The sequence below is a fragment of the Natator depressus genome, chromosome 4 (assembly GCF_965152275.1).
Source record: "Natator depressus isolate rNatDep1 chromosome 4, rNatDep2.hap1, whole genome shotgun sequence".
Taxonomy (NCBI): Eukaryota; Metazoa; Chordata; order Testudines; family Cheloniidae; genus Natator; species Natator depressus.
Genome location: NC_134237.1, coordinates 140,362,109 through 140,480,349, shown reverse-complemented (window position 1 = coordinate 140,480,349; position 118,241 = coordinate 140,362,109). Strand labels below are relative to the sequence as shown.

Below are 118,241 nucleotides of genomic sequence, written 5' to 3'. Positions count from 1 at the left end.
CAGGCGGGGGTCTGAGGCGCTGTGCAATGGGGGAGGCGGGGGTCTCGGTCCCTGTGCCCAGGGCAGGCGGGGGTCTCGGTCCCTGTGCCCAGGGCAGGCGGGGGTCTGGGGCGCTGTGCAATGGGGCAGGCGGGAGTCTGGGGCGCTGTGCCCAGGGCAGGCAGGGGTCTGAGGCGCTGTGCAATGGGGCAGGCGGGGGTCTCGGTCCCTGTGCCCAGGGCAGGTGGGGGTCTGGGGTGCTGTGCCCAGGGCAGTCGGGGGTCTGGGGTGCTGTGCAATGGGGCAGGCAGGGGTCTCGGTCCCTGTGCCCAGGGCAGGCGGGGGTCTCGGTCCCTGTGCCCAGGGCAGGCGGGGGTCTGGGGCACTGTGCCCAGGGCAGGTGGGGGTCTTGGTCCCTGTGCCCAGGGCAGGCGGGGGTCTGGGGCGCTGTGCAATGGGGCAGGCGGGAGTCTGGGGCGCTGTGCAATGGGGCAGGCGGGGGTCTCGGTCCCTGTGCCCAGGGCAGGCGGGGGTCTGGGGCACTGTGCCCAGGGCAGGCGGGGGTCTGGGGTGCTGTGCAATGGGGCAGGCAGGGGTCTGGGGCGCTGTGCCCAGGGCAGGCGGGGGTCTGGGGCGCTGTGCCCAGGCACTGGTGCTGCACAAGGAGTCAGGGCATGTTTCTGATTGCCCAGGCTGCTCCATGCACAGGGCAGAGCAGAGGCTGGCCAGGGCCAAGTGTCTGGGGCAGAGGGTGGGGATGTCCCTTGGTGTTAGCACTTGGCCCAGTGCCCTCTGTACGGGCACTAGGCTCCTGCAAGTGGAGTCACTCACAGACCTCCCACCACTTCCAAACTAGCAGGGTCTGGCTACAGTCTAGTCCCTATTTCCCCTTCTGGGGCCTTAGAGCAGGCACCCAAACTTAGACCTCTGACCCCCTTCCCTGAGATGTGGGGCCCAGCAGGCCTTGACCCTGCACTCAGTGTCTCAGACTGCCTTGTGTCACTTACAGAGGCTCTCCCCGAGTTCCCTCCAACTCGGGATGTAACAAGGCTGCCTGTGGGAGCCAGCTGAGGTCACTCAATCAGGATGAACTGCAAACAGAACGGGGCAGACAAACCCCAAAGGCTGGTGGATATTTCAATATTTAGATTTACCAAGCCAGCCCAAAACAGCCTCTGTATCACCTCCCTGGGTAGTCAGACATCCAAACAACGCAGTTCCCTTAAAGTGCCCGGCCTCAGGCCTCCATCCAGACACACATCAAATATATGATGATAAATTCTGAAAATCTTACTTCATCATATCAAAGAAAAGGTTCTCCCAATCCCAAAGGATCAGCCACACACCCAGGTCAAATGATAACTTAGATCTTACCCAAAATACATGCTTATAGCCAATTCTTATTAACTAAACTAAAATAATCATTTTTATTAAAAAAAGAAAAGAGAGAGAGGGTTGGTTGAAAGATGAATATACAGACAGACTTGAGTTCAATTTCTTGAGGTCCAGTTACATAGCAGAGGTGGTGAATTTGTAGTTGCCAAAATTTCTTTTCGAAATAGTCCCTAGGTTATAGTGCAATGTCCATCTTCAGGTGACTCATGTCAGTGACTGGGGATCTCAATTCTTATGGCTCAGGGTTTCCCCTTCTTGAAACCCAGAGCAGATCTGAGATGAAGAAGGATCATGTCCCAGGGTTTTTATACATTTCCTGCAGCCTTTTTGGCTTGAGAGAATAAGTGTAATCGTCTGCCTCCCATCCTAACCGTTCTGGCAATTAGCACAGGGTAATTTATCCCTTAAACAGTTCAGCTACAGGTTATCACAACCTTCAGAGAGACATATAGACAATGATACTATTTCACTCAAGTGTCTTCCTAAATGTTAATATTCCTTTTTTGATCTTTGAGTCAAAGCCATAGTAACAGACAAGACTTGTTTGCTGATGTCACAAGACCTGAGCCAACATCTACCCTTCTATCTCTAACCATGCAGGCTGCATTTCACAGCTCTATTCATTTCCACCTCTTCCTAACCAGTCTTTAAAGTTCGGCCCTGGGTCAGGTCAGTCTGTGAGTTAATTAACTCTTTCTGGCCCTGTGTCACCTTTCAATGAGAGATTATATTACATTCCTAACGTCACAGGGGGCACCTAGTTTGACCCCGGTGCGGCCAAAGGGCAGGAAAGCAAGGCACACAGCCTCAGCAGAGGGATTTCTTAACCCAGCCACTTTACCCAGAAAGCCCGGGAGTATTACGGGCTCTTTGAAAACAACAGAAGGCCTGAGACATCCATCCCTCCTTCAGAGTCACGCCAGGCAGAGTCCCTTCTGCCCTCTGGCTCATGCAAGCCCTTCTTACAAGCGGCCACAGCCAGCCAGCAGAAACCCGCTCTTAAACAGGGCCACCACCTCTGTGCCGTGTGCTCCCACGCTGAACTTCCATCTCCCTTCTGGGCCCTTGTATGGAAAGACTGTTGTTCCATGGGGGTGGGCCAGTAGTTGAGAGTCATACAGAGTGGATGCCTCCCACCCCCATGCATTCTTCATGGGGGCTCTTACTGCTGGTCCCTCTGAGGTGTTAAATACCTTTCCCAGGCAGGGCAGCCACCTAGACTGCAACACAACAGGCTGGGCAGGTCTGAAGTAGTGCGGCCACAGTGCCAATATTTCAGCGAGGCACAGAACGCTTCACAAGTTGATACAGGCATATCCCACGCTGCCCCAGCTCCTGTCTTGGGATGTTCATGGCGTAGTTAGGACTGGCCCCAGGAAAGCACTGTCTCCTGAACAGATGAGCTTTACCCTTATTGTGGATTTCAGAGCAGGAGCCGTGTTAGTCTGTATCCGCAAAGAGAACAGGACGACTTCTGGTACCTTAGAGACTAACCAATTTATTTGAGCATGAGCTTTCGTGAGCTACAGATGCATCCGATGAAGTGAGCTGTAGCTCACAAAAGCTCATGCTCAGATAAATTGGTTAGTCTCTAAGGTGCCACAAGTCCTCCTTTTCCTTATTGTAGAGAGGCCATTGTGCCAGCGGAGTAGAGTTCTCCTCCTCCCAGAGACGTAAGGGATCTCTTACCTTGAACTTGATTTGCAGTCCATGGGAAGCCCGGCTGGGCACAGTGCTGGGGAGATGCTTTGCAGTGTTCGGTAGCAGCTGGAGTTTCCTAAAGCTGGTGGCTTCACACCCAGCGCTGCTGCGACGGGAGGTGACGCAGGCTTGTCTAACCAGGCCCAGGTCACTGGCCACCAGGATGGGACGGCGTCTCCTAGCCAGCCAGAGGGGGTAGAAACCTTTACTTGTGAGTGCTGTTTTGTGAGAGTTCGGTGTCAACGAGGAATCTAGGAGCCTCCTAAACTACAGACTGAACCAACCACTTGTGGGCATGAACTTTCCACTAACGGGGACTACGCTGTGGCTGCAAACTGGTCAGAGTGCTTCCCTCTGCCCGCCAGCATCACCTCCGTCTTGCTGGGTTTCAGCTTCCGCCAGCCGTTCCTCGGCCTTGAGCCCATGTCATCCACGCCTGGCGCTAGTGTTGTGGTCGTGCATGATGATGGATAAATAACAGAGCTGTGTCTCACCTGCATATTGCTGTAACCAGCTCACTTCCCATCCCCCTGCGCCCCGTCGCCCGTGGGATACTGCTGTAGGGCTCAGGCCCAGGGTAAGGCACTCGAATGCTTTGAGTCCTTCCTGAGGAGAGATGGGAATCTGCACCTCCGTTGATAGGCCCCTCATCTGGGGGGTCCCACGGGGATCAATTCTCTTGGATATTAGGAAAAACTTTTTCACTAGGAGGGTGGTGAAGCCCTAGAATGGGTTACTTAGGGAGGTGGTGGAATCTCCTTCCTTAGAGGTTTTTAAGGTCAGGCTTGACAAAGCCCTGGCTGGGATGATGTAGTTGGGGATCGGTCCTGTTTTGAGCAGGGGGTTGGACTAGGTGACCTCCTGAGGTCCCTTCCAACCCTGATATTCTGATTCTATTATTCTTCCCGCTCCTATTAACATCTACCTGCGGCCAGGTGAACGGGTCAGATGACACAGAGTCAGTGCCAGTAATACACAGATGACACAGCACTATTTATCCGTCCCCACACACGACCACAACACTTGCCCCGCTGGACCCACTGCCTGGGTGAGATCAGCTCCTGGCCAAGGAACCGCTGGGGGAAGCCGAAACCAGGTTCTCTTTGCCTATAATACAGCCTCAGTCGTGGGCGGCAGGTATCACAGGCCAGGGGAAGCTGAGTCTCCCCAAACAGCCCACCCACGCTCTGCCCCCAGGTACCCTCCTGCTGCCTGCTGGCAGTCTTCCCCTGTGGCCAGGCTGGGGGCTTGTGGCCCGGGCAGGTGGGTCCAGCGCTCTGGGCTGGAGGTGCTCAGGCAGCCTGGGGCTGGGGAACTGGCAGCTGCGGGGCAGGGTGGGGGCCCTAGCCTCCTGGAGTTCACGTGCCCGCCATGGTCTCAGCATAGGCTTGGAGGGATTTTGCGACGTCTTTGTGGTGAAATCAGAGTCACAGGTCTCGTTGCCGGGGAGCTGGGAGAGCTCCAGCCATGCCTTAGTGAGGGGATGGTCAGCGCAGGGCAGTGGCTGGGCTGTGATGTCCTCGACACTGACAGCTGAACCGCAGAGCAAGGCCCAGGCGTGACCGGCTGGTGGGTGGGAGCAGAGGTGACCTGCGAGCGTCCAAGGGAAAGGAATGGGGAGACAGGGGCTTCTGCATCTGTGACCTCGTCCCCATGAATGGTGAAATGTCCTGGGACAGGTCTAGGTGATCGTCTCTGAGCAGGTCTCGGCGAGCGCTTGTGGGAAGCCTTTGCTCTGTGGTGGTCTGTTAACGAGCTTAAAATCTGTTCACATTGGCTCTGGTTTCTGTGCTTCGAGGACTTTTGTTTACCTGAGGTGCCTCTGTGGGATCTGACAACGTTTGCCACCTGCTGCCTTGTCCAGTTGGGGTCTGTGATGGGCCAAGCAGCCTGAAGGGGCGAGGTGTCACCCAGCCAGGGCTTGGAGCCAGGTCCCTGGAGCCCACCTGGGGAGCACCACCCCTGAAGGACTGCCAGGCTGCACCCCCCCACCACACACACAGCCAGCTTGGGCCCAGCCCCAGGGCTGCAGCAGCCAGAAAGTGCGGGGGAATCAGCTCTGTATTTAGAAAAGTTTCTGTCCTTCCTCTTTGCAAGGGGCCTTGAAACCAACATAAACTGCTGGGCAGGCCACACAATTGGGGAAGGAGGCCGTAGGACAGGGAGAAGCCCATGAGGAACTTCAGAGCCAGCCAGGGGAAGGGGCAGCACCCTGGCAGCTGGGATCCAGGGCTGACAGATGCAAAGTAAGGCACATTGGGGGGTTTAATCTGACCTCCTCATGCACCTTCTGAGGGCTCAGTTCTCAGGGCAGGACCCGCTGGCAGCGGCCGACGGGCTGTTGGGGTGCAGAGAGACTGAGGGGGGAGGATAACAGGCAAACCGGTCTCGTGGCAGTCGATGAACCGATGGGCCGCCCTGCCCTGGGTCCAGTTCTGGTCCGGCCAGCTTGGGGAAAGGACAGAGCAGGGTGCCACTGAAATCAAGATCTCTGCAGGAAGCAGAAAAGGAATGGCCGTGTCACGAGCCCCTCCCCTGCTATCCCCGAGAGGGGATGAGGTTGGTTAGGAAGGACAGGCAGATGGCAGCCGGGGAGAGGCTGAGCTCAAGGCAGACTGGGGAGGAGGCTGAGCTCAAGGTTAGCTCACGAGCGTTAAGGATCCACCTTGTTAACCTGCATCTGCGCCAGGGACCAGGTGAGGGCTGGGGTCAGCTCAGCCCCAGCCATCCCTGACCACTTGGAGACCCTAACTGCAGGACAGGAAGATGCTTCTCCTTTGAACAGGTTGGTCCATAACAGTCCAGTGGGGGCAGAGGGACCCCCTCGATCTTCCTGCAAAGAGCTGGCCTGGCACCCCAGAGACAGGAGCCTTGGCAAGGGGGCCAGGTGATCTGCTGCTGTGTGGCTATTCCTAGAGGTGAAGGCCCCAAACCCTCTGATCCTCCCACAGCTCTGCAGGCAGAAGGGGAGCCTGCTACGCTGGAGGGTAAAACTGTTTGTTCTGAATGCTGGACACACCTGTGTTATTGTAGGGTCCCCATTAGCACCAGGGCTGCCAGCCCTAAACCCGAAAGCTACACCCCAAAAGTTAAACGGACTTTCCACACCGAGTGCTCTGCCCAGGGTCACTGGGCGCCGGCGAGTGGGCACAGGCGCTGCCAGCCCAGGACGAGGGGAAGAGTGAGGAATTGCAGCTCCAGGACGAGACTTCATGTGCACAAGAGCGCGACTGTCCTGGGACAAGCTCAGAGCACGAGGTGGGAATCCCAGCCTGGGCCACAGGCCAGAACCCTGCTTCGTGCTTGTCACCAGACACTGGGGCACAGCAGCGGGAGACACGAGAAGAGTGAATGACGCTGGGCGAGCGACCCTGGCTACATCTCGGCTCTGGGATCAGGCCCCACAGCCTCTGCCTTGCCCTACAAGACTTACTGCCCTGGCTGCTCCCCCAGAGGCTTGATGACGAAATCAGGGTGCTCTGGAAACATCCCCTGGGACCTGGTGCGAGGGGCTCTGGAAGTGGGGTGGCCGAGGTCACAGGCTGGGCAGCCTTTCCCCCTCTGCATGGGGCAGAGACTGGTCTGCTTTCACCAACAGAGCCCAAAAGCCCAGCCCCCCCCCCCCCCCCAGCCCAGCCCCGAGATCAAAGAGAGGCTCCCACCGGCCCACGTCAGGGAAGCGAGAGATGTTCCTTCTGTACTGTGGGGTTTAATGAACATTACAGATAACGAACCCCCGGCCCCAAGGAGAGCATGAAGGGGCCCTGCAGGAGGGCAACGAGCAACACCCAGTCTGCCCTGCAGCATCCCACCAGACACGCTCCCACCTTCCCATGCACAAACATGGTGGTCTGAGCTCCTGAGAGCTGGAGCGAGGAGACAGCGAGCCAGGCCCAGGCAGCCATGCCCCGACGGTCTTGGGGCAGCCCAAAGCCCACTCCCTGGAGAAACATCCCGTCCCGTCCCGCACAAGCTCTGCCAACTGCTTTGACCCCACTTGACTGCCTCCCTGCATCAATAGTTACTGCGTGGGTGGCCCCCCTGCTGCCACTCACACATCTCCAAGGGCCTCCCCGGCCCCACAACACCTGCCCTGGGTGGGAGGGGCTCTCTGAGCACATCCAGAGACTTTCTCCCCAGCCAATGGGGCTGGCTGATTTACCTCTCCTGTACTGGGGCAGAGCAGAGCAAACAGCCCCTCGGTGTATGGGCCCAGTCAGTCCTTCCACTGACAGCTGGAAGAAACCACCCACAGCCCTCCCTCCCCCAAGCACAGCAGAGCTCAGCACTGCAGGCAGGCAGACACCAAAGGGTGGGATACGCCTCCTCGTGGCAGGGCCTGGTGACACCACGCAGCCGAGCCCAGTCCCAGCTCGTGCCGTTTCACATCCCTCCTAGTCACCAGGGCGGGTGGGAGAGACACGGGGAGGCCAGGCTGCATGGAGCCACCTAAGCTGCACTGGGGTCCCCAGGCTGGCCTGGGGCAGACAGGCCCAACCCTGCGGCGACTCTGGGCTCAGACATGACTCGGCTTTCAGGGAATGAGCTAGTCCTAGTAGGGGTCCCGGATGCCAGAGTCCTCAGCTCATAGTCATAAGGGTAGCAGCTGCAGCCTGAGCTCACGGAGAGCGAATATCCCCCCTGGGCCTCCCTAGAGGGACACAGGGATCTTCAGCCATGCCCTCGAAGAGGTTGAGCCCGGCAGCAAGGGTCAGCGCCTGGAGCCCTAGCCGACTGCCTCCTGCAGCTGCAGGTTCTTCTGGTAGCAGGCAAAGCTGCAGAGGGGCACGCCGGTGCGTGAGCAGGAGTAACGCTTGCGGTTGGGGCAGCCGCCGACCCCGCAGGTGGTGGGTGCGGGCCCGGGCGGCAGCGTGCAGGGCAGCAGGGGCAGCGTGACCCCAGGCGGGAAGGACACGGTGATCCGGTCTGCAGTGTTGCAGTAGCGGATCATGGGGCACGGGGCCGGCTTGGCCTTGCGCTCCCGCAGCGTCTTCACCTTGGCCTTGTTGGTCTTGGTGAGGCGCTCAATGGTCTGGTTCTTGTTCTCCTCCGCCTTCTTGGCCGCCTGCAGGCGCCGCTTGCGGGCTCGCTCCTCCCGCTTCACCAGCATCTCCTCTGTCATCTCCTTCGCCTTGTAGCCCATGGGCAGCTCCAGGAGCGGCTGGCTCTGCTGCTTGTGCAGGAGAGCTTTCTGCGGGGGGCACAGAGCAAGAGGGACGGTCAGGCCGAGGGGGCTTTCCCTGCTGGGGGAGGGGCTCCAATCCAGCCCCGGCTGGGGGGAGATTGGCTGGCTTTGGGGAGTGTGCGTGTGTCAGGGCCTCCCTGTGCAAGGAAGGCAGGGAGCCCGGCAGGACATGGGGCTCTAAAGCCCCACGCATGGGAGAGCTTTGGGCACAGGGGATTCTGTGCTACCCCGGCTGTTCTCTGTACCAAGCAGGCTGCTGCAGCCACAACCCCTGCACATGTCTCAGCCACCGCCCTGGACACATGGGCCACCTGCAGCCTTCCTAGGCCACATGGGAGGGAGGGACTGACCCCTACAGGAGCAGCTCCCAGTCTGCACAGCTCAGGCTCCCAGCCCCCCTCACCTGTCTGGCCGTGAGCAGCGACTCATCCACCTCCTTCTTCAGCTCGCCATTGTCGTCCAGCTCGCCCTTCTCCAGCGCATCCAGCCAGCGCTCCTCCTCCTCGTCCTCGCGGGCAGGGAAGCAGCTCTCTGAGTCCAGGTCCGGCAGGGGCGATGGGTCCAGGTTACTGTCTTCATCTGCTCAGCCCCAGGAGGGAGACACAGTGTTACCACCTGTCCTGGGCCCCCTGTAACTCCCAGTGGCTGGCCTGCTCCCAAGAGACTGTTCTCTCCAGGGGCGGATGCTCAACAAACCCCTACTAGGACCTGGCTTTACACTTCCTCTGGCCCCTGGGCATTGGATCCGTCTCTGGCTCCCACCAGGGGAAACCCCAGAGCATGGCAAAGCTCAGCCCTGGCTTCCCGGGGAGCACCCACAGCCTCACCAGCCAAGCCGGAACAGAGTCAAGGGAGCAGCCTCTGGCCTTCCAGAGCAGCCCAACACGGGGGAGAAGCTGGGGTCCCCCAAAGCTGTTTACAGCTATTTTGTTACTGCCTATGGGAGGGAAACAAGAGCACTCAGAGCTTGGTCGGGCGAATGTGGGATCACCTGATACCTCCCTGCCTCAGGGGCCTCACCCCACCCCAGGGCTCCCCCCAGCCATGCGGCTGCCCCAGGAGCCCCTCCCCACCCTTATCAGGGGCTGGGCTTCCTTGCCTGCTGTTTGGGAATGCTGCAGAGCTGCACAGCGAGGATCTCCCCTTTAGCACTCACCCAGCCAGGCCCGATACTGCTCAATGGGGACCCCCTCCATGGGCTCGTCCTCGTCATCCACGACCATCAGGGGGGAAGGCGAGCGCGGCACCTCGGGGATCACTGTGAAGGTCGGTACACTGGAGAGACAGCCCAGACCCTGCCCGTTAGGTTGGAGCAGAGCTTGCTTGCCCACGAAGAGACCCACACTAGGATCTGTGGGCTTGCGTCTACCCGCACAACACCAGCATTGGCCCCGTAATGGCTCCAGGGCAGAGGGCCCATTGGTCTGTTCTGGGGAGGTGGGAGGCAGGGCGGGGACACAGGGCGAGGGGGGCCTGCTGATCCGATAGGGCCTGGAGGGAGAGACCTGGCTGGTCTGACCCGGGCATGAATCCTGGCCCTGGTCTGGTCACTACAGCGAGTCCTATTTTGAAATATAAGCCTTGGCCCCAAAAATGTCACACATCCCGCCCAGCGCCCCCGTCACCCAGAGCGGACGCTGGGGCTCCCCTTACCTCTTGGTGCCCAGAATCTGCCCCCCCAGCTTGATTTTGAGCTTGAGCTGGGGCTTGGGGAGCAAGGGGCTGGACTCCAGGGTCTCGGCGGAGAAGCTGGTGCCCCCGGTCTCGTGGTGATGCCTCTTCTTGTGCTTCTTCTTGTGCTTCTTGTGCTTCTTCTTGTGGGAGCCGGGCCCGCCGGGCTCGTCCTGGTCTGGGGACACGCGCAGTCACCTCACCGGCCCTGGGCGTTCCCGGGGGGCTGGGCCACAGGCCGAAGGGATGAGCTGCCCTGACTCCCCAGGGGAGGGGGTGAGACCCACCAGGCCCCTCCCGGCTCCTCTGCCCCCTGTCCCGCTCCAGCTCCTGCTTGGCTGGCTGGGGGCCCCATGGCTGGGGCAGGGAGCAAGCGCAGGCCCTATATAACCCCCAGATCCCGCTGAGCCCCCCACCGCCTGCCGGTCCCCAGACCCCGCCCACTTCCCCCCCAGCCCACCGGGCCCCGGTCCCTGCCCCCCCCCGGCCGCTCCCCCCACACCCCCCCGGGCCCCAGTCCCCGCCCACTTCCCCCCTCAGCCCACCGGGCCCCGGTCCCTGCCCCCCCGGCCGCTCCCCCCACACCCCCCCGGGCCCCAGTCCCCGCCCACTTCCCCCCCCAGCCCCCCGGGCCCCGGGCCCCGCCCCCCCGGCCGCTCCCCCCACACCCCCCCCGGGCCCCAGTTCCCCCCCACTTCCCCCCCCCCAGCCCACCGTCCCCGCTCCCTCCCCCCACTCACCGGTCCTCGCCCCCCCGGCCGCTCCCCCCCCCGGGCCCCCCTCCAGACGCTCCCCCCTCGCCCACCGGGCCCCGTCCCCGCCCGCGCCCCCCCGGCGGCCCGAGACGTTACTGCTGGGAGAGGGGGGCCCCGGGCCCCAGGTGCCAGCAGCGGCCGGGCGGGGGGGGGAACCGCGCTCGCTCCTCACCCGCCTCGGCCCCCTCCATCCTGCCGCCCCCTCGCCGCCACGCCTTGCTCATCGGGCCAGGCTCAGCTACGGGCTGGCAGCCCCGGGAGGGCTATTCCCGACGGACCCGGCTCCGCTTCCGCCCCGCGCAGCGCTCCGTCGCGGACCGTTCCCCCGTGGCCAGCGGCCATCTTTGTTCGGGGCGCAGTCCGCCGCTAAAGGGCTCCCCCTAGAAACACGCCCCTGGGCACTTTGTGACCGGGCCAGAGTAAAGGTCCGGGAGGAGCTGCCCCAGTGGGGTGTGTGGCCTGCGCACTAGTGAGCAGCACCGGGGTCCTACAGCCCCCAAACCCAGCCATGCTCCGTCCCACTGGCAGCCAGTACAGAATTCCCCCTCCCACGCTGTCCCAGCCAGCAGGAGCCTCCCCCCATCCCTGGCTTAGGGAGTGTGACCCATTCCTGCCCCCGGGGACTGGCAGAGCCTGCTTCCAACACAGCCCGCTGCTGGCGCTGCTCCAGGGCACGTGGGTTTGGTGCTAGGGGGTTGGGGAGCTGCCTCCTGCACATGGGGAGCTACTGAGCTGGTGAAAGGGAGAAGAAGAGACTAGATTGTCAGCTGTTCTATGCTGGTACAGTGCCTGGCGCGAGGGAGTCCTGCTCCGTGATGGGGCCCACACATCACCGCAGCGCAAATAAGTAACGATAAAAGGGCACTGGACTGGGACAAGGGATCAGGTGGGATTCCCACCCTGGGACTTAGGAGTTCAATTCCTGGCTCTGTCCGAGACTCCCTGTGTGACCTTGGCTAAGTCACTTAGACTCACTGTGCCCCAGTTCCCGCCTGTGCAATGAGGGTAGCCCTGGCCTGCCTCCATATCATGAGGCTCATATCATGCTGATAGGGCCCGGGGAAGTGCTTAGATAGAGAGAAGGGCAGCAGAAGGCACAAGTCTCCCCACCCTGCAGGCAGAGGCCCTCGGAATAGGGTGAGCAGATTTGCAAAGAGGACTGTAGTGGGGGAGAAGGGCATGGAGGGCAGCCAGTGCAGTGCTCGCTTTCACTGGGTGTGCACTGGGGGGGCCAGCGGCTTCTCTAGCATTGGAAGGAGTGGGGGCAACGCAACTGGGGGTCCATGCACAGAAGCATCTGATTTCACTGCCTTAAGCAGCTAGTGACATGAGGGGAAGGATGGTCCAGGGCTTTGGGCATTAGCCTGTGAGGTCTGGGGTCAAGTTCCTGCTCTGCCCCAAACTCCCTGTGACTTTGGTACGTCGCTTGGTCTCCCTGGGCCTTGGTTCCCACCTGTAAATGGGGGGAAGAGCGTGAGGATGAATTTGCTAAGAAGATTGCAGGGTGGCCAGCTGCCCAGTAATGGAAATGAGGGGCATTCATTCACCCTGCCCGTGAACCAACGGTCTCCCTTGGCCACATGCTGTCCCCACGTCTGCTTGTTGCGCTGTTGTCGGAATGGAGCTGTGCAAAGGGACCCAGCATTTCTAGTAGGTGTTGACATTCGACATTGGTGAGGCCTCATCTGGAGTACTGTGTCCAGTTTTGGGCCCCACACTACAAGAAGGATGTGGATAAATTGGAGAGAGTCCAGCGAAGGGCAACAAAAATGATTAGGGGTCTGGAACACATGACTTATGAGGAGAGGCTGAGGGAACTGGGATTGTTTAGTCTGCGGAAGAGAAGAATGAGGGGGGATTTGATAGCTGCTTTCAACTACCTGAGAGGTGGTTCCAAAGAGGATGGTTCTAGACTATTCTCAGTGGTAGAAGATGACAGGACAAGGAGTAATGGTCTCAAGTTGCAGTTTGGGAGATTTCGGTTGGATATTAGGAAAAACTTTTTCACTAGGAGGGTGGTGAAACACTGGAATGCGTTACCTAGGGAGGTGATAGAATCTCCTTCCTTAGAAGTTTTTAAGGTCAGGCTTGACAAAGCCCTGGCTGGGATGATTTAATTGGGGATTGGTCCTGCTTTGAGCAGGGGGTTGGACTAGATGACCTCCTGAGGTCCCTTCCAACCCTGATATTCTATGATTCTATGATTCTATGACACTTCGGCCTTCCTGGGGCAGTGCGTCTGCACTGGGCATAGGCCCTCCCGTGCAAGGGTCAGTCTCCTGCCCCCTTACTGCTGACTTGCTTGTGATCGTTGGTCCTTCCCCCAGGTCTTGTGTTGCCTGATTACATCCTTCCCAGAGGGTCCAAAGTCTCCCCGTGCACACTCCTAGCTCCCTCCCTTGCCTCCCATTCAACACAGGCAAAGTCCCTTCCACCCTCCTGCTCTGACACACTGGATAAAGGGCCAGCACTCCCTTGGTGTGTCCCATGTGTGCCGCTGCCAGGCCAGATGCCAGATCTTGCCCAGGCTGTGGCCATTAGCTAAGGACTGGCAGTATCATAGCTGGAGCCCAGTGCTTGCTGGGCACAGGCCCACCGGCTGTACAGCACTAGGCATGTTCCCAATATTGCAGAAATCCCCACGCATACAATTTTGTTAATTTACAGGGGCGGCTGCTCCAAGGATTTTCCATCAAGGCACTGAGATTAGAACCATTAGCCTCCAGGCCAGCCTCACACAACAACCTGCCCCCTCCTCACCCCCCAGGAATTCACAGCCCTTAACTCTGATGGTGAAGATCCCCCAGATTAGGCACAATTAGTTAAGGGTGCAGGTGATTAACCACTCCAACAAACTCCCAAGGGAGGTGGGGGATTCTCTATCTTTTGATGGCTTCAGAGCCAGACTGAATACCTGTCGCAGATCCTCCTGCACCCCCAGCCTGGCCACCTATTAGGACTGCTGTGAGAGGAATCCAGGTCTCTCTGCTCTGGATACCCTGGGGTGTGTTATGCTTCTGGGGCCTGGAGTCCCGCCACAATCTCAGGGTCCTTAGGCACATTCTCCAGGTGCAGACCCTCTGGGTGTTGAAACCTGCTGTCGAGCACTTCTGGGTGCAGCACGGACTCTTCAGACTCCCCGGTACTTAAACACACCCTTGCCCCAAACTCCACCCAAAGGTGTGACGGTTCTGGTCAGTTTCACTCTCGGGGCAAGCGGTAGTTGTGAAGCAGTCAACACACACTCACACTTTGCACAGTCTAACACATTTATTCTCTTTTATACTTAATCATGGAAAGCACAGGAGAGCACAGATCATACAAAGCAATAAACACTAAATGCATGCCCCTGCCTCAGTTTCCTCACCACTCCAGGGCATTCTCTGGGCTAGGGCATGAGTCCCTTGGGTTGTCCAGAATTACTGGGGCCATCTGGGCTCAGGAAAACCTGCATGCCTCTGCTGCCCCAGGAAGCTGCTCTCCGCTGGGTGATCTCTCCCTCCTGGACTGAAGAAAAGATGCCCCCTGGCGTGTTCCTGACTGTGTGTTTCTTGATTTAACCTCCCCTTGGTCACCTGGTCTCTTTTGCATCCGATGAAGTGAGCTGTAGCTCACGAAAGCTTATGCTCAAATAAATTGGTTAGTCTCTAAGGTGCCACGAGTCCTCCTGTTCTTTTGCGGATACAGACTAACACGGCTGCTGCTCTGGAACCTGGTCTCTTTTGTTCTACTCCTGGTAAGTTTCCACGGCTCCTCCCTTCCCCCTCCCCCCCGAGGAACCCGCTGAACTAGGCTTTCTAAGGATGCTGATGATTTTTGGAATAACCTTTGTGAGGTCGAAGTGCCGCGTCCGCATTGTTTCCCTTTGTGCCTGTCGGGGGGGGACAGGCGTAAGGCCCTGCCCGCGGGCCTGGAGCCACACACCTTACTGCTGACACAGCAGATTTCCGTCACACAGCTCCGAGTGTGTACCTGGTACGTCCTTAGCCCCAGGTCCTCACCAGGCCCACCTGGAAGATGCTTTCACGCAGCCCGAGCTCCTGGGCTCACTGCAAGGGCAGGCCTGTGCGACACAGGAGGCCAGGCGAGATGAGCGAACGGTCCCCGAAACGCTCCGGTGGGCGTCAGCCTGTGAGTGGCTGTGCCAGGCTGAGTCACAGCGATTCATGAACTGGTGGAGCTCACAGGGCGAGCTGGCGTGTCTTTTCAGTCAAACCAGGCCATGACTCAAGAGACAACAGAGACAGACAGACGGACAGATGGGGCAGCACGAGGAACCAGCGAGGCAAGGCAGGCCAAGCACTGCTCTCAGCTAAGGCTTGTCAAGTTTTGTACAAGCACCAGGGCAAAGGCGAGTTGAATGGGGGGACTCAGAGGGCAGAGCGCCCCTCCCCCACCCTCACCCCCCCGTAGCACCCCCACCCCCCAGCACTGTGCCTAAACTGCCTGGGAGGGGAGAGCGCCCCCTACTGGACCCCTCCCCCACACTGCCGGAAGCACCTTGGATTGTCCCTGGAGTTGCCCATCCAGGCACTGACCCAGCCTAGCTGGTGAGATCTGAGACACTCACAGCCCAAGGCAACCTGGCAGCTTATACAGCCCCGGAGCCAGCTGCTGTCGGTGTAATGGTGCAGCCTTCGCCTGCCCTCCCCCTGTTTGTAAGCAGGGCGTTGTGAAATGCAGGGGGGAGCGGAGTGGTGGGCAGGGCTAGCACAGTGCCGGGGGTGGGGGCGGGGGGTGGTTTCTGCTCCTCCCAGCCCAGGATGCTGGATTTTCCCCTCCATGGCTGGTATCACAGGGGGCCTATTCAGGGAGAGCTTTTTCCCCCCGGGGGTTTCACAGCTTTGTGGAGCTGCCATGTGGCCCCATCACTTAGCCAGCAGGAGGAGCCGTGGGCAGGAGGCAAAGAAAGGGAATAGCCCTGAGGCTGGAATTTTTAAAGATGCCCTACTTCACCATGTTCCTTCCTGTCCCTGGCAGAGCTAAGCTCATGCTTGGGAGCCCTGGCATGGCTGATCCTGACAATTGCTGCCCAGGAGCATCTAGTCCTCTTGGAACCCCGTTAAGCAATTTGTTTCAGAGAGAGCCTGTGGCAGTGAGTTCCACAGGTTAATGATATATCGCTGTGAGCTGGCAGGGTCAGCAACACAGCCCTGCTGCAACCAACCATCACCCAGGGAGCTGTCTTCCCCAGGGGCCCCCCAGGCTTCTGGAAGGCTCAACCCTCCCCACCCCTCCCCCACTGCCATTACTGTTTCTGTTGCAGTGGGTGCATGGGCCAGAGCCAGGGTCAGGCCCCGTTGTACAGGGGGCTGCACAGACCCAGAGGCACAGTCCCTGTCCCAGAGAGCTCCCAGGTGAACTAGAGTAAAGGCCAGAAATGGGTGGAGCGAAGGATGGCCGGGCCGGGGGCTCTCCGTGCAGCTCGGGAGAGCCACCCAGGCTGGTGTGCGCTGCTCCAGGCCCCTCAGCCCCGGAGAGAGAGGAAGTGCAGGGAGCTCAGAGAAGCGCCACAGAGCCGCGGAGGTTGGGTCAGTGCCCGAGGACAGATTAAAGGAGCTAAATCTGTCTGGCTTGGCACAGAGGGGACATGCGAACAGTGAGCAAACATGTGAAGTGTGTGGGTGGAAATAGGAACTATGGTGTGTGCAGACATAGTGCATGTCACGTGTGCAAACATGGTGTGTGTACAAAGCTCTTTGTGTGTGTGTACCAGGGTGTTACACGTGGGTATGTCCAGGCATGTGGCTGCGTACACACACACGGGGTGTTTGTGTGCTGGTGCCAGGCCTTCTAGTCTGGCAGTGCAGGGAGGAGGAGTGGGACAGGGGGCCCCTATCGAGCCACTCCAGCCATTTCGGGAGGGGGGACAGGGGCACAGGGCTGTGCAACCTTGGGCAGAGCCAACCCAGGAATCAGCCTATTGGGGCCACAATGTCTGGGCCAATTCCATACCCGAGTGTGCAGGGGGGGCAGTCACCAACAGACACACACTGGTGTACACACATGCATGGGTGTAGCAGGCATCCATCTACGCACACAGGCATGCAGGTACACACGGGCCCACATCCTGGCGTGCACCCCCGGTGCACTCACATGGGCACACACACAGGTACATGCCCAGGTACCCCTGGCACACCCACACACGTACATCCCCCTCACAATGACACACTCACCCCCCGTGCACTCACATGGGAACACACATAGGTACCCTGGCACACCCACACACGTATGTCCCCCTCATGATGACACACTCACCCCCCGTGCACTCACATGGGCACACACAGGTACATGCCCAGGTACCCCTGGCACACCCACACACATACGTCCCCCTCACAATGACACACTCACCCCCCGTGCACTCACATGGGCACACACAGGTACATGCCCAGGTACCCCTGGCACACCCACACACATACGTCCCCCTCACAATGACACACTCACCCCCCCCGTGCACTCACATGGGCACACACACAGGTACCCTGGCACACCCACACATGTACGTCCCCCTCACAATGACACACTCACCCCCCCTTCCCCCCCGTGCTCCTTCCCACACGCTCCCATGTGCTGTCTCACTGTCCCATTGTCCCCTCCACAGGCCTGGCAGTGCCACCGGCTCCTGCCAGCTCTCTGCAGGGGCTCCCGGTGCCTGATGCCGCCTAGCTCCGCAAGGCCCTTCCCCAGCGTGGCAGCCAGCCTCGGCCCGCCCCAGGGGATTCAAGTCCAGAGATCCCCACCCTAGGGAACCAGCACCCCTGGGCCAGCCCACACCAGCTGGCTTCATGATTCTCTCTGTGCCCGCCTGGGGAGGCCCTGGATGGTTCTTTAGCAAAGCAGGCTGCTCCTTGATATCCACGTGGTGCGGGGCTGCAGCGCTGCCCGCCCCCGCCAGGTGCCGCCCGGTTCGGTTCGGTTCGGGGCTGCAGCGCTGCCCGCCCCCGCCAGGTGCCGCCCGGGGGCGGAGGGGAGGAGTTTGACTCGAAGTTTTGAGCCGAGAGTGAACTTTCCCTTGGGAATCGGGAGTGGACCTGGGGCTGAGCGCGCAGGTCCGGGCCGGGGCAGTGAGCTCGGAACCGAACCAGTGGGGACCGGGCCGGGGTAGCACGATCGGAACCGGGACCGCAGGCTCCCCGTCCGCCCACCCGCTCTGGGTTGCAACCCAGACCGCGGCGGCTCCGATCCCCCAGAGATTTGGACCGGGCCGGTCCCGGCTGCGCCAGGATGTTCTGCCGGAACCACCGGAGCCGAGTGACCGTGGCCCGGGGCTCAGCCCTGGAGATGGAGATCCGCAGGGGCCGCTTCAGGCTCAGCCTCCTCGGGGACACCCCCCAGGTAGGAATCGCCCCCGCCCGCCACGCACCGCCGCAAGCCCCCGCCAGCCCCGAACCCGCGCTGCCTCCAACACCCGGGGGGCGCCGGGGTCCCCCGCTTCTCCCTGCGCCTCGCCCGTCTCCGCCGCCTCCTCCCCCGGTCTCCGCTCTCACCTGCGTCGGCGCCACGCTCCGGCCCGGAGGCTGCCCCTGCCGGCCTGGGCAGCTCTGGGGCCGGGAAGTTTGAGGGACCCTCCCTGGGCTTTTGGGGCTCCCCAAACAGACGTTGTTGTGGCCCCACAGCCCCCTAGTGCAGCGCTGAGCATTGGGGTCAGCACTGCCAGGGGAGAGCGCCCCCTAGAGAGCCCCCAGTCCCTGCCCCACAGCCCCCCTAGTGCAGCGCTGAGCATTGGGGTCAGCACTGCCAGGGGAGAGCGCCCCCTAGAGAGCCCCCAGTCCCTGCCCCACAGCCCCCCTAGTGCAGCGCTGAGCATTGGGGTCAGCACTGCCAGGGGAGAGTGCCCCCTAGAGAGCCCCAGTCCCTGCTCCACAGCCCCCTAGTGCAGCGCTGAGCATTGGGGTCAGCACTGCCAGGGGAGAGCGCCCCCTAGAGAGCCCCAGTCCCTGCTCCACAGCCCCCTAGTGCAGCGCTGAGCATTGGGGTCAGCACTGCCAGGGGAGAGCGCCCCCTAGAGAGCCCCCAGTCCCTGCCCCACAGCCCCCTAGTGCAGCGCTGAGCATTGGGGTCAGCACTGCCAGGGGAGAGTGCCCCCTACGGAGCTCCCTATGCCTGCCTCACAGTCTGGGTTGCTGGGGTCAGCTGGGTCTGCAGAGCACCGCTTAAAGTGGGGGGATAGATTCCCCCCCACCTGACCCTCCTCTTTCCATCCGGCCCAGGAGCCCCTCGTCCACCCTCTCCAGTCTGAGTGAGTGGCCTCGTACCCTGCCGCGCGTGGAGAGACTGAGGTGCTCCCCCTGCTGACCCCCCACCCTGCAGCGCCTCGCTGGAGCATTGGGGTCAGCGCTGACGGGGAGGGGAGAGCAGAGCGCCCCCTCCAGAGCCCCCACCCCGCGCCCCCTCCAGGGCCCCACCCACCCGCTGGCCAAGCCAGACCCTGCTGAGACCATGCCCCGGTGGCCGCTGGCCATGGGACCGGAAAACTGGGTTTCTTGCTGACTTCGAGGCCATTTAACTTGCTCTAACTGGGCAACAAGCCAGCCGGGGATTGGCAGGGGGCTGGCCCCCCGGCGAGGGGTGTCACTGGCTTGCCGTGTGGGGTCCCCGCTGGGGGTCGGCTGTGCTGCCGTGGTGGCAGTGCCCCCTGTTGGCAGCTGGGGGGAGGTGGCTGCCCCCCAGGCACAGCACTCTGCCTCCTGCGGGGCGGGGTGCTGCCGGTGCCCCTTCTGAGACGGTGAGAGGTGAAGCCGAGCGGCCGTTTGAGGGGTGCTAGGAGGGAGAACGTAAGAGCGGCCAGACTGGGTCAGACCAAAGGTCCATCCAGCCCAGTGTCCTGTCTGCTGCCAGTGGCCAGGGCCAGGTGCCCCAGAGGGAGTGAACCTAACAGGTCATGACCTAGTGATCTCTCCTGCCATGCATCTCCACCCTCTGACAAACAGAGGCCAGGGACACCCTTCCTTACCCATCCTGGCTCATAGCCATTAATGAACTTAGCCTCCATGAATTTATCCAGTTCTCTTTTAAACCCTGTTATAGTCCTATAACAAGGAGAGGGCGGGACTGGGAGTCAGGACTCCTGGGTTCTCCTCCTGGCCCTTCCGTTGCCTGGCTGTGTGACCCTGGGCAAGCCACTTCTCTCTGCTGGAGGCAGGCTGAGCTGGGCCAGGCCTCCCATCTCTCTCTGGGACGTGTGGGATTTCAAACCCAACCCCTCTCTGCCAGGCCTGGTCAGTGACTCTGGGGGCAGGGTTCTTAGGGGGCCCCTGGGGGTGGGCTCTGGCTGGTGGGATTCCTGGCTTGTCGGTGTCACACAGGGGCACTCAGCTGCTGCAGACTCAGGGAGCGCAGAGCAAGCTGCAAGCGTCACGGTGCTGGGCCCAGCATCCCCAGCTGCAGGGGCGAGATCTAGGACTGAAACCTGGGCCCCAGTGGGGGGCCCAGGTCTGGCTCTGCACCCCCCCCCCAGCTCCCCGCATGGCAGCACAGGGTACCGCCCCTCTGGATCCCCAGGCCTGGCTCTGCACCCAGGTCCCTGCATGGCAGCACAGGGCACCACCCCCTGGGGCATGGGGCTTGCTGAGCGAATCAGACTGGTGGAAACCAATCCCATGGGCGCATGCCCCACCCAGCACAGCTCCTGGGGAAGCCATGCCTGGACTGGTTGTGACTGGAGGGCCCATGGGTGGCTCAGAGCTGAGTCCTGCCTGCGAGTCATGCTGGGTCATGCTGGGAAATCCGCCCCCAGCTGGCAGGCTCTGGGGAAGGAAAGGGCTGCAGGGAGACTATGGCAATGCCCCAGCCTGGGTTCCTGCCCTGCATCCCTGGTGAGTCTTTCCAGTGCTGCTTGTGGCCCCACAGATGAGGAGTCCGTGCCCACCCTGTGCCCGGCTGCAGAGCATCCTCGTTCCCTCTGAGTGTCAGCCAGCCCCGTGGGGCCAGGGGGGTGCAGGGTCATCGGCAGAGCCCTCTGCTCCCTCCCACTTCCCATCCCTATTAGCAAAAGTATGTGCCCCAGGAAGTGACCGTGGGTCCCCGACCACAGGCCTCCGCAGGCTCCTCTAGCTCCCAGCTGGGCCGTGGGCACCTAGCATCTGACTGCTGCTGCTCCCCACATGCCGGGGGGCTGCTGCTGGGGCTGCCTGCCTCTGCAGCCTCACCTTGAGGCGGGTCCATGGGTGGCCAAGCCGGGCTGGGTGTTGAGCTCTGTGGGGGGAGGCTGAGGCTGCTTACAGGGCACACTCCTCAGCCCAGGGGTCTCCCCAGCCCTGTGTGTGCTCTGGGATGGGAGCAGCCGTCTGCCGGCCCGCGGGGCACCGAGGCCTGGTCCACCCTTAGGATGCTGCAGCGCCTCAGTGTGGCCCTGCCTGCCCCGTGGGGAAGGAGGGGATCTCCTGCGGGTGCAGTTAATACACCTCCCAGGAGGCGGCAGCCGGCTCCACGGCCGAGTTCTTCCATCACCCAGGACTGGCCACCTGGGGACTCGGGTTGGCTGAATTACACCTCTTGGGGATTTCCCCACCCCTCAGTGATGGAATTAAACCGACCTAATTTCCTAGTGTAGATCAGGCCTGAGTCACCTGCTCATCCCCTGCTCCCCTCCCGGGGTCGGGGGGTGGGGCGGAAGCAGAGAGACACCTGGGTCACAAAGGACTTGCTGCTCCCCCAGGGAATGGTGCTGGGTTCCAAGTTCTCCCCTTCACACTGGAGGGTCCCCAGGCAGTCTAGCACCATGCCCAGCCCTGTGCATGGAAAGGGTTAACTCCAGCTCCTTCTCCAGCCTGCTCCTCTCCCAGGGGAGCTGTACCTGGCAGCAGGTGGAACAAAGGCCCTGTTCTCTCCTGGAGCTGGGAATTCCCGCTGTGCTGCCTAGGGCAAGGCTGGGACTGACACTTCTGAAGGCTAATGCCCCCCCCGCCCCCCAGCGAGCCGCAGCCTCTCTCTCACCTGACCCCAGCAATCCCACGCTGACGGCACTACCCTGGCCTTGTTCCCTGCCAGCCAACCCTGGCCTGTCCCCAGCACCAGGGGCCCGCCTTGGCCCTGCACCCACCACCTAAAAACACTCATATTAGTTCCACAAACCAGAAAACAGCCCAGCCCAACACTCCTGCTCAGCCCACCCCATTGAGAGACTCGTTAAATGTTCACGGTCAGTCGGATGAATTGTGTTTTGGGGATAACACTAAATCAGGTCCCCCTCATAAGAACCTAAGAACGGCCAGACTGGGTCAGACCAAAGGTCCATCTAGCCCAGAGTCCTGTCTTTCGACAGTGGCCAGGGCCAGGTGCCCCAGAGGGAATGAACAGAACAGGGAATCATCAAGTGATCCATCCCCTGTCGCCCATTCCCAGCTTCTGGCGGACAGAGGCTATGGACGCCATTCCTGCCCATCCTGGCTAATAGCTATTGATGGACCTATCCTCCATGAACTTATCTAGTTCTTTTTTGACCCCTGTTATACCCTTGGCCTTTACAACATCCTCTGGCAAGGAGTTCCACAGGTTGACTGTGGGTTGTGTGAAAAAATACTTCCTTTTGTGTGTTTTAAAGATTCTGCCTATTAATTTCATTTGGTGACCCCTAGTTCTTGTGTTATGAGAAGTAGTAAACAACACTTCCTTATTTACTTTCTCCACCCCAGTCATGATTTTATAGACCTCAATCATATCTCCCCTTAGCCGTCGCTTTTCCAAGCTGAAAAGTCCAAGTCTTATTAATCTCTCCTCTAATCGTTCCATACCCCTAATAATTTTTGTTGCCCTTTTCTGAACCTTTTCCAATTCCAATATATCTTTTTTGAGATGGGGCGACCACATCTGCACACAATATTCAAGACATGTGGGCACCATAGATTTATACAGAGGCAACATTATATTTTCTGTCTTATTATCTATCCCTTTCCTAATGATTCCCAACATTCTGTTCACTTTTTGACAGCCGCTGCACATTGAGTGGATGTTTTCAGAGAACTCCCCACAATGACTCTAAGATCTTTCTTGAGTGGTAACAGCTAATTTGGACCCCATCATTTTATGTTTATAGTGGGCTTATGTTTTCCAATGTGCATTACTTTGCATGTATCAACATTGAATTTCATCTGCCATTTTGTTGCCAAGTCACCCAGTTTTGAGAGATCCTTTTGTAGCTCTTCACAGTCTGCCTGGGACTTAACTATCTTGAGTAGTTTTGTATCATCTGCATATTTTGCCACCTCACTGTTTACCCCTTTTTCCAGATCGTTTATGAATATGTTGAATAGGACTGGTCCCAGTGCAAGACCCCTAGGGGACACCATTATTTACCTCTCTCCATTCTGAAAACTGACCATTTATTCCTACCCATTGTTTCCTATCTTTTAACCTGTTACCAATCCATAAGAGGACTATCCCTCTTATTCCATGACTGCTTACTTTGCTTAAGAGCCTTTTGTGAGGGACCTTGTCAAAGGCTTTCTGAAAATCTAAGTACACTGTATCCACTGGATCCCCCTTGTCCACATGCTTGTTGACCCCCGCAAAGAATTCTAGTAGATTGGTGAGGCATGATTTCCCTTTACAAAAAACCATGTTGACTCTTCCCCAACAAATTATATTCATCTGTGTCTGACAGTTTTGTTTTTTACTATAGTTTCAACCAGGTTGCCAGGTACTGAAGTCAGGCGTACTGGCCTGTAATTGCTGGAATCACCTTTTTAAAAATTGGTGTCACATTAGCTCTCCTCCAGTCATTTGGTACAGAAACTGATTTCAATGATAGGTTACAGATGGCAGTTAGTAGCCCTGCAATTTCTCATTTGAGTTCCTTCAGAACTCTTGGGTGATACCATCTGGTCCTGGTGACTTATTATTATTTAGTTTATCAATTTGTTCCAGACCCTCCTCTAATGACACCTCAATCTGGGACAGTTCCTCAGATTTGTCACCTAAAAAGAATGGCTCAGGTTTGGGAATCTCCCTCACATCCTCAGCCATGAAGACCGAGGCAAAGAATTCATTTAGGTTCTCCACAATGGCTTTATTGTCTTTGAGTGCTCCTTTAGCATCTCAATCATCCAGTGGCCCCACGGGTTGTTTAGCAGGCTTCCTGCTTCTGATGTACTTAAAATTTTTTTTGCTATTACTTTCTGAGTCTTTGGCTAGCTGTTCTTCAAATTCTTTTTTGGCCTTCCTAATTATATTTTTACATTTCATTTGCCAGAGTTTATGCTCCTTTCTATTTTCCTCACTAGGATTTAACTTCCACTTTTTAAAGGATGCCTTTTTACTTCTCATTGCTTCTTTTACTTTGTTGTTTAGCCACGGTGGCACTTTTTTGGTTCTCTTACTGTGTTTTTTAATTTGCGATATACATTTAAGTTGAGCCTGTATTATACTGTCTTTAAAAAGTTTCCATGCAGCTTGGAGGGATTTCACTTTTGGTGCTGTACCTTTTAATTTCTAAAAACAATGAGGAGTCCTTGTGGCACTGTAGAATCATAGAATCCTAGAATCTCAGGGTTGGAAGGGACCTCAGGAGGTCATCTAGTCCAACCCCCTGCTCAAAGCAGGACCAATCCCCAATTAAATCATCCCAGCCAGGGCTTTGTCAAGCCTGACTTAACTTCTAAGGAAGGAGATTCTACCACCGCCCTAGGTAACGCATTCCAGTGTTTCACCACCCTCCTAGTGAAAAAGTTTTTCCTAATATCCAACCTAAACCTCCCCCACTGCAACTTGAGACCATTACTCCTTGTCCTGTCTTCTTCTACCACTGAGAACAGTCTAGAACCATCCTCTTTGGAACCACCTCTCAGGTAGTTGAAAGCAGCTATCAAATCCCCCCTCATTCTTCTCTTCCGCAGACTAAACAATCCCAGTTCCCTCAGCCTCTCCTCATAAGTCATGTGTTCCAGACCCCTAATCATTTTTGTTGCCCTTCGCTGGACTCTCTCCAATTTCTCCACATCCTTCTTGTAGTGTGGGGCCCAAAACTGGACACAGTACTCCAGATGAGGCCTCACCAATGTCGAATAGAGGGGAACGATCACGTCCCTCGATCTGCTGGCAATGCCCCTACTTATACATCCCAAAATGCCATTGGCCTTCTTGGCAACAAGGGCACACTGCTGACTCATATCCAGCTTCTCGTCCACTGTAACCCCTAGGTCCTTTTCCGCAGGACTCTCAGCCAGCCAGTAAAACAGAGGTTTATTAGACGACAGGAACATGGTCTAACACAGAGCTTGCAGGTGCAGAGAACCGGACCCCTCAGTTGGGTCCATTTTGGGGGGCAGGGAGCCAGACAACCAAGTCTGCCCTTCACTCCATGTCTCCAGCCAGCCCCAAACTGAAACTCCCTCCAGCCCCCCCTCCTCTGGGCTTTGTCCCTTTCCCGGGCCAGGAGGTCACCGGATTCCTTTGTTCTCCAACCCTTTAGCTCTCACCTTGCAGGGGGGAAGGGCCCAGGCCATCAGTTGCCAGGAAACAGGGTGTCGGCCATTCTCTGTGTCCAGACCCCTGCACACACCTGCCCTCTAGGGCTCTTCAATGATCATACATTGTAAGAACGCTTGATAGAGATCTTGTAGGTGTTTGTCTCTGTCTGAGGGGTTGGAGCAAATGCGGTTGTATCGCAGAGCTTGGCTGTAGACGATGGATCTGTGGTGTGGTCAGGGTGAAAGCTGGAGGCATGTAGGTAGGAATAGCGGTCAGTAGGTTTCCAGTATAGGGTGGTGGTTATGTGACCATCGCTTATTAGTACTGTAGTGTCCAGGAAGTGGACCTCTTATGTGGACTGGTCCAGGCTGAGGTTGATGGTGGGGTGGAAATTGTTGAAATCCTGGTGGAATTCTTCAAGGGCCTCCTTCTCATGGGTGGTTGGCCACAGTGGATTTTAAGGCAGCCTGACAGTGGCATGGAGGGGGGCTACGTGCCCTGTTGTGTCCCCAGAGCCGTGTGCGGTGCCAATGGGCTGGGGATGCCTGATGCCACCTGCTCAGTGCTGTGGGGGCTCCTGGCAGGCTGCTCAGGGCCGGGCGTGCTCGGTCTAGGGCGCCAGGAACCTGGTCTGGCTGGGGCTCTCGTTCACAGACCCGCCTGGAGCAGCATCTGCCTCCTTGGTGCCTAGAGGGGGAGGATGGGGGCCTGTGGGCTGGCACGAAGCCCAGGCAAGGTGGAGTGGCCTGGCAAGACTGTTCCTGCCCGTCAGGAGCTCTCACATCCCTGCTGGTCCCTGGGAAGCACCATCCCCTCCCCCTGCCCAGTGGCTCTGGGCCGTGCCACGGGGGTGCCGTTGGAGTGCTTGGAACCTGCAGCTGCCCCCAGCGGGTGGCACCAGACGCAGCTGGGAGCCTGTTGCACGGCGTCTCTGACAACTGCGCTGGCTCTGGGGGCAATTTGGGCAGGGGGAGGGGCTTTGGTCCAACAAGACCTGTCCCACTTGGAGCCTGGCTAGAGCTGGCCGCACCTGAGCCCTGAGTGTTTGGGGGTGGGGCTGGGTGCCAAACATTCAGCCCTGTGTGAGCGCTGAACATGCCTGGCGGGGAGGTGCCGTGTGTGGGCACCAAGTGTTTTAGGAGGAGAGAGGGCAGGCTGGGCGCTGAGCGTCATCTCGGGATGTGTGGGGGGGGGTTGACTGGGCGTTGAGCATTTTCTGGGGCATAGGGGCACTGTCTGGGTGCCAAGCGTTATTCGGGTGGCGTTGGGAGCTATCTGGGCGCCGAGTGCCCTCTTGGGGAAGGGGGACCATCTGGGCTCCGGGCATCACCTTGGGGCACGGGCGCCTTCTGGGTGTTGAGCATCCTCTTGGGGCGTGGGGACTGTCTGGGTGCTAAGCACTGTCGGGGGGTTGGGGCTGTCTGGACACCGTGTCGTATTGGGGAGGGTGGGGGGGTTGTGCCTGGGCACTGACGGGGGGGCTGTTTCCCATCTGGATCCATCAGTCCTGCATGGGGAAGCGACAGCGTGCGGGCTGGGCCTTGGGTTCAGGTGGTAGGATGGGCCCTATCTCCCTGTCTCGCCGGTCCTGGGTTCAGTGGCTTCCCTGCCTGGCCCCTCTGTGCTACCCCAGGACTGGGCTGGGTACGCAGCCCCCTGGCGAAGGCTGGGCATGGAGGCTGCTGGAGGGGGTGTGCCAGGGCCAGGCATGGGCCAGACAGCACCAGGGAAGCTGGAAAATTTTTAACAGTGGGGGGGCTGAAACCCAGCCCCCCCGCCCCCGAGCTGAGGCTGAGAGCAAAGCCCTGGGTGCTGCAGCACCCCCTGCACCCCCAGTTTCCGCGGCTATGGGCACCGTGGGCTGCTGCTCCGTCGTGTGTGCTGGGCACAGATCCAGCAGTGGCCCTGCCCCCGCTCCCAGCCCGGGGCCCCGCAGGCCAGGGCGTCTCCCTGCCGGGCGCAGGCGGCTCCCCCGGGCTCCCCCCTCCGCTCTGCCACGAAGTGGCCGCGTGGCTCTGGGCGAGCCCCTGCTAGGGCCGCCCTGCACCAGAAGGGGGAGCCCCGGGCCGGGCCGGGAGCCCCCTGCAGGGCCCGGGCGGCTCAGGCCCCTCCACGTGCCGGGGGAACCGGGCGCCCGGCCGCGCCCTGCCCATCCCCGTGGGCTCCGGCCGCCCCCTCGCCAGGTGGGGCCCTCCCGCGAGCCAGGCTGAGCGCGGACCCCCGGGGCTCCCCCCAGCGAGGCCGGGCCAGAGGCCCGGGTGAGGGGCAGCCAATGGCTGGAGCCGGCGGGCTCTGGCCCGGCCCCGCAGCCCGGCGCGGAGGGGCCGCCCCTGTAACCCGAGCCGGGCGGGGGCTGGGCGGGGAGGGAGCCGGGCTGGGGCCGCCCGGCCGGGGCGCGGGCAGCGGGGAACCGGCGCCTGGAGGAGGCGAAGGTAACGGGGCGGGTTGTGCGGGGGGCCGCCAGCACGAGGGGGCATCGCCCAGCCAGGGGGCAGCGCTCCCCCCCCCCCCCGAATGGGGCACGGTGCGCGGTGCTGTCGGCCGAGCCCTGACCTGTGTGCAGGGCTGCGAGTGGGGGCGCTGCCTTGAGCCCTGCCTCCCCCCCCCAGCACTGGTCTGTGAGCGGGGGCACTGGTCTGCGAGTGGGGGGTCTGCCCTGAGTCCTGTCCCCCCCGGCACTGAACTGCGAGTGGGGGCGCTGCCCTGAGCCCTGCCCCCCTCCGGCACTGGGCTGCAAGTGGGGGTGCTGCCCTGAGTCCTGTCCCCCCCGGCACTGAAGTGCGAGTGGGGGCCGCTGCCCTGAGCCCTGCCCCCCCCCCCCCGGCACTGGGCTGCAAGTGGGAGGCACTGGTCTGCGAGCGGGGGCGCTGCCCTGAGCCCTGCCCCCCTCCGGCACTGGGCTGCAAGTGGGGGGCACTGGTCTGCGAGCAGGGGGTCTGCCCCGAGCCCTGTCCCCCCTCCGGCACTGGGCTGCAAGTGGGGGTGCTGCCCTGAGTCCTGTCCCGTCCGGCACTGGGCTGCAAGTGGGGGTGATGCCCCGAGCCCTGCCCCCCCTCCGGCACTGGGCTGCAAGTGGGGGGCACTGGTCTGCGAGCGGGGGGTCTGCCCTGAGCCCTGCCCCCCTCCGGCACTGGGCTGGAAGTGGGGGCGCTGCCCTGAGCCCTGCCCCCCTCCGGCACTGGGCTGCAAGTGAGGGTGCTGCCCTGAGTCCTGTCCCCCCCCGGCACTGAAGTGCGAGTGGGGGCCGCTGCCCTGACCCCTGCCCCCCCCCCCCCAGCACTGGGCTGCAAGTGGGAGGCACTGGTCTGCGAGCGGGGGCGCTGCCCTGAGCCCTGCCCCCCTCCGGCACTGGGCTGCAAGTGGGGGGCACTGGTCTGCGAGCAGGGGGTCTGCCCCGAGCCCTGCCCCCCTCCGGCACTGGGCTGCAAGTGGGGGTGCTGCCCCGAGTCCTGTCCCCCCCGGCACTGAACTGCGAGTGGGGGCCGCTGCCCTGAGCCCTGGCACTGGGCTGAAGGGGTGGGCACTGCCCTGCCCTCCCCGGCACTGGGCTGCAAGTGGGGGGCTCTGCCCTGCCCCCCCTCTGGCACTGGTCCGTGAGTGGGGGGCTCTGCCCTGGCCCCTGCACACTGGCTGCTTGTTCTGTGGGAGGAAAATGCGCATTACTGGGGCTGGGATGAATGGGCCTTTTCTCTTCACAGCTGGGCCCGTGGCTGGTGGCTGGAATCCGCTGACGGAGACAGCTGGGGGCAGGGGGAACGCGAGGAGGCAGTGAGCCCGCCCCACGTACCCTCCTGCCCTGGAGAGGCTGCACCAGGGCTCTGGGTGAGATCGGGGAGCCCTGTCCTGTGCTGCTCGGCCAGTGGGGCAGAGCTCGGGGCGCTGCTCGCAGGCACCTTGCACCTGACCCTCCAGGCGGGAGAGAGCGGGGACTGCGGGGTGGACATGGGCATTGGCTGTGCCCTGGCGAGCAGGCGCCTGTACAGGGGCACTGGGGCTGCCAGTGACTGGGCTGGGCCGGGGCTGTAGCGGGTTCCATGGACACGACGGCGAGGGACAGGTTTGCAGAGATGCAGGACAGGCTTCGGATCCTGGAGGACCTCAACATGTTGTACATCCGGCAAATAGCGCTCAGCCTGCAGGTACAGCTCCCGTGGTGCCCCTGCCAGGCATCCTGCAGTGCCCAGCCTGCGCTGGGGGCGGCTCCTGCATCTCACCCTGGCACTCGCCATGGCAGGGCGTGGGGAGCACCAGGGAGGGTGCTCGTCCTGGGAGCTCTGTGGCCTGTCGGTGCCAAGACCACATGGTTACCCTGACAGGGGTCCAGGGAGCCAACCTGGCTTTGCTGAGCTCCAGCCCATGCTGGGTCTTATTGCAGGGATGAGCGAGGGCAGAGCCGGGGCTGTCGGGCATGGAAGGGGCTGCTGGGATGTTGAAATGCCTGGAGCACTTGGCTGGTGGTGGTTTTGCTGGGGGCAGCATCCTGCATCCCGTGGCAGCAGGTGCCTCGGGCTGGCATGCTGGAGCAGAACAGTTGTGCTGAGGGATCCCAGTGAGGTGATTAAAACTGGTCTGGGAGCCCGGACTCCTGGGTTCTGACACCCTGGACTCCCACCACCCAGTCAGCCTGCAGCGTGCATCTCCCTGTGGGTGGTGAGCTCAGGAATGCGTGTGGGATCCTGGCTGGGGTGGAGTAGGCTGGTATGGTTCCAGGGCGCTGTGCGGGCTCCTGCGTGTATCAGGATCCGTGGGGCAGCGCGTGCAGCCTGGCTCCATGGGGCAGCCTGGCAGGGATGCAGGTCAGTGCCGGTGTGAGGGGCTCGTGTGCAGATGGCACCTTGGAGGGGGTCCGGTGCAAGGGCCAGGATCAGACTCTGACTGCAAAGACCAGGCTGGCAGTGTGTGCCCCTGGGCAGAGCATGCGCCCAAATGCGTCTGCTCCCATGGAGAGACCCCGTTTTCCAGCCAGCTGGTTGGTGCTGGTGGGAGCTGTAGTCTCCGCAGGGCCGCCCCTGGCCCTTAGTACTCTAGCCCCGGGGAGAGCACAGAGCCATGGGGGATGGCACCCGGGTTGTGTCCGGGCATCCCTTAGCTGGGCAGCAGCACAGAGCATGCGGGCAGGCCGGGGCCTGGCCCTCGCCCTCCAAACTGCCAGGAAGCTGCTGCAGCAGGCTTTGCTCACCAGCTTCCTGCTCTCAGGGCAAACCCAGCCCCTGGGACCATTTTCTGGCCCTGGCTCTGGGAGGGGAGTGGGGTCTGGTAGGTTGGAGCAGTGGGGGAGGTGCTGGCAGCCAGGACTCCTGGGTTCTGGCCCTGGCTCTGGGAGAGGAGTGGGGTCTGGTAGGTTGGAGCATGGGAGAGGTGCTGGCAGCCAGGACTCGGGTTCATTTTCCAGCTCTGCCATGACTCACTGTCACTGGGGCCTCGTCCTTTCCCCTCTCTGCCCGTTGCTGGGTGGGGGACACTGGCAGCCAGGGGCTGGCGGCTGTGGGGACTCCGCTCTCTCCCCTTGCAGGCTGGGGGAGGGGGTCCTGGCTGCTGGTGCTCCAAGCTGCTTTTAATCAGGCGCTGTCTGCTCCTGTGACTGCGAAGGGGGTGGCCGCTGTGGGCGTGTGTGAGCCAGTGGGGTGCCCGGGGATCCAGGAGAGTGGGGCAGGAGGGCCGAGCAGCTCCTCGGCAGTGGGGGCTCAGTGGAGGGAGCAGGCGTGAGCGGGGCACACTCAGGAGCTGTGTGCCTGGGGGAGTCCCCGCTGCAGGGCAAGGAGCTGGGCCCCCACTCTGCCTGCAGGGGGCGCACGGCCCCAGTCAGCACCAAGTGCCCCTGCCCCCAAAGGCGTCTCGCGGCGCCCAGGGCTGAGTCGCTCCCGGCCAGGTGCTGCTCCCCCTCCCCAGGGCTGGGTCTCCCCCTCCCCAGTGCAGCAGATCAGTGTAATGCTTCCTGTGAGCCAGAGCCCCCTAATCCTAGACCCCTCCCCATTATCCTTTGCTTCCCCAGCCCCCTTGACACCCAGCCCCCCTCTCCTCTCCTCGTCCCCCATTCACACCCCCTAGTTGTGCCACTCTGCTCCTCCCAGCTCTGCTGGGATCTCGGGTATAGGAGATCCTGCCCTGCTCTTGTGCCTCCCGGCTCTGTCCACCTGCAGTCCCTCCTGGGGCGATGCTAGAGTGTCTCCTCACCCGTCCTTGGCTCTCCATCCATGCTGCTCTTCCCTTCCCGGGTCGCTGGGGATCCCCGGGACAGGGGTGTAGAGTAGGGAGCCCCGCCTTGGCCAGCCGCCAGGGGCTGTGTGTTACCTCCCGTGTCTCTGCCTTCGGGGAGCCCCTGGGTGCCCTTGGCTGGGCACTCTCTCCAGGCCTGCACTTTGGTGTCTGTGTCCTGCCCCAGGGCTGGGGCGGGGGTCGTTTCGGAGCCAGGATCCAGCCAGGGGAGGATTTGAACCCGTGACCATCCAGCCCTGCAGGGGGAGAGCACCCTCTGCTGAGCTGTCTTGCTGGGGCAGGGGTGGAATTGGTGAGACTCTGGCTAGGGGGGAAACCCAGAGTCTGTCCAGCTCCGCCCCTCCGCCGCCCCTGCCCCCCCACGGATTTACCAAGCAATCCTATTAGCAAATCGGCTGTTAATCACCTCAAGGCCCCAGGCAGCAGGAGACCAAACACAACTGGCTTAGCCAGCACCAAGTGGTGGGGACCTGCTCTGGCCCCACAAGAGGCCATGCCCCACATAGCTGGGGGAGACCCGCCCCCACCCTGTCCTCCAGTACCCCTCCCCACACCGTCACCTGGCCATCGCTCCCAGAGCAAGGCCAGACTGTCCTGCCTGCCGTGCTTCTCGGGGAGTGGGGGAACCGTTCCCCCAGACACCCTGTGTTTGGCTTGGGGCCCCACCTCCAAGGCAAGCCCATCGGGTGGGTGGGTGGGTGCTCCCTGTGACCAAGGTGGGGGTGGGGAGTGCCTCCTGCCTCACTTTCCACACCATGCTCCTGAGCTGGGGGTGGGAGGCAGCTGCTGCCCCCTCTTGGCTTCATCCTGGTTGCTGCAGCTGTGCCCCCCCACCTGGGAAAGGAGGCAGCTGTTCATCCCCCTCGCCAGTGCAGCTGTTCTCCCCCCCCCCTGCTATTTATAGCCAGCTGGTGATGTCACCGTTTCCTCCGCGCTCTCCACAGTGTGAATTGCTGGAGCCGCCGGCTCAGCCTTGGAGATGCCGGGAAACAGCTCCTGCTGATCCCCCTTCCCCTGTGGCTCCCCAGCCCCCTCCCTCCCCTGCGCCCAGCGCTGGCTCTGCAGGGAGCTTGGCATCGCACTGCTCAGCTCTCCCTGGCCCTTCGTCAGCTGCCAGGCCAGCGCTGCAGAGCTCGCCAGGCCCCGGAGCCGTGCACAGGCTGGGAGCGATGGGCCGGGGCGCTGGCATGCGGGGGGCATGCGGCTAGGAGGGGGAGCCCGCAGGCAGCTGGGAGCTCCCAGCATGGACAGCTGCAGGATCGGCAAAGTGAGTGCCAGGGAGACCTGGGGGTGCCCGCTGAGACGCTGCAGGGAGGGAGCTGGGCTGGTGGGCTCGGGGGGCAGGCGAGACCCAGAGAGGCAGGCTGGGGGGTGATGCAGAGGGATGGGAGAGCCAGACCGGGTTGGCGAGGAGATGGGGCACGGCCAGGGGGACACGGGCACAAACGCATCTACAGGCTCCATGGGGCGGGGGGATGCCACTCCACCCCCAGCCACGCTGCAGGCCTGAAAGAGCGTCTGCCAGGCCCTGCGCCTGCCCCAGCATGGAGGGCTCAGCGCCTCAGGAGTGGGGAGCAGATCTGCCCTGGCTGGGGCTGGATCCCAGGGGCTGTTCCTGGCGTGGGGCCGTCCCTGCATCTCTTCCAGGGGCCTGCTCAGCCTGTGCCCATCCCTGGCAGTCTGGGAATCACCCCTGGCTGGAGGTTGGGCACCTGGCGGGGCTGGGCTGGGCCCCGGGCAGGGCTGGAGCAGGCGCCTCCTTGGGCCCGCCCTGGCGTGTGGTGAGAGTTGGCACACCTTGCAGCAGGGCGGTGCCCGCGGGCGGGGAGGAGGCCTGTCTTGCCTGCTGGCCGGTTGGGTTCCTTTCTCCCAGCGTCTGGCACACTGCTGCTGGAAGTGGGGGCTCGGTGCCTGGAGCGCTGCGGGGTGATGGCACGTGTGTTTCACGGGCCTGTGCCCTGCCCCGACCCCTCGGCTGAGGCAGGTGGGCGTGAGTCTCTTGCCCAGCGGGAGCTGAGGGGGCAGCGTTGCCCTGGGGGGGTTGCAGCCCTGCTCTGTGTAGCAGGGAGGAGGCTCGTGCCAAGGTGCAGACCCCCCACGGCTCCAAGGTAGGCACCGTGTCCAGGGGCAGACAGGGCTCTGGGGTGGGGCTGATTTTCTCCTCCCCTCTTCGACAGAGATGGGGGGCATTAAATCTAGGACATTAAATCTAGGAGCGGCCCCATGGCCCTCAGGGGAGCTGGGCGTGATCAGCAGGGCAGTCACTGAAGGGGGTGATACTGGAAGTGTTCCCACAGGTGCATAGTGAACACCCTGGGGAGGTGAATGAGGCAGCTTGGGTGTGTCTGGGCTGGTTTCTCATCAGGGCAGCTCACCCTCTGGGGGGGCGATTGTGCAGCTGTTCTCTGCAGGCCTGGCTTATGGGGCACGCTGGGGGAGTGTCCATCTGCGGGGGGTCGGTGCTATTCTGGGTGGGTGCTCTGGGGACTCGGGGCAGCTGGTGTTACCCTGTTGGGACTGGGGCTGCTGTGGGGTGCTGGGTCACGGGGTGGGGAGTGCTCAGTGACCTGGAACTGGGGAGTGTCTAGACTTGCTTCCAGCCGTACAGGCTCCCCCCACGCCGACCCTCTTCTCAGTGACTTAGGAAACGGGGAGAGACAGATGGGACCTCTGGCCCCAATTCTTTCTCCGGCCCTGGGTTGCTGCATTTCCCACCTGTGCCGGGGGCGGCAGGGGACTGAGGAACGGGGGCCGATGAATAGTGGCTTAGCAGCCAGTGCTTATTTCCGGATGGCAGCACAGGATTTGTGAAGAAGGAAATTGCTCCCCCCCAACTCTGCTGTTGGGGGCAGGCTTTGGCGGGGGTGGGGGCCTGCGGCCTGCTGTGTTTTCCACCACCACTAGAGCTTGGCGCTGGGGTGCCCAGGACCTGGTGGACTCGGGGTGAGTGGGGGGAGGGGGCGCTGTGCCTCGGCTGGGCGCTGGGTCGGTCGCACGCGCCTCCCTGGGTCGGGTCCTGTCCCATCCCGCGAGACTGCAGGTGTGGGCAGGGTCTGGTTGCCTGCTGGCACAGGGCAAGGTCTGGGCCATGTTGCTTCCAGGGGAAAGTGGGCGTCTGCCAGGCCCCACCTAAGGACATAGGGCTGCAGGATGTAGGGCCATGGGGGCTGTGCAGGTGGCTCCCCCATTGCCACGTATGGGGGCTGGGCGGGGCATGTGCAGGGGCATTGGCCCAGTGGGTCCTCCTAGTTTCCCCCCCGTGATGGGACCAATGGGCCCCCCATGTCCCATGGCGCCCCCCCCCCCCCCGGTGTCCGGCCATGATGCCACCGCTGCTGGGATCCTGCTCCCAGGCCTGGCGCCCACCGTTCAGGATGGGGGTTGATAAATTGGGGAGGGGTCAGAGAAGAGCCACAGGAATGACCGAAGGGTTCGAAACCTGCCCGACAGCGAGAGACTCTGGGAGATCAGTCGAGTTGGCGTCACAGAGAGCAGGCTTGGGGCTGCCTTGATCCCCGGCTGTAGGTACCTGCATGGGCGGCTCTGTCCAGCCGAGAAGGGTCGGACACGCCGCAATGGCTGGGAGTTGTAGCCAGCCTGGCAAGAAGGGGGCCATTTGCAGTGGTGTGAGCAATGAGCCCTCGGACCCGTAGCCCCTGGGGGATTCTCCATCCCCGAGCCAGACTGGCTGATTTCCTGAGCGCTCTGTTGCGGGGTGACTGGGGCAGGTCTCAGGCCTGGGCTGTCTGCAGGGTCAGACTGGGTGAGCACAAGGGTCCGTCTGCTGCTGAGCCCGGCTCTGCCATGGCACCGAGGCCAGACCCCTCCCAGGTAACAAGTGCCAGCGTCGCCCCCAGCCTGGCCCTGTCTTTGTGTTGGGGCTTCCACGCCGCCCTCCTGCTGGGAGGGGGCCCAGGCCACCCCCTGCTCTGGGTTAGCCAAGGCGGCTCCTGGGGCTGCTTCCCAGAGCCGCCTCCCAGCCCTTGTGCTGGTTCCCAGGAGCCTGTGGCTCCCCCCTGGGACCTGCCAGCTCTGCCCTGGGACGCTGGGCCCTGCCCCTCCCTGTGGCCGCCTTCAGGCTGCCTTCCCTGGGATCCCTGCCTCCGCTCTCTGCCCCGGCCCTGCCACGGCTGGGCTCTCCAATGGGAGTTTAGCTGCTGCCTGGGAGAAGGGGTGGGTTCCTTCCTGACCCCAGGGCCCTGCCCTGGAGCCTGGGTGTGGACTCCCCCCTCGCTGTGACATGGCTGCAGCTCCAGACCCGCTGTGCCCTCCCCACCCCTGCCCCTGTGACGGGTGCCCCATGCTGGCTCCCTGGGTGGTTCCCCTGAGCTGGCAGCCGGGGTCCTGTTGTGTGCCCGGGTGGCCTGGGGCTGGGCCTGTCGCTCAACTCCTTGTGGGGGCAAGGGGGCACTGTACAGGCTGTCTCTGTGTGGGCAGGGTCTGTGGCCTCCTGAGTCCCCCAAGGAGCCCCGTTGTGCCAGCCATGCCCCGCCGCTGTGTCTGTGCTGGGCAGGTTGTGCTGCTCTGCCGTGGGGCCCCATTGGCTGACGTCTCCCCCAAGCTCCCCGCACACCCGACAGCAGGGCCTGGCTCTTTCCTGGCCCATCTGCGGGGTGATCCGTACCCCTCAGGGCTTGCAGCTCCCCAACCCCAGGGCTGGGTGTCCCAGCCCCTCCCATGGGGGATGCCTCCCCAGCTGGGGGGTTCTGGGATTCAGCCCCAGGCACCCCTAGAATCCTCCCGATCCTTTGTGGGCCTGGCCCCCAGGTGCTGCATGGTCCAGCTCTGCATGTTTACTCCCCAACCCTTCCCCCTCCCCATGGTGTACACAGCTGCCTTACCCCTCCCTTGCCCACTCATGCCCCAAACCCCCGGTGCCTACAGCCCCCCTGACCCCACCCCCAGTGCCCACTGACCCCATTAGCTCTGGCCCCGCTCCACTGGCCCCCACCCCACCTCCCTTGGTGCCATCAGCCCCATTGGCCCTGACCCCCCATTACCCCCAGCCTCAGTGGCCCCATCTCCCCTCCCCTGGCGCCTCCAGCCCCACTGACCCCTCCCGTCTCCCCAGGACACTGACATCCAGAAGAAGATTGACCATGAGCTCCGGATGCGCGAAGGCACCTGCAAGCTGCTGGCAGCCTGCACGCAGCGGGAGCAGGCCCTGGAGGCAACCAAGAGCCTTCTCGTCTGCAACAGCCGCATCATGGCCTACATGTCCGAGCTGCAGCGCATGAAAGAGGCGCAGGTCGCGCAGCGGACGGCCCGGCGGTGAGGAGCCCGTGAGCGGGCAGAGGGACCTGGGGACGGGGGCTGAGGGGCGCTGGGATGCGGGAGTGGGGCAGCCACGCGGCACCGGATGCTGGTCACAGCTCTGTGCTTCCCCTGCAGCCCCTCGGACGCTGGCCCCATGGACGATCGCTTACCCTGCAGGGGAAAGGTCTGCGTGTCAGGTAAGGGGAGTGGGTCTGTGCCCCATGGCTGGGGGGCGGCGGCAGCAGGTCTGCAAGGAAAAGAGACCAAACTTCCTCAGAGAGTGATTAGTACCAATGCTGGGGAGGTGCCAGCTCCCGGAGCCGGTGCCCAGGGCCCCGCAGCTCCCCTGGGAGCCCCGAGTTGGGACATCGGCTGAGAGCAGGAATCCTCTTGCGGTGAGTCTGGGCAGGGCAGGCCCAGCGCAGGGCCCTGCCCCGGGGAGCAGCCCCAACACAGGACGCACCCTCCACTGCCTTCCCCCTGAGAATCCTGGCCATGGGGGGCTTGCAAGGGGGGCCCCACTGAGGGTCGAGCCCTCAGCCTGCAGAGGGCTGGCTTGTGGGTGAAGTGCTAGGCCCCTAGCGGGGGCCGGGGTCAGGACCGCTGCTTTGCAGGCTGCTTTGCAGGGGGAGGGGTTCTGGTTTGGGGGGGCACACAGTAGTCTGGCAGTTGGGGGACTGGCCTGGGACATGGGAACCTCTGCTCTGCCCCACCCCATGCCTCCCGCCAGGCCGCAGACTCGCTCACGAGCAGAGCCACTTTCTGCCCGCACGAGGGCTGCTGGGACCAGAGCTGCCACGGTGCGGCTGTGGGGACAACTGGGTCTATGGGACTCTGCAGCTCGAGGCGGCAGCTGAGCCCGGGGGCGAGGGCATCTTGGTCCAGTCTCTCCAAGGCCCAGTGGTCCTGGTCCGAGGCCCAGGACGCCCCGTGGCTGGCTGCCCACTTGCTCATGCTCCCCAGGGGCTCTGCTAGTGGCAGTGTCCCTAGGGGTCCCGTGGGTCGAGGGCTGGCGGAGGAGCACTGCCGTGCCCACTGGGCCAGCTCGTCCCTCCAGCTGGGCGCCGCACTCTCCTCGGGGCCCTGCATGTGGTGCCAGAGCATCACAAACACAGCTCAGTCTGTTTTGTGGGGGGCTGCGGGGTCAATGGCCTGGGACCCTTCTGACCCACGGCCGCGGCCCGGCCTTGCAGACCGGCCCCCGCTCTCTGCCTTCCCTCAGTGCGCTCATCCCTGCTCGAGGGAGCTCGCCCACCTTGGGTGCCAGCTTGCCCAGGAGACCGGGAGCTCCCCGGGGAGGGGCGCCCAGCTACGGCGGCTTGCAGTGTCAGTTCGAGCCCGGCTGGGAGAGCCGGGAAAGGTGACTCCCAAGCAGGCAGCATCTCTGGGGGGCGTTTAGGGTGCTCCTGGCCCTAAGCTTTGGTCTGGGGAGCAGCAGAGGACAGGAAAAGAGGAGGGAGCTGCTGAGAGTGAGGGGCGGAGGGAGCTGCCCCCGAGGTCGGCTTGGGGGTCACTCAAAGGCCCAGCGACTCTGCATTGTGATTCAGACCTGCCTTGTGCCCCCCAGCGCCCACCCCATGCGCACTCTGTGCCTCTTTCCCCCCCGCCCCCATTGGTTGCCGTCCCCAGCTGTCTGGCAGTGCGGTGGTTCGTTGCTTTCCCAGTCCAGCCCCGCTGTACCCATCTCTCCTCCCTCCCCAGATCTCCGGATCCCCTTGATGTGGAAGGACACGGAGTATTTCAAAAACAAGGGAGGTGAGTGTGAGGGGTGGGGCTGGGGGTACTGTGGAGGTGGAGGGGCCGGGCCCTGGCGGAGGGCTCGGCAGGGGGGTGGGGTTCTCTCTGATGCTGGCCGGTTCCCTCCTGCCCAGACCTGCACCGCTGTGCCGTGTTCTGCCTGCTGCAGCTCGGCGTGGAGATCTATGACACCGAGATGGTGCTGGTGGACCGGACGCTCACTGACATCTGCTTCGAAAATGGGGTCCTCTTGTGAGTAACTGGCCCCAGGGCCTCCCTGTGCAGCAGCTACCCCTCCCCAGGGGGGCATGTTCCCAGAGATCCCCACAGCCAGCACCCCCCTCTGCATCTTACAGCGCCCCCTGCTGGGAGAGGTCTGGGTAACCAGGAGCTCCCCCCCACAGCCAGGGATCCTGCCCCGCTCCCCACAGCGCCCCCTGCTGGGAGAGGCCGGAGTAGCTAGGAGCTCCCCCCCCCCCCACAGCTAGGGATCCTGCCCTGCTCCCCACAGCGCCTCCTGCTGGGAGAGGTCTGGGTAACCAGGAGCTCCCCCCCCACAGCCAGGGATCCTGCCCTGTTCCCCACAGCACCCCCTGCTGGGAGAGGTCTGGGTAACCAGGAGCTCCCCCTGCACAGCTAGGGATCCTGCCCCGCTCCCCACAGCACCCCCTGCTGGGAGAGGCTGGGGTGGACTGGCCTGGAGCTCCCCGGCAGTGGCCGGGCTGTGATGGCTGTATCCCCGGCAGCACGGAGGCAGGCCCGGACTTCGAGCTGAAGGTGGAGCTGTACAGCGTGGGGCTGGAGGAGGACTCTGCGCTCGGTAGCACCCCGAAGAAGCTGGCCAGCAAACTGAGCAGCTCGCTGGGACGCTCCTCTGGGAAGCGGCTGCGTGCAGCGTTGGACGGGGCCCCGGGGAGCCCCGTGAGTAATGGGGGGAGCAGCCCCCTCCTGCTGCCGGCCCCCAGCGTGGTGTGAGTACCCGTTGCCCTTTCATTGCCGTGCGCCCCAGGGCCCGCTGGACCCTAACCCTCTCTCCCCCCCCATTCAGGGGCCCCAAGTACCACCTGCTGGCCCACACCGCGCTCTCCCTGGCTGAGGTTCAGGACAGCTTCCGCACCCATGACTTGGCCATCACCAGCAATGGTAAGAGTGTAGGGGTGGAGGGTGCAGGGAAGGGGGGTGCAGGGTAAGGGATGGGGAGGAGCAGGGAGGCAGGGTATGGAGTTGGTGATACCTGCAGAGCGTTCTGCTGGCTGCTTGGCCCCCTCTGCACCCCACAGAGCCTCGTGTAACCCCGGTGACTCCCCGTCTCTCTCCCGCAGAGGAGAGCTCCTTCTGGCTGCCCCTCTATGGCAGCATGTGCTGCCGTCTGGCTGCCCAGCCCAACTGCATGGCCCAGCAGATGATGTGCGGCTTCTTGAAATTGCAAGTAAGTTCGCACCCCAGCGTGGAGAGCCTGTGCTGGGGAGGGCATGGGACACGGGGCCTCTTTCCTCTAGGGGGCGCCGGGCCTGATCTGGCTCCCTGGCAGGGACAGGCTGGGTCGGAGATGGGGAATGGGACATGGGGTCTCTCCCCTCTGAGTTCCCCATTCCAGCCTCATGTTACCCAGGACCCTGGTGGATGTTTCCATCACTTGGATCTTTCAGTCCAGCCTGGCCGCCTGTTTCTCCCAGCTCTCCAGCTAGCCCGGTGTCCCTGGCTGGGCACTCAGCCTGCGCCAGGCAGGGGCTCACGCTGGGTCGCCTGGTGCCTTAGAAGCTCGGTGCTTCTGAGGTGGCCAGAGGTCATTCCCGGCTGGCAGCTGTGGATTGGTGGCCCTGGGGGACTGAGTTTGCCGGGTCTCAGTGCCAGCCGGGTCTCTAGCGTGAAGGTCTCCACATCCCAGAAACTACTGGCCCCCGCCCCTCATGGCAGCCACGGCAGAGGCCCCGGGCTTAAACCCCTGCACAGGGCAGTGACAGCGCAGGGAGCCAGCCCTCCCCAGAGCCATCAGGCTGGGCCCTGCCACGTGAGGCTGGGCGTGGGGTGGAAATGAGCACGTTTCCCCCCGGTGCGCGTCCTCTGCCCTAACCCGGCCTGGCCTGTGTCGGCTGCAGCAGCAGGTGGGCGAGCAGCAGAGCTGGGCGCGGCTGTACTGCGTGCTGCGGGGCTCCAACCTCCTCTGCTACCGCCGGCCCCAGGACGCCGAGGCCCCGGTGGAGCCGGCGCTTACCATCGCCATCAACAAGGTGAGGGGGGGGGCGGGCAGGAGGGCCCCTGGGCACTGAGGGCGGATCAGGGCAGGCCTGGTCCCTACAGCTTCTCCTCAACCTCCGACCCCAACCCCTTGCCCGCGAAGCCTGGTGCCCTGGCTGGGGGGCTGGGTACGGTGCTGCCCTCGGGGTCCCAGCTCACTCCCTGGGCCTGGCGCCGTGGAACTGGGGGCTCCAGCCCTGGGCTGCTTCTTGGACAGCCGGGGTTGGATTCCCTGCTGGGCTCGGCTCAGTGGGGGGAGCTGCTGGGGCTGGCCTGTGTCGGGGGGCGGGGGGAAGTTTGGGGCCTGGGGCTGGCCTGTGTCAGGAGGGGGCTGGGGCTGGGGCTGGGCTCCGGACAGAGGGGTCTCTGTGGGGGGAGGTTCCAGCCTGGGGCTGGGCTGTGCCGGGGAGGCGGGGAAGGGAGCTGGGGCTAGGCTGGGGGGTCTCTGCGGGGCAGGAGGGGGCTGGGCTCCGGGCTGAGGGGTCTCTGCTGTGGCAGGAGACACGGATCCGGGCCGCGGAGAAGGACCCCGGGAACAAGCTGCAGAGCATGTCGGTGACCAACCGCTATGGGGGGGAGGAGGTGACGCACACGCTGCTGGCGGAGAGCCGGGCCGACACGCAGCGCTGGATGGAGGCCTTCTGGCAGCACTTCTACGACCTGAGTGAGTGGGGCAGAGCCAGGGACTGGGGGGACATGGGCGGGGCAGCTGGCTGGGGGGAGCACAGCCGAAGCCTGGCGGGGACATAGCTGGGGTCAGGGGAGCTGGCTGGGGGCCAGGGTGGGGGCACAGCTGCGTGCTGGGGGGCACTTGGGACCTGGGAATAGGGCCAGACCCCAGGAGCCAGTAGGAGCCCAGGCCCACTGGGGGGCAGAGCCAGGTCGACACAGAGTGGGATGGGGACCCTGGGCAGTTGTCATGGGGTCCCCGGGCGATTCTCTGGGACTGTTCCCTACGAAGCCAGGCAGGACTCTGGGGAGCCTCCTCGCTCTGAGCAGCCTGGTCTGCAGGACAAGCAGCTCACCCGGCTTCCACCTTCCTGGGTCTGACCTCGGAGCATTCAGCCTCCTCTGCCCCACTGTGCACTTCCCCCAGCGAGTCTGCCCCGGCGGAGTGCTGGGGAAGCCAGAGGGTCCTGCCCCCCAACTCCGCAGTCAGACGGGACTCTCAGCCAGCCGTAAAACAGAGGTTTATTAGACGACAGGAACATGATCTAAACCAGAGCTTGTGGGAACAGGAACAGGACCCCTCAGTCAGGTCCGTCTTGGGGGGCAGGGAGGCCAGAGCCCCATCTTTGTCTCTTTCCCGGGCCAGGAGGCCACTTGATCCCTTTGTTCTCCAACCCCTTCAGTTGGCACCTTGCAGGGAGGGGCCCAGGCCATCAGTCGCCGGGAGACAGGGTGTCGGCCATTCTCTGTGCAGACACCCTCACACTGGCCCTCAAGCACTCTGCAACAATCCCACCCCCTTATCCCCCCACCTGGATACTTAAGAAATGCCATGGGGAAACTGAGGCACCCACACAGTATTCAGAGAGAACATTAAGAACAGTCCCGCTTCATCACAGCAGCCCTTCCCCCAGAGGAGCGGGTGGGGCTGGGGCAGCGTGGGGCTGGGACCGGTGCTTTCCAGGGACCCCAAGCACTCTGACCTCAAACAGCTGATGCTGTGCGGTCAGGCCGTGCCATAGCTGGGATGGGCAGCCATGCCAGCCGGGTGCCCTGGTGCAGGCCCCACAGCCCGTCTGTCTGTGGGTAAAGGGCACCAGAGTCACCGCCCAGGGGGCTGCCCCAGAAGCTGGGGGAGGGGGGAATGAGGCACCAAGTGCAGCTGGTGTCAATACACAAACCAGCCACGGGGGGCAGAGCGCGTCTGTCCTTCCCTGCTGGCATTTTCAGGGCACACCCCCCCCCCCCCCCAGCCCTGACCCCTCGGGTGCTGGGGGGCTGTGGAGTGACCCTGCCCCTCCCCTCCCGGCAGGCCACTGGAAGCAGTGCTGCGATGAGCTCATGAAGATCGAGGTGCCGTCACCACGCAAGCCCCCGGCCCTGCTGGCCAAGCAGGGCTCCCTGTACCACGAGACGGGTAAGGAGCCCCCGGGTCCCGTCCTGGGGATGGGCACGGAGGGCCCAGCATTGGGGAGGCAGGAGGTCTCTGGCACGGGGGAGTCTGTGGGGGGGCTTGGGCACAGGGTCTGTGCACTCTCTGTCTGTCTTGGCTTCCTGTCTGCAGGGCCCTTGCCCGCTCTCTGCTAACCCAGCTGCTGTGGGGGTGACCCCCCCGCCCACTTGCTGCCCCTGTCTGACTCTCACCCCTGGGTGTATGTTTCTGTAACCACTCCCCTTTCTCTCCCCTCCTGGCGCTGCCTCCCTTCCCTTCTTCTGTCTCTGTCCCTCTCCCGGGCTGCCCCCGGGCACCAGCTCTCCCTGGCCCTGCGGTGCCACCCTCGGCCTGCGAGGGGCTCCTGCTCCAGGATAACGCCGTCTCCGCTGAGATTCGGGCGCTTCTCTCCTCCTATTACAGCGACAGGTGACGTACGGGGCGGGGGGCTCATGGAGCTGGCCTGGCACAGGTGGGCCCAGACCCCAGCAGGGCCCTTGCTCCAAGTGGCCTTTATCTGCAGGACCAAACTGGCACCCCCATGCCTGTTGCCTCAGGGACACCCCGCCCTCCCCCCGGGGCAGTGACCACCCAGGGTCAAGTCTAGGGAGCAGGGCAGGAGTGCTGTCTGTGGGGGGGGGGAGCTCTGGGCTACTGCAGCCCCAGCCTCTCCTAGCAGGGGGTGCTGTGGGGGGGAGCGGGGAAGGAGCAGTGGCTACTCCAGCCTGGGCCTTTCCCAGCAGGGGGCGCTGTGGGAAGCAGGGCAGCTGTGAGCTGGTGGTTCTGGGTGACATTTATCCTGACCCCCACCTCCTTGCCCCATAGCTATTGAGCCTGTGGATGACATTGAGGCCGTGACGGACATCCTGGCACGACGGGTGACGGCCCTCGAGCTGCGGTCGGACCTGGGCTGCCCCCCATGGCTGTCTCTCTTCGAGGGGCCCCTGCTCAGCGTGTCCCACGCCAGCATCACTTCCGACAGCGCCAGCCCCAGCCCCACTCGCTCACGCCCGGCATGGGGCCGGCCCCGCACGCTCTCCCTGGATGCCAGGCTCAGCACGCTGAAGGGGCGTGCTGGGAAGGGCCAGGCCCCTGCCCTGCGCCCGCTGGCTGGCCCCCCCCACTCCAGCTCCTCCAGCAGCGGTGGCAACACCCCCGAGTCGGAGCGCCAGGGCCGCTGCCCCACCCGCCCCAACCTGGAGCCCCGCAGCTGTCTGCAGTCCCAGGTCTGAGCAGCAGGGGGCGCCCGGAGCTGGCACTTGCACCCTGACCAGGACTGGAGGTGACTGGAGGTGATGGGGGAGATGGCCCCGGCAGGGGCCCCCTCATGGCCCAGCCAGCCCTGCGGCCTCCCTGCTCCAGCCAGGAGTGCTGGGTCGCAGTGTCTGTTCTCCGTCCTGCACAGCGGCACCTCTCCACCCCGTCCTCCCCCGGAGCCCGTGCCCCAGGGGCCATCGCTCACGCAGGGCCAAGGGACCCCCCCGGGGACTAGCTTGGAGGGATACCACAGCAGGGCCCCCTCGTACCCACCCGGGGCATCCCTTGCGAGCTCCCTGGCATCTGCTAGGGAGGGCTGTTAGGAACAGCCGGCCGAGCCCCCAGCCTGGGGCCCGGGGCCCACTCGCTCCCCTGGCTGAGCTGAGCCCTGAGCCACGGGCCTGCCCCAGAGGTGCTGAGCTCACCCCCCTGTCCCCACGGCCCAGAGAGGCACCGAGGAAGCGGGGCAGCCTGTGGGCTGGTGCCCGTGTTGGGGGGGGGGGGGGCGGGGCTGAGCTGTTCTCAGTCTGGCGCCAGAGCGAGGGCTGAACGCGGCGGGGGGGCTTGGGACAAAAACTGGAAATTCTTTGACACTAAAGGAGAGGGCGGGGGCAGAGGGGGAGGGGCCTGAGGATCCCCCATTCCTGCTCTAAGGGCTTTTCCCCACTTATTCTAACCAGCCCCGTGAAGCTGCAGCCCCCCAAAAACAGACCAGCTCCCCTGCAGGGGCATGCATAGCCCCTCCCCCCACAACCCTGTCTCCCCCCCCTGGGGCTGTCTGTCTGGGGGAGGGAACCGAGGCTACAGCCACCTCATTAATGTGCATTAAAATATATTTAATGTTCCCAGTCTCTGATTTGGAGAAGGGTGATAGGGGAGGGGGCAGGAGCGGCCCTGCCAGGGGTAGGTTGGTCACTGGGCCCACCTGCCATCGCCCACCCCATGAGCTTGGGCCCTGCAGGCAGCTTTGATGTCACAGCTAGAGAGTGGCCCATGGGTCCAGCTAGCTTGGTGAGGGACACAGCTCAGCCCCCCATCATGGGGGAGCCCTGCCCCCTCCCCCCCAAGCAGGTCAGGTGGGGTTGGGCCACTCTCTGCTGGTGGGGGTAGGGTGCCCCCCCTCAGCACCCTCCAGCCAACACCCCCTCTATTCCTTCCTGTGAGGCCAACCCAGGTACTGGGCCCCCCATGCCTCGCCCCCAGCCCTGGCGAGAATGGAAGGGGGGGCTGCTTTGCCCACAGCTGCTGGGGGCTCAGGGGCGAGCGGTTGAGCCTTGTCCCCAGCAGGAGGGCTGGGCCATGCCTTGACAAAGCCCCCCTGTGCCAGGCTGGCTCAGTGGCCTTGGGCCCCACGGGGGGGATGAGTCCAGGTGCCCCAGCCTTGCGGGCAGGGGAGGGGCAGAGAAGCCAAAGCCAGACCCATGGCAAGTTCCCACAGCTCCTTTATTAGGCCTTGGAGGCCACAGCCCAGGACCCAGGGTACCGTGGTGGGTTGGGGGCTCACCCAGCGAGCAGAGAACAGGGTGCCAGGGGTTCAGAGTGCAGGGGTTGGGCCCACAGGCACCCCCAGAGCGTGTGTGGGGGGGGAATTGCTGGTTCTTAGAACAGCCCCGGGGGGGGGCGCGATCCGAGCAGCCCTGCGGCGAGTCGCAGTCAGTAAAGCCGAGCCCACGCTGGCCCTGTGGGATGAGGTGAATGCTGGGGTCCGGCAGCCCCCGCTTTCTACGCTGTGGGGTGGGAGGGGCCTGCGACGGCCTCCCCCCCTTCCAGCGCCACCTGCCTGCCGCTGCCTTGCAGAGAGACCCAGGCTGTGCCCCCTGCGGAGAGACCGGCAGCTCAGCGACAGGGGCCCTTGCTGGGGTATCACCCCCCCAGCCCGCCTCTTCCCCCGCCAACCCCATTCCCGGGGGAGCCCAGCCAGGGCAGCCCCTCCCCCGCCCCCTGGGGGAGCCCCGCAGTGGGGTGGCACAGGGCGGAGTGGGAGGCCGGAGCCGTGGTACCTGCGGGGGGATCCCACGCCGCTTGCAGCTGGAGCTTGGCACCGCCGCTCAGGGCGCCCTGCGGGACGAGAGGGGCGCTGAAGGGGGGCAGGGGCACAGCTCTCACCTAGGCAGTGGGACTAAGCCAGGCTGCCAACAGACCGGCTGGGACTGGCAAAGTGCCCCCTCCCTGCTCCCACTGGCTCCCCGTGGGGCAGGTACTGTGGGGTCCAGGGCCTGGGCAGCCTGCCGCAGGTGACGGGAGGGGGCTGCAATGGGGGCACCTGCGGAGGGAGCCTGAGCTGATGCCACATGGAAACAGCTCCTGACATGGGCCCCAATTGGAGCCGGTTCCCCCCGAGAGGGGAAAGGCCCCATTCCCCACCCCCCCCGAGCCAGCCAGCCCCCTGCCCTGGGGCAGATTGGAGCCAGTGCCCCCTAGAGGGGAAAGGCCCCATTCCCCACCCCCCTGAGCCAGCCAGCCCCCTGCCCTGGGGCAGATCAGAGCCAGCCCCCTCGAGAGGGGAAAGGCCCCATTCCCCACCCCCCGAGCCAGCCAGTCCCCTGCCCTGGGGCAGATCGGAGCCAGTGCCCCCTAAAGGGGAAAGGCCCCATTCCCCACCCCCCGAGCCAGCCAGTCCCCTGCCCTGGGGCAGATCGGAGCCAGTGCCCCCTAGAGGGGAAAGGCCCCATTCCCCACCCCCAGCCCTGGGGCAGAGTGGAGTTGGTGCCTCCTGAAGGGGAAAGGCCCCATGTCCTGAACTTGCCACCCCCTGACATTAAAGTTCCTCATAGGTTTTGGCTCCGTTACCTTCTCTCCTGGCTCCAGCTGCAGCTCCGTGAGCTCCGGCCACCTCCTGGCCTCCTGCCCTGCTATGCCGTTGCGTCCTGACTCCAGGAGGAGCTCGGCCGGGCTGGCCCCTGGCGCCAGGCAAGGCCCGTGGGAGGGCTCCACCCGTGCCTCTCCACCTAGGGGGAGACGGGTGAGGGCTGAGTGCCTGGCACTCGCTCTGCTGCCAGAGCAGCGGGCAACAGTCCAAGCTGGCTCAGGGGCTGCTGGGCTCCACCAGGTACCCCACTCCGCCAGCCTGGCTGACGGCAATTCAGGAACCCTGCCGCCTCCCCCCGGAGCAGAACGCCCCCGAGTGACAGCCAGCCAAGCAGCATTGCGTGGTGCCCTCCCCAGGGGGTTTCCTGCTGGGGGCTGTGTTGTGGGTGGGGGGCAGACCCGCTGGGGGGTTTCCTGCTGGGGGCCGTGCTGGGGGAGCAGGACAGACCTGCCAGCCCAGGTGACCCCAGTGCTGGCTCAGCCCGGCAGCTCCTGGTGTGTGCGCGCGCGATGGAGCCGTTCTGCCCCGAACACCCACCTGCCCCAGGGTCCTCGCCAGGCAGGGGGGCTGCAGCTGTGGAGGGGCCGGGCTGCCAGGGCCAGGAGGGCGCTGGCTGGGGCCGAGGTTCCACAGAGAGGGAACCTGCGCTGGAGAGAACCGGGCAGCTTGGAGCAGGCTCCCCCACGGCCAGGGATGGGCGAGTGGGATCAGCAAGAGGCCCAGTCTGCACATCTGGGAGCCAGTCGTGGGGCCCCTCAGTGGGCACCGACTCTGCCAGGAGGGAGCCCTCAGAGGGGCCCTGGAGCAATAGGGTAGCCTCCTCCATGGGCGGAAATATAGCTGGGGGCTGGTTTGGAGACCCCACCCCATGGGGGATGCTGGGGAACAGAGACACTGGGGAAGGGGGGCTGGCCAGGGGTAGAGAGAGAAGAGGTGGAGACCCAGCTCTGGGAGGGCTGACAGGGCATGGGGGGCTGCCAGAGGGCGGAGACCCAGCTCTGGGAAAGGCAGGGGGTGGAGAAGACCCGGCCCTGGGAGGGCTGGCAGGGGATGGAGACCCGGCCCTGGGAGGGCTGGCAGGGGATGGAGACCCGGCTCTGGCAGGGCTGGTAGGGGATGGAGACCCGGCTCTGGCAGAGGGGGCAGGGGGTGGAGACCCGGCTCTGGCAGAGGGGGCAGGGGGTGGAGACCCGGCCCTGGGAGGGCTGGCAGGGGGTGGAGGGCCAGCAGGGGATGGAGACCCAGCTCTGGGAGGGATGGCAGGGGATGGAAATCCGGCTCTGGCAGAGGGGGCAGGGGATGAAGGCCTGGCAGGGGATGGAGACCTGGCTCTGGCAGAGGGGGCAGGGGATGGAGACCAAGTTCTGGGAGGGCTGGCAGGGGTTGGAGACCCGGCTCTGGCAGAGGGGGCAGGGGTTGGAGACCCGGCTCTGGGAGGGCTGGCAGGGGGTGGAGACCCGGCCCTGGGAGGGCTGGCAGGGGGTGGAGACCCAGCTCTGGCAGAGGGGGCAGGGGATGAAGGCCTGGCAGGGGATGGAGACCTGGCTCTGGCAGAGGGGGCAGGGGTTGGAGACCCGGGTTCAGCCAGGCTGCTTGGAGGCAGAGTCATGGTTCCATCTGGACTGATGTGGAACAGATCTTTGGTCCTGGGCTGAATAGCTGGGGCCAGGGGCCCTGTCCCGGGCGGGCTGGTGGGGGGCAGGGGTTTGGCCCAAGGCGGGCTGGTGGGGGGCAGGGGCCCTGTCCCGGGCAGGCTGGTGGGGGGCAGGGGTTTGGCCCAAGGCGGGCTGGTGGGGGGCAGGGGCCCTGTCCCGGGCGGGCTGGTGGGGGGCAGGTGTTTGGCCCATGGCGGGCTGGTGGGGGGCAGGGGCCCTGTCCCGGGCGGGCTTGTGGGGGGCAGGGGTTTGGCCCTGGGCAGGCTGGTGGGGGGCAGGGGCCCTGTCCCGGGCAGGCTGGTGGGGGACAGGGGTGTGGGTCTGCGTGGACTGGCAGGAGGGGCAGCCGTGCTGGAGCGGGACTCAGAGGTGCGAGGGCTGGAGGGGGCCGGGAGGAAGTCACCCGGCGAAGTGTGGGGCTCTGGCCGGCGGAAGATGTAGGCAGACTCAGTCAGGCTGCGCTGGTAGCGCAGGTAGGGCCTGTGGGGTGCTCCTGGGGGGAAAGCACAGAGGAGATTGTCAGCCGCTGCTTCCCCTGCCCCTCCCACACCATCACCCACCACTGTCATGCAGCCACCTCGGGGGGGAACTCAGCAGCTGCTTAACCTGTAGGCCCCAATAGCTCCCTCATGCCCCCAGCAAATGGCAGGCTTGGTTTGCAGGCAGCAAACCTGATCCGAGAGCTCCCAGCAAGGCAGGGTTTCAGGACAGGAAGTGAAGCCAAATCCCGCATCCAGCGGAAAGTGCCCAGGGGAGCGCAGGCGCCGGGGGCTGAGACACTCACCTGGCCTGACACCCAGGGGCGAGGGGGGCGACTGGGCACCCGAAGTGGAGCTGGAGCGTTCCCGCTGCCTGAAGAACTCCCGGGGATTCTGTGAGCGCTGGGAGACCAGCGTGGCCGCCTCCTGCAACGCACAGAGTGAGGGGGGGCCTGAGGGGCCGGGCAGGGGGCTCTGCATCCCGGCCCGAGTGGGGAGGATGTTAGTGTCGGCCTGGCCCAGCAGGGGGCGTCCTGGCCAGGTGGGGGGCAGGAGGCTAGGACAGGCCTGGCCCAGCAGGGGGCGCTCTCTCTCTCTAGGCTCCCATCACTTACCACTGCCTTCTCGATGGACTCGCTGCGCCGGAACCGGTCCCGCATGGCCTCCTCGTGCTCCCGCTGCTGCTGCTCCTGGGACGGGATGGGGTAGAGACCCTCAGAGAGCTGGGGCACTTAGCAGTGGGGGCAGCTCAAGGGGGGCTGGGCCCCCACGTCCTCTGCCCCCCAGCTCCTTGCGCGCTGCCTGCCTTGGTTCATGCTCCTTCCTGGGGCTGGCTCCCAGCCGCGAGACGCACTGTGCCCCTCCGTACTCAGCCTGTGCCCACCCCAGCTCCGGCACGGCCCCCAGCCCTCCCCTGCCGGCCCCACCTCACCGCCAGCCCAGTGCTGGCTGCCGGCTCCCTGACGTAGGGGCAGGGCGGGCACAGCTTCCACTCACCCATCGGGCTTTCTCCTTCCTCCGCTCCTCGGCCTCCAGCCGCGCCTGCTCCTTCCTGCAGGGAGGGACCCAGGTCAGCCAAGGAGCTTGCGAGCCCTGGCAGGGCCTGGCTCCGCCGGGTGCAGGGCCCCCAGACAGGCCTGCGGGATGGGGCAGGGGCGCCAGGCCTGGCAGCCCTGGGGGACTCACCTCTGCTCCTCAATCAGCCTCTCCTTCTCCTTGAACTTGCGCTCTCGCTCAGCTGCCTCTCTCTTCTCCTCCTCCATGCGCTCACGTTCCCAGCGCCTGCGCTCCTCCAGCAGCCGCCGGCGCTCCTCCTCCTTCCGCTGCTCCTCTTCCCTCTGGGTGCAGCACAGGGCATGGGGGGCTGAGCTCCGGGGGACCCCAAACAGCCTCCAGCACCGGGGCGGGGGCAGGGCAGCGAGGGGATCCCTGCAGGGCAGGGACCGATCCCCGAGTCCAGGTGCTGAGCTCCCACCAACACCCGGAGCAAGGTGGGAAGGTCAGCACCTGGCCCAGACCCCCTGCCCGGGCACTGCCCCCACCCTCTGCGTTTCCAACCAGCCCTGCTCCCAAGGCAGGGGCCCAAGTCGTCTCCCACAGGGCAGTACTGCGGGGATGCACCGGGGGCAGCATATACAACAGAGCACTGGCCACATTCCCACAGGGAACCTGCCTGAGACCCCCCTTCACTGGAACATTTGGGGGACTCAGCCCCGACGGGAGCCACGGGGGGGGGCAGGGCAGGATCAGAGCCCAGAACCCCACAGGGATCAGCCTGAGGCGGGGAGGCCAGAGCCTGGCCCTGGGAGCAAGGAGCACAGAGGGACTTGTGGTCCGCGAGCTCCAGTCAGGTGGTCCGCGGATAGTCCCTTCTAAGGTGCGCACCTGGCCCGCCACACACGAGAGAATGAAGGGCCGCCCACCACATGTAAGGTGAGGTGGTGGCCTTGGGAGGACTAGGGGGTAGGTGGGAGGGGGCTGTGGGGTGAGGTGGGGGAAATAGGAAGTAGGTAGGGGCAGTGGGGTGAGAAGAGGGGGTGGGGGAGAATTTGGGACGGCGGCCAGAGAAAGAGACAACCTTCTCAAGCTCCAGGGCTGCAGCAGCCAGGGAAAGAACCTGCTCCTTCCCAGCCCAGCTCGGGGACTGCCACGGCGGGAGAGAGACCCCCCCCTCCTTCCCAGCCCAGCTCGGGGGCTGCCACGGCGGGAGAGAGACCCCCCCCTCCTTCCCAGCCCAGCTCGGGGGCTGCCACGGCGGGAGAGAGACCCCCCCCTCCTTCCCAGCCCAGCTCGGGGGCTGCCACGGCGGGAGAGAGGACTGATATTAAAATATGAGCTGTGTGCTTTTATTTGTAGAACAAAATAAGTTTATTATTATTAAGTTTTTGTACCTAGCACTTTTATCCAAAGCGCTTTGCACTCGTGAGCTAACGGGACAAACAACATTTGGAAAGATCATTAAGGGGTCCGCCAGGACCCTCAGCAATTTTCAAGTGGTCCATGAAAAAAAAGTTTGAGAACCACTAGATTAATCCAAATGTCCCACTCATTCAGCATTCCCGCACCTCCTGATTAAACCTGCTCCAGGGGGCGCTATGGGGAGCGGGGCAGGAGCCCTGGCTGTGGGGGGAGCTCCGGGCTAGTCCAGCCCCAGCCTCTCCCAGCAAGGGGTGCTGTGGGGAGCAGGGCAGAAGCCCTGGCTGTGGGTGCAGTTCCCGGCTGCAGAGGTATGGGGCAGGGCCTGGGGTGGGGCTCATGACCTGTGCAGGGGGTCTCTTGGGACTGCGATGTCTGCTCACCTCGGCCTGCGCCCAGAACGAGTCCCGTTTGGTCCTGCGGATCTCCAGGGCAGGGTTCGTTTTTCTGTAGTTGGTGCCCTGCGGGGAGATGCAGAAATGGGTCCAAGGGGGGCTCAGAGCAGCCCTTTCCCTGGGACATCTCCATCCCTGTGCTGGGCCATGGCAGCTCAGTGAGGGGGGAGGGTCCCAGGGCCCTGCATGCGGCATCACCCCCCCCTTGCCCCGACCAGGCTCCCGTCTGTGCCCGGTGCAGCACATGCCAGCCTGGCGCGTCTGCAGGGAGCAAGTGCCAATGCAGCCCAGAGGGAAACCCCAGCGGCCCCTCCCTCCATGCACCCCACAGCATCTGTCCATCTGGCCCCAGTCCACGCACTTTCCCTCACCCCCCACCCCGCCAACCCCCCCCGCCCCCCCACTCACCACCAGTTCCTCAGAGGGGCTGGCTGGTGCTCGCCTGGGGACGCTGCCCCCTGCTGGTGTGAGCCGGGACAGCACGTGGTGGAGCCCCTCCTGCGTCACCTCCTCGGGGCGGCGGGCGCTCAGCACCAGGCTGGCCTCCTGCACGAGGGAGGGGAGGACAGCTTCACCTCTGCTCACCCCAGGCCTGGGAGCCGGGGAGCCCCCCAAGGGGAGCCCAGCTGTCCTTCCCATCCCAGCCTGGGAGCGGGGAAGGCGGCTCTCCCGGCACAGGCCCTGGATGCATCCTGCTCCCAGCTCCGGCCCGTGCCCGCATCGGGCGGGACGCTGGCTGGCTGGTTGCAGCCTGTCTCTGGCAGATTCCTGCCCATCCCTGGCTCCATTCCCGGGTATTTATAGGTTCTTGGGCTCCAGATGGTGGAGACTGTTTCCCTCTGGCTGCTGGGGCTAGGCCATGCAGGGGGCTGGGTGCCCGGGCTGGGGGAGGGTGGGACAGAGAGGGCCACTCACCAGGGGCCTGCTCCTGGCCCTTGGGGGGAGGGGAGCACCCCTGCACTGAGCGAAGGCTCCAGCGCTGGGAACGGGGGAGACACAAGCAACAGACGGGGTGAGGGGGGGTTGGAGAGGGGCCCCAGCTGCTCCCCCACCCCCTTCCTGCCCGGGGAAAGCCCCCCAGGTCCGGGGCCAGGGAGCCGGGCCAGGGCTGGGAATGGCAGAGCCTGAGTTAGCAGTGGTGGGAATGTGCTGAGCAAAGCGTCCGAAGGCCAGGGGCTGCCCAGGGCAGGGGTCCCAGCTTGGGGGGGGGGGGGGGGGGCTGAGGGGGTGTCCGAGGGGCTCGGGGAGAGCCAGGGAGCAAGTGGGACGGAAACAAAGCCAAACACCAGGGACGTGGCAGGGGCCAGGGCAGTGCGGGGGAGCGGCCAGACAGCCACAGCCCGGAGCTGAAACGGCGACAAAGGCTGGACACACCCCACCCCCACAGCGCCCCCGCTGGGAAAGGTAGGAGCTAGAGTGGCCAGGAGCCCCCCTCAACAGCCAGCGCTCCTGCCCCGCCCCCCACAGCGCCCCCTGCTGGGAAAGGTAGGAGCTAGAGTGGCCAGGGGCCCCCCTCAACAGCCAGCGCTCCTGCCCTGCCCTGCCCCCAAAGCGCCCCCTGCTGGGAGAGGCTGGAGCTGGCGTGGCCAGGAAGAACCCCCCCACACAGCCAGCGCTCCTGCCCCACCCCCCACAGCACCCCCTGCTGGGAGAGGCCAGAGCTGCAGTGGGCAGGAACAACCCCCTCCCCCCAGCCAGCGCTCCTGCCCCGCCCCCCACAGTGCCCCCTGCTGGGAGAGGCCGGAGCTGGAGTGGCCAGGAGCCCCCTCAACAGCCAGCTCCTACCCTGCTCCCCACAGCGCCCCCTGCTGGAGCAGGCTGGGACTGGAGTAGCCCAGAGCTCCCCCACAGCGCCCCCTTTCAGACAGTCTCTGTGACTCCTGTCTCTCATGTACCCCTTGCAATGCCCAAGTTCCCTGTGGTGCCGCCCGCCGGGCAGGAGCTCACCTTGAAGAAGGCCTTGATGGCAGGCAGATGCCCTGCACAGGTCTGTCTGTAGGACTCCGGCACCTTCTCCCCCACCTGGGCACCAAGCAGACATCAGCTCAGCCGGGCAGCCGGTGCCAGAGCAGGGCCCCAGACCAGGCCAGCTCACTCCACCCCCTGTTGGGCTTTGCGCCTCCATGGCTGGCTGCCGTGTGCTCCCCCTGCAGCCCCTGGAGAAGGGACCCCCCAGAAGAGACCCGGCTCCCCCGCCTCTCTGTGGATACAGAATTTCACTGAGCTCGGCAGGTGGCCCCTGCACTCGTCGCCAGGGCTGGGGCTTGCCTAAGAGTCCACTCCCCTGCAGGGCGCTGTCCCAGGAGTCAGCCCAAAGGTTCCCTTCCTCAGTTTCCCTCCATTCCCCTCAGTCGTCCAAGTGCCCACTTGCCCCCCGTCCCCCTGATCTCCCCTCAGACATCCTGCAGACCCTTACGTCCCCTTGGTTGTCACTTGGCCCCCTTAATCGAGCCCCCAACTGACCCCACCCTGCAGTGTGCAATTGTCTTTGGGAGTGCCTGCCTGGAGCCGGAGAGCGCTGAGCCCGTCCTCCCAGAGCTGGAGGCCCCCTGCTCCGGAGGGCGGGGCCCTGCTGCCCAGAACCACGGACTCCGGGGGGCTCTGGGTGGGCAGCTCGCCCAGGACAGTATCGATTTGCTCGGGGGCTCCCCCAGGGATCAGATTCGCAGCCAGGCTCTGCTCAGACAGCACCAGGGCTGGGTGTGGGGGAACTGGCAGCCGGCCCCAGAGCTCTCGGAACTGGGGAGTCAGGTGTCGGGGGCAAGAAAGCACCCCAATCTGCTGAGAGGCCAAAGCTGGAGTAGGGGGAGCTCCCCACAGCCAGGGCTCCCACCCCATGCCCCACAGTGCCCCCTGCTGCAAGAGGCCAGAGCTGGAGTAGCTCATTGTGGAAGTGGGGGTGGCCAGGGCCTGCCACCCGCAGCCCCCCACCACTGGCCCTCCAGGGGGGCCGCGGCTGCGTTGTGCAGAGCAGAGAACAGCCTGCGCCCCAGGTGGGGCCATGTCAGTAACGCGAGTGCGGCCCGTGGGGTATTCAGGGCACGTGGGGCACACGCAGCGTCCTGCGCCGGGGGCTGCACACACGCAGGCCTGCAGGGGGTACCCAGCCCCGACGAGCCCCTCCCCCCGTCGGATGCCACGGGGCTGGGAGAGACAAGGAGCTGCTTAGGGCCCCATATGTGACCCCCTGCCGTCCCCGAAGCCCCCTGCTACCCACGCATCCACAGAGTCCCCCCAACCCGTGTCCCCCTCGCCCCGCCCCCGTGAGCAGGAATGAGAAGCAGTGGCAGCTGGGCCCTGCCAGCGGGTGGGGAGGCCCCACAGCACTTGATGAGGAGCCTGGGACAGGCCCCAGGCCCCCAAGCAGCCCCGCAACCAGGGACCCAGCTCCCCAACCAGCCCCAGCCCCCCCAAACAGGGACCCAGAAGAATTCAGGTGGGTGCTGCATTGCCACAGGCACTAGGGGGCGCTATAAGCACCCCCAGTAAGTCTGACCCTGGCAGAGGGCAAAGGGACCCCTCCCCAGCTGGGGCTGGGCCCTCCATGCCCACCCTGCCTGCAGGTGCAGGGCCTGCCCCCGTCCCCTGACTCTCACCCAGTTGATGAGGACAACGCGGGGCTGCCCGGAGCCGGGGTCCTGGACGCGGCACAGGCCGTACATGACGTTGCTGCTGGAGAACTTCCCGGCCAGCTCCTCTGCCCCGCCGGCTACAATAAGACCGGGGGGCGGGGGGGTTAGCAGGGCCCAGCCCCCCAGAGTGCTCCAGGGGACACTGGGGCAGACCCCCACTGCTTGCTGCCCCCACTCCCTGTCTGGGGGAGGGGTATTGGGGCAGCCTCCCTATCCATCCTTATCCCTACTGCCCACACAGGGGGCGCTGGGCCAGGGCGGGGGGCAGCGGGGGGCGCTGTCCCCGGCCGTCAGGGCTGCACTAGGGGGCGCTGGGCTACAGGGAGCAGGGCGGGGGACTCAGTGGGGGTCGCTCTCCCCGGCCGTCAGGGCTGCACTAGGGGGCGCTGGGCTACAGGGAGCAGGGCGGGGGGCTCAGTGGGGGTCGCTCTCCCCGGCCATCAGGGCTGCACTAGGGGGCGCTGGGCTGCAGGGAGCAGGGCAGGGGCTCAGCGGGGGGCGCTCTCCCCGGCCGTCAGGGCTGCACTAGGGGGCGCTGGGCTACAGGGAGCAGGGCGGGGGGCTCAGTGGGGGTCGCTCTCCCCGGCCGTCAGGGCTGCACTAGGGGGCGCTGGGCTGCAGGGAGCAGGGCGGGGGGCTCAGCGGGGGGCGCTCTCCCCGGCCGTCAGGGCTGCACTAGGGGGCGCTGGGCTACAGGGAACAGGGCGGGGGGCTCAGCGGGGGGCGCTCTCCCCAGCCGTCAGGGCTGCACTAGGGGGCGCTGGGCTGCAGGGAGCAGGGCGGGGGGCTCAGCGGGGGGCGCTCTCCCCGGCCGTCAGGGCTGCACTAGGGGGCGCTGGGCTGCAGGGAGCAGGGCGGGGGGCTCAGCGGGGGGCGCTCTCCCCGGCCGTCAGGGCTGCACTAGGGGGCGCTGGGCTGCAGGGAGCAGGGCGGGGGGCTCAGCGGGGGGCGCTCTCCCCAGCCGTCAGGGCTGGCCCCATTTGGCCCCAGGGGGCGCTGCGACAGCGAGCCCCAGTTCTGTGACTACTGACGAATCTCTCCTGCGTCTGGGTGCGGCCCCGGCGTGGGGGGTGCTGGCAGGTCTCTCAGCGGGACGCCGGCCCACGCTGCTGGGGGGCGTTAGAGAGCTGCCGGGGGGCAGCGCCCGGGGATGGCTCCTTAGCTGTGGCGGTGGCCATGCGGGGCGGGCGGCTGGGAGAGGGGGCTGTGGGTCCAGGGCCTCGGCACCTCTTACCTCCCGAGTCCAGGAGCTTCAGCTCATTGTGCTTCCCATACGCAAAGATGGCCCTGGAGTGGGGCAGAAGGGGACGTCAGACAGGGCGGGGGGTATTGGGGCAACCAATCTTCTCCTCCACCACCCCCAGCTCAAACACCTGCTTCACCCCCCACCACCGGGCTGCCAGCCCAGCAACCCCCTCCACAGACACTGGCCCATTATACTGACCGCCCGAGCCGGGGGCTGGATCCAGAGTCTGGCAGGACAGAGACAGTCCAGACTGCTGGGAACAGTGACCCCAGGCCTGCGTGGGGCGTCTGTGTAACATACAGCAGGGGTTCTGACCCACGGCGGTGCAGGCACAGAGCCCCGCGGGGGGTGGTGTAGGGGACGGGGCGGATCTGACCCACGGCGGTGCAGTGCGCAGAGCCCTGCGGGGGGCGGTGTAGGGGACGGGGCGGTTCTGACCCACGGCGGTGCAGTGCGCAGAGCCCTGCGGGGGGCGGTGTAGGGGATGGGGCGGTTCTGACCCACGGCGGTGCAGTGCGCAGAGCCCTGCGGGGGGCGGTGTAGGGGACGGGGCGGTTCTGACCCACGGCGGTGCAGTGCGCAGAGCCCTGCGGGGGGCGGTGTAGGGGACGGGGCGGTTCTGACCCACGGCGGTGCAGTGCGCAGAGCCCTGCGGGGGGCGGTGTAGGGGACGGGGCGGTTCTGACCCACGGCGGTGCAGTGCGCAGAGCCCTGCGGGGGGCGGTGTAGGGGACGGGGCGGTTCTGACCCACGGCGGTGCAGTGCGCAGAGCCCTGAGGGGGGCGGTGTAGGGGACGGGGCGGTTCTGACCCACGGCGGTGCAGTGCGCAGAGCCCTGCGGGGGGCGGTGTAGGGGACGGGGCAGTTCTGACCCACGGCGGCACACGGCCCGCACCCGGCAGGTCTATTGCAATACAGAGTCCAAAGGGGGTCAGGCAACATGCTCCCCTCCCATCTCCTGTCCGGGGCTCTGGGGCAGATCCATCTCCGGGCCGAGGGAGTGGCCTGAGACAGCCTAGCATCCCCCTCCACCATATCCCGCCTTGCCTCACTCCTCTGCATTCCCCACCCACCGTGGGGGGTCAGCCCTCGGTTACCCAGCGTATGCCAGTCACTTTGCCACAGGCAGAGCCCTCCCCGCCCGTGCCAGCCCCAGCCCTGCACAGGCTGCTCCATCCCCAAGTGCTCGGGGTCAAACTGCAAAGGTCTCCTGCTCCCGAGTGCCCAGCCCCTGCACCCCCCCCACCCCGCCAGGGACGGCCACAGAGGATGGGCCTTTCCTGCAGGCCCTTGAGAGGCTCAGACAGGAAAGAGGTTGGGGGCCAGGGGCTGCAGGCTCCTCTCCCACCCTGGGGACTTGGGCTCCCTCATGGCACATGCCACCCGGTCAGGGGCCAGTGGGACAGGAAAGCACCAGCCCCTGCCCCACACACTTCACCCCCAGCCTCCGCAGCTCCAGCTGCTCTGCCCCTGCCCAGAGACCCCCAGGACACCTGCAGGCCTGGCCTCCCCTCCGGTCAGCCCCTTCCCCCCATCTCGGCCTCCCCTCCGGTCAGCCCCTCCCCGTCCCGGCCTCTCCTACGCCCCAGCCCCTTCCTGGCTCAGGGTATGGAAGTGCATCCGACAGCATCCACTCCAGGACAATGGGGCTGCAGGATCTGGCACAATGGCAGGAGGACCCGTGGCAAGAGCACCCCTGCCAGGTCCCCCTGCCTGGCTCAGCGCAAAGGGGCGCACGTGGCCCACAAACAGCCCCCAATGGGCACCACTCCCACACTGATTCCCCCCCATCTCCCTCCTGACACAGCCAGCTCCTGCCCCACCCCCACAGCGCCCCCTGCTGGGAGAGGCCAGGGCTGGAGTCACCGGGAGCTCCCCCACTCCAGCTCCTGCCCCGCACCCCACAGCGCCCCCTGCTGGGAGAGGCCGGGGCCGGAGTAACCGGGAGCTCCCCCACACCCAGCTCCTGCCCCGCTCCCCACAGCGCCCCCTGCTGGGAGAGGCCAGGGCTGGAGTCACCGGGAGCTCCCCCGCTCCAGCTCCTGCCCTGCCCTGCCTGCCCCCCCAGTGCCCGCTGCTGGGAGAGGCCGGGGCTGGAGTCGCCGGGAGCTCCCCGCCCAGCTCTCTGGCCCTGTTCCCTGCAATGCTGCCATTCCAAGACACGACATATTCAATTAATTTGCTCAGCTTCCGCTGCGGTGCATCTGAAGCGATCCTGAGGCCCAGCAAGGGGGGGATAATGTGAGGGGAGTAACGTACACAGAAGCTGCCCTATAGGCCAGTCCCCCTGACCCGGGACCCATCACGCCCCTTTCGGTGCCTCTTGGCCAAGCCAGACAGACTGGGGCACGAGCCTGTGAGCAGCCCCAGCCCCTGGGGCAGGAGGAGCCTGGAGCCGCGGCCGGGGCGCTAGAACCGAGAGAACCTGGCTCGGATCCCGGCGAACTGAGTCCCTCTCTCCAGGGAGGCTGTCTCCCCAAGCCTTCCCCAACCTGCCCGCGCTCCCCCCAGCTCCCTTTGTCTCTGCGTGGCGCCAATTACCAGTACATGTGACAACACGCTCTGCTCCGAGCACATGCCGCTGCGGAGCTCTGGGAACACGCATGTGGCTCTGCGTGTTCATTTGAACACAGGCAGGTCTGGCATGCCAGAGACCGACGGGGGCGAGATCCTGCTCTGGTGTAAATCTGGAGCTGCTCTGGCTTCCCACAGCACGGCTGGGCCATGCACTGGGCATGGCTTTCACTGACACGGGCGCCTTGTGGCCTGGGCGGGGCGCGGGAAATGGGTGCCAACCCCTCGGGGAAGGCGTTGCACAGACAGTAAAAACACCCTGGTGCCAGGGAACCCCAGTGCAGGTGGGGGCTGGCCAGAGTCAGGGTGAGGGGCAGAGCAGTGGTACCATGCACCTGGGGGGCAGGGAAGGTGGCTAAGATGGGGGATATGGTGATGGGGGCTCAGCCCCTCCCCCCCAGCTCCTGCCTGCCGCTGCCCCCTGCATTCCTGCCTGGCTTGCGCCCAGCGTCCCCACAGGGCGACGTCACCGCTCAGTTGGGCCCAAAGAGAAACAGGCCAAGCCACAGAGCTGCATGTGGTTTCTGGAGGAAGCCCTGCTCCCGTCCCAGCGCCGTGGGGAGGAAGGAGGGGCGCTGGGGACGCGAGACTGGAGGGAGCCTGTCCTGCAGAGCCAAGCCTGGGCCCAGCGTCAGGGGGCTTGGGGGTCTTTCCTGCAGCCTTGTGCCAGGGACAGAGAGTCTGGCCTGGGAGGGCGAGTTAATGGGGGGGCTTCCTTCCTGCGGGGCTTGTCTCCCCTGGAGAGGGTGCGGGAGACGGGATGGCTGCTTGTCCCTAATGTCTGTTTAACTCCAATGCCTTCGTTGGAGGCCAAGGCCTTAGCCGGAGCCGCCCCTCTGCGAGGGAGCGAGACTTGGCAGCACGCTCCAGGGCCGAAAACTAAAGGGCCCAGGGAGCATCGCTACCCCCGCGCCCCCGCATGCCTCAGTGCCCCCTCCCGGCACGTCTCCACAGGGCCCATCCCGGTGCCACTGCGGGACCAGAGGGCCACCTCAGGGCAGTGCGATGGCCCCAGAGTCCAGGCTCAATCCGCACCCGGATAACTCGTGCAGCTCCCCTGAATCCCGCTGCTGGCTTCCAGCGACGCACCCACAGTCCGTGCCCTGTGGCCCTACTTGGCGCTTTGGGATCCTGCTGGGAGAGGCCAGGGCTGGAGTCGCCAGGGGCCCCCACCCCAGCCAGCGCTCCTGCCCCGCCCCCCACAGCGCCCCCTCCTGGGAGGTGACAGAATTGTTGCTGTAGGAGGTCCAGTCTCCTGCCCTATGGCCTTCCCCAGAGCCACTCCCCGGATTAGCAGAGCTCAGCAGCCCAGCTCCTGTCCGGCGAGTGCCGTGAACTCCTCTGGGTTAAGCGGCTTGGAAAACAAGTCCAAAATCCACGGTCATTTCATAACCAGGGTCCTCCCACCTTCCCCTCCCCCGCTCACTAGCCCCCCCCCGAAAACCCCAGCCAGCCACTCCGCAGAACTGCAACCTCGACATTTGCAACCTCGACATTTTCCGCTCGCAGAAATCCCACTGTCCTGGGGGAGGGGCAATTGGTGCTCCCGCCATGGGGGGAGGGGGGATGACTCCCTGTGGGAGGGCAGTGGCAGCTGGGAGGGGCGGGTTAAAGGCAGCCTGGCAGCGCCTTGCTAGAGGTGCGGGTTAAAACAGGAATTGTTCTCTGGCAGCCAGACAGCTGCTGTTTCCCCCAAACACCCTGCGGTCCAGCCAGCTTTCGAACAGCGGGGGCTGGGAGGCAGGACTCCTGGGTTCTATTCCCACCTCTGTGGGGAGAGTGGAGTCCGTGGGGGGGGGAGGGGGGAATAGAGAGGCAGGACTCCTGGGTTCTGGCTCTCACACTAACTTGCTGTGTGACCTTGGGCAAGCCACTTGCCTGCTCCGTGCCTCAGTTTCCCCAGCTCCTGCTCCCTGTGGCGTGGGAACAGTGCACAGAATGCAGGCTCGGTGGCTCTGTGACTCCCTGGAGAAGACCCAGGAGCCCACAGGCCTGGGCTCACGGCAGCGCCCGAGCCCCAGGCAATGCCAGTGACACCAGCTTTGCCTTGAGGTTCCTGGTCTCTCAACCCCACCAAGGGGGCAGCGGGGGGCAGAGAGCACCGCTGAGCGTCAGCTCCGAGCAAAGGGCTCCGGGAGAGTCTGTTCTGTCCCCCAAACCTCCTCACACACCCGCCCCATTGTGCCCCCCCGCACAGCGCCCCACCCCACTGCACTGCCCCGCACAGCGCCCCACCCCCACCCTTCTCTGCCACTGTACAGCCCCCACCCCACTGCACCCCCCCGCACAGCGCCCCACCCCCACCCTTCTGTCACCGTTCTACCCCACTGCACCCCCCCGCACTGCCCCCACCCTCACCCTTCTCTGCCACTGTGCAGCCTCCGCCCCACTGCACCCCCCCGCACTGCCCCCACCCCCACCCTTCTCTGCCACTGTGCAGCCCCCGCCCCACTGCACCCCCCCGCACTGCCCCCACCCCCACCCTCACCCTCACCCTTCTCTGCCACTGTGCAGCCTCCGCCCCACTGCACCCCCCCGCACTGCCCTCACCCTTCTCTGCCACTGCGCAGCCCCCGCCCCACCGCGCCCCCCGCCCGGCCCGGCCCGGCCCGGCCCGGCGCTCACCAGCCGGCGGAGGCGCGGCGGCCCGCGATGTCCTCCTTGGCGGCCAGCAGCGCCAGCCGGTGCGTGTCCAGGTCGGGCCGGCTCATGGCTCAGCCCCGCGCTCCCCGCTCTGCCGGGCCGGAAAGTTCCTGTCGAGGGAGCCCCGCGCCGGCCCCGCCTTGCCCGGCCCCGGTCCCAGCCCGCGGGGGGGGAGGGAGGGACCCGGGAGCCCTGCCCAGCTCCGGGGGGCGGGGGGGGGAGTTGGGCTAGTGGTTTGGGGGGGGGGCGGGGCGCCAGGACTCCTGGGTTCTCTCCCTAGCTCTGGGAGGGGAGTGGGGCACCAGAACTCCTGGGTTCAGTCCCCAGTAGTGTGAAGGGAGTGTGGGGCTCTGGTAAGAGCCCAGGAGGGCTGGGAGCCAGGACTTCTGGATTCTGTTCATGACGCAGTGTAATGCCTTAGAGTGAGTCCCTCCCTCTCTTTGTGCCTCAGTTTCCCCCTCTGTCCAGTGGGGATTCTGATCTAGGAGCGCCTGTGAGACTCAGTCAGTTGGGGCTTGTGCATCCAATGGACTTAGTCCAGAATAGCTGGTGCACTTTAAATGTGCACTCTACTTAATCCAAATTAACTCTGAAGTGTAGACAAGTCCTTAGTACCCACGTAGAGCTTGGAGCTGCCCAGCACAGCATGTCCTTCTTTCTGTCCGATCCCACTGTGGCTCGCCCCCATTTTTCTCCAGCTGAAAATCTGTGGCAGACCCAGTTTATGTAGGGCCTGTGGAAACATGCAGGTGTTGCTGAAGCAGCCAGCAGGAGGTGCACCGGTGCTCGGGGCTGCCGGGGCGCTACCTGGGACGCCCCAAGTGGGGGCTGGGGGGCAGTGGCCGTGCAGAAGCAACATCTCTGGGGTTCGGGAGGATGCGTGGGCCGAGTGTGCGAGGTCCCCAGGCTGGGGGGCGAATGGTCCCATGACACGGGGAGCCGGGCTCTGATGGGGACTGCTGCATTGCTTGGGCCCCGCGTTCTGTCCCCAGGGGCTGTCACTGTCCCAGGCAATGTGGCCCTGGGAGGCAGCTCCCCAACGGCTCCATCTCCCATCCTGGGAGCCCATCTGGCTGAAGGGGGCAGCGCTGCCCCCCCCCCCGCTTTGGAATCTGGCGTTTGCTCAGCCCTTGGCCCTGGGGCAGCTGGCAGAGGCCGCAGCAGCGAGCGGCCTGTTCCCTTATTTGGTCAATGAAACCACCAACGAAAACCCCAAAGCCCCAGGAAAATATTCACAGAGCCAGGACTGGCCAGCTGGAAAAATGCAGGGGCAGTACCCTCTGTGCACAGCTCCCAGCAGCTGGGATGAGACCCATCCCGGCCGTACCCGGGCACGCAGGGGGAGTGGCTGGGGCTGCCCCCCCCCAACAAACCACCAGGCCATACAGTCCTGCTCCATCTCAGCCGAGCCTGGCCCAGCAGCCCAGCTCCTTCCACGCTTCTCTGTACAACCTGGCATCCCCACCCCCAGCCCTGGACTGGACCCATGGGCCCATCGAGCTCAGTAATCCTCTCCCCAACCTGGGCCAGACCCAGGGGCCCATCTACCCCGCTATCCTGCCTCGTTCGAAGGCTCCCTCCCCTGCCACTGGCCAGTTGCCCAGGGCTGATCTCGGTGGGCGGGCAGGCCGTCCCCAGCATCCGCTCTCAGGCCCCTGCTGTGCGGGTGTCAGGGCTCGGCTCATGGGTGTCTCCGGCATGCTGTCCAACTGGCTTGTTCCCACGCACACCCCGCTCCACTGTGCCAGGAGCCCAGGGAGGCTGCTGCTCCTCACTGGCTCTTGGGGGCTGGTGAGATGGCGGGGCTGGGCCCAGCAGGGGTGGGGGAAACAAGAGGTCCCAGATCCTTGGCACCCCCACCTTCCACCCCGAGTGCCCACAGATGATCTTGTGCAGTTCCATATACACACCGTCCTCTATCCCTGCACACAGCCCCCGATCCCCCAGCCCCATCCCCCATCTCAGCACACAGGCCCCCAGCCCCCAGCCCTTTCCCCCATCTCAGCACACAGCCCCGCAGTCCCCAGCCCCAGTTCCCATTTTAGCACACAGCCCCCCCCAGCCCCCAGATCAATTCCCAATCCCAGGACACAGCCCCCTAAATCCATCCCCCATCTCAGCACACCGCCCCCCAGTCCCCAGCCCCCATCTCAGCACAGCCCCCCAGCCCCCAGCCCTTTCCCCCATTCAGCACACAGCTCCCCAGCCCCAGCCCCCATCTCAGCACCCAGCCCCCCAACCCCCAGCCCTTTCCTTATCTCAGCACACAGCCACCCAACTCCCAGTCCCCTTCTCAGCACACAGCCCCCCAGACCCAGCCCCCATCTCAGCACCCAGCCCCCATCTCAGCACACAGTCCCCCAGACCCAGACCCCATCTCAGCACACAGCTCCCCAGACCCAGCCCCCATCTCAGCACACAGCCCCCCAACTCCAATGCACCTCTCATCTGAGTACCCCCGAACTCCATGCACTCATTCCCCCTCCTCCAAGCACCCAGCCCCCAGCCCCCACCTCCTCCCATCTTCAGGCAGCAGGGCCCCAGTGCTGACCCTCGTCCTTTAGTTCCATACATTTCCCTTTGACGCCACCTTGTGGGCACAGCCTGCCTCCTGCGGGCCAAACTGCAGCCTGCCCCTGAGAGTCGGGGCTCCAGTGCGCAGGGCTGGGGGGCTGGCACACCCAGGTGCGGGGTGGGTGGAGGACAGTTCTCTGGTTCCCAGGCCTCCTCCTCTGAGCACCCAGCATCCCGAACCCCTGCACCCCCAGGCCTCCTCCTCCGAGCGCCCAGCACCCCGAACCCCCTGCACCCCCAGGCCTCCTCATAGAATAATAGAATCATAGAATATCAGGGTTGGAAGGGACCTCAGGAGGTCACCTAGTCCCACCCCCTGCTCAAAGCAGGACCAATCCCCAACTAAATCATCCCAGCCAGGGCTTTGTCAAGCCTCCTCCAAGCACCCCGCACCTCCTGCACCCCCAGGCCTCCTCCTCCGAGCACCCAGCACCCCGCACCCCCTGCACCCTCAGGCCTCCTCCTCTGAGCTCCCCACCCCATGGATGGGGCAGGGAGGAGGGTGCTGTCCCTGCTGCTCGGCTGGGTGGAGGGGAGCTCAGAGCATCTCTGCGCAGCCAGCCCCAAGGCAGTGATCCAGGACAAGCCGCACAGTGGTCAGCGTGCAGGTGCCTCCTGGCCCAGGGGGTGGGCAGTAACCCAGGGGCAGTAACCCAGATTGAGGAGGAGGGGCACTAGTCCCTGCATGCCTTTGGCATGGGGGAGCAGGGCCCGCAATGATCGGGGGGAGGTCCCTGCCCCCACTGCCCCAGGGACATGCCCCAGAGATCCTAGGACAGGCTTGGGTAGGTCAGTGAGAGCTCATGGCCAGACGGGACTGTTAGCTGATCCCGTCTGACCTGCTGCCCAGAGAATGGCCCCTGTTCCCCGGGAGCCCAATAACTGGGGTTGGAGAAGTCAGCTAGGGCCACGTTGTTACGCTTGATCTGGACCCAAACCCACCCGACCTGAGCCCGGGAACCCTGTCATTTTCCAACCCGACGCTGACCCTTTCCTACAAACCTGAGTCCGTGTCGCTGCCCCCTGTCCTGGGGTGGGCTCCTCCTGCCCAGGGGGTGGGCACCGGTGCGGGCGGCTGTGTGCCCGCTCCTGCTGTGTGTGTGCTGCCCAGCGAGGGGCGCTGCGACTCACTCACTCCGCAGCGCACCCAGTGCAGGGAGGCGGCCAGCGGGGGCGGGGGCCACTGCTTCAGCTCCACCCTGCCTGAGCCCCTGGGGCTGGGGCGTTTCCTGACCTGACCCAAACCCAAGGCTTGTGTTGCATCCCATCGGGGCTGGGCTGGGTTGGGTTGCAGGGCCCTACTGTGTTGTGCTCAAACGTCTTCAGAAAGGCAGCCAGCTGGACTTGGAGACGTCAAGGGATGGAGACTTGCCCACTGCCCTCGGGAGTTGTTGCAACGGCTGATCACCTGCACTGTGAAAAAAAGCGGGACTTCGTTCGAATTGGAATGTGTCTGGTTTCAACTTCCAGCCACTGGCTCGTGTTCGGCCTCTCTCCGCTAGGCTCCAGAGCCCGTCAGTCCCTGGGGATTTTCTCCCCAGGGAGGTACCTACCCATGTGATCACGTCACCCCTCAATCTTCCTTCTGCTAAACTAACCAGGTTGCCTTCCACCTCCCACCATCACACGTTTTCTCCAGCCCTTGAATCCTTCGGTGGCTCCTTTCTGCCCCTCTACAATTTTCCAAAATCTTTAAAAAATGTTGGCACCAGAACTGGACGCAGGATCCAGCGTCGGTCTCCCCTCTGCCGTTGCAGAGGGAAAAGCATCTCCCTGCCCCTGCCCACGACGCCCATTGATAGCTCCCAGCAGCGCCCTGGCAGCTCATGGTCAGACGCTTCTCCACTACCACCCCTAGGATCTTTGTCCAGGATCCAGCCTCGATTCTGTAGCTATGGCCTGCAGTCCTTGGTCCTCCACCACAAAATGGCTGGAAATCGAGCCCAGGCCCCTGGCTGTGTCAGGACCAAGTAAATCCAGAGGGCCCCTGATGTGGGTTTGTCCCACCTGTTGTTAAAAACCTCCAGTGATGGGATTCCACAAGCTCCTCCAGACACCTGTTCCAGAGCTTAGCTCCCCCGAGAGTTCAGATGCTTTTTCCTCTCATCTAACCTGAATCTCTCTGTAGTGCAAACGAACCCAACAAAGTCTTGTCGTACCCGTGGTGGACATGGGGAACAATTGGTCGCCGTCCTCTTTATAACAATCTGTGCATATCTGCAGACTGTGATCAGGTCCCCCCTTAGCCTTCTCTCGGCCAAACATGCCCAATTCTTTCCACCTGTCCACACAGGTCAGGCTTTCTCACCTGGCTTCCCTTTTTCTTGCTCTCCTCTGGACTCTTCAGTTTGTCCACCTCCTTCCCGAAGCGCGGTGCCCAGCATTGGACACAGGACTCCAGCTGAGGCCTCCCCAGTGCCGAGCAGAGCGGGACAATGACCTGCGGTTGAGACACCCCAGAAAGATCTTAGCTTCTTACGCCACCGCAGCACATTATCAGCGCACACTCGATCTGCAACCCACTAGACCCCCAGCTCCTTTCCAGCAGCGCGACCGTCTGGCCAGGGAGTCCCCCGCTTGTAGCTGGGTGTTTGATTTTTCCTTCCTAAGTGTAGTTGTTTGCGTGTGTTTTTATTGAATTTCATCCTATTTATTTCAGTCCAATTCTCCAATGTATCAAGATCATTTGATGTAGAACTTCACATTTGGATGCATTAAACCCATTTGTTGGAGTGGGCCCAGCGTACCAAGCGATCCAAGTCTCTGTTCCTCTGTCCTCATCGTTATTTACCACCAATCTTTGTGTCATCCACACGCTGTAACAGCAGGATTCCATATTTACTTCCAGATCAATGATGAAGATGGTGACTAGAGTCGGGCCCGTACTGATTTCTGTGGGCCCCCCTAAAAATGCCTCCATTCAATGGTGATCGTCCACTATTTTAGGAGGTCTGTCAGTTAGCCAGCTCTTAATCCATTCAGCTTGTGTTCTGCTGATACTGGGTAATCAGCTAATTTTGTGATCAGAACGTTTTGCGGCACTAAGTCAAATGACTGACAAAAGGCTCACAGTGCGCTTCATTAAAAGAACAGGAGGTCAGCTCCCCGGCGGCTGCGCTGGGCAGCCCAGCATGGGGGGGAGGGGACCAGCCCTCGGTGGAGAAAGAAGTGGGTCGGGACTATTTAGAAAAGCTGGACGAGCACAAGTCCATGGGGCCGGATGCGCTGCATCCGAGAGTGCTAAAGGAATTGGCGGCTGTGATTGCAGGCCCATTGGCCATTATCTTTGAAAACTCATGGTGATCGGGGGAGGTCCCGGATGACTGGAAAAAGGCTATGTAGTGCCCATCTTTAAAAAAGGGAAGAAGGAGGATCCGGGGAACTACAGGCCAGTCAGCCTCACCTCAGTCCCCGGAAAAATCATGGAGCAGGTCCTCAAGGAATCAATCCTGAAGCACTTACACGAGAGGAAAGTGATCAGGAACAGTCAGCATGGATTCACCAAGGGAAGGTCATGCCTGACTAATCTAATCGCCTTCTATGATGAGATTACTGGTTCTGTGGATGAAGGGAAAGCAGTGGATGTATTTTTTCTTGACTTTAGCAAAGCTTTTGACACGGTCTCCCACAGTATTCTTGCCGGCAAGTTAAAGAAGTATGGGCTGGATGAATGCACTATAAGGTGGGTAGAAAGTTGGCTAGACTGTCGGGCTCAACGGGTAGTGATCAATGGCTCCATGTCTAGATGGCAGCCGGTATCAAGTGGAGTGCCCCAAGGGTCGGTCCTGGGGCCCGTTTTGTTCAATATCTTCATAAATGATCTGGAGGATGGTGTGGATTACACTCTCAGCAAATTTGCGGATGATACTAAACTAGGAGGAGTGGTAGATACAGTGCAGGTAGGGATAGGATACAGAGGGACCTAGAGAAATTGGAGGATTGGGCCAAAAGAAATCTGATGAGGTTCAACAAGGATAAGTGCAGGGTCCTGCACTTAGGACGGAAGAATCCAATGCACCGCTACAGACTAGGGACCGAATGGCTCGGCAGCAGTTCTGCAGAGAAGGACCTAGGGGTGACAGTGGACGAGAAGCTGGATATGAGTCAGAAGTGTGCCCTTGTTGCCAAGGCGGCCAAGGGCATTTTGGGGTGTATAAGTAGGGGCATTGCCAGCAGATCGAGGGACGTGATCGTTCCCCTCTATTCAACATTGGTGAGGCCTCATCTGGAGTACTGTGTCCAGTTTTGGGCCCCACACGACAAGAAGAGTCCAGCGAAGGGCAACAAAAATGATTAGGGGTCTGGAACACATGACTTATGAGGAGAGGCTGAGGAGAGGCTGAGGGAACTGGGATTGTTTAGTCTGCGGAAGAGAAGAATGAGGGGGGATTTGATAGCTGCTTTCAACTCCCTGAGAGGTGGTTCCAAAGAGGATGGTTCTAGACTATTCTCAGTGGTAGAAGATGACAGGACAAGGAGTAATGGTCTCAAGTTGCAGTGGGGGAGGTTTAGGTTGGATATTAGGAAAAACTTTTTCACTAGGAGGGTGGTGAAACACTGGAATGCGTTACCTAGGGAGGTGGTAGAATCTCCTTCCTTAGAAGTTTTTAAGGTCAGGCTTGACAAAGCCCTGGCTGGGATGATTTAACTGGGAATTGGTCCTGCTTCGAGCAGGGGGTTGGACTAGATGACCTCCTGAGGTCCCTTCCAACCCTGATATTCTATGATTCTATGATTCTATGAGGACTTGTGGCACCTTAGAGACTAACCAATTTATGTGAGCATAAGCTTTCGTGAGCTACATGGATGGCATGCATCCGATGAAGTGAGCTGTAGCTCACGAAAGCTTATGCTCACATAAATTGGTTAGTCTCTAAGGTGCCACAAGTCGTCCTGTTCTTTTTGCGGATACAGACTAACACGGCTGCTCCTGTGGAACCTGTCAGTATGTTTCATGTATGCAGTTATCTCTGTCAGCCAATCTTCTTATGTCATCGAAGAATTGATTCAGGTTTGCTGGACAAAACCTGTTTTCTGTAAAAACACGTCATCCGCCATTAATAACATTCCCATCTTTTATTCTTTGTCATTTGACTCCCATATCGGCTTTCCCATGATTTTGCCCATGATTGACGCCAGGCTAACCAGCATATGGTGACCCAGGTCAGCCCAGCTGCCCTTCTGGAAGCGTGGCATAGAGGTAGCACTCTGCCAGCCTTCTGGAATTTCCCCAGGGTTCCCAGGTTGATTTCAAATCAACCTCAGCAGGCCAGAGAGCTCTTCAGCCAACTCTTTCAGGATTCATGGGTGCAAGTTATCTTGGCCTGCTGATTTGAAAATGTTTATCCCCCCTGGTAGTTGTTGTTTTACATCCTCTTTGGTTAATAATGGCCTGGAAAGTATTTCATCATCCTCACATGATACGAATACTTCTTCCTGCTCCTTTCCAGATATAAAAAATAAATATTTATGAAACACTTCTGCTTTTTCTGCATCATCGTAGCAATTTTACCCTCTCCATCCATTAATCCATAGACTCATCGCTTGCAAGGCCAGCAGGGACCATTGTGACCATCTAGTTTGACCTCCTGCGTGGCACAGGCCAGAAACCAGCCCCAAATCGTACCTAGAGCAGAGCTTGTAGCAAAACGTCCAATCTTGATTGAGAGATGGCCAGGGATGGAGAATCCCCCACGACCCTTGGTGATGTGTTCCAATGGTTAATTCCCCTCCCTGTTAAACATTTACCCCTTATTTCCAGGCTGAATTTCTCTAACTTCAACTTCCAGCCATTGGATTGGGTTCTACTTTTGTCTGCTAGATTGAAGAGCCCGTTATTAAATGTTTATTCCCCAGGTAGGTACTCATACACTGGGAACAGTTCAGGCATTAACCTTCTCTTTGTTCAGCTAAATAGATTGAGCTTCTTGAGTCTATCACTTATAAGGCAGGTTTTCTAATCCTACCCTGCCAGCCAGTCCCCCACCCCACCAGCTAGCCAGCCCCACACCCCACCAGCCAGCCTGCCCACTTCATACCCGGCCAACCAGTCACATACCCCACCAGTCACCCAGCCCGCCCTGGTACCTGCACACATTCTCTGTTTTACACACACTAGGGCACCCACCCGTACCCAATTCCTAGGGCTCAGGACATACTCTCTGTGCAGGACCTTTCACCAGTGAAAGAGCCTTACACAGTAATATCCTTATCCTCTATTTATTAACTATTACCAAGCAGAATACGCACACTAAGCATACAGTGCTAGGCTCACCAGTCCTGATCAGGCAGGCGGACTTTCCCTGTCGGCCAGGCAAGGTCGGTCTCGTCTGGATTCTGGTTGCTGCACATCTCAGTCGTGCAGAGGATTCTTAACAGCTTTGATCTTAGGCTGTGTCTTAGAGGTGAGTTCTTCTTCTTCTTCCAGGTCTTTCCTTCTTCTTCTTCTTCTTCTGTTCCTTCTGCTGGTCTCCTTCTTGGACCCCAGTTTAAATAGAGAAACTTGAGTCCTGCCTAGCTGTACCTTAACCAATCATTGTACTAAGTTATTACTAAACAATTCTCTAACCAATCCTAACATGTTGTAAAACAATCTTTTCACCAGTCATACCCCACCACCTTAATTGATTTACACCTAGCAAAATTAGTTATGCAACAGACAGACACAATCAAAGAGCCAGACAGAGACCATACAGACAAACAATAGAGAAATGGGGGCCATAAAGACAAAACAATAAAGAAATGAGGATTTCACACCCACAACTGTTGATAAGTGGTTTCTTGCCAGACAGAATTCTGTCAAACGAAGTTTTCTTTAACCATCTTAAGCTCTGTTTCTCTCTCTGGTGATGGTGGGAGCTGTTAGGACAGGAGCTTCCTTAACAGCCCGATATGACATCGTTTTAATGTAATTTAGATGGACTGTGAGGATGTGACTTCCTGCTTCTTGGCTCATGGCTGCTGCTCTCCTAACCTGGCTGCAGACAAAGGCCTTAGGCCTTATACCCCCATACCCTGCTAACTAGCCCCACATTCCACCAGCCAGCCGGCAGCATATCCCACCAACCAGACCCATACCCCACCAGCCAACCAGATTGCCCCGTACTCCACCAGGCAGCCAGCTTGCCCCATACCCCACCAGCCTTCCCCATACCCCACCAGCCAGCCAGCTTGCCCCTACCCTACCAGCCTGCCCCATACCCCACCAGCCAGCCAGCTTGCCCCATACCCTACCAGCCTGCCCCATACCCCACCAGCCAGCTGGCTGCATATCCCAGCAACCCGCCCCACATTCCACCAGCCAGCCAAACCACCCGCTACCCCACCAACCAGCCCCATACCCTATCAGCCAGCCAGCTTGCCCGATACCCTGCCAGCTTGCCCCATACCCCACCAGCCAAACAGCCAGCCCCATACCCCACCAGCCAGCCATCTTGCTCCATACCCTGCCAGCCAGCCCCATACACCACCAGCCAGCCCCATACCCCACCAGCCAGCCAGCCTGCCCCATACCCCATCAGCAAGCTAGCCAGCTACATATGCTGCCTGCCTACCAGCCAGCCAGCCCCATACCCCACTGGCTGGCTAGAACACAGTACAACAGGGGCTGCCCCTGACTAGGGCTCATAGCATTGACCCATCTTTGTTCCCATTTCACACCCTGCAGGAACACGCGGGCCAAGTGGGCCTGGAGTAACCAGTGCACCGGGCTCAGGGCTGTGGCCCAGGGGAGTTCTGAGCAGGGCACCGACTCATTCCCCACCTCCCGAACCTGGCGAGGAGAGAGAGCCCCCAGCACAGAGCATGCCCTCCCATCATAGAATCATAGAATCATCAAAGATCAGGATTGGAAGGGACCTCAGGAGGTCATCTGGTCCAATCCCCTGCTCAAAGCAGGACCAATCCCCAACTAAATCATCCCAGCCTGGGCTTTGTCAAGCCTGACCTTAAAAACCTCAAAGGAAGGAGATTCCACCACCTCCCTAGGTAACGCATTCCAGTGCTTCACCACCCTCCTAATGAAAAAGTTTTTCCTAATATCCAACCTAAACCTCCCCCACTGCAACTTGAGGCCATTACTCCTCGTTCTGTCATCTGCCACCACTGAGAACAGTCTAGATCCATCCTCTTTGGAACCCCCTTTCAGGTAGTTGAAAACAGCTATCAAATCCCCCCTCATTCTTCTCTTCCGCAGACTAAACAATCCCAGTTCCCTCAGCCTCTCCTCATCAGTCATGTGTTCCAGTCCCCTAATCATTTTTGTTGCCCTCCGCTGGACTCTTTCCAATTTTTCCACATCCTTCTTGTTGTGTGGGGCCCAAAACTGGACACAGTACTCCAGATGAGGCCTCACCAATGTCGAATAGAGGGGAACGATCACGTCCCTCGATCTGCTGGCAATGCCCCTATTTATACATCCCAAAATGCCATTGGCCTTCTTGGCAACAAGGGAACCCTGCTGACTCATATCCAGCTTCTCGTCCACTGTCACCCCTAGGTCCTTTTCTTCAGAACTGCTGCCGAGCCATTCGGTCCCTAGTCTGTAGCGGTGCATTGGATTCTTCCGTCCTAAGTGCAGGACTCTGCACTTGTCCTTGTTGAACCTCATCAGATTTCTTTTGGCCCAATCCTCTAATTAGTCTAGGTCCCTCCGTATCTTATCCCTACCCTCCAGTGTATCTACCTCTCCTCCCAGTTTAGTGTCATCCGCAAACTTGCTGAGGGCGCAATCCACACCATCCTCCAGATCATTAATGAAGATATTGAACAAAACCGGTCCTAGGACTAACCCTTGATACTGGCACTCCACTTGATACTGGCTGCCAACCAGACATGGAGCCATTGATCACTACCCGTTGAGCCCGACGATCTAGCCAGCTTTCTATCCACCTTATCGTCCATTCATCCAGCCCATACTTCTTTAACTTGCTGGCAAGAATACTGTGGGAGACCGTGTCAAAAGCTTTGCTAAAGTCAAGGAATAACACATCCACTGCTTTCCCTTCATCCACAGAGCCAGTTATCTCGTCATAGAAGGCAATTAGATTAGTCAGGCATGACTTGCCCTTGGTGAATCCATGCTGACTCTTCCTGATCACTTTCCTCTCCTCTAAGTGCTTGAGAATTGATTCCTTGAGGACCTGCTCCATGATTTTTCCAGGGACTGAGGTGAGGCTGACGGGCCTGTAGTTCCCAGGATCCTCCTTCTTCCCTTTTTTAAAGATGGGCACTACATTAGCCTTTTTCCAGTCATCCGGGACTTCCCTGGATCGCCATGAGTTTTCAAAGATAATGGCCAATGGGCCTGCAATCACATCCGCCAACTCCTTTAGCACTCTCGGATGCAGCGCATCCGGCGCCATGGACTTGTGCTCCTCCAGCTTTTCTAAATAGTCCCGAACCACTTCTTTCTCCACAGAGGGCTGGTCACCTCCTCCCCATGCGGTGCTGCCCAGCGCAGCAGTCTGGGAGCTGACCTTGTTCGTGAAGACAGAGGCAAAAAAAGCATTGAGTACATTAGCTTTTTCCACATCCTCTGTCACTAGGTTGCCTCCCTCCTTCAGTAAGGGGCCCACACTTTCCTTGACTTTCTTCTTGTTGCTAACATACCTGAAGAAATCCTTCTTGTTACTCTTAACATCTCTTGCTAGCTGCAACTCCAGGTGTGATTTGGCCTTCCTGATTTCACTCTTGCATCCCCGAACAATATTTTTATACTCTTCCCTGGTCATTTGTCCAGTCTTCCACTTCTTGTAAGCTTCTTTTTTGTGTTTAAGATCAGCAAGGATTTCACTGTTAAGCCAAGCTGGACGCCTGCCATATTTACTATTCTTTCTACACATCGGGATGGTTTGTCCCTGTAACCTCAATTTTAAAATACAGCCAGCTCTCCTGGACTCCTTTCCTCCTCCTTCCTATTCTCCCAGGGGATCCTCCCCATCATCCCCACCATCTGGCCTCACATCTGCAGCACTGCCAAGTGGCACCCCTGCGGGATTAGCACGGAGCATGCGATCCCCTCCCGCTCCATCAGCACCCACCACAAAGGGGGGATTAGCCACTTAGTCCGCTTCAGCGCCCTAGCCTCCTGCACGCTCCAGCACTCCCCAGCTCTGTCCTGGCCCCTCCCCAACAGCCTCAGAACAGACAGCAGTGCCCCCTCCCCCAGTGCCTAGCCATCACCCCAGTAAACCAGGCCACCCCCCGACGCTCTCTGCACACTGCCATGCAAGCAGCGGCAGGAGCACAGACCACAGCCGGCAATACGGCAGAGGGATGAGGTGGATTTCCAAGAGCCAACAGCTACCGCTGTCAAAATGCAGTTTCCTACCCCAGCCTGGCTCATCCCTGGGAACAATGCTGAGGGGATCTCGGAGATGGAGGGTCAGAAGAAGAGGTGCTGGAGCAAACTGAGGGTGTGAAAGGCTGGGAGCCCCAGGACCCAGCTGGTCCAGCCTAAGGTTCTGAAGGAGCTTGAGTCTGAAGCAGTTGAGCTGCTAACAGAAAGAGTCCGGTAGCTCATTAAACACAGTTGCTTCTCCGGAGGAGGCAGAACATATTGCACCCGTACTTTCAAAAGGTGCTAGGGTTGGTCCAAGGAATTATAGACCCCTCAGCCTCCCAGCTGCCGCTGGGGCATTGGCTGAGTTGATAATTAAATATCGAATAAAACCAATCACCTGGAAATCATGGTCCGATGGGGTCAGTCGAACCAGCAGGGATCTGCCAAGGGAAATTGTGCCTCTTGGAACAGGGTGAACGTGTCCGCAAAGGAGCGGATGAAAGAGACCAGCTGACGTAGCTATTCAGACTTCCAAAAGGCCTTTGACAGGATCCTGGGCAAGGGGCTGTTGAGTCACCATGGGATGAGGGGCAAAGTATTGTCCGGGATCAAACCCTGCAGAGGAGACAGAGAACAAAGTGTAGGATTCAATGGACAGTTTCCATGCCAGTGGGAGGTTCGCAAGGGGAGCCATGAGACCCCGTGCTAGATCCCAGGTTGTTTAATACATTTATTAATGATCCGGAAAGATGGGGTGAGAAGGGAGGTGGGAAAATGTGCAGCTGACACTGTTATTTCGGCTAGTCAGGACCAGAGACGATTGTAAGGAACTTCCGAGAGACCTGACTGAGCCGGGGGAATGGGCACCAGGATGGCAGATGAAATTCAAGGTGGACAGATGCAAAGTACTGCACCTTGGAGGAAACAAGGGTCTGGACTAACTGGATCAAGCCAAGAAACTCATCACCTTGGGCAGCTAAATGAGAGCGTGAGCCAATGTGCAGCTGTGGGCAAAGCAGCAAACAAAGTCTTTGCCTGCATGGGGAGGACGCTACGGGGAATATTCAAACACTGCTCTATAAACGGACCGGGTGGCCCGTCCAGATGCTGGGAGCAGTGCTGGGAGCCCCTTCCCCACCCCCCAGGACAGTCCGACTCATGGATCCCAAGGCCAGAAGGGACCGCTGTGATCACCTAGTCTGACCTCCTGTACAGCCCGGGCCAGAGACCGGCCCCGAACTAGTTCCTGTGTGAACTAGAGCAGAGCTTTTTGGAAAACATCCAATCCGGATTTCAAAATGACCCATGATGGCGAATCCACTAGCACCCTGGGTAAATTGTTCCAACGGTTAATTACCCGCCCCTGCCTGTTGCACCTTATTTCCAGGCTGAATTTGTCGAGCTTCAACTTCCAGCCCTTGGACCTTGTTACACCTTTCTCTGGGAGGCTGAAGAGCCCACTGCTACCAAATTTCTGTTCCACACGTACAGACAAGGTGGGGGAGGTAAGAGCTTCGTTGGTGAGAGAGACGAGCTTTGGAGCCACACCAAGCTCTTCTCCCCGTGTAGGTACTTAGAGACGGGGATCAAGTCACCCCATAACCTGCTTTTTGTTCAGCTAAATAGACTGAGCTCCATGAGTCTGTCACGACAAGGGAGGTTTTTGGAATAGAAACATTTAAACATTTAATCGTTCTCCTGGCTCTTCTCTGACCCCTCTCCAATTTATCAACATCCTCCTTGAATTGTGGACACCAGACCTGGGCACAGGATTCCAGCAGTGGTCACCCCAGTGCCCGATACAGAGGGAAAATCACGTCTCCACTGCTCCTCCAGATTCCCCTGTTTACACACATCTCAGGATCGCATTAGCCCTTTTGGCCTCAGAGTCTCACGGGGAGCTCATGTTTACCTGATTATCCACCCCAGCCCCAAAGCTCTTTCAGAGTGACTGCTGCCCAGGGTAGAGTCGCCCATCCTGTGCGTATGGCCTGCATTCTCTATTCCTAGGTGTAGACATTTACATTTAGCTCTATTAAAACATTGTTTGCTTGCACCCAGTTTATCAAGGGATCCAGATTGCGCTGTATCACTGACTTCGTTATTTACCACTCCCCCAATCATTGTGTTGAAACCACTATGGCTTATTGCTAAAAGCAGCCAAGTCAGCAGGCTGTAAATTGGCCATTCAGCGCTCTCAGTTTAACCAAGGCAGGAGGGGAGGGGGGGGGGTTTGGGTGCCACAGAGAGGGCAGCTTGACCCCGCGTCCTTCCTGATAAGGATTGTGTTGAAGTTGTTGATACATGCATCTTAGAAGAGCAGGATGTGCCCCAGGAATGTCTATTGGGGCCTCAAGGCTGCAAACACTGGAGAAACCTGTACCTGGTTAATCGATAATCAGAAGGAACCTCTTGCTTGACCATTGAAATTGCTTACTTAACAGGTTTCAGAGGAGCAGCCGTGTTAGTCTGTATTCGCAAAAAGAAAAGGAGGACTTAATTTGTTAGGCTCTAAGGTGCCACAAGTCCTCCTTTTCTTTTTGAGGGACATGTCATCCTATTACTAATGTATAAATAAGGGGGGAAAGTTTGCGGTAGTGGGACGCTTCAGGACTGGACTCTCCCTGTGGATGCATCGTGTGTTCCCCACTGGCCGACGGGCTGCCGCTGTGCCACTCGAGAGCCACGCTCAGCTTTGGTAGTTATCCAGGGTTGGGGGTGTTTTACTAACCTGTTGCAGACGTGTGTATAAGTGCTTGAGACTAAGTAAAGCACGCTTGTGTTGTCCTGGTCGGACGGCCGTGTCTCCCTGATTTATTCCCTGACACCACCTCGCCCAGAGTAAAAGTTACCAAGGGCTTTGGGTTGAAAGAGCCCCGGGGAACAGTGTCGCCTGTCAGTGTCGCCTGTCATCTGTCAGTGATGAGTTTATGTTTTCTGCCAGGTCACTGATAAAACTTGTAATTGGCACAGGGCTGAGAACCAATCCCTGGGGGCCCCCACTGGAAACAGCCCCGCTTGGTGAGAATTCCCCATTTACACCTAGAGGGGGTCAGAGGTGGTTGATATGGATGAATTGGGGCCTCAAGAAACTCTCCCATGAGCAATTTATTTGAGCATGAGCTTTCGTGAGCTACAGCTCACTTCATCGGATGCATACTGTGGAAATTGCAGAAGACATTATTATATACACAGACACCATGAAACAATACCTCCTCCCACCCCACTCTCCTGCTGGTAATAGCTTATCTAAAGTGATCATCAAGTTGGGCCATTTCCAGATAGCACAACTTGATGATCACTTTAGATAAGCTATTACCAGCAGGAGAGTGGGGTGGGAGGAGGTATTGTTTCATGGTGTCTGTGTATATAATGTCTTCTGCAATTTCCACAGTATGCATCCGATGAAGTGAGCTGTAGCTCACGAAAGCTCATGCTCAAATAAATTGGTTAGTCTCTAAGGTGCCACAAGTCCTCCTTTTCTTTTTGCGAATACAGACTAACACGGCTGTTACTCTGAAATCTCCCATGAGCAGGCACTGAGCAGGCAGGGGTTGCTGCTGGGGGGAGGAGAGCAATGAGGTTGGGCAGGCAAAGGCTATAAAATAGTGATGGCTAGAGAAGGGGGAGTGGAGCTCCTGTTCTCCCCTCCTCACAGCATGCTGGAACTGGTCAGGGGAAATTCAAAACTGATCACAGGAAATACTTACAGACCTAAAAGTGGCAATTCTTCAACAAAAAAACTTCAAAAACAGCCTCCAAGGAGAGACTGCTGAATTGGAATTAATTTGCAAACTGGATACAATTAACTTAGGCTTGAATAGAGACTGGGAGTGGATGGGTCATTACACAAAGTAAAACTATTTCCCCATGTTTATTCTCCCACCCCTCCACTGTTCCTCAGACGTTCTTGTCAACTGCTGGAAATGGCCCACCTCGATCATCACTACAAAAAGTTCCCCTCACCCCCCCTTGCTGGTAATAGCTCACTTTAAGTGATCACTCTCCTTACAGTGTGTATGGTAACACCCATTGTTTCATGTTGTGTGTGTATATAAATCTCCCCACTGTATTTTCCACTGAATGCATCCGATGAAGTGAGCTGTAGCTCACGAAAGCTTATGCTCAAATAATTTGATTAGTCTCTAAGGTGCCACAAGTCCTCCTGTTCTTTTTCCCCAGGCAGCATGTGATTAGCCTGTGGAACTCACTGCCACAGGAAGGTGTCGGCGCCAGCAAGGTTCCGCAAGGGGTGGGACATGTCTACGGACAGCATGAATAGCTAGTTAGAGCTGTTGGCACTGACAAATTCTGGCAGGAATACAGCCCCTTCTGCTTCAGGGCTTGGCCATCTCGAATGATCAGAGGCCGGGATGGACCTAATGTGAATGCGGCTTGTCCTACAACTGCTACTGCATGGTTCTTACATCTGGCTCTGCAGCACCTGGAGGCAGGGCACTGGGCTAGACGGGCCTTGGGGCTGATCCTGTCTGGCAATGCTGTGCCTGCCCTGCCATTCTGGGACGCTCTGTGCCTCAGGGGAACACCCAGCACCCCCATGCTCATACCTGTTCAGTGACTGTGTGGCATCCAGTGCAGAGTTGGTCATGTCGGGTGTCTTTGGAAGGCTCCTGGTGCACTGAGCACGGTTGTTATAGTGATGTGATAGGCTCTAATTTCATGTGTATAATTATGAGGCTGAAAATGTATTCTCATGGCTTAAAAGAAGCCCAGGCAAAAGCACTCCAAGAAGGGAGGGGCAGTTCACACCTCGTCAGGGCAGGTGTGTCCTTCGATGGCAGGATCCAGGGAGCAGCTGACATGCCCGGGGCTGAGTGGGACCAGCCCAGGAGGGGGGTTCTCCCAGCAGAGCAGGGTCAGGCTGGCTCCCCGAGGCGAGGAGCGGAGGGACCTCGTGGATCACCGGTCCGGATAACACCAGAGGGGACCGTCGCACCTTCCCGCAGCCGAGCCCGTCCTGGGAGCTCCTGGTCCCAGTGGGGAGCTGAGGGGAGGGGGCCAGATGGGGTAAACCGAGGGTGACCGGATGCCCCGGTTGTATAGGGACAGTCCTGACATTTTATCTTATATCGGTGCCCCACCCCCGCCCTGATCTTTCACACGTGCTGCCTGGTCACCCGAAGCAAACCAGGCACCACCGCTGATTCATTGATTTTCATAGGGAATATTTGATATGGGACTCCCAGCCGGGCACGGCCACCAGCCACTCAGCCCAGGGGAGCCGTTCCCTGGCCCAGCCTGCCTGCCCCCCCAGCTCAGCCTGGGGGAGCCGTTCCCTGGCCCACCCAGTCCCCCCACCCCCCCCCAGCTCAGCCTGGGGGAGCCGTTCCCTGGCCCAACCCCCCCCCCCCAGCTCAGCCTGGGGGAGCCGTTCCCTGGCCCACCCAGTCCCCCCACCGCCCCCAGCTCAGCCTGGGGGAGCCATTCCCTGGCCCAACCCCGCCCCCCCCAGCTCAGCCTGGGGGAGCCGTTCCCTGGCCCAGCCAGTTCCCCCACCGCCCCAGCTCAGCCTGGGGGACATGTTCCCTGGCCTAGAGACCGCCCCCCTCCCATTTCATGGCCCAGCTCAGCCTCGGTGCAGTTCCTGTCAGCTTGGCTCACCCTTGTCTTTGCCCCCCCACCCCGCGAAATCAAGACTGCCCTGGCTATAGCTCCCTGTGTTCGAGCCCGTGTCCCATAGAGACGTGAAAGCTGGTGACTGCACACAACACGCCTAGGCCACCACATCCCCTTCGCTCTGCAGCCCCCCTCCCCCGGTGCCCCCCCGCCTTCCCTCCCGCCCCACCGCCAGCTCCCCTCGCTCGCCCGGCGTCCGCGGGCCCCCAGGGAGCCCACTGGCCGCTTGGCCTTGGGGAGCAGGGGCCCAGGACCAGGGTGGGGGGCACGCCACCGGCTGGGTCTCTCAGGAGCCTCCAGCTGCGAGGCAGACAGGCCCTTGCTGAATGATTTACGCACGGGAGGGGCAGGCAGGCTGGAGCTCAGCGCCTGGGACAGGCCTGACTGGCATGTTAATGGGGAGACAAAGGAAGGATCCAGGGGAGGGGGGCTCCGGAGCAACCCCCCCTTCCCCGAGCCTGCCAGGAGCAGATGCAAACAAGGCGTCTGTGCTGGGGCAGAGGCAGGAAACAGCACAGTCGGGGCGGGGGCCAGCAGTCGCAGAACCTGAGCTCAGCCAGCGAGCACCCAGCCCCGAGCAGGGCGCGACACAGGGGGCCCGGGGACCCAGTCCCTGCAGCATGCGAGACACGGAGGGGCCCTGGCTCCCCCTGGGCTGTGTGTGGGGGGCTGCCGGGCATTTCTGCTGCAACACAGCGTGGGGGGCCAAGGGAGGACGTAATGCAACAGGATCCAGCCACCGACAGCGTCCCGGCTGGCGCTGTGCCCTGGCAGCCGGACCAGACCCTGCACCGCCTCCTCTGGGGCCCTCGGCCCTGCCCAGGGCTAAAGGGAATCGCCACGCACTGCCGGCAGGATAGGGCCTACGGCACACAGCTGGGCAGCTAGCAGAGGGCAGCGGTGGCATGTGCACCCCCACGCAGATGGCAGGGGGCACAGAGCTGTCTGAGAGATCGGCAGCCCTCGTCTCACTGCGCTCCCTTTGCTGGCACCCCACTTTCCAAATGGGGCGCAAAGCTTCACTGGGACACAGGGAAACCTCATGGTCCCCATTGCCCAGAGGGGAAACAGCCCAGAGCCTGGCTGAGCTCACACAACTAGACAGGAGCAGAGCAGGGAATGAGAACCCAGGAGTCCTGACTCCCAGTCCCCCTTCCCCAGCCCAGGAGTGGGGACTCCCAGCCCTGCTCTACCCAGAGCCCAGGCTCCCCTCCCAGGTTGCCACAGGGCCAGCGCTAGGGGATGTTTCCTGTGACAGCTGGGTGGGGAGAGCGTAGGGCCAGCGAGGGGCTGGGACAAGGCACCCCCTGTCTGGGGCTCAAGTTAACTGTCTGCGGGGGAGGGCAGGCCATGCAGCTTGGTGCTGGGAACAGGAGGGGCAGCTGGGAAGGAGAGAGGGATGGGGCAAGAGCTGAAATTTGCTGAATAAAGAATCCCGCTTAACTGTCCTCTGCTGCTAAGTTCAGCCCAGCCTGGAAGCGAGGGGCTGGACCCTGGGCCGGCCCCTGGGTGTGGATGCTGGTTAGGGTTGCCAACCCTCCCGGTTTCACCAGGAGTCCCCCGGAATGAGGCCCTATCTCCCAGAGGCTACTGAAGCCATACTGGGAGATTTTTAGGCACTAAAAGTCCGGTGGCGCAGCGGGGCTAAGGCAGGCTCCCTGCCTGCCTTGGCCCCGCGCCGCTACTGGAAGCAGCCAGCGTCCCTGTCATAAATACCAAGGGAAGGGTAAGCACCTTTAAAATCCCTCCTGGCCAGAGGAAAAACCCTTTCACCTGTAAAGGCTTAAGAAGCTAGGATACCCTCGCTGGCACCTGACCAAAATGACCAATGAGGAGACAAGATACTTTGAAAAACTGGGGGGAGGGAGAAACAAAGCCTCTCTCTCTGTCTGTGTGATGCTTTTGCCGGGGACAGAACAGGAATGGAGTCTGAGAACTTAGTAAGTAATCTAGCTAGAGATGCGTTAGATTCTGATTCCTTTAAATGGCTGAGAAAATAAGCTGTGCTGAATGGAATGTAGATTCCTGTTTTTGTGTCTTTTTGTTACTTAAGGTTTTGCCGAGAGGGATTCTCTGTGTTTTGAATCTGATTACCCTGTAAGGTATTTACCATCCTGACTTTACAGAGGTGATTCTGTTACTTTTTCTTCAATTAAAATTCTTCTTTTAAGAACCTGAATGCTTTTTCATTATTCTAAGATCCAAGGGTTTGGGTCTGTGGTCACCTATGCAAATTGGTGAGGATTTTTAGCAAACCTTCCCCAGGAAAGGGGGTGTAAGACGTTTCCAAACAGATTCTTTCCCAGTAACCTGTGTTAGACGTTTGGTGGTGGCAGCGATAAAATCCAAGGGCAAAAGGTAAAATAGTTTGTACGTTGGGGAAGTTTTAACCTAAGCTGGTAAGAATAAGCTTAGGAGGTTTTCATGCAGGTCCCCACATCTTACCCTAGAGTTCAGAGTGGGGAAGGAACCTTGACAGTCCCTATGCCCGTGGGGAGGCAGAGGGTCTCCACATGTTGTCGCTGCCCTGAGCACCAACTCCGCAGCTCCCATTGGCCAGGAACTGCGGCCAATGGGATCTGTGGAGTTGGTGCTCAGCTGCTCAGGGCATGGGCAGCATACAGAAATCCCCTCCCCCCCGCCCCGCAGGGACATGCTGGCCGCTTCCAGGAGTGGCACGGGGCCTGGACAGGCAGGGAGTCAGTCAGCGGTGCAGCAAGGCTATGGCAGTGAGCCACCCCAAACCTCCTGACCAGAGTCTGCACCCTCTCCTGCATCCCAAACCCCTGCCCCAACCCTGAGCCCCCTCCTGCACTCAAACTCCCCCCCAGAGACTGCACCCCACAGTCCCTCCAGCACCCCAACTCCCTATCCCAGTCCGGAGCCCCCTCCAGAACCCAAACTCCCTCCCAGAGCTTGCACCCTGAACCCCAACCCCCTGCCCCAGGTTCAGCCTGGTGTCCCCTCCCACACCCCAAACTCCTTGACTCCAGCCTGGTGAAAGTGAGTGAGGGTGGGGGAGAGTGAGTGACAGAGGGAGGGGGGCTGGAGTGATTGCGGGGGCCTTGGGGCAGGGGCAGGGCCTCGGAGAAAGGGTGGGGCAAGGGTGTTTGGGTTTGTGTGATTAGACAGTTGGCAACCCTAATGCTGGGCTGGGCCCTGGGTGTGTACACTGGGCTTGGGCCTAATTCACGGATCCCAAGGCTAGAAGGGAGCAGGGTTGCCAGGCATCAGGTTTTCGATCAGAGTGCCCTGTCGAAAAGGGACCCTCGTGGCTCCGGTCAGCAATGCTGACCGGGCCGTTAAAAGTCCGGTCGGTGGTGCAGAGGGGCCCTGGGGCTAAGGCAGGCTCCCTACCTGCCCTACCTCCGCGTGGCTCCCGAAGCAGCTGCCAGGTCCCTGCAGCCCCCAGATGCATGAGCGGCCAGGGAGGCTCCGTGCGCTGCCCCCACCCTGAGGACCAGCTCCGCAGCTCCTATTGGCTGGGAACTGTGACCAGTGGGAGCTGCGGGGGCGGCGCCTGCAGGCGCGAGGGCAGCGCACAGAGCTTCCCTGGCCGCCCATGTGTCTAGGGGCTGCAGGGACCTGGCAGCCGCTTCCCGGGAGCCATGGTAAATGCCGCCGGGACCCCGCACTCTGAACCCTCTCCTGCACCCCAACCCACTGCCCCAGCTCAGAATCCCCTACCACACCCAAACTCCCTCCCGGAGCCTGCACCCCCCAACACCCCAACCCAAGCCCCCTCCTTCACCCCAAAACCCTAATCCCCAGCCGGATCCCAGAGCCTGCACCCCCAGTCGGAGTCCTCATCCCCTGCTGCACCAAAACCCCCTTCCCCAGCCCAGAGCCCTCTCCTGCACCCCAAACTCCTCATCCCTGGTCCCATCCCGGAGTCCACACCCCCAGCAGGAGCCCTCACCCCCCTCCCACACCTCAACCCCCTCCCCCAGCCCAGGGAAAGTGTGAGGGTGAGGGAGAGCAAGCGATGGAGGCAGGGGGGGATGGAGCAAGCAGGGGTGGGGCCTCAGGGGGCAGGGCGCGGCAGGGGACGGGGTAGGGATGTTCGCTTTTGTGCGATTAGAAAGTTGACAACTCTAGAAGGGAGCATGGTGAACATCTAGTCTGACCTGGCTAACACAGGCCACCGGGCTTCTCTGACTTAGTACCTGTGTGAACTAGAGCAGATCTCTTAGACGAACAGCCAGTCTTGATTTCAAACTGAGCAGGGATGGCGAATCCCCCACACCCCTGGGTGAATTGTTCCAATGGTTCATTACTCTGCACCTTATTTCCAGTCTACCTTTGTCTAATGTCAACTTCCAGCCTTTGGATAACGTTCAACCTTCCTCTGCGAGACGGAAGAACCCTCTACTATCAAATTTCTGTTCCCCAGGTAGGTACTTACAGATTGTGATCAAGTTACCCCTTAACCTTCCCCTTAACCAAACAGATGGAGCTCCCTGCATATTTCACTACAGGGCAGGTTTTCCAATCCTGTGATCATTCTCCTGGCTCTTCTCTGACTCTTATCCAATTTATCAACATTCTTCTTGAGTTGTGGGCACCAGAACTGGATGCTGTGTTCCAGCAGTGCTCGCACCAGCACCAAATACTGAGGTAATATTAGCATCCCTATGGCAGAGTGCAAGGGGCTCTCTGGTGTCAAGCAGAGAGTCAGTGTACCCCAACTCACTAGTGTTATAATCTGTATCCAAAAGGTGTCATAGAATCATAGAAGATTAGGGTTGGAAGGGACCTCAGGAGGTCATCTCGTCCAACTCCCTGCTCAAAGCAGGACCAACCCCAACTAAATCATCCCAGCCAAGGCTTTATCAAGCTGGACCTTAAAAACATCTAAGGATGAAGATTCCACCACCTCCCTAGGGAACCCATTCCAGTGCTTCACCACCCTCTTAGTGAAATAGTGTTTCCTAATATCCAAACAAAACTCCCCCACTGCAACTTGAGACCATTGCTCCTTGTTCTGTCATCTGCCCCCATTGAGAACAGCCGAGCTCCATCCTCTTTGGAACCCCCCTGCAGGAGTTGAAGGCTGCTATCAAATCCCCCCTCCCTCTTCTCTTCAGCAGACTAAGTAACCCCAGTTCCCTCAGCCGCTCCTCATAAGTCATGTGCCCCAGACCCCAGATCATTTTCGTTGCCCTCCTCTGGACTGTCTCCAATTTGTCCACATCCTTTCTCTAGTGGGGAGCCCAAAACGGGACACAATACTCCAGATGTGGCCTCACCAGTGCTGAATAGAGGAGAATAATCACTTCCCTCAATCTGCTGGCAGTGCTCCTACTAATGCAGCCCAATATGCCATTGGCCTTCTTGGCAACAAGGGCACACGGTTGACTCATATCCAGCTTCTCATCCACTTTAACCCCCAGGTCCTTTGCTGCAGAACTGCCACTTAGTCAGTCGGTCCTCAGTCTGTAGCGGTGCATGGGATTCTTCCTTCCTAGTCTAGGACTTTGCACTTGTCCTTCTTGAACCTCATCAGATTTCTTTTGACCCAATCCTCCAATTTGTCTAGGTCACTCTGGACCCTATCCCTACCCTCCAGTGTATCTACCTCTCCTCCCAGTTTAGTGTTATCCGCGAACTTGCTGAGGGTGCAATCTATCCCATCATCCAGATCATTAATGAAGATGTTGAACAAAACCGGCCCCAGGACCGACCCTTGGGGCACTCCGCTTGATACCGGCTGCCAGCCAGATATCAAGCCATTGATCACTACCCGTTGAGACCGACAATCTAGCCAGCTTTCTATCCACATTATAGTCCATTCATCCAATCCGTACTTTTTTAACTTGCTGTCAAGAATACTGTGGGAGACCGTATCTGAAGCTTTGCTGAAGTCAAGATAGATCACATCCACCACTTTCCCCATATCCACAGAGCCCATTATTTCATCACAGAAGGCAACCAGGTTGGTCAGCCATGACTTGCCCTTGGTGAATCCATGTTGATTGTGTCATGGGATATGTCATCGGAGAGCTAGTAACTCACTGCACAGTAATATGCTTGTGTGATGATGTACAGTCAACCCACAAAGTATCTTGCAAATGTGCTGAAATTACAACAAAACTGTTTAAACCAGGCAGGCCAGGGGCTGCTGACGGATGGGTTGTCTCCAGACAACAGAAAAAGGCCTGGCCAGCCCCTCAAACTAGGTGTGGCCAAAATCCCTGGGCTATTCATTTGTAAGGGAGGTTGCAGGAAGAAATCATTTGCATTGTAAAAATCACCAGCAGGGAGAAAACTGCTACCCCACGCAGCCTGGCATCCACACCCAGCAGGGAAAAGGAACTGTACCTGAGGATTCATTTCAGAAGTACTATTCGAAGGTTTACTGGACTATAACGAGGGAGAGCGAACTGCTACATTACCCTTCCTTCACCCGTGGAGACAAGGAAAAGCAGCGCCCTCGGGGGGATCCTGACCAAGAGCTAGTCAGCTGTTGCTGGGAAAGGAAGAATTGGAGCCGGGACATTGGATGGGGAGGGCTCTCAGTTACTACAGAGGATTCTTGCCCAGGTGTCTGGCTGGTGGGTCTTGTCCACATGCTCAGGGTCTAACTGGTCGCCACAGTTGGGGTCGGGATGGAATTTCCTCCTCCCCCTCCCCACCCAGGTCAGATTGGCAGAGATGCTGGGGGTTTTTTTCACCTTCCTCCCGCAGCATGGGGCACGGGTCACTTGCAGGTTTAAATTAAGGTAAATGGTGGATTCTCTGTAACTCGAAGTCTTTAACTCATGATTTGAGGATGTCAGGGACTTGGCCAGAGCTTAGGGGTCTGTTACAGGAGTGGGTGGGCAAAGCCAGGTTTGGGCTGGCAGAGCCCTGAGGAGGGTGCTGTCGCATCAGGGAGTCCTCACACAGCATAGGTGCAGCAAAGCTCCCCCTTGCTGAGGCTGAGGGTTAGCATGGTGTCTCCCAGCTCTGGGTTTCCCCCGCAGCAGTCACACGTATACCCTCCCTACTCCTACGGAGCATCCCTGTTTATGCAGCCTTTTTGGCTCGTGTTCAGCTGATTATCCATAAGGCCCTGAGTCTCTCATGGAGGTCATGGATTCCATGACTTTCCAGGACCTCTGTGACTTCTGCAGCAGCCACTGTGGCTGGCCCGGGAGCTGCCCGAGCTGCTCAGGCAACCCCTGGGCCAGCTGCACTGGCCACTGCTGGGGCAGTCTTGGGCCGCCATGCTCCCTGCTCCCACCAGCAGCAGTGGGCGGTCCCAGGCTGCCACCCCCGCCCCTCCCCGCACCAGCAGGGGTCCTGGGCTGCATGCTGCTCCCCACCCCCGAGCACCCACGGCATCCCCGAGCTGCCCCCACCCCCCAGAGCACCCGCAGCATCCCCGGGCCGCTCCCTGCCTGAGAGCACCTGGGGTATATAGTACAAGTCATAGACAGGTCACGGGCCATGAATTTTTGTTTACTGCCCATGACCTGTCCATGACTTTTACTAAAAATACCCTCAACTAAAACGTAGCCTTAATTATCCCCCACGACCCCCAAGTCTTTTTCAGTCATTGCTTCCCAGGATAGAGCCCCCATAAGCACGGCTACATTCTCCGTTCCTACATTTAGCTGTATTAAAATGCATATTATACTTTATTGTTTGCTTGTGCCCAGTTTCCCAAGCAATCCAGATCGCTCTGGATGAGTGAGCTGCCTTCTTCATTCGTTCCCACTCCCCCAATCTCTGTGTTATCTGCAAATTTTACCAGCGATGGTTTTACATTTTCTTCCAGGTCGTTAAGAAAAATGTAGAAAAGCTTGGGGCCAAGAACCGATCCCTGCAGGAGCTCACTAGAAACACACCCGGTCGATGATCATTCCCCATTCACAGTTCACGTGGCATTAAGCCAGCTACTGTGCGCTGTGCGAATCCAGTATCTTGCTAGTTTTTTAATACAAATGTTGTGTGGTGCCAAGTGAACCCCCTAACAGAACCCTAAACATGATATCACCCTTTAGCAACCAACTCTACAATCTCATCAGAGAGAAATATCAGATTAGTGTGACAGGATCGATTTTCCACAAATCCATGTGGACTGGCATTACTTATATTACTGTCACGGAGTGTGGGGGAGTCCAGGCCCTGCACCCCTCTTCCTGGGATTCACTGAGACTCTCAGCCAGCCAGTAAAACAGAAGGAATAGGAACACAGCATAAAACAGAGCTTGTGGGTACACCCAGGACCCCTCAGTCAAGTCCTTCTGGGGGAGCAGGGAGCTCAGACCCCAGCCCTGGGGTTCCCTGTGTTCCTCCACCCAGCCCCAAACTGAAACTAAACCCACCGAGCAGGTTCCCTGCTGCAGCCTCCGTCCACATTCCCGGGCAGAGGTGTTACCTCCCCCTCCCCCTCCTGGCTCAGGTGACAGGCTCTCAGGTCTCCCGTCCCCAGGGCACATTCCCAGGTCAACACTCCCCCCTCCCTGCTGCGTCACATCGTCACATCTCTCCCCCCTTCGAGACTGAACTGAGCGGGGTCACTGTGACCAGTGACCTGGGGAAGTTCGGGGCCCCCTCTCCGGGACAGCGCATCCGCTATCAGGTTGGCACTTCCCTTCACGTGGACCACGTCCATGTCGTAATCCTGCAGGAGCAGGCTCCACCTCAGGAGCTTGGCGTTGGCTCCTTTCATCTGGTGCAGCCAGGTCAGGGGAGAGTGGTCGGTGTAGACGGTGAAGTGTCGCCCGAAGAGATAGGGCTCTAGTTTCTTGAGGGCCCACACCATGGCCAGGCACTCCTTCTCGATGGCCGCGTAGTGTTGCTCCCGGGGTAGCAACTTCTTGCTCAGGTACACGATGGGGTGTCTCTCCCCCTTTTCATCCTCCTGCATTAACACCGCCCCCAGTCCCGTGTCGGAGGCGTCGGTGAACACCACAAAGGGCTTGTCAAAGTCTGGGTTTGCTAGAACTGGGCCACTGACCAGAGCCTCCTTCAGCGCCCGGAAAGCCTCCTGGCACTGCTCGGTCCAGACCACCTTGTCTGGCTTCCCCTTCTTGCATAGCTCAATGATGGGGGTGGCTATGGCGCTAAAGTGGGGCACAAATCTTTGGTAGTATCCTGCCATCCCAAAAAAGGCTTGGACCTGCTTTTTGGTGTGGGGAGCGGGCCAGTCTCTGATCACCTCCACCTTGGCTGGTTCCGGCTTTAGGCGGCCGCTCCCCACCCGATGGCCCAGGTAAGATACCTCAGCCATCTCCACCTTGCACTTCTCCGCTTTTACAGTCAGCCCAGCCCCCTGGAGTCGGTCCAGCACTTGTCTAACCTGGGACACGTGGTCCTCCCAGGTCTGGCTAAAGACACAGATGTCATCAATATACGCCACGGCAAAACTCTCCATCCCCCTCAGGAGCTGGTCCACCAGGCGCTGGAAGGTGGCCGGCGCTCCCTTGAGGCCGAAAGGCAGGGTCAGGAACTCATAGAGCCCCAGAGGGGTGATAAAGGCCGATTTCAGCCGGGCATCTGCATCCCACGGCACTTGCCAGTAGCCCTTTGTAAGGTCCATGGTGGTAAGGTACCGAGCTCCTCCCAGCTTGTCTAGGAGCTCGTCCGGCCTGGGCATGGGGTAGGCATCAGATACAGTGATGGCATTGAGCTTCCGATAGTCCACACAGAACCGGACCGACCCATCATTTTGGGGACCAGCACCACCGGCGAGGCCCAAGGGCTGGCCGATGGCTGGATCACCCCCAAAGCCAGCATGTCCCGGACCTCTCTTTCCAGGTCCTGAGCAGTTTTCCCTGTGACTCGGAAAGGGGAGCATCTTATCGGCGGGTGCGACCCTGTCTGCACCCGGTGGACGGTCAGATTAGTGCGTCCAGGCTGGTTGGAAAACAGCTGTTGGTACGGAAGCAGCACCCCCTTGACCTCAGCTTGCTGGGCAGGGGTGAGCTGATCCGAGAGGGGGATTGTTTCCAGGGGGGAACCAGCTCTGGTCCCAGGGAATAGATCTACTAAAGGGTCATCTCCCTGCTCCTCCCACTGTCCACACACGGCCAACACCACATTCCCCCTGGCATAATATGGCTTCATCATATTCACATGGTACACCCGGTGGTGGTGGGCCCGGTTCGACAGCTCCACCACATAGTTTACCTCATTGAGCTGCTTGACGACCTTGAAAGGGCCCTCCCAGGCGGCCTGTAGTTTGTTCTTTCTCACGGGGATGAGAACCATCACCTGATACCCGGTGGCGTAGGCACGGGCCCGCGCCGTGCGGTCATACCAGACCTTCTGCTTCCTCTGGGCTCTGGCCAGATTCTCCCTGGCCAGGCCCATGAGTTCAGCCAGTCTCTCTCGGAAGGTCAGGACATACTCCACCACTGACTCTCCATCGGGAGTGGCCTTCCCCTCCCACTCGTCTCTCATCAAGTCCAGGGGGCCCCTCACCCTCCTTCCATATAACAGTTCGAAAGGCGAAAATCCGGTAGACTCCTGGGGCACCTCCCTGTACGCGAACAGCAGGTGAGGTAAGTACTTGTCCCAATCCTGCGGGTGCTGGTTCATAAAGGTTTTCAGCATCATCTTTAGCGTCCCGTTAAACCTCTCCACCAGCCCATTGGACTGGGGGTGATACGCTGAGGCCCAGTCATGCCGGACCCCACATTTCTCCCACAAGCACCGGAGCAGGGCCGACATGAAGTTGGAGCCTTGGTCTGTCAAGACTTCCCTGGGGAACCCCACTCAGCTGAAAATGGTCAGGAGCGCATCTGCCACGGTGTCTGCTTCAATGGAAGCTAAGGGCACTGCCTCGGGCTAGCGGGTGGCAAAATCTACCACCACCAGAATGTATTTCTTCCCCGACCGGGTCGTCCTGCTGAGAGGCCCCACGATGTCCACGGCCACCTTCTGGAAAGGCTCCTCTATGATGGGCAAAGGTCTCAAAGCCGCTTTCCCCTTGTCCCGGGCCTTCCCCACCCTCTGACAGGGGTCACAGGATCGGCAATACTGCCGGACGGTGGTAAAGACCCCGGGCCAGTAAAAGTTCTGTAGCAACCTCTGCCGGGTGCGCCGGATTCTCTGGTGCCCTGCGAGGGGGATGTCGTGGGCCAGGTACAGGAGCTTGCGGCGATACTTCTGGGGGCCACCAGCTGCCTCCTGATCCCACAGGACTCCCCTTCCCCTGGGGGAGCCCATTCTCGGTACAGGAACCCCTTCTCCCACAGGAACCTCTCCTGGCAGCCTCTCCTCATGGTCCGTCCCACACTGAGGTCGGCCAGGTCCCTGAGCTTCCGCAAGGAGGGATCTTTCCTCAACTCGGCCTGGAACTCAGCGGCTGGGGAAGGGATGGGGCCCGGTTCCCCCTCAGTGGTCAGGTCTGAGGCCTCAGCCTCTCTGAGCCGTGCCCCTCGGCGCTCCCTCCCCACCAGAGTAGGGTCTCGCGCCTCCGGTGTGGTACCCTCCCCAAGGTCAGGGCGCAGTGCCCCTCACCGGCTCTGGCTACGGGTCACAACCAGGGCGGTCTGGGGGTTGCTTGGCCAGTCCTCTAGGTCTCCCCCCATCAAAACTTCAGTGGGCAAATGGTGGTGTACCCCCACATCCTTGGGGCCCTCCTTGGCCCCCCATTTCAGGTGTACCCTTGCCACGGGCACCTTAAATGGGGTCCCGCCCACCCCCGTCAGGGTCAGGTAGGTGTTGGGCACCACCCGATCTGGGGCCACCACCTCGGGCCGGGCCAGCGTCACCTCCGCCCCCGTATCCCAGTATCCATTGACCTTCCTCCCATCCACCTCCAGGGGAACAAGGCACTCTCTCCGGAGGGACAACGCCGCGCCCACCCTGTAAACTGAGCACCCCGAGTCCGGAGCATCCGGCCCTCTGGCGGAGCTGGCCGGGGGTACTCTCCCCTCCTGAGCAGGTGGTAAACCGGTAGCCCCCCGTTCCTGGGTCGTCTGCCCCTCGTCCAGCTGAGTCCCTACCCTGTTAACCCTGGGTAGGTTGGGTCTGCTCAGTTTGTCCCTGAGCCCGGGGCACTGGGTCCGTACGTGGCCTCTCTGGCCACAGTGATAGCAGCTCAGGTCACGTTGGTCCCCTCGAGCGGGTCGGAGGGGCCCGACACCAGGCGTTCCCCTTTGGAGGGGGTTCTCCATATTTCCCCGTTGGGAGGTCCCATGGTGACTCTCTCTCTCTGCATCGGGGGGGCCTGTTCTTTTGGGACTCCTCCCGGCTACCCCCTGACTGACTGTTCACAAACTCGTCGGCCAGCTGCCCTGCATGCTGCGGGTTCTCGAGCTTTTTGTCCACCAGCCACAGCCTCAGGTCGGAAGGGCACTGTTCATACAGCTGCTCCAGTACGATCAGGTCCAGCAGGTCCTCTTTAGCTTGGGCCCCAGCTGTCCACTTGCGGGCACATCCCTGCATCCGGTTGACCAGTTGTAGGTAGGTGACCTCAGGCGTTTTACGCTGACTCCGGAACCTTCTCCGGTACATCTCGGGGGTCAGCCCAAACTCACGGAGCAGGGCCTGTTTGAACAGTTCATAGTCCCCTGCCTCCGCCCCTGTCATCCGGCTGTAGACCTCCACGGCTTTGGGGTCCAGTAAGGGGGTGAGGAACTGGAGCCTGTCTGCCGGGTCAACCCTGTGCATCTCGCAGGCATTCTCAAAGGCCGTCAGGAAGCTATCTATGTCCTCCCCCTCCTTCCGCTGGGCCAGGAGGCACTTGTCAAAGCTCCTTGCAGTCTTGGATCCCCCCGCACTCACCGCAGCCGGGGCCCCACTGCTCCTCAGCCTGGCCAGCCCCAGTTCATGCTGTCTTTGTTTCTCCTTCTCCTGACGCTCCTTCTCCTTCTCCTCCTGCTCATGTTGACGTTGTTTCTCCTCATGTTGACGTTGTTTTTCATGATCCTCCAGCTCCCTCATTTTCATCTCCCTCTCCCATTCCAGCCGCATCCGCTCCAGGGACGGGGAGCTCCGCCGGGAGGATCCCCTGCTGGCTGCTGGGGTCAGGGTGCCCTCAGTATTTGCTGGGCTTCCAACCCCTCCCCCAGGCCTAGGTAGGAAGGGTCTCGGGATGTCCTCAGCAGCAATCTGACCCCTCCCAGCCCGGTCAGGCCCCAGGGCCCATGCTGCGTCCATCGGGCGGCTTCCCTCAGGGACAGGGATCGGGTCATCCAAGCGATCCCTCTCCTCCAACTGGGCAATCAGCTGTTCCTTGGTGGACCTCCCGATGCGCAGCCCCCTCTGCCTGCACAGCTCCACCAGGTCGCTCTTAAGGCGTTTAGCGTACGTCTCCCTGCTGGCCACTCGCAGGCCGGGCAGCTTTCCACGGTTTCCAGGAAAAGCCCCTAGTGTGCCAGTCCTTCTTGAGGTCACCACCTCTTTGCCAGGGTCGAGCTGCAGACTCCTCCGCCCCTGGGACCGCTCGCTGCAATCCCCTGGGGGACCCTGTTACTGCAAAAGTCCTTCTCTCTGGTCACACACTCCCAGGGGTTAACCGCCCCCTGAAACCGTCTCTCTCTGAATCTTCAGCACACCTGGTCCCCGTCAATCCCCCTTCGTTTTACTGTTCCCCAGTCACTTACTGCAGGAAGCGCCGTTCACGGGGTGCAGTAGATCCCACCGCTAACACCAGTTGTCACGGAGTGTGGGGGAGTCCAGGCCCTGCACCCCTCTTCCTGGGATTCACTGAGACTCTCAGCCAGCCAGTAAAACCGAAGGTTTATTGGACAACAGGAACACAGTCCAAAACAGAGCTTGTGGGGACACCCAGGACCCCTCAGTCAAGTCCTTCTGGGGGAGCAGGGAGCTTAGACCCCACCCCTGGGGTTCCCTGTGTTCCTCCACCCAGCCCCAAACTGAAACTAAACCCCCCCCAGCCGGTTCCCTGCTGCAGCCTCCGTCCACATTCCTGGGGAGAGGTGTCACCTCCCCCTCCCCCTCCTGGCTCAGGTGACAGGCTCTCAGGTCTCCCGTCCCCAGGGCACAGTCCCAGGTCAACACTCCCCCCTCCCTGCTGCGTCACATCGTCACAATTACCCTCCTGAATTCTTTATTAATCGAGTTCCATACCAGCTGCTCCATTATCTTGCCCAGGATAGATATCAGACTGACAGGCCTCTAATTACCCAGATCATTCCCTTGACACTTTTAAAATATTGGTACAACTTTACCTTTCTTCCAGTACTTCCCCAGTGTTCCACGACATATTGAAAACCAGTATTAATGGCCCAGCCATCTCCTCAGCCAGCTCTTTTAAAACTCTTGGATGCAAGTTCTCCAGACCTGCTGACTTAAAAATATCCAACTTTAGTAGCTGCTGTTTAACATCCTCCTGAGATTAGTAGAATGGAAAGTGTGCAAACTGGGCAGGATTCCCTGAGTGTGTACGCTGGGTGGTGGCTTGAGTGAGTTCACATGGATGTGAACCGTGTGAATGTGTCCACATGTGTGTGTGTGTGAGCACATTTTCACATTTAACTCTAGTGCAGGCTCCTCTGCACCCCCACCTTGACCTGAAGCCACGCTCCCCATGCTCTGCTGGCTGGCTGCCCCACTACAAACGTCATAGTGTGAAGGGGCCCTGGGTCTGGGCTCCCAGCTCAGTAGGGGAGCAGCGTGTTCCAGTGCTCCTGTTCTATGCCTTTGCTGGGTCACTGCCCTTCAGTGCAGAGCTGGCTCATTGATCTGCATTGATCCCAGCCTCCAGAGAGCACCCAGCGCAGCCTGTGCAATCCCGCCTGGCCACCACCCAGAGGGGACAGCCAGGGGCTCCCGCAGGACACAGTCACCTTCCCCCCACAGCTTCCCTGCCAAGAGTAAGGTGCCAGAGGGGGCACAGGACCATATACCAGCTCTACCAGTCAGGGGTGGGACTCTGGATCAACTCCCTGCTCAGCTGGGCCAGGCCAGGTTGGTACATGGAGGGCGGCCTTCAGGGAAAAGCCAAGTGGTGTAGGGCGGCGGCAGATGCACGGCGGTGATCGGAGTCTCCGTGCGCCACGCGTCCTCAGGCGCACTGCAGGGCACCCGGAGCAGGAGGAAGAGGTTCCACACACACAGCGGTCAGCCCCTGCCCTGAGCTGACCATGGCACAGTAGGCGGGGTGGGGGGATTTGACCCGGAGTATCTCTGCCAGACCCCAGCACCACCCACTGAGATGGGCGAGGGGACAGATCTGGAGACAGCTTGTCCCAGGGCAGGGATGGCAGCTTCCCTTAGACAGAGGGAACCCCGCACCCTGGGGCCAGAAATGAGGAGTTCAGGGTGTGGGAGGGGGCTCCGGGCTGGGGCACATGTTGGGGCATGTGGGCAGGGTGAAGGCTCTGGCTGGGGGTGCAGGCTCTTGGGTGGGGCTGGGGATGAGGGGTTTGGGGTGCAAGAGGGGGCTCCAGGCTGGGATCAAGGGGTTCGGAGGGCAGGAGGGGAAATCAGGGCAGGGGATTGGGGCGCCAGGGGGCTCAGGGGTGCAGGATCCAGGCAGCGCTTACCAGAAGCATGTCCCTACTCCGGCTCCTATGTGGAGGCGCGGCCAGGAGGCTCTGCACATTGCCTCGTCCACAGGCACTGCCCCCGTAGCTCCCATTGGCCAGGAACCGTGGCCAATGGGAGCTGTGGACGGGGCAGCATGCAGAGCCACCTGGTCACGCCTCCGCATACTACGTAGGAGCCGAAGGGGGGTCATGCCGACTGCTTCCCAGAAACCGCGCAGAGCAGGGTAAGCTCCTGCCCCCACTCCCTGGCAGGAGCTCAAGGGCTGGATTAAAAGGTCTGATGGGCTGGATGTGGCCCACGGGCCGTAGTTTGCCCACCCCTGCATCAGCGTTAAGAGCCAGCAACTCGCAACCTGAGCTAGCCCAGCCAGGGAGGCGCTGCTGGGAGCCCCAGAAGCCCTTTGTCTGCAAACCCCCCTCAGAGCAACCCCTGCTCCTGGCTCCACATGCAACCTCCAGGCCAGCCGGCACCTCGCCTGATCTCAGAGGAGCCAGAACCGGCTACGGCGCAGACAGGCCAGGCCCCAGCCCGCAGAGGCCTGAGCTGCTCTCCCCCTAGCATCCTGTCCCCCCAGAAAGCCCCACAGGGCGGAGCCCTGAGAGAAAGGTCCCCGGCCCAATGGGGAGATACAGAGAAATGGCTTCAGGCTCCCAGGTCGCCACAGGGAAGATTAAAATCTAAGCCAAACCTTGCAGCATCCTCCCCCCTCTCCCCTCTGCCTAGGAACTGTCCTGTTGTACCCACTCCTGCAGCCCCACTGAGTGCCGTATCTCCTTCCTTCTCCGCCCCACATGTCTCCCTATGCAATTGCTACAGGCCTTGGACCCTTTAACAGAGAATGGGGGTATCCAGAATGCCTCCCCCCGCCTCCTCGGCTTCCTGCAGAGATCCTGCCTCCCTCTCTGTCTCCGGTACGGGGGGGACTTGGTGCCCTGGGTCCCTGAGCTCCCAGTATTCTCGTGTGGAGCTGCCCCTCCTTTGCTGGGGGCCTTCGTCTCCCCACTGGGCGGTCAGCTCAGCGGGGCAGCACTAGGGCAGGGCCCCACGGCAGCCGCACAGCGAGGGCCCATGCCCAGCCCAGCAGACAGCTCATGGCTCGCTTCCTTTGCCCCAGTTCAGCTGCAGCCCGGTGCCCGGTGGGTTCCCCTGGCCCTGCTGGGCTTCCATGGTTCCCTTGGCTGATCCCCTCTGGACCCATTGTGCTGGACTGGGGGCAGGGTGGGGCCCGTGTACTGAGCGGGCAGCTGCAGCCATTGTCCCAGACATGCCGCGTTTCTGCCGACACAGTGAGATCCACAAGGCACTTCTGCTTCATCAGCAGCAGCTGCTCCCTGACCCCAGGGTGCCCGGGGGCGGGGGGGTATTGTCCTGGGCGGAGAGGGCTCATCTGGAGTACTGGGTCCAGTTTTGGGCCCCACACTACAAGAAGGATGTGGACAAATTAGAGAGAGTCCAGTGGAGGGGAACGAAAATGATTCGGGGACTGGAACACATGAGTTACGAGGAGAGGCTGAGGGAAGTGGGATTGTTTAGTCTGCAAAAGAGAAGAGTGAGGGGGGATTTATAGCTGCCTTCAACTACCTGCAGGGGGGTTCCAAAGAGGATGGAGCTCGGCTGTTCTCAGTGGTAGCTGATGACAGAACGAGGAGCAGTGGTCTCAAGTTGCCGTGGGGGAGGTCTAGGTTGGAGATTAGGAAACACTAAGTCACGAGGAGGGTGGTGAAGCACTGGAATGGGCTCCCTAGGGAGGTGGTGGAATCTCCTTCCTTAGAGGTTGTTAAGGCCTGGCTGGTCAAAGCCCTGGCTGGGAGGGTTTAGCTGGGGTTGGTCCTGCTTTGAGCCGGGGGTGGGACTAGAACCTCCTGAGGTCCCTCCCCACCCTGAGCTTCTCGGATTGGATGAACTGGGTTCCGTGTCCATGTCTTCTGGGGACTCCCGAGTAAACGTGCTCTGTGTCCTTTGGCCCATGACCTGCCAGCCCAGCCTCTCCCCACTGGGGCTCTGAGGGTGGGCTGGAGGAAGGGGGGGGGGTGCATGGATGGTGCATAATGGAGGCTGGGGGAGGCACAGGGGCAGGGCCGCGGGGCAAGGGGCAGAATGGGGCGGGGCTTTGGGTGGAACAGGGGCAGGGCCAGGGGAAGGGGCAAAGTGGTGTGGGGGCCATGGGTGGAAGGGGCGTTACAGGGGAGGGGCTCCAGGCTCTGGCCAGGGTGCTGGTGCTAAGACTGGGACCCCGGCCAGGGCTGAGCTCTCAGCCCCCTTCTGAGGCCCTGACTGAATGCTCAGTGTCACGGAGTCCCCGGGCGATGCTCTGGAACTGCTCCCTACGAAGCCAGGCAGGACTCTGGGGAAGTCTCCTCTCTCTGAGCAGCCTGTCTGCAGGACATGCAGCTCACCCGGCTTCCACCTTCCTGGGTCTGACCTCGGAGCATTGAGCATCCTCTGCCCCTCTGTGCGCTTCCCACAGCGAGTCCGCCCAGGCGGGGTCCTGGGGAAGCCAGAGGGTCCTGCCCCCCAACTCCGCAGTCAGACGTGACTCTGAGCCAGCCAGTAAAACAGAAGGTTTATTAGACGACAGCAACATGGTCTAACACAGAGCTTGTAGGTGCAGAGAACAGGACCCCTCAGCCGGGTCTATTTTGGGGGGCAGTGAGCCAGACATCCACGTCTGCCCTTCACTCCATGTCCCCAGCCAGCCCCAAACTGAAACTTCCTCCAGCCCCTCCTCCTCTGGGCTTTGTCCCTTTCCCGGGCCAGGAAGTCACCGGATTCCTTTGTTCTCCAACCCTTTAGCTCTCACCTTGCAGGGGGGGAAGGGCCCAGGCCATCAGTTGCCAGGAAACAGGGTGTCGGCCATTCTCTGCGTCCAGACCCCTGCACACACCTGCCCTCTAGGGCTCTGCAACGATCATACACCCTTATTCCACCCCCGAGATACTTAAGAACTGCCTAGGGGAAACTGAGGCACCCCCACACTATTCAGAGAAAACATTAAGAACAGTCCCACTTCGTCACTCAGCTCCCCTCCACCCAGAGTCAGTAGCAGAACCAGAGTCCTGATTCCCAGGCCCTCTCCCCTAACCATTAGGCCCTCTTCTCCCCCAGCACCAGGAATAGAGCCCAGGAGTCCTGACTCCCAGCCCCCTGCTCTAACCACTCCACCTCACTCCTCCCACACAGCTGACAAAAACACCAAGTAGCCCTGACTCCCCTACTGTAACCACTTGGCTACACTCCCTTCCTATGTAAGTCTCAGGAAAATAAAGGAATGTTGCAGAGAAACCCCAGGGCTTGACCCTAAATAACTCACCTGGCTCCCTAAGGTGTCAGTCAGATCAGCTGTGCTCAGCACAATGGGCTTTAGAGCATACATTTGGGGCTTCCCGTTTGCCTGTTCTTGGGGCCAGATCCCCAGGCAAGCTGGCACAGGGGGATTAAATCACACCCGCTGGTCAGTGAATCTGCCTGGGCCCCAGTGGATCTAGACCCTGGGGGTGGGTAGAAGGAGGTCCCAGCGGTGTCCCCACTCTGGAGGGGCAGGGCTCTGGGGGGCACTGGGGTGGGAGCGGGGGGGCTGGACTCTGGGGGGGCACTGGCACGGGGGGGGGGGGGCTGGACTCTGGGAGACTAAATCCCAACTAAATCATCCCAGCCAGGGCTTTGTCAAGCCTGACCTTAAAAACTTCTAAGGAAGGAGATTCCACCACCTCCCTAGGTAACGCATTCCAGGGCTTCACCACCCTCCTAGTGAAAAAGTTTTTCCTAATATCCAACCTAAACCTCCCCCACTGCAACTTGAGACCATTACTCCTTGTCCTGTCCTCTTCTACCACTGAGAATAGTCTAGATCCATCCTCTCTGGAACCCACTTTCAGGTAGTTAAAAGCAGCTATCAAATCCCCCCTCATTCTTCTCTTCCGTAGACTAAACAATCCCAGTTCCCTCAGCCTCTCCTCATAAGTCATGTGTTCCAGACCCCTCATCATTTTTGTTGCCCTTCGCTGGACTCTCTCCAATTTATCCACATCCTTCTTCTAGTGTGGGGCCCAAAACTGGACACAGTACTCCAGATGAGGCCTCACCAATGTCGAATAGAGGGGGACGATCACGTCCCTCGACCTGCTGGCAATGCCCCTACTTATACATCCCAAAATGCCATTGGCCTTCTTGGCTACAAGGGCACACTGCTGACTCATATCCAGCTTCTCGTCCACTGTAACCCCTAGGTCCTTTTCTGCAGAACTGCTGCCGAGCCATTCGGTCCCTAGTCTGTAGCTGTGCATTGGGTTCTTCCGTCCTAAGTGCAGGACCCTGCACTTATCCTTATTGAACCTCATCAGGTTTCTTTTGGCCCAATCCTCCAATTTGTCTAGGTCCCTCTGTATCCTATCCCTACCCTCCAGCGTATCTACCTCTCCTCCCAGTTTAGTGTCATCCGCAAATTTGCTGAGGGTGCAATCCACACCATCCTCCAGATCATTTATGAAGATATTGAACAAAACCGGCCCCAGGACCGACCCCTGGGGCACTCCGCTTGATACCGGCTGACAACTAGACATGGAGCCATTGATCACTACCCGTTGAGCCCGACAATCTAGCCAACTTTCTATCCACCTTATAGGGCATCTATCCAGCCCATACTTCCTTAACTTGCTGACAAGAATACTGTGGGAGACCGTGTCAAAAGCTTTGCTAAAGTCGAGGAATAACACGTCCACTGCTTTCCCTTCATCCACAGAGCCAGTTATCTCGTCATAGAAGGCAATTAGATTAGTCAGGCATGACTTGCCCTTGGTGAATCCATGCTGACTGTTCCTGATCACTTTCCTCTCCTCTAAGTGCTTCAGAATTGATTCCTTGAGGACCTGCTCCATGATTTTTCCGGGGACTGAGGTAAGGCTGACTGGCCTGTAGTTCCCAGGATCCTCCTTCTTCCCTTTTTTAAAGATGGGCACTACATTAGCCTTTTTCCAGTCGTCCGGGACTTCCCCCGTTCGCCACGAGTTTTCAAAGATAATGGCCAATGGCTCTGCAATCACATCCGCCAACTCTTTTAGCACTCTCAGATGCAGCGCATCCGGCCCCATGGATTTGTGCACGTCCAGTTTCTCTAAATAGTCCCGAACCACTGGGCAGGGGGTTGGACTAGATGGCCTCCAGAGGTCCCTTCCAACTCTGTTATTCTATGATTCTATGACTCTGGGGGGGCACTGGGACAGGAAGGGGGGCAGGCTCTGGGACGGGAAGGGGGCCAGGCTCTGGGGGGGCACTGGCACAGGAGGGGGGGCTGGGCTCTGGGACGGGAGGGGGATGGGCTCTGGGGGGGCACTGGCACAGGAGGGGGGGCTGGGCTCTGGGACGGGAGGGGGATGGGCTCTGGGGGGGCACTGGCACAGGAGGGGGGGCTGGGCTCTGGGACGGGAGGGGGATGGGCTCTGGGGGGGCACTGGCACAGGAGGGGGCAGGCTCTGGGGGGCTCTGGGACAGAAGGGGGGGCCAGACTCTGGGGGGGGCACTGGGACAGAAGGGGGGGCCGGGCTCTGGGGGGGGGCTCTGGGGTGCGATCACATGGGGTAGGTGGTGCTGGTCCTGCGGGCAGGGGCTGGGGGGCGGAGCTCGAGGGGGGGACCCTGGCAGCGCTGGGCGGCCCGGGTGGGGGTGGGGGCGGGGGCAGCGCTGGAGGCCGCAGTGGGGAGGGGCCCAGGCAGTTGCCCCTTTAAGAGGCGGTCCGGCCCCCCGGGCCGGGCGGCCCCTTCGGGCGGGGGCGAGGCGCTGCCGTGTCACGTGGGCGTCAGGCCTCCCGCGGGTCTTCTTTGTGAAACTGCGGGCCGGGCCTGGGGGCGGGGCCGCGCGGCGGGCGGGGCCTGGGGGCGGGGCCGCACGCGAACTCTGGCGCGGGGCGGGGCCTGGGCGCTGGTTGGCGGCGCGCGGGGGGGGACAACGGGCCGGGGGCGGGGCCTAGGGGCGGGCGGGGCCTGGGGGCGTGGCCTGGCCGCTGGTTGGCGGCGCGCGGGGGGATAACGGGCCAGGGGGCGGGGCGGGGCCTGGCGCTGGTTCGCGGCGCGCGGGGGGACAACGGGCCGCGGGCGGGGCCTAGGGGCGGGCGGGGGGATAACGGGCCGGGGGCGGGGCCGCGCGGCGGGCGGGGCGGGGCCTGGGCGCTGGTTGGCGGCGCGCGGGGGGATAACGGGCCGGGGGCGGGGCCGCGCGGCGGGCGGGGCCGGGAGGGGAGCGGCCCGGCCGGGGCGCGATGGGCCGGAGGCGGCGGCGGCCGCCGCGCTGCAGACGGGCGCGCCCGGAGGCCGAGCTGGCGCCGTGAGCGGCCTGAGCCGCCCCGGGACCCCCAGGCAGGTGAGGGGCGGGGCCGGGCGCGGGGGGTCCCCTGGGGGGCTGGCCGGGCCGCTGCGCCGGGAGCTCCGGGCATGGACCCCCGGGCCCCCTGCCCCCCCTCCGGAGCCCCCTCCCCTCCCCCCCAGGGGTATAGACTGACCCCCCCCGCCCCAGAGCCCCCTCCCCTTCCCCCCCGGGGCATAGACCGACCCCCCCCGCCCCGGAGCCCCCTCCCCCTCCCCCCCGGGGTATAGACCGACCCCCCCCGCCCCGGAGCCCCCTCCCCTCCCCTCCCCCCGGGGGTATGGACGGAGCCCCCTGTCCCCCCGGAGTCCCCTCTCCCCCCGGGGGTATAGACCGACCCCCTCCCCTTCCCCCTCTCTCCCCCCCGGTCCAGTCTGGTCTGGTAGCTCCGGGCATGGCCCCCCCGGGCTGTGCCCACCCCTGCCGGAGCCCCCTCCCCTCCAAGCCTCGCCACCCCAGAGCTGCGGTCCCCTCCCCTTCTCCTAGCCCTGGCTGACCCCAGAGCCCCTTCCCCTGCTCCCCCCGGCCGGTCCGCTGCTGGCGGGGACCAGAGAGCAAGTGTGACAAATCGGGGCACTTATTTTCAGGCGGGGGGGATAGTTGCCTCTCTCAGACAAAGCCCCTAATACCGGGGAGTCGGGCCCATCCCCCGATGAGGGTGGTGCCCCCAAGCACCTGGGTCCCGGCGGGCTCCTGGAGAGCTCTGGGTCTGTCTGCAAGCTCCTTTCCCAGCAGCTGCCAAGTCTATGGGGAGTAGCTCCCTGCTGGGGCGCTGAGCTGGGAGCAGGGTCTTGGCCGGGGGCTTGTGTGCTCGGCAGCTGGGGCCATGCCCCTCCCTGTGCAATAACTCCCTTGCCTGCTGTTCCCGCCCAGCTGTGCCCTGATGGATATAGATCTGGACTATGAGAGACCCAATGTTGAGACCATTAAGTGCGTGGTTGTCGGGGATAATGCCGTGGGCAAGACACGCCTCATCTGTGCCAGGGCTTGCAATGCCACCCTCACCCAGTACCAGCTGCTGGCCACCCACGTGCCGACCGTCTGGGCCATCGACCAGTACCGCGTGTGCCAGGAGGTGAGAGCCAAGCAATGATGGGCCCGTGCCATGGTTGAGACCCCCGAAGGCCCCTGCGTGGCACCGTGGGTAGCACAGGAACCCCTGAGGCTTGAGCGCCTGAGTGGAGGAGAGGGGGGAGCTGAGGTGCCATGTGGGGATCCGGGGGGCCTGTGGTAGAGGGGGAACTGGCTCAGGGAGGGGGCCCCACCGAGCTATCCTGCTCTGCTTTCCCGGGGCAGGTGCTGGAGCGCTCCCGGGACGTGGTGGATGAGGTCAGCGTTTCTCTGCGGCTCTGGGACACTTTCGGGGACCACCACAAGGACAGACGGTTTGCCTACGGCAGGTGAGAGCCCGGCGGCTGTCGGGGGTCCCTGCTCCTGGCTGTCCCCTCAGCCTGGCTCCTGGGGGCCCTGTGTGTGGTGCTGCACAGACACCCCATGGCCATGCTGCCTGGGCCCCCGGCCTCACCCCAGTTCTGTTCGGCCTCTCGTGTCTCCCCTGGTCCAGGAAGGTAGAGGGGCCCGGAGGCCTCCACCCCTCTGCTCCCCGGTGGGGAGACTGTTGCTGGAAGGGGGTGTGACTCCCCCACTGCTAACAAGCTCAGTGCCTGAGGCTTCCATGCCCCAGCTGCTCTGGGGAGAGCGGGGGGTGGAGGGGGGCACACACTGACCTGCTGCTTGACTCTGCCTGGAGCTGGGCATGTGATTCTTCTCTCCTCTCCTCCCCCTTCTCTGGGGGGGCTCCCCTCCCCTCCCCTCGGGAGAAGGAAGCTGCTCAGACAGCTGAAACCCTGGGGGAAGGGGACTGGCCCCTGAGTGGGGGGTGGGGGAAGTGTCTGGTTTCAGGCCCCCCCCCCCCCCCCCCGCCTGCCCTTAGAGCACAGGCAGTGTTGGGTAACAGCAGCGGGTGGCAAAGCTGGCAGCTGGGGCGGAGGGATCTCCTGGGGACATCTGGCCGGAAGGGCCCCTTGGCCCTTTGGCGAACATACCTGGCTCGTGTTCCCCTGGGTCCCTGCAGGCTGCACAAGCATGTGTGTGGAGCCCAATGCGCACAGTGGGGGGCTTGGCTGCTGCAAGGGGGGGGCCAGCCAGGCTGTCAGCTCCCCGGCCAGGCTGAACCTCGCCTCCTTACTTGTGCCCAGGAGTCTGAGTCGGGGCCGTCGTGTTAGGCGCTGTACAAACACAACAGACCCTCCCTGCCCCAAGGGGTCAGCAGTCCCATTCTAGTCCCCTTGGCGGGGGGAGGTCTTGTGTTCAGCCCCAAGTGGCTGGGCCCTTGAGCCTGAATCCCAAGGCAGAGCGGAGGAGTCTGGGCATGGCCCACCTCTTCCCGCCCCAGGGCCCGACGGGTCCCAAGGGAGGCTCTCTAGAGCGGTCCTGGCTAGTTTGAAATGCACAGGGGATGAGGCGGCTCCCTGGCCAGGTCTGCCGCCCTGCCAGGTACCGACGGGCCATGCAGCCCTCTCTGGTGGTGAGGGGCTGGGGCTGGGCCCGACCGTGGCGCAGGCCCTGTCTCCGGAGGGGCCGTGCTTACTGCAGGGGTTTCCTGTATGCGCTGCTCAGCCCTGAGCTGTCTCCTCCCTGCGGAGGCTCGGCTCGGCACGGGCCTGGCCAGGCTGGGTGCAACTCTGCAGCCAGCTCGCTCCCTTGAACCCTCGCTGTGTCATGGGGCAGGGGTGGTGTCTGCCCCTCCCTGCCGGGCACCGCGCCTGCCTTGGCTGGGTTCCTGTGGTGGCGGGCAGGCAGGAGCCACTTGGTCTGTGATGTGGGCCTCGGTCCAAGTGTGCCTCCCAATGACATCTCAGGGAGGCACCACTAAAAACAAACAGGGCTCAGGAGTGGCTCCGGCTGCTCCCTGCCTCATGACAAGGGCCCTGGGGCAGCAGGGCTCCCACGGGCGTCCCGCAGTGCGTTCCAGATGTCCTGTCTGCCCCGCCCAGGTGGGAGCCTGTCTCTTGCCCAGTGCTTGGGCAAGGGCCACATCCAGGGCACTCTGCTTCACGTGGGCACCCCCAGCTGAATCCCAGTGACACTTCGGAGACAGGGCTGCTGCTGGCTGGGCAGCAGGGCAAGGTTCCTGTATGTGGTGTCTGCTCGTGGGCATGAAAGGTGGTTGTCCCACAGGAACAGACCCCTCCCATTCCCTTCCAAGCACTTCACAGGAAGTGTTGCCTAGCACTGAAATGCAGCCACCTCTGGCATGGAGCATGGCAGCTGACTAACAGCTGCGCAGGAAGGAGACTCTTCCAGCTAGCTGAAGCAGCAGGGGAAGTTCAGGGGAGTAAATGGCTAAACTGAAGAGAGGCGCTAGCAGTGAGCAGAGCAGAGGGGCTGGGACCCCAGACTCCTGCGTTCTCGTCTGAGTTTTGACTCTGTGATCCTGGGCGAGCTGGTGCCAGCTCTTCCCTATGCCTCAGGGGAGTTCAACCCCCAGAGACGTGAACACAGAGTACTGGGCACCTTACGACCTCTGCACGAGATGGCACCCCCAGCCGCACAGTGCCCTTGCACTTCAGAGGGGTGAGTGCCCCCATGAGCCCCCTACCTGCCACAGCTGGGTTTTCCTCCTTCCCCCATGCTGGCCTGGCTCTGCCTAGCCTGTCGCATGGGCTGGGGGGGCAGTCGGGGGTGGCCCCAGGCCCCATCCCCTCGCTCGGAAGGAGGTACTACTGATACCTGTGTTGTGGAATGCTACCCGTGTGCCTTCCCCTGTCCTGCCCTGCGGCACTCTGCTCCGGGAGTGTCTGCCAGCAGGGCCTGGCCCCTGTGCTGAGCATCCCTCTCCATGCACAGCCGGGGGCGGGCACCATGTGCCGCAGGCCTCGCTGAGCCTGGGCCATGTGCCCTGGGCTGGTTCGGGGACATAGCGCCCCCTTGGGGAGAGGCCAGGTTGGCTGGGCCTCTCCATTCACATGCTGAACAGGTGGCTGCTGGAGCCTGGCCAGAGGCAGCACTGGGGGGGGCTGTTCGCCACCCCTCCCTCAGGCACCTTCCCATGCTGAGCTGTGTAGCTGGGGCTGCTCTCCTCCCCAGACTAGTTCAGGCTCTGTGGTGCGTGGGGGCCTTGCCCCAGCTCGGCCAGCGTATGCTCTCCAGGCTTGCACAGGGTTCTCTGACCCTCCCCCCATTCCCAGCAGCTGTCCCCCTGGCTTGGGGGGCTCTGAGGGGAGGGCCGGGCTCCGGTTCAGGGTTTGCACGGGCTCTGTTGGCTTTTGCATGGGCTGCTAGTGCTGGGGGAGCAGCGCTCCTGAAATAGCTGCCTTCTGAGCACCCCACACTGGGCTGCTGCAGTAACCAGTGTGCCTAGAGATTCGGGGCCATGCGGGGACAGATTACAGGAGCCAGAGGCCCCCTATCCCAAGGCTTTTTGGCAGATGTGCCCAGGCACCAGGAGATCGGGGTCCAGCAGTGTGCAGCCTTGTAAGTGCTCCTGTCATAGCACTGGGGGCTCCAGAAGTCTGATGGGGAAGATGGGGCAGGATCAGGCCCTTCAGTCTATCCCCAAGGATCTGCCCTCCTTGGCTGGGCTCCTCCCTGGGGGCAGATGGGCATAGGGGGTCCCCCCGAGCTCTAGGGCTCTGTTAGCGCCTGGGCAGCTCTGCTGGGGGAACCTGGCCGCTAGATCGCCTGGGTGCAGTGCAGAGGGTGATGTAGGGCCCATGTAGGTGGGGGGGGGGGGAGGGTCAGTCTGAGCTTGGGGTTTGCTGTGCTGCTCTGTGCCCGAAGGCAGCAGTCTCCGTGGGTGGGAACAGCAGGTCTGGTGCTGCCCCTCATCTCTCCCCCTCCTGCCTGCAGGTCAGATGTGGTGGTTCTCTGCTTCTCCCTGGCGAACCCCAACTCCCTGCGCCATGTGAAGACCATGTGGTATTCGGAGATCAAGCACTTCTGCCCACGGACACCCATTGTGCTGGTAGGGTGCCAGCTGGACCTGCGCTATGCCGACCTGGAGGCAGTCAACCGTGCCCGGCGCCCTCTGGCAAAGTAAGGGTGCCCCCACTGCCTTGGGCCCCAAGGACTGAATGCCGGAAGCAGCCAGCTCTGGGGCTGAGGCTGCTGGCAGCCAGCTCTGGGGCTGAGGCTGCTGGCAGCCCGCCAGCACCCCTGAGTGCCAGCTGCTGGCCCCTTGTGTCCAGCCCTGGGGCTGGTACGGACACAACATTTGCCATTCTCCCCTGGGGCTGTGGGTGGGGAGGAGGTCACTGCCTACCTGTAGGCTCTGAGTGGGAGCAGGGTGTCTGAGACCCATGTCTTGCCCAGTAGATCATTGGCATCCCCCGTCTCACTTGGGGTTTTCGCCAGCACTTTCTGCCTGCTCCTGGTGTGTGCCCAGTGTAGGTGGGCAGTTTGGCTCTCTCCAGCCCTGGCACTGGGCTGTCTGTCCTCTAGCCAGGGGCTCCTGCTGACCTGCTGGCTCCTCTCCCTTGCCAGGCCCATCAGATCCACGGACATCCTGCCGCCCGAGCGGGGCCACGAGGTGGCCAAGGAGCTGGGGGTGCCGTACTATGAGACCAGCGTGGTGGCACAGTTCGGCATCAAGGATGTCTTTGACAACGCCATCCGCGCCGCCCTCATTTCCCGCCGCCACCTGCAGTTCTGGAAATCCCACCTGAAGAAGATGCAGAGGCCCTTGCTGCAGGCACCCTTCCTGCCCCCCAAGCCACCCCCGCCTGTCATCCACATCCCGGCCCCCCCCACAAGCGGTGGCCAGGGCCCCGCCGCCCTCTTCTGCACCTCCCTCTGTGCTGATGTGGTCTTCCAGCTGCAGGGTGGGCACAGTGTCTTTGCCCATCGTGTCTACCTGGCCACATCCTGCTCCAAGTTCTATGACCTCTTCACCCTGGAGGGGTCGGCGACCCAGGCCGGGGAGCCCTGTGGTGTGGAGTGGCGGGCGGCCAAGGAGCCAGCTGCCAGGACTAAGAGCCTGGAGATGGAGAAGGGCCTCCTAGATGATGGGGCCCAGGCCCCTCTCAGGACTTCGCAGAGTGACGATCCCCTGCGGCTGGTGCGGGGCGAGGGCCAGCAGCCGCCAGGGGCCAGGGGCCAGGAGCTGTCAGGCTGGGGCCGGGGCTTTGTCAGCATGCAGCTGGAGTTGGTTCAGGACCCCGTGACCCAGCGGGAGAAGCAGATGACGGTGGTGTACATGGACTGCCTGGTCCAGCCGGGGCCCTTCCAGGCAGTGCTGGAGTACCTGTACACGGGCCAGCTGGACCAGGGCCGCGCAGACCTCATGCAGGTGGCCATCATCGCCGAGCTGCTGGAGGTCTTCGACCTGCGCATGATGGTGGCCAATGTGCTGAACAAGGAGAGTTTCATGAACCAAGAGATCACCAAAGCCTTCCATGTGCGCCGTGCCAACCGCATCAAGGAGTGCCTCAGCAGGGGCGTCTTTGCGGGTAGGGGCAGGGCCTCAGCAGGGGCATCTTTGCAGGTAGGGGCGGGGCCTCAGCAGGGGCGTCTTCTAGCATCCAGGTGCTGTAGGAAGTAAGGTTGGGGTTCAATAGGGGGCGCTCTCCCCAGTGCTGCAGGATGGCCCTAGGGGGTGCTCTCCCCGCAGTTCTGCTGGCCCCAGTGCAGTGCTCCTGGATGCAATTTAAAACTGGGCCCTTCCCCTGCACGTGCACGTCAGTACCCTGGGGTACCCTGCCGGATCCTCTGGGGCGAACCCTGGTGGGTCCCCAGCTGGGTGATTCCGTTCCGCTGCCCTCTGCTGTTTCTGGTGGGTGTGGCACTCTCCTCCCCGGGCCGGACTGCCTGGTTGTGTGGTGCTGCTCAGCCCTGGCGTGTCGGTCCCCAGAGTGGCTGGAGTCACGTGGCAAGGGCTGTGCCCTCTGTCCCGGGCATCCTTTGCCAAGCACGGAGGGGCAGGGCTGGGGCCAGGCCATACGAACTCACTGCATGCTCTGCCCTCGCAGACGTTGTGTTCCTGGTGGATGACGGGTCGGTGCCGGCCCACAAGCCGCTGCTCATCGCGGGCTGTGATTGGATGGTGGCCATGTTCTGCGGCAACTTCCGGGAGAGCTACGCCACGGAGGTGAGCGGGGGGCTGCGCTGGGTGGGGTTGGGGCAGGGAGGGGAATGAGGGGCAGTGTGGAGGGAGGGTAAGGGGCAGATGAGGGATCCCTGGGAGTGGGGGATCCTGGGAGCAAAGGGCAGGGGTGGGGGAGGGGTTCCTCAAGATCCAAGGGGGGAGCAGGGTAGGGAAGAGGTTTTTTCCTCCCCCAGCAGGTGACGGGGTTGGGACCGATGGGAAGAGCTGAGAGGCGGAGCTCTGGAGCGGGGCTGCTCCCAACTCAGCCTGGTGGTGAAGCTGCTGCTGCCTGCTCCCTCCTCCAGCCTGGCCCAGGGGTGTCCCCCCCTCCTCCAAGGGGCCAGAGCCCTTGAGCTGCTGTCCCTCAGCGTGAATAGCAGCTGGCTGGGCTGGGGAGGAGGGGGCACGTGACCTGAAGGTTCCTTTCCCCTGCCAACGGGGCAGCGTGGCTGCAGCGTGTCGTCGGAGATAAATTGCGAATCTCAAAAATAAAAAGGTCACGGGGGGCGGGGGGGATCATGTGGCCGGGCACGGGTGCCAGGACTGGGGCCAGGGCCAGACCCCTGCACACGGCCACCACCTCCTCTCACTGCTCCCTCCAGATCCAGCCTGCTCCTAGCCCCTCTTGGGGGTCATCCCAGGGCTCTGAACCCATCCCCCCTCCTGGCCGAGGCCCCTCTAGCATTGGCTGCCCCACAAGCTGTGATTTCCTGGTAGATTATTTGCTGGCTCTGCTGGTTTTACCATTGGGTTTGGGGGATTACAACCGACTTGTTCCCAGCAGACAGGCCTGCGAATGGGGGAATAGCCGCAAGCATCAGCAGGGCTGGGCTAGCTGGGGGCTGTGGGAGTGCAGGGGGACGCCTGTTCCTGAAGGAGAGAGATTGCTCTGGCGGGAGGAGGGGGTTGTTGGGGGTGAGTCCCTTAGGTTCCCCTTGACACCCCCAGGTCTCCCTGCCTGGCACCAAGTGTGCCTGCCTGCGTGCTGTCCTGGAGTTCCTCTACACCGGGCACTTCACCCCCACGCCTGACCTGGACGCCATGGAACTGCTGATCTTAACCAACCGCCTGTGTCTGCCCCGGCTGCAGGCACTCACAGGTGAGGCTCGGCGCGGCCCCAGGCGGCCTCTCCCAGCTCCTGGGCTGCGGGCCTCCTCTGAGAGCCGCCGATAAGATAATGAGGCTGACGGCCGTGGCGGGTCGATGTGTCCCTGGAGCGTCACTGACACGCAGGCTGTTATGTAAGGGCCCCTGGAGCAGTGCTCGACCCTTCGTGCAGCCCATGTGGGGCAGGCACAGAGCCTGGCTTCTGTCCGCCAAGCACAGCCTGAGCTGTGGGGCAGCTGCCCATGGCCAGCCTGCACCCTGCTTCCCCCCGCCCCGCACAGCAAGGCCATTGGGCCAGCTGCAAACCGGACGGTTCTCGTGGGTGCCTTGTTCCCGCCTGGTGCTGAGACAGAACCGCACATGGCTTTGTCCGGCCTTGGACGGGGGACGTGGAACGAAGAACACCCTGCTCCGCCTGTGCAGGTGGGCTCATGGAGGGCAGGGTCATGCTGTTCCCAGAAGCACCAGAACAGCTGGTATTGTGGGAGTGCATGAGGGGGGCCCCCCCATGCGTGCAGGGCTCGACCTGGGACCCTGCAGCCCCAGCACGGAGCCAGGAGCCCCCGGGAGGCTCACTGCCCCTCGTCTCTGCCCTCCCAGAGCAGCATGCTGTGGACGAGCTGCTCCGAGCCTACGTGCAGCAGGTGGAGATCGACCAGCAGGTGATCATCTACCTGGAGATGACTCAGGTAGAGGGAGGGTGGGGTGGGACAGGGCTTGGGGTGTCTGAGCTGTGGCTTCTCTTCCCCCTGCTCAGATTAGGGTGGTGCCACTGAGAACGTGAGCGGCTGTCCTGGGTCAGAGCGATGTCCCAGCTGGCCAGTAGCCCGTCTCCTATGGTGGCCAGGGCCAGATGCTTCTAGCAGTTTTGGGGCATCTGGAGCATGCCGTGCTCAGTCCAGGTCTGCTGGGACTGCTGCCCAGTGCCTGCCCTCCCCAGCCAGGCTCCTGCTGCCCGGCTGCACTGCCTGCTGGGACGTGGAGCCACCTGGCCTCTGCCCTGGGGCCCCCAGCATGTTACCCGCCTGGCCCTTGGCTTGGTGCCCAGAGCTGCGGCCTGATGGGGCGAGGGCCTGGCTGCCAAGACCCTTTGTGGGTCACAGGGCACCAAGCCCACTGCCTGGAGGCTGTGGGTGGGGCCGGGGGCCCCCTTCCCTGCTCTCAGCCTGCTGCTCTCTTGCAGTTCCACAATGCCCGGCAGCTGGCCGCCTGGTGCCTGCATTACATCTGCACCAACTACAACAGCGTCTGCCGCCGCTTCCCCAGGGAGATGAAGTACCTGGCGCCAGGTACGGGCCGGGGGGGCGCTGTGGGGAAGAGGCCGGGGGCTCGGGCTCCCCCTCGCTGCCTGCGGGGTGCCGGCCGGCACGGCAGGAGTGCCTGCATCCCGGCTCCTGCGCGAGGTCCCCTGGCTTCCCAGACTGGCATGGCACTCTGAGGGGGGGAGGGGCTGTTCTTCCCACCCCCACCCCAGCCTGGCTGTTTCTCCCCTGGGCGGCCTGAATGAAAGTGATGAGGGAACTGGGGTTATTTAGTCTGCAGAAGAGAAGAGAGAGGGGGGATTTGATAGCAGCCTTCAGCTACCTGCAGGGGGGTTCCAGAGGGGATGGATCTAGACTGCTCTCAGTGGTAGCAGATGACAGAACGAGGAGTAATGGTCTCAAGTTGCTGTGGGGGAGGTTTAGGTTGGATATTAGGAAAAACTTTTTCACATGGAGGGTGGTGAAGCCCTGGAATGGGTTATCTAGGGAGGTAGTGGAATTTCCTTCCTTAGAGGTTAAGACCCATCTTGACACAGCCCTGGCTGGGATTATTTAGTGGGGATTGGTCCTGCTTTGAGGAGGGGGTTGGACAAGATGACCTCCTGAGGTGTCTTCCAACCCTACTCTTCTATCATGCCACCCAGTGGAACACTAGCATGGCATCTCAGCTGGCCAATAGGAGCTGGAAGGTGCTAACCTCTTCTGGGTTGGGAGGGAAAGGGAGCTAAAACTGCACGGGAAAGGTGAGTAAGTCTGGTGGGGAGCTGACCCCCAACTCCCAGAGGGCCCCTCTCTGTGCCTCTGGGTACCAGCCTGAACCCCCGCTTCCAGCAGCCCCTCCAGATCTCAGGGCGGTCCAGTCTTCAAGATCCTGCTCCCCATGCCACATTCTGACCCCCCAGTTCCCCACCTTCTTGCTCATCCCAAAGGGAGGTGTCAGTGCAGAGAGTTGGGGATATTTCAGGAGCGAACCTTCCACCGTCACCACCCACTCTAGCTACCTCCAGTGTGCTGGGGTGTTTGCATTTTAACCCCCACCCTCCTCCTGCCGAACAACCCACCTTCCCTGGCACTGAGGAGAGGAACATGAGTATTGCAGATGCTCAGTTTTGGGGTGGGGGGAGATCTGCCCTTCTGGAGCCCCTGTGTCACTGCCCCCCACCTGCAGCCTATTACCAGTGAGGCTCGCTCTGTACTCCTCTGGGTCCCTCCCCCTTTCTGGGGCTCTGCAGTCACCAGGCTCCTTTCCTGTCCCTGGGCCGCCCCAGGGCTGCTGACCCGTTGTCCTGGGGACACCAGGGTGCTGTTTTCCCTCCGGCCGGCCCTGGCAGCCTTCCCAGGCCCAGGGAGGGAGCTCAGTGGTTGCAGAGCAGCTCCCTGGGCGGGAGGCAGCGCTGGGCCCGTTGCTGTGGGTGGGGACTGATGCCGGGCACTGAAGCCTGGCACAGTTGCCCTGGGTCGCTGGGGGTTGTGGTGATGCTGGCTGCTCTGCAGTGCGATGGGGGGGTCCTAGCCCCTGCCCAGCCGGGGGGTCGGGGCTGACACCCTCCTGCCCCACAGAGAACAAGGCGCACTTCGAGAGGCACCGCTGGCCGCCTGTCTGGTACCTGAAGGAGGAGGATCTGTACCTGCGCTCGAAGAAGGAGCGGGACCTGGAGGAGCAGCTGCTGCGGAAGCAGCGCACCCGCAGCACGTGGTGCTTCTGGCGCCCCTCGCCCCACGTCTCCTGAGCCCTGCCGTGCTGGGGGGGCCGCCCGCTGGGGAGCTTGGCCCCCAGGGACATTCGTGTGGGGGAGCTGGGTGCCCGTGCCAGCCAGGGCCCCTCGTTCCCGCTTCCATGGGCGCTGCAGCTGTCCCTGCCTGACTCTGCACCGGCGGGGGCTCCTGGCCACGGCTGCCCTTAGTTTACATCTGTGGCTCTGCTGCAGCTTGGCGGTGCCTTCGTCCCATTGCCCTGCAGGGGACCCAAACCCAGTACAGCTGGGGGGCCACATGTGATCTAGCAGGAGTGGGGGCTGCATTCCTGACTCCACTGTGCTCTGGGGAGGGGCACCCAGCTGTGTGGGGGAGGCTGGCTTTGCCCTCCTTCCCTGATGGTGGGGGTGCTGACAGGGCCCCCCGAGGGACCTCGGAGCAGCACTCTGACCCCTGCAGGGTCTGGCCTGCACCTCCTCTCCCTGGTCCAGGCTCCCCCGAGGCCTCAGGTGCAGCAGAATTGTGCAGGGGGGGGTGGATCAGTGAGCTGAGTGGTGGGGAGCTGTGGGGGGAGGGTGGGGAAGCGTGGGGTGAGGATTTCTCCTTGCCCCTGGGAGACCCCCAGAGTAGTGATGGGGTGGCAGAGGTGTGTACTTGTGGGATGCAGCTGGGGCCAGAGCTGCATTTGAGGGTCTGAGCTCTGGGGGTGCATGTGGGAGCTGGGTTTGGGCAGGAGATTTGTGTGTGTGTTTTTGGTAGTTGTAGAAGCTCCGCCCTTCCCGCTTTGTGCTTTGCCTGCTCTGGGGCCAGGGCAGCCCAGAGCCCCTGGCCGGCTCCTCTCTGTGCCTTTGACACTACAAGCCTCTTCCCCAACTCACCCTGTCTCCTGAGAGGGGCTGGGTCCCTGTCGTCCTCCCGGGAGGTGCCCTGAGCCTGGACTATGGCCCCTCCCCTTTTTCTACACTCTGGTGCATTAAGGGAACTGCCCCGTGCTGGCAGGGCTCCCCCTCCCCGGGGCTGCACGTGCCACCTGCACAATGGTTTTTACACTTTTCTATGGATCCCGGCTCCTGCCAGGCCTCACAGAGCACACCGTTCCCATGCTGAGCCGTCACCTCACTCCGACGAAAGGGCTGTTTGTATCCACGTTTCTAACCACTGTGAGCTGGCCCAGCACTGCCCTTGCCCGCAGCCTGGCCTTTTTACACCTCGCAGTATTGGACTGTTTTAACCTTTAATAAAACCTTTTGTAATGTGCCTGGGGCTGCTTCTCTGGGGGTCCCAGGGGAGAGCGTGGGCTGCGCTGCATGGGGAAATCAGCTCGGCCTAACTGCGCTGCTCCGGGTAGGGCTCGAGTGCGGCCTGGAGAGCCAGCGCCATGGGAGAATGGGGTCAGGGTGGATTAAGTGCAGGGCCGGAGGTCGTGGGACCCTGAAGTGCAGCCCCAGGTGGCTGAGAGCCTCTCTGTGTTTGGAGAGCTCAGGGCTGGGTGGGACGGGCTCCTGGGGGTGGCTTAGCTCCTGCTGTGGAAGCAGGCTGGCTTGGGCAAGGGGCAGGTTTTGCTGTGCCCTCTAGGCTTCCTGCACTAATGCCCTTAGGCTCAACCCCCCCATTCGTGCTCATGAGCGCTCAAGAAGTAGGTTGCTGCTAGGAGGGGAGACCTCTCAGAGGAGCCCACTAGAGCGTCTCTGACCCAGGGGAGGGCCCTGACCCTACTGCTGAAGTGAGCTGCTGGAGGCACTGTATCCAGCCGTTAGCTGGGGCCAGGGTCCTCCTGCTCGGTGGTGGACAAACACAGCATTGTTACGGTCTCTTCCCCAAAGAGCTCGCAGGCTAAGGGCTTGTCTACACTACAGCTGGTGTCAGTGTTACTCCGGGTGTGAAAGAGCCCCCTATTGAGCCATGTAAGTTACACCGAGTGCAGTGCCAGCGTGGATAGCGCTGCCCTGGTTCTCTGCCCGGGTTTTACCCTGCTGAGGGGAGAGCTCTCTTCTGCTGGCGCCATGGTCCAACAGCCATGCTGCACAAGACAGATGGAGGCGTACAAGAAAACATTAATAGATTCCGTGGCTACGAGGGCCTACTCTGCTCAGTTAGTCTGACTGTAACACGGGCCACAGACCTGCCTCACCATAATTCCTGGGGCAGCTCTTTTAGACCATCCCGTCTTGCTGTGAAAAGTGTGGGTGATGGAGAATGCGCCATGGTCTGGGGTAACTTGTTCTTCTAGTTAATTACACTTGTTAAATTTATGCCTTATTTCCAGTCTGAGTTTTTCTTCAACTTCTAGCCCTTGGATCATGTTAGGCTTTCCTCTGCTAGACTGACGGGCCTGTTCTCCAAGCTTTGTCCTGGCGTAACGCTGCCTGTGCCTGCAGCTCCCAGTGGGTCCTAGCTGTGCGGTAGCAGTCAGATTACCGTACTTGCAGCTGCCCAAACTGCTGGAACGTGCTGTGCTCCTTTCTCCGAATGGTGGGTCCTCCCCAGCAGTGGCTGCAGTGCGACGGACTGAAGTTCCTGCTCGGACCTGGGCCACGGACGTGTTTCAGTGATGGCTGGGCTGGCGCAGTGGGCAGATGGGGCCTGGGTAACTGGATGTGCTCATACCAAAGCCTCCAGCGGCATCTCCTCCATGCCTCTTGGCCCTACTGGGGGAGGCAGCCCAGCCAGGGGTGGGGCCATAGGCTGCAGCTTCTGCATGGGCATGGAAACAGCTGCACTGAACCTGCCCTTGCAGGGGCAGGGGGAGCAGCAGCCAGGGCCAGGAGGCTCTGGGCCAGGCTTCCTGGGGACGGGCCAAGCTGGGGCCTGGCCCTGATTCCCCATGCAGGGCTGGCCCCTTGCAAAGGGGACTGGAAACGTCTGCCTCCCTGAGCCCAGGCTGCGGCCGCAGGCCCATGGCAGGAGCCTGCAGCAGGCTGGGCTGCAGCCCGTTGCTCACCCTGTGGCAGGCTCCCGCCTGGTGGCACCCAGCCTTGCCGTTCCAGCCCCGGGGCGGGGCCGGGCGCGGGCCGACGCGTGGGGCCGGGCTGGGCGCGGGCGGATGCGTGGGGCCGTGGGCCCGGGCCGGATGCAGGCCGACGCAGGGGCCGTGGGGCCGGGCCGGGCCGGGCGCGGTGGGGCCGGGCCGACGAGGCTCCCTCTAGCCCAGAGCAGAGCCAGTCGGGCCGGGGTCCGAGCCGCGGTTCCGCCCGTGGGGCCCGGCCGCAGGGTGCGGCGCGGGGCCCGGCCGGGCGCGGACTGGGGGAGGCGGGCGTTGCAGCCGGCTCGGGCCCGGCTCGCGAGGGGGCGCCGCGGGGCTGCTCCTGAGCCCCCGGGCCCGGGCCAGGCTGCCGCCGGCCAAGGAGCTGCAGCGTCTGCGGCCCCCGAGCCGCCAGGGGCGCCCCCCGTTCACACGGAGCGCGGAACCGGACTCACACCGCGCCCTGTGCGGCCCGGGCAGCCCCGCCCCCCGCAGGGCCCGGGAGCCGGGCAGAGCCAGGGCGCCCCCCGGCCGGACCGGACTGTGCACACGCGCCAGGCTGCCGGAGCCGGGACAAGGCGTGCCGGCCCGGTCGGGGGCAGCGATTGGCTCAAAGGCCTGTCAGTCACTGGGGTTAACCCCTTCACTCCCCACAAAGGGTGGGGCCCGCCGCGGGAAGCTGGAGGGCCCTGCTGCAGGCCAGTGCGTGCGGGGGAGAGCAGGGACGGGCCAGGCCCAGGGGGCGGGATTGCAATAAGCCCCCCCCCCCCGAGTCCACAGCCCGGAGCCCCCCCTGCACAGGAGACCAGCCCTGCGGCTCCGCCCAGGGCTCCAGCCTGCCAGCTCCTGCCAGTGAACAGAGCAGGGCAATTACCCAGTGAGCCACCCCCAGCAACCCAGGCCCAGCCTCTGGCCCCCAGAGTCTAGATACCTTCCTGGAGGACAGGTCCATCAGTGGCTATTAGCCTGGATTAGCAGGGATGGTGGCCCTAGCCTCTGCTTACCAGACACTGGGAATGGGCGATGGGATGGATCACTTGGTGATGCCCTGTTCTCTTCATTCCCTCTGGGGCACCTGGCCCTGGCCACTGGCGGTAGACAGGACACCGGGCTGGATGGACCCTTGGTCTGACCCAGCCTGGCTGCTCTTATGTTCTTCTTTGAGTGAGTGTTCACGTCCATTCCAAGCAGGGGTGTGCGCGCACCGCGTGCATGGTCGTTGGAAACTTCTTTCCTCAGCAGCCCCCATCGGGTAGGCGAGGGAGCCCCTGGAGTGGCGCCCTCATGGCGCTCAATGTATGACCCTGCCGACCTGACCCCCCTTCAGTTCTTTCTTACTGTCCGTGGCAGCACTGGAACTGTGTTTCGCTTGCTTGCAAGTGTTCCCTTGGCTATTACTGAGTCCGACACAGTTTTGTTTTGTAGTTAGTTTATCTGTAGTTAGGACAGACTTGGTGAGTGGGTCGTTCTCCCCTCACCCCACCTTGGGCTTCAGGGCATGCCTCAAGCCCAGGGATTTAAATCTTGCAGTGTAGGCAAAAAGCTTATGCCCAATAGTGACCCTCACGACTCGTGCCAGACATGTCTAGGGCAGTAATACTCAAAGTGGTGGTCCGCGGACCGGTGCCGGTCCGTGAGCCGTCGGCTGCCGGTCTGCGCGCACATTGGAAAAAGAAACTGCTGGTCCCCCACATCAGATAGCTTGAGAAGCACTGGTCTAGGGGAGGTGCACAGTCTGAGCACTGCAAGATCTGCAAGGCTTTCAAGCCCAGGACGAGGAAGGAACATGACTTCCATTTGAAGCAGCTGTTAATGGAAGTGGCACTCCGTCCAGCAGCACCCGACTGCCAAGTCCCAGGCCCGAGCTCAGTGCGGAGCACCCCAGCGTCGCTCTGCGAATCGGTACCGAGGAAGGTCTCTGGTGCTAGAGACCCTTGGTACCGGAGATCCCTGGCACCACAGCACGGAGCTGTGCCCCACAAGCACCATAAGAAGGCGAGCAGAGGGTGCTCTCCTCAGAGAGCGAGACCAGCCGGGGAGATTTTGCTGCCTCAGAGGAAGGACTCTACTTCCGAGCAGCAAGAGC

The 118,241-nt window shown here is 61.8% G+C and overlaps 4 protein-coding genes and 1 long non-coding RNA gene across 18 annotated transcripts; 2 read left to right on the top strand and 3 right to left on the bottom strand.

Moving 5' to 3' along the window:
- Positions 1–6,770: 6,770 nt before the first annotated feature.
- On the bottom strand, positions 6,771–11,068 carry INO80B (INO80 complex subunit B). The gene is made up of 5 exons (XM_074952035.1): positions 10,859–11,068; positions 9,914–10,109; positions 9,417–9,535; positions 8,664–8,839; positions 6,771–8,266 (listed from the first exon to the last, which is right to left on the bottom strand). Exons 1-5 carry the CDS (start codon positions 10,908–10,910, stop codon positions 7,802–7,804), a joined length of 1,008 nt encoding a protein of 335 aa, XP_074808136.1. The 5' UTR covers positions 10,911–11,068; the 3' UTR covers positions 6,771–7,801.
- Positions 11,069–17,551: 6,483 nt separating this feature from the next.
- RTKN (rhotekin) lies at positions 17,552–44,380 on the top strand. Of its 8 annotated transcripts, none has more exons than XM_074952028.1 (13): positions 17,590–18,021; positions 36,380–36,579; positions 36,700–36,761; positions 38,266–38,319; positions 38,436–38,553; positions 39,048–39,272; positions 39,350–39,444; positions 39,624–39,730; positions 40,401–40,532; positions 41,038–41,203; positions 42,521–42,625; positions 42,961–43,069; positions 43,466–43,609. In XM_074952028.1, exons 1-13 carry the CDS (start codon positions 17,911–17,913, stop codon positions 43,470–43,472), a joined length of 1,491 nt encoding a protein of 496 aa, XP_074808129.1. In that variant the 5' UTR covers positions 17,590–17,910; the 3' UTR covers positions 43,473–43,609. The 8 variants fall into 8 exon arrangements, with proteins under 8 accessions (XP_074808123.1, XP_074808130.1, XP_074808122.1 ...); XM_074952024.1 differs by lacking the exons at positions 17,590–18,021; positions 42,961–43,069 and adding exons at positions 27,188–27,275; positions 28,791–29,231 and having other exon boundaries at positions 43,466–44,376; XM_074952025.1 differs by lacking the exons at positions 17,590–18,021; positions 42,961–43,069 and adding exons at positions 27,455–27,524; positions 28,791–29,231 and having other exon boundaries at positions 40,404–40,532; positions 43,466–44,379.
- Positions 44,381–48,286: 3,906 nt separating this feature from the next.
- LOC141986998 (drebrin-like) lies at positions 48,287–61,882 on the bottom strand. Its single transcript, XM_074952085.1, has 12 exons — positions 61,728–61,882; positions 56,517–56,569; positions 55,247–55,359; positions 53,598–53,672; positions 52,059–52,196; positions 51,639–51,716; positions 50,026–50,177; positions 49,837–49,891; positions 49,455–49,529; positions 49,146–49,266; positions 48,484–48,854; positions 48,287–48,394 (listed from the first exon to the last, which is right to left on the bottom strand). The coding sequence occupies exons 1-12, from the start codon at positions 61,811–61,813 to the stop codon at positions 48,287–48,289; spliced, it is 1,425 nt and encodes a 474-aa protein (XP_074808186.1). The 5' UTR covers positions 61,814–61,882.
- Positions 61,883–65,326: 3,444 nt separating this feature from the next.
- Positions 65,327–97,404, bottom strand: LOC141986947 (uncharacterized). 4 transcript variants are annotated; one of them, XR_012639403.1, is made up of 6 exons: positions 97,273–97,404; positions 94,371–94,489; positions 74,999–75,216; positions 70,594–70,794; positions 66,628–66,759; positions 65,327–65,732 (listed from the first exon to the last, which is right to left on the bottom strand). It is a non-coding gene; the product is annotated as an uncharacterized LOC141986947 (long non-coding RNA). The 4 variants fall into 4 exon arrangements; XR_012639404.1 differs by having other exon boundaries at positions 70,594–70,791; XR_012639405.1 differs by lacking the exons at positions 74,999–75,216; positions 94,371–94,489; positions 97,273–97,404 and having other exon boundaries at positions 70,569–71,062.
- A 4,568-nt stretch (positions 97,405–101,972) lies between these two features.
- LOC141986935 (rho-related BTB domain-containing protein 2-like) lies at positions 101,973–113,720 on the top strand. 4 transcript variants are annotated; one of them, XM_074952010.1, is made up of 10 exons: positions 101,973–102,042; positions 102,919–103,120; positions 103,342–103,445; positions 106,897–107,082; positions 107,530–108,494; positions 109,014–109,132; positions 110,078–110,228; positions 110,842–110,898; positions 111,420–111,525; positions 113,059–113,720. In XM_074952010.1, exons 2-10 carry the CDS (start codon positions 102,929–102,931, stop codon positions 113,360–113,362), a joined length of 2,184 nt encoding a protein of 727 aa, XP_074808111.1. In that variant the 5' UTR covers positions 101,973–102,042; positions 102,919–102,928; the 3' UTR covers positions 113,363–113,720. The 4 variants fall into 4 exon arrangements, with proteins under 4 accessions (XP_074808111.1, XP_074808110.1, XP_074808114.1 ...); XM_074952009.1 differs by having other exon boundaries at positions 110,842–110,925; XM_074952013.1 differs by having other exon boundaries at positions 110,837–110,898.
- The last annotated feature ends 4,521 nt before the right edge of the window (positions 113,721–118,241 follow it).

What these genes read in the sequence shown, in the direction of transcription:
- INO80B (XM_074952035.1), bottom strand. Translation starts at nt 10,910, where the DNA reads ATGAGCAAGGCGTGGCGGCGAGGGGGCGGCAGGATGGAGGGGGCCGAG. An exon ending in GATGGAGGGGGCCGAGGCGG is followed by an intron (nt 10,110 to 10,858) that starts GTGAGGAGCGAG and finishes GCGTGTCCCCAG; the next exon opens with ACCAGGACGAGCCCGGCGGG. An exon ending in GCAGTATCGGGCCTGGCTGG is followed by an intron (nt 8,840 to 9,416) that starts GTGAGTGCTAAA and finishes GGGGCTGAGCAG; the next exon opens with ATGAAGACAGTAACCTGGAC.
- RTKN (XM_074952021.1), top strand. Translation starts at nt 17,911, where the DNA reads ATGTTCTGCCGGAACCACCGGAGCCGAGTGACCGTGGCCCGGGGCTCA. An exon ending in GGGAAAGGTCTGCGTGTCAG is followed by an intron (nt 36,762 to 38,265) that starts GTAAGGGGAGTG and finishes CTCCCTCCCCAG; the next exon opens with ATCTCCGGATCCCCTTGATG. An exon ending in GTATTTCAAAAACAAGGGAG is followed by an intron (nt 38,320 to 38,435) that starts GTGAGTGTGAGG and finishes CCTCCTGCCCAG; the next exon opens with ACCTGCACCGCTGTGCCGTG.
- LOC141986998 (XM_074952085.1), bottom strand. Translation starts at nt 61,813, where the DNA reads ATGAGCCGGCCCGACCTGGACACGCACCGGCTGGCGCTGCTGGCCGCC. An exon ending in CCATCAAGGCCTTCTTCAAG is followed by an intron (nt 52,197 to 53,597) that starts GTGAGCTCCTGC and finishes TCCCTCGTGCAG; the next exon opens with GAGGCCAGCCTGGTGCTGAG. An exon ending in GCCCCTCTGAGGAACTGGTG is followed by an intron (nt 51,717 to 52,058) that starts GTGAGTGGGGGG and finishes ATCTCCCCGCAG; the next exon opens with GGCACCAACTACAGAAAAAC.
- LOC141986935 (XM_074952009.1), top strand. Translation starts at nt 102,929, where the DNA reads ATGGATATAGATCTGGACTATGAGAGACCCAATGTTGAGACCATTAAG. An exon ending in AGTACCGCGTGTGCCAGGAG is followed by an intron (nt 103,121 to 103,341) that starts GTGAGAGCCAAG and finishes TTCCCGGGGCAG; the next exon opens with GTGCTGGAGCGCTCCCGGGA. An exon ending in GCCCGGCGCCCTCTGGCAAA is followed by an intron (nt 107,083 to 107,529) that starts GTAAGGGTGCCC and finishes CTCCCTTGCCAG; the next exon opens with GCCCATCAGATCCACGGACA.